This window comes from Ranitomeya variabilis, chromosome 4 (genome assembly GCF_051348905.1).
Source record: "Ranitomeya variabilis isolate aRanVar5 chromosome 4, aRanVar5.hap1, whole genome shotgun sequence".
Classification (NCBI taxonomy): Eukaryota; Metazoa; Chordata; class Amphibia; order Anura; family Dendrobatidae; genus Ranitomeya; species Ranitomeya variabilis.
The window spans coordinates 222,389,710-222,533,888 of NC_135235.1; the positions used below are offsets into that span (position 1 = coordinate 222,389,710).

At 44.8% G+C, this 144,179-nt stretch overlaps 1 protein-coding gene across 1 annotated transcript; it reads left to right on the top strand.

Annotated features, from left to right (window-relative positions):
* Positions 1 to 15,041: 15,041 nt before the first annotated feature.
* On the top strand, positions 15,042 to 116,091 carry LOC143767798 (sialic acid-binding Ig-like lectin 13). Its single transcript, XM_077256318.1, has 11 exons — positions 15,042 to 15,101; positions 46,126 to 46,247; positions 47,617 to 47,961; positions 77,521 to 77,814; positions 84,561 to 84,590; positions 100,640 to 100,885; positions 102,044 to 102,085; positions 104,605 to 104,856; positions 107,759 to 107,861; positions 112,607 to 112,697; positions 115,540 to 116,091. Exons 2-11 carry the CDS (start codon positions 46,184 to 46,186, stop codon positions 115,651 to 115,653), a joined length of 1,581 nt encoding a protein of 526 aa, XP_077112433.1. The 5' UTR covers positions 15,042 to 15,101; positions 46,126 to 46,183; the 3' UTR covers positions 115,654 to 116,091.
* Positions 116,092 to 144,179: the final 28,088 nt, after the last annotated feature.

The window sequence follows — 144,179 nt, forward strand, 5'->3', positions numbered from 1 at the left end:
AGTTTAATATCTGATACTATAGGCCCAAAGCCAGAAGGTTGAAGCTCAGCTTTATTCAGTTGAGAGCAAACACCAGGGAGGGGCAGACACCGTTAGTAGGCCCTAACCACCAATTTTTGAAAACACAGCACTTAATGAGAGCCAGAAGGACGAAGCTCAGCTTTATTCAGTTGAGGACAACACCAGGCAGGGGCAGACACCGTTAGTAGGCCCTAACCACCAATTTTTGAAAACACAGCACTTAATGAGAGCCAGAAGGATGAAGCTCAGCTTTATTCAGTTGAGCGCAAACACCAGGGAGGGGCAGACACCGTTAGTAGGCCGGAACCAACAATCTTTTAAAAAACAGCACTTAATGAGAGCCAGAAGGTGGAAGCTCAGATTTATTCATTTGAGGACAACTTGAATTAGGGACTGCAGACAGACTTACCAGGCTGTCCCCTGTGTGGACCATGCATCCAATACATTAACCCATTGCGCCACAAAGGACACGTAACCTTCCGTGGCCATGCCTACAGGTCCATGTGTCTGTTGTCAGGTGTACCTTTGGACTCATAGATTGACAGAATGCAAGGACAATGTGGTCTTTAACATGCTGGTGGAGGGGTGGGATGGCTTTTCTCGCAAAAGAATTGTCAACTGGGTAGCTCATAGCGTGGTACAGCGTAGTCCATCATGGCTTTATTAATATTAAATAAAATTAAAAAATAGGCTCTATGCACTGTAAAATAGGTTCCAGGGGTACACGGGCAGCAGTGGTCTGGTCAGTGGAGGCATAGTGGAAGGAGGGACCGCAGACAGGCTTCGAAGGCCTAACATAATAAAATGGGCTGGCTGTAGGCACTTTATAATTGGTTCCAGGGGTACACGGGCAGCAGTGGTCTGGTCAGTGGAGGCCTAGTGAAAGGAGGGACCGCAGACAGGCTTCAAAGGCCTAACATAATAAAATGGGCATGTTCTATGCACTGTAAAATAGGTTCCAGGGGTACACGGGCAGCAGTGGTCTGGTCAGTGGAGGCCTAGTGGAAGGAGGGACCGCAGACAGGCTTTGAAGGCCTAACATAATAAAATGGCCAGGCTGTATGCACTGTAAAATAGGTTCCAGGGGTACACGGGCAGCAGTGGTCTGGTCAGTGGAGGCCTAGTGGAAGGAGGGACCGCAGACAGGCTTCGAATGCCTAACATAATAAAATGGGCAGGCTCTATGCACTGTAAAATAGGTTCCAGGGGTACACGGGCAGCAGTGGTCTGGTCAGTGGAGGCATAGTGGAAGGAGGGACCGCAGACAGGCTTCGAAGGCCTAACATAATAAAATGGCCAGGCTGTAGGCACTGTAAAATAGGTTCCAGGGGTACACAGGCAGCAGTGGTCTGGTCAGTGGAGGCCTAGTGGAAGGAGGGACCGCAGACAGGCTTCGAAGGCCTAACATAATAAAATGGGCAGGCTCTATGCACTGTAAAATAGGTTCCAGGGGTACACGGGCAGCAGTGGTCTGGTCAGTGGAGGCCTAGTGGAAGGAGGGACCGCAGACAGGCTTCGAAGGCCTAACATAATAAAATGGGCAGGCTGTAGGCACTTTATAATTGGTTCCAGGGGTACACGGGCAGCAGTGGTCTGGTCAACGGAGGCCGATTGTAATGAGTGTCTGCCAGTTAGTAGTCCAAAACAACAAATAAATGTGAATGTCTCGCATTAAAACAAAACAAAAACACTAAAGGGTGCAATCATTAGGTTCAGGGGTGGGATCCTCTGCGTTGTTTCAGACCTACTAATTTAGCGCAAAGTATTTACTGTGGTAAATAGAGGACACTGCCCCTGACTATGTTAAGTACCATCATACATGTCAACACAATGGTATTGTCAGTGGCAGGTATGGAAGGATGTCAGCGCATAGACTAAACATTGGTGGAAGTGTGAGAGATAACTGTGGAAGTGGTAGAGCAATGTTTGACCTGGGGGTGGGTGAACTCTCTTGTGGCCGGCGGTACAGGCCCAGAGCCCCTCATGTTACAACAATGTGTCTGACGTTGGGTGCGCACCACCACCGCCAGAGACACTTTATTGTACTATGAGGGACCCAGTAGCAATGCCGTCGACCAAAAGCGAGCACACCCACCTCTTCAGACAAACAGCAGTCTCATGGGTGCTTGCGCCAAGTCGCGATACCACGGCCCCGTGTGGGGAGTTTGGCCATTTAGGGAGGTGTAAACATGTCGTATGCTGGGCAATCAGCTGCAGCAAATTAGACATTAGAAAAGTAATTCACAGTAGTCCACAGGCAAGAGCTTTTCATAGGAAAGCTAGGTGTCGGCTGGGCAAGGTGGGGCAAAAGATTTCAAAATCCAGTTGTGGTTCATTTTAATGAATGTTAGATCATCAACATTTTGGGTAGCCAGACGAGTCCTTTTTTCGGTTAATATTGAACCTGCAGCACTGAATACTCTTTCTGATAGGACACTAGCTGCCGGGCAAGCAAGCTCCTGCAATGCATATTCTGCCAATTCTGGCCAGGTGTCTAATTTTGATGCCCAGTAATCAAATGGGAATGACGGTTGAGGGAGAACATCGATAAGGGATGAAAAATAGTTAGTAACCATACTGGACAAATGTTGTCTCCTGTCACTTTCAATTGATGCAGCAGTACCTGTCCTGTCTGCGGTCATAGCAAAATCACTCCACAACCTGGTCAGAAAACCCCTCTGTCCAACGCCACTTCTGATGTGTGCACCCCTAACACTCCTAGTCTGCTGGCCCCTGGAGCTCGTGTGAGAACGATCACGTGCGCTGTGTGCTGGGAATGCCTGAAGCAAACGGTCAACAAGAGTTGATTGTTTGGTTGCTAATATTAGTTCCAAGTTCTCATGTGGCATAATATTTTGCAATTTGCCTTTATAGCGTGGAACAAGGAGGCAGGCCAACCAGTAATCGTCATCGTTCATCATTTTCGTAATGCGTGTGTCCCTTTTTAGGATACGTAAGGCATAATCCGCCATGTGGGCCAAAGTTCCAGTTGTCAAATCTCCAGTTGTGATTGGTTGAGGGGCAGTTTCCGGCAAATCTACGTCCCTTGTGTCCCTCAAAAAACCAGAACCCGGCCTTGCCACGCAACCAATTTCCAGTGCCCCCGGGAAAGCTTCCTCATTAAAAATATACTCATCCCCATCATCCTCCTCGTCCTCCACCTCCTCTTCGCCCGCTACCTCGTCCTGTACACTGCCCTGACCAGACAATGGCTGACTGTCATCAAGGCTTTCCTCTTCCTCTGGTGCAGACGCCTGATCCTTTATGTGCGTCAAACTTTGCATCAGCAGACACATTAGGGGGATGCTCATGCTTATTATGGCGTTGTCTGCACTAACCAGCCATGTGCATTCCTCAAAACACTGAAGGACTTGACACATGTCTAGTATCTTCGACCACTGCACACCAGACAACTCCATGTCTGCCATCCTACTGCCTGCCCGTGTATGTGTATCCTCCCACAAAAACATAACAGCCCGCCTCTGTTGGCACAGTCTCTGAAGCATGTGCAGTGTTGAGTTCCACCTTGTTGCAACGTCTATGATTAGGCGATGCTGGGGAAGGTTCAAAGACCGCTGATAGGTCTGCATACGGCTGGAGTGTACAGGCGAACGTCGGATATGTGAGCAAAGTCCACGCACTTTGAGGAGCAGGTCGGAGAACCCAGGATAAGTTTTCAATAAGCACTGCACCACCAGGTTTAAGGTGTGAGCCAGGCAAGGAATGTGTTTCAGTTGGGAAAGGGAGATGGCAGCCATGAAATTCCTTCCGTTATCACTCACTACCTTGCCTGCCTCAAGATCTACTGTGCCCAGCCACGACTGCGTTTCTTGTTGCAAGAACTCGGACAGAACTTCCGCAGTGTGTCTGTTGTCGCCCAAACACTTCATAGCCAATACAGCCTGCTGACGCTTGCCAGTAGCTGGCCCATAATGGGACCACTGGTGTGCAACAGTGTCATCTGCCGATGGAGTGGTTGGCCGACTGCGGTCTGTGGAAGAGCTGTAGCTTCTGCAGGAGGACGAGGAGGAGGAGGGGGTGCGAACGCCTACAGCCAACTGTTTCCTAGACCGTGGGCTAGGCACAACTGTCCCGAAATTGATGTCCCCTGTGGACCCTGCATCCACCACATTCACCCAGTGTGCCGTGATGGACACATAACGTCCCTGGCCATGCCTACTGGTCCATGCATCTGTAGTCAGGTGCACCTTTGTACTCACAGATTGCCTGAGTGCATGGACGATGCGCTGTTTAACATGCTGGTGCAGGGCTGGGATGGCTTTTCTGGCAAAAAAGTGTCGACTGGGTAGCTCGTATCGGGGTTCAGCGTACTCTGTTATGACCCCAGTGGACAGGGTCTCAGAGGAACGTGTAAGTCTGCGAGATACAAAAATCCAGCTCATAGGGCTGTGGTAACTGGGTTGACCAAATAGCTACTCCTAACGCCAACACTAGAAGTAGCCGGGGATCATGCCTACGGTGATCGCTAGATGACTCGCGCCAGCCGGAGAATCTAACTACCCCTAGGAGAAGAAAACAAAGACCTCTCTTGCCTCCAGAGAAAGGGACCCCAAAGCAAGATACAAGCCCCCCACAAATAATAACGGTGAGGTAAGAGGAAATGACAAACACAGAAATGAACCAGGTTTAGCAAAGAGAGGCCAGCTTACTAATAGCAGAATAAAGCAAGATAACTTATCTGGTCAACAAAAACCCTATAAAAATCCACGCTGGAGATTCAAGAACCCCCGAACCGTCTAACGGTCCGGGGGGAGAACACCAGCCCCCTAGAGCTTCCAGCAAAGGTCAGGATACAGATTGGAACAAGCTGGACAAAAATACAAAACAAAACCAAAACAAAAAGCAAGGAAGCAGACTTAGCTTGAAATACAGGAACCAGGATCTGAGGACAAGAGCACAACAGATTAGCTCTGATTTCAACGATGCCAGGCATTGAACTGAAGGTCCAGGGAGCTTATATAGCAACGCCCCTGAAGTAACGGCCCAGGTGAGGATAAAGGAAAAGACAGACGCTCCAGAGTCAAATCACTAATGACCACTAGAGGGAGCAAAAAGCAAAATCACAACAGTACTCTATCAGGGCTTTGAAAGCTTCGCTTTCAACTAACCGGTAGGGCATCATCTCTAACGAGATTAGTCTAGCTATGTGGGCGTTAAAACCCTGTGTACGCGGATGCGAGGATAAGTACTTCCTTTTTCTAACCAGAGTCTCATGTAGGGTGAGCTGGACTGGAGAGCTGGAGATCGTGGAACTTTCAGTTGTGCCGGTGGACATGGCAGACTGAGAGACGGTTGGAGACGGTATTGTTTCCGCCGGTGCCCTAGATGCAATATTTCCTCCTACAAAACTGGTCCCTGACCCTGACTGCTTTTGGCTGGCAAAGAAACCTACACAGATACTGCCGGTGGTGTGGAAAATGGTGGCCTTACAGTGACGGAAGGGATATTGCGTTGCTGACTAGCTTCATTGGCCGAGGGTGCTACAACCTTAAGGGACGTTTGGTAGTTAGTCCAGGCTTGAAAATGCATGGTGGTTAAGTGTCTATGCATGCAACTAGTATTGAGACTTTTCAGATTCTGACCTCTGCTTAAGCTAGTTGAACATTTTTGACAGATGACTTTGCGCTGATAAATTGGATGTTGTTTAAAAAAATGCCAGACTGCACTCTTCCTAGCATCGGATCCCTTTTCAGGGATTGCAGACTGAGCTTTAACCGGATGGCCACGCTGTCCTCCAACAGGTTTTGGCTTTGACACGCGTTTTGGCCCAGATACGGGACCGGCAGATGGAACCTGTTGCGATGTTGATGCCTGCTGCGGCCCCTCCTCCACCTCCGCTTCTGAACTACTGCCGCCTGCACCCTGTTCCCCCAATGGCTGCCAATCGGGGTCAACAACTGGGTCATTATTACCTCCTCTTCGAGCTCGTGTGCAACTTCGTCTGTGTCACCGTGTCAGTCGGTGGTATAGCGTTCGTGGCGGGGCAACATAGTCTCATCAGGGTCTGATTGTGGATCAGTACCCTGAGAGGGCAATGTTGTGGTCTGAGTCAAAGGAGCAGCATAGTACTCTGGCTGTGGCTGTGCATCAGTGCACTCCATGTTACAATCTACTTGTAATGGGCATGGCCTGTTAAGTGTTTCACTTTCTAAGCCAGGGACGGTATGTGTAAAGAGCTCCATCGAGTAACCCGTTGTGTCGCCTGCTGCATCCTTCTCTCTTGTTGTTTTTGCTGAAGAGGACAAGGAAGCGACTTGTCCCTGACCGTGAACATCCACAAGCGACGCGCTGTTTTTACATTTACCAGTTTCAGAAGAGGAGGCAAAGGAGCTAGAGGCTGAGTCTGCAAGGTAAGCCAAAACTTGCTGTTGCTGCTCCGGCTTTAAAAGCGGTTTTCCTACTCCCAGAAAAGAGAGCGTTCGAGGCCTTGTGTAGCCAGACGACGAACCTGTGTCCACAGCTCCAGACTTAGGTGTAATATTTTTATCCCCACGACCACCTGATGCTCCACTACCACTACCATCATTACCAGCTGACAACGCCCACGGCCACGACCTCTTGCACCAGACTTCCTCATTGTTTTAAAAACTTAACCAAAGTAACTTTATTTGTTGCTGTCAAACAACTTACACGGTGAGCTATAACTTCAGTATGATTTCAATATCCCTTTACAGGTTGGTGAGACCACAAGGAAAATCAGGCCCAATGTTACACACTCTGTTTTCTGTGGCACCAAATCACAGAGATGCCACACACGCAGGACTGTCACTCAAGCACAACTGTCAATATTAATCTCCCACTGTTTTATTTTTTTTATTTTTTTTCAGGGAGACTTTAGAAACCAAATAAGATAAAATGATTTTTTCAGGGACAATTTAGAAACCAAATAATAATAATAAAAAAAAAAAGGCTTTCTATGGCCCACTGAGTGAGAGATAGCACACACAGGAGTCAGGAGTGGCACACAAGCCCTGAGGCCAATATTTTTCTCCCACTGATTGATGTAGTGATTTTTTTTCAGGTAGATGTTAGAACCCAAATCAAGCAAAAAAATAAATAGGCTTTCTATGGCCCACAATTTGAGAGAGAGATGGCATACACAGGAGTCAGGAGTGGCACACAAGCCCTGAGGCCAATATTTTTCTCCCACTGATTGATGTAGTGATTTTTTTTCAGGTAGATTTTAGAACCCAAATCAAGCAAAAAAATAAATAGGCTTTCTATGGCCCACAATTTGAGAGAGAGAGATGGCACACACAGGAGTCAGGAGTGGCACACAAGCCCTGAGGCCAATATTTTTCTCCCACTGATTGATGTAGTGATTTTTTTTCAGGTAGATTTTAGAACCCAAATCAAGCAAAAAAATAAATAGGCTTTCTATGGCCCACTGAGTGAGAGATGGCACACACAGGAGTCAGGAGTGGCACACAAGCAGAAAGGGCAATATTAATCTCCCACTGATTGATGTAGTGATTTTTTTTCAGGTAGATTTTAGAACCCAAATCAAGCAAAAAAAATAAATAGGCTTTCTATGGCCCACTGAGTGAGAGATGGCACACACAGGGATGGCACTCTAGCAGAAATGCCAATCTTAATCTCCCACAAAAAAAAAAAAAAACAGGGACTGTCCTACAATTACTATCTCCCTGCAGTAATCTCAGCCAGGTATGGCAGGCAGCAATAAGGAGTGGACTGATGCACAAATTAAATAAAAAGTGTGGACAAACAAAAAAGATAGCTGTGCAGAAAGGAAGGAACAAGAGGATTTGTGCTTTGAAAAAAGCAGTTGGTTTGCACAGTGGCGTACACACAGCAATGCAGCTATCAGGGAGCCTTCTAGGGCAGCCCAATGAGCTACAGCGCTGAGGAAAAAAAAAATAAAAAAATGTAGCTTCCACTGTCCCTGCACACCGAAGGTGGTGTTGGACAGTGGAAATCGCTACAGCACAAGCGGTTTGGTGGTTAATGGACCCTGCCTAACGCTCTCCCTGCTTCTGACGAAGCAGCAGCAACCTCTCCCTAAGCTCAGAGCAGCAGCAGTGAGATGGCGGTCGGCGGGAACGCCCCTTTATAGCCCCTGTGACGCCGCAGACAGCAAGCCAATCACTGCAATGCCCTTCTCTAAGATGGTGGGGACTGAGATCTAGGTCATCACGCTGCCCACACTCTGCGTTCACCTTCATTGGCTGAGAAATGGCGCTTTTCGCGTCATTGAAATGCGACTTTGGCGCGAAAGTCGCGTACCGCATGGCCGACCACGCACAGGGGTCGGATCGGGTTTCATGAAATCCGACTTTGCCAAAAGTCGGCGACTTTTGAAAATGAACGACCCGTTTCGCTCAACCCTAGTAATAACTAGATCAGAAGCAGCTAAAATGGTGCTGCGTGTTTCTGACCAGCATAGAAAGGGTCATTATTTAACCTCTTCGGCACCAGTGGAAACTTAATCCATTTAATATGGCATACAAATCACACCATCTCTAAAGACCTTTGATTCATTACCAGACCATCTAATTCCAGGTCTTCGAGGGGAACATGACACCCTCCTGACATAAGTATTTACTGTTAGTGTCTTTTTTATTTGTGACTGTATATATAGTACTGTTTTCCATGTGACTACTAAATACTTCATATAGACTGCTTTTTCCATTTGTGACTACCAGCTACATTTTTCCTCCATGGACATATTGCTTTTCTTTGCGTTGCTGTCACAGATAGATAAGTGGTCCTGAGAAAGTTCAATCACTTCTTGAACTTGTTTTTTTTTTTTTTTTACAAAAAATAGTTTGAGAACGCTTGCCCTTGTATATTGTGAAAATGACCAGAAGGATTCAATACTTTTTTGTAGAAATTGGTGGGGGACCCAACAGTCTTACATGTATCCTATGATCAGGTGACATGATACTTTGCTAGAAAATCTCTGTAAAATATTTTACTCTGGTGAACCTGACCTGTAAACTAAATATATAACTAAAAAATAATGGTAATGCATTTTTTCTTCATTTTTTGAACACTAGATGGCGTCAAGCTTGTATCATAGTCATCCTTTATGTGTGTAACGTAGCATACACATCTGACCAAAAGTCTATGTAGACGATGTATATTAATCTTACATATCGATGTCTTTTACAAAACTGTGTTTGCTAAGGGAGGAAACCCTGTGTAGGTCGGTGACGAAGAGTCAATCATGCATGGTATATCAGGGGAACATGAGAATTCATGCATGTCGCTGCGTTGAGGAAAGATGATGTTTGGTACGATCAGTCTCTGGAGGATGGAAGAGCTATCAGCCCACAGCTTAACTTCTACTTGTTAAATTTTAGTAAAGGGCTTCTACGTGGGAAAATGGAGGATTAAGTCTGCCTAGAAGTAGAAGAGTGAGAAGAAAAATGGCTAAAGCACTGTGCAAAAAACAACATCATCCAATGCTATACTCATCTTTAGTGTCTTCGCAGCAGTTGACCGGCAGGAGCAACACTTTTTTTGAGTTTCCCTGCCCAAAACATTGTGGATGGTTTACAGTTAAATTTCACTCAACTGCAGCATCATACTGTGAAGCCTAATGAAAACCTAAAGAAAGATACCTGTTGTGCTGCAAACCACAAGCTTTAGATGTTGTTCTATCACAATAAAACCATAATAAAGCATATCGCTACTTCCTTAACCCTGCTACATGTTAACGCTGCTTTTAGTGCACATACCAGTCTAATATGTCCAGAATCATTTTCTATTCTCATGTGCTGTACCTTGTTTTCCATTGCTTTTGGAAGACCCACTACTACTTCCGACAGAGAGGAAAATACCTGCCCGTACATTCTGTAGAGATAAAGACCCTCTCTTGCTTCCGGTAAAGAGCTAAAAACCCGCTGCTACTTCCTGTAGAGACATAAAGACCTTCCTCTACTTCCTGTAGAAATATAAAGACCCGCTCTTCCAGTAGAGAGCCAAAGACCCACTCCCACTTTCAGCAGAGAGCCAAAGAGCCGATCTTCTGTTCGAAAGCCGAAGACTTGTACCTACTTCCGGTTGAGAGCCAAAGACCTTCACCTACTTCCGATAGAGAGCCAAAGATCCGATCCTACTTCCTGTAGAGATATAAGACCCTCCACTACATCCTGTAGAAAAATAAAGACCCACCCTTACTTCCAGTAGTGAGACAAACACCCACTCCCACTTCCGGTAGAGAGCCAAAGAGCCACCCTTCCAGTTGAGAGCCAAAGCCCTGTCCCTACTTCAGGTCGAGAGCCAAAGACCTTCCCCTGCTTCCACTCTTCCAGTTGAGAGGCAAAAACCTGCCCCTACTTCCAGTTGAGAGACAAAGACCTGTCCCTACTTCCTGTAGAGAACAGAAGACCCACCCTTACTTCTAGAAGAGAGCCAAAGATCCACCTATACATGCTGTAGAGAGATAAAGACCCGCTCCTACTTCCTGTAGAGAACCAAAGACCACCCCCACTTCCTTTAATCTGTCTTGTTCCTTTGTCTCGGCTCCTGGAGATGGATTCCATTTGATAATAGGCAGTGGCCAATAAATTGGACAGAAGACTAGAGTTACCAAATGCCAGCGCTTTGGAGGGATTTTCATATTTTTTATATAAAGAGATTTATAGATTTCCTACATTATATATCAAAGGGGATCATATAGTCTGAAAGTACAAAGACCACAGAACCTTGAAAGCAATGCCAACTTTGACACTTTTTTTTAAAGGGAATATGTCACCCCAAAAAAGTCCGGGTTTGGCACTGTAGATAAGCCCCTGATGCCGGTGGCCTTAGTTTATAGGCCATTTTGGGGGTGACAGATTCCCGTTAAAGAACGGTGCATATACAAACATGAGAAATTTATTTACCTAAATTCAGAAAGTTCAAAAAGCTATCCTTGTAGCAAATCCTTAGTATTGAAAAATGGTAGATCTCATGGACTCAGTTTATTGATGCAAACAAGAATGTGACAACAAAAAAACTAGATTCAGTAGAGGAGAAGATTCTGATGAAATCCTCAATTTCAGTTCCTTAAAATACTCATATTCAACAGAAGCCCTGCGATATTAATGTTTCACTGTTGTAAAAATGTTAGGATTTTAATCAAAATCTACAACTGTCCTGGATCTTATTTCTTCATTGCTGCCGCTATTAAAGGGAATCTGTCAGCAAGATTTTACCCCCCAAACTATATGTGCGTGTATGGTAGCTCTTTCAAAGACAAGTCCAGCAATATTTTTTCATGGCCTCTCCACTTCTCAGTTACTGAGAAATCAGCCAGTGAATGGATATGGAAATGAGTTTGACGTGGTTTTGGTGCCAGGAAGTTTTGCCCAACCTTTGTCACTCTGCCTCTATTATTTGCCCAGTGCCATAGGACAGTCCTGTCAAGAATAGGATTTTTGGCAAGGAAGCAATACATTTGGATTCATGCATGGTGTGGGTTCATCTTGGGGAAAGGAATTAGCAGAATTTCATAAAAACAAGGGCTCAGCTTTGATGCCTTTTAAAGGGGTTATCCGGGACCTTTACCTGCCTGTTCTTCCTGGCACCGCTCTCTGCCAGCTCAGAGAGGTCATAGATTGCTCTGACTGGTGATTCTGATGGCACATCTATAGAGCAGCATCTTCTCTTTTGCTCCTCTCTATTGAGGTGTTGAGGTTTATCTCTATTTATGTCATGTTGATTTACAGCAAGCTCCATGCCACTGAACTGCGGGGGGCTGGCTGTCAATCAGCATGGCGTCTGCAGGGACACCCAGATTAAAAGGTGCTGCACTGTCCATGAGAGGAACCTTCCATTCCCATATCCAAGACTTTTCTTATGTTGCACCAGTTTTCTGGACTGGAATGTACTACCCCAGACAATCTTCATTTTTATGCATGCTTTAAAACCACATCTCTTTAGACTGGTCTATCACCTCACTTCAGTAATCTAACTCTTACACATTCCCTTTCTAAGTTTTCCTCAGAATCTATTCATCTGCGTCCACATCCCCCATGTGCCCAATAGCACTGTACTAAGATATTGGCTGGTGACCCGATCATGCGCTTTTTACCTAATGTGCCCCCCTATTTCCTTCGCGACCAGGACTCTCACTCCTTCTGTGTATGTATTACTCAGTAATGTCTTTATTGTTTGTACATGTCCCCTTTTATCTTTCAAGTACTGCAGAATATGTTGGCGCTATATAAATAAGCTAATTATTAATTTTATTATTTGCACACTATCCCATCTGTGTATGGGGTCCTCCCAAAATTCCTCCAATAGATGATGTCGGCTGAGATAAGGGTCAGTAAGTATGAAGTCACACAGACAATCCTTTTGTTCCTCAGGTAGATAACCGCTACCAGAGGTGTCCCCCACATATTAGGTAGAAGTCAGACCAAGTTTCTGATTTTGGTGGAATCGGCCATTCATCTGATGTGTATGGAGGTCTTGTGACTCTTTGTCTCGGGGGAAGAGAAAGATTGGGCAAATGGGATTTCAGTGCCCAATCGTTTTGTTTTCAAGGGAAGCCAAAAGGTATCTGACATCAGCTTTCTCAACTGACCTCCATTAAAAACACATGAACATTCGACTGAGCCAAGCGCTCCTGTGTAGGGAGTCAGGAGAGAGCTGTCTGCCAAACTAATGTCCAACTGGCAGCTACTTCATGGGTATTGTAGGGATTCACGCTTTCCGGTAGGCATTAACTAGTGTTCAAACAGGTGCAGTTTTATTGCTTTCCTAAAAGTCCAAGGGATTTAAAAAAAAAAAAAAATAGCCTTGTTTGGGCACAAATGTATAACAGCGAATAAACAGTTCATTTAGCAGGCACATATACAGCTCTGGCAGCTACCACTACTTCAAAACCCTGTCATGGGCAGCCCAATCTCCAGACCTGAACCCCATTGAAAACCTCTGTAATGTAATCAAGATGATGATGGATAGTCACAAGCCATCAAATAAAGAACTGCTTACATTATTGTACCAGGAGCAGTGTGAAAGACTGGTGGAAAGCATGATAAGACGCATGAAAGCTGGGATTAAAAATCACGGTTATGCTACTTTCACACTAGCGTCGGGCTCGGCCCGTCGCTGTGCGTCGGGCCGACGTTCCCGACGCTAGCGTTGTCTCCGCCGCACAACGGGGGCAGCGGATGCATTTTTCCAGCGCATCCGCTGCCCCATTGTGAGGTGCGGGGAAGTGCGGGGAGGTGGGGGCGGAGTTCCGGCTGCGCATGCGCGGTTGGAAAAAGCGGACCATCGTGAGCAAAAAACGTTACATGTAGCGTTTTTTGCTCCCGACGGTCCGCCACTGCACGACGCATCCGTCGCACGACGGGTGCGACGTGTGGCAATCCGTCACAATGTGTCGCTTCATGTTAATCAATGGTGAAAAAACGCATCCTGCAAACACTTTTGCAGGATGCGTTTTTTCAGCAAAACGACGCATTGTGACGGAATGCAGTTAACGCTAGTGTGAAAGTAGCCTTAGTCCACAAAATATTGATTTCTGAACACTTCCTGAGTTAAAACATTAGTATTGTTGTTTCTAAATGATTATGAACTTGTTTTCTTTGCATTATTTAAAGTCTGAAAGCACTGGTTTTTTTTTTAATTTTGACCATTTCTCCTTTTCAGAAAAAAAATACAAAATGTATTGCTTGGAAATTCATAGACACGTCAGAAGTTTATAGAATAAAAGGACAATTTACAATTTACTCAAAAATATACCTATAAAGAGAAAAATCAGACAAACTGAACATTTTTCAGTGGTCTCTTAATTTTTCCCAGAGCTGCATGTCAGTGCGGGCTCACCCCAACAGATTACAGTCTTTGCTCCAGCAGCAAACTTTACTCAAATAAGAGGTACAATCCTACCATGTCTTGGTATCATCTTCAATCTTAGCTCCAGCAGCTTCCAGAACCAACTCCATGCACAGTTCACACTGAACAGGTTTAAGCTACCACATATTTCTCTGCAGCTCCAACACACAGACTGCTCAGCTGTCCTAGCTGATCCGTGCAGTCTCCATTCAGAGAGAGACATCGGCATGTCTCTCTCCCAGCTATACATTTTGGCTGGTCACTCACCAGCAGAACACTCAACTCTGTGCAACATCCAGCAGGTTGATACACCTAGTGACCAGAGGCCCTGCTTTTAAGTTAATGCCTGCCAGGTGCATCTAATAAAGACCTGTAGTGCTGGTATTTAAACCAGTCCTACCTGGCTCTTCTACAATATGCTCAGTTTTACTCCACATTCCTCATGGAGAACACGTGTATATGGGTACCTTAATTTACATAGGACTACATAATGCTTTGAGGAATGGTTGATAATTGCTATTTGTGAGTTCCTCCAGCATGATAAATGTGGTTACAGTATGAATAAATGAGTTGGATTTATTTGCATCCTCTGCGATATTATCCTTGACCAAGATCAATTGATCTTTTGTTAGCAGTTTCAAAAAAATCGGAGTTTCATGGCACAAAAAGGGGAACAAAGATCAAAAGGACTAAGCTGGCATCAAATATCTACTATGCCCAATGTGAGTGTCAATTTATATTGAAAACTTAAAAGACATTGTGAATTGTTTTCAAGAATAGATTAGTCTGCTGCAAAAAGCTCCTGTAAGCCACCACTAAAGGGAACTTATTACATATTTGTTAGAGCAGGACTTGTTTTAAAGCCATTAAAAAAAGTTCAGAAACCAAACGTGGGACTTCCCTCCTAAAACCAGCACTAATAAAGATCATTGTCTCCCGAGACCTAAAGTTGGAACTGTTAAGTGAAAACTAGAAATTTCCCCAATATGTTACCCGTCATCATCTGACTTTCCTGCAGTGAGAAGCGCTCATTGTTCCCAAGTTGCTGTTGTCGCTGTTACTAAGAACTTGTGAATTGTTTGCCAAGTGTACACACGATCATTGACCGTCAGTTTAAAAGGAACTGAAAACTTTGTCAGAGGGAACTGAATAGTCACTGTCTGAAGACCCTAAGGCTGTAATTTGGTCCCCATATTGGCTGTGTTCTCCGGGTTGCCTAAGGTGGAGGACATCCACTGAAGGAAGGAGAGCTATCGTTTCAAAAGGTAATGGTTGGCAGAACCCATCTGTGTCCCATGGTATTCCATAGACTTTGGGTGCAGCACTTACCACTTAGTATTTGGCTTTTATTGGGACCTTTAAAGGTTCGACAACCTCTACACAACATCCACTAAACCCAACCTTCTAATCACACAGCTCTTTTGTAAACCCAGAAATGTCCTATTATTGGGAGGTCCAGGTCACGTATAAATCAGAGGTCATAATGCTCTTTTAGCAATGTCAATGGCAGAGACGGCATCAGGCTCCTTTATTTATTTTAGTCACTTATATAGCGCCTTTAGTTTCACAGCACTTTACATCATCTCTGTCCATGTTGAGGCTCACACTCGGAATTCCTTATCACTATATCCTTGGAGAGTGGGAGGAAACCGATGACTCGGAAAAAACCGAAACAAATACGGAGAGAACATACAAATTGCAGAAATTTTAAAAACCATTAAAAATATATAATTTGGGGTGGCTGCTTAAAGAAATTCCTGATTTATCAAAATATAAAATAAATTAATCTGATTAGTAAACGGCGTAACAAGAAAAAACAAAACACCAGAATTACTAGAAGCGATCAAAGCATCGTATCTACCCCAAAATGGTATCAGTAAAAACATCAGCTTATACTGTAACTATCTCTCACCAATCACAGATCCTGAAAAATGAAAACATCACAGGTCTCGGAAAATGGAGACAAAATCAAAACATTTTTTTCTTATAAATTTCCATTTTTTTCCCCCCTCAGTAACTGTGCACTACTCAGCTCTCCATCTGCTAAAATCCGGCTTAGAAAAGAGCTGATCAGTGAGGATGCTTGGGGACATTTCCACCGATCTGCTATTGTTGACCAATTCATAGGATAAGGCATCAGTATTAAGGTAGTGGAGTAACCCTTTAACTTGTTTATTCTTCCACCTATTTTCCTGCCAGTTTGGTGTCTTATTATAATTGGGTCACAGTAATTCCAGTATATTCTGTCTGGTGTCCATAGGGTTTAGTGTTTTTAACGAGTGGATGTTTTATTCTTGGTCTATTCTATCATCTAGCAATAAAGCTGATTTTCTAAAGATATATGATGTGTGCTAATAGTTTACAATGTGTCACTTTTTCTCTTAACCCCTTCACCCCGAAGCCTGTTTTCAACTTCCTGACCAGGCCATATTTTTCAATTCTGACCACTGTCACTTTATGAGGTCATAACTCTGAAACGCGTCAACGGATCCTGGTGATTCTGAGATTGTTTTCTCGTGACATATTGTACTTTATGGTAGTGGTAACATTTCTTCGATTTGATTTGCGTTTATTTGTGAAAAAAGCAGAAATTTGGCGAAAATTTGGAAAATTTAGCAATTTTTGAATTTTGAATTTTTATGCCCTTAAATCAGAGAGATATGTCACAAAAATTAGTTCATAAATAACATTTCCCACATTGTGTACTATACATCAGCACAATTTTCGAACCAAAATATTTTTTGGTCAGGAAGGTATAAGGGTTAAAAGATGACCTGTGATTTTTCATCTTTTCAATAAAATTTAGGAAACCATTTTTTTAGGGACCACCTCACACTTGAAGTGACTTTGAGGGGTCTATATGACAGAAAATGCCCAAAAGTGACACCACTCTAAAAACTGCACCCCTCAAGGTACTCAAAACCACATTCAAAAAGTTTATTAACCCTTCAGGTGCTTCACAGGAATTTTTGGAATGTTTTAAAAAATTGAACATTTAACTTTTTTTCACTAAATTTTTACTTCAGATCCAATTTGTTTTATTTTACCAAGGGTAACAGGAGAAATTGGACCACAAAATTCGTTGTACAAATTGTCCTGAGTACGCCCATACCCCATATGTGGGGGTAAACCACTGTTTGGGCACATGGCAGAGCTCGGAAGGGAAGGAGCGCCGTTTGACTTTTCAATGCAACATTGGCTGGAATTGAGATCAGACAGCATGTCGGGTTTGCCGAGCCCCTGATGTGCCTAAACAGTGGAAACCCCCCTCAAGTGACACCATTTTGGAAAGTAGAACCCTAGGGAACTAATTTAGATGTGTGGTGAGCACTTTTAACCCCCAATTGTTTCACTAAAGTTTAGAATGTAGAGCTGTGAAAATTATAAAATCATTTTTTCTTTCCACAAAATGATCTTTTAGCCCACAATTTTTTTTCCCAAGGGTAACAGGAGAAATTGGACCCCAAAAGTTGTTGGAAAAATCGACGAATCCAGCAGGAATGTAGTAAAATCAGTACATTTATTTCTTCATTTTTTAAAAAAGGAAAGCGTTGTATCCTATGGTACAGCACTTGTAAATAAGTTATAATTTCTTACAGCATTATGCACACATGGTTTTATCATATGTCCATAAATAGTGTTGTACACACCTCACGATAGTTATATCAACCAACAACTCCACATACAAAAATTCTATAGGAAAAAAGAGGCTAAAGGCAAAACGTACAAAAGTAATAAGAAAATATGTCTTTAATAGAAAATCATTAAAAAACAATAATATAAACAGGAATTCCTCTTAATAAAAATACTGGGAACAACATACCAGCAGGAAAAACCCCAATATGATGACCATGTATAATAAGGCACAGCAATCATATTACAGTGAAACTTGCACTAATGCTAAATATATCTTACTCCCAATTAATTCACTATATGGTATAATCAGTAAACAGAATTTTATATGGAAACAACCTTCCTATGACAAAATTCTTAAAACCGTAATGAAATCTATATATACAAATGCAGATAGCCTTTTATTTAGCAACCTAGTTTCTATATTGGGCAGCAACTCACTAGATGGCGGTTTTCTGTGGGATACGGTGGCGTTCTTCTTTTGGGATGAATTTGTCATTGATGAAAAAAGAAAAAAAGAAGAAAGAAGATTTCCCTATAATGATTTGGAAAATTATGTCTATGGACTGAAACTAATTCTGGAGATTTTTTCCATATATCGGCTTTTTAATTTTTTTCACATTTATATTTGTACTTAACCCCTTTCTGACATCGGACGTACTATCCCGTCGAGGTGGGGTGGGCCCCCATGACCACGGACGGGATAGTACATCCAGCGCGATCGGCGGCGCTCGCGGGGGGAGCGCGGCCGATCGCGGCCGGGTGTCAGCTGCCTATCGCAGCTGACATCCGGCACTATGTGCCAGGAGCGGTCACGGACCGCTCCCGGCACATTAACCCCCGGCACACCGCGATCAAACATGATCGCGATGTGCCGGCGGTGCAGGGAAGCATCGCGCAGGGAGGGGGCTCCCTGCGGGCTTCCCTGAGCCCCCCGCAGCAACGCGATGTGATTGCGTTGCTGCGAGGGTCTTACCTCCCTCCCTGCCTGCTCCAGGCCCGGATCCAAGATGGCCGCGGATCCAGGTCCTGCAGGGAGGGAGGTGGCTTCACAGAAGCCTGCTCAGAGCAGACACTGTGAAGCAGCCTGCACTTCTCTCAGATCGGTGATCTGTCAGAGTGCTATGCAAACTGGCAGATCACCGATCTGTATTGTCCCCCCCTGGGGCAAAGTAAAAAAAAAAATTTCCAAATGTGTAAAAAAAAATAAAAAAAAATATTCCAAAATAATGAAAAAAATATATATATATTATTCCCATAAATACATTTCTTTATCTAAATAATAATAAAAAACAATAAAAGTACACATATTTAGTATTGCCGCGTCCGTAACGACCCGACCTATAAAACTGGCCCACTAGTTAACCCCTTCAGTAAACACCGTAAGAAAAAAAAAAGAAAAAAGGAGGCAAAAAACAACGCTTTATTATCATACCGCTGAACAAAAAGTGGAATAACACGCAATCAAAAAGACAGATATAAATAACCGTGGTAACGCTGAAAGCGTCATCTTGTCCCGCAAATAACGAGTCGCCATACAGCATGATCAGCAAAAAAATAAAAAAGTTATAGTCCTGAGAATAAAGCGATGCAAAAATAATTATTTTTTCCGTAAAATAGTTTTTATCGTATACAAGCGCCAAAACATAAAAAAATAATATAAATGAGGTATCGCTGTAATCGCACTGACCCGAAGAATAAAACTGCTTTATCAATTTTACCAAACGCGGAAAGGTATAAACGCCTCCCCCAAAAGAAATTCATGAATAGCTGGTTTTTGGTCATTCTGCCTCACAAAAATCAGAATAAAAAGCGATCAAAAAATGTGACGTGCCCAAAAATGTTACCAATAAAAACGTCAACTCGTCCCGCAAAAAACAAGACCTCACATGACTCTGTGGACCAAAATATGGAAAATTTATAGCTCTCAAAATGTGGTAACGCAAAAAATATTTTTTGCAATAAAAAGCGTCTTTCAGTGTGTGACGGCTGCCAATCATAAAAATCCGCTAAAAAACTCGCTATAAAAGTAAATCAAACCCCCCTTCATCACCCCCTTAGTTAGGGAAAAATAAAAAACATGTATTTATTTCCATTTTCCCATTAGGGCTAGGGTTAGGGTTAGGGTTAGGGCTAGGGTTAGGGTTAGGGTTAGGTCTAGGGTTAGGTCTAGGGTTAGGGCTAGGGTTAGGGCTAGGGCTAGGGTTAGGGTTAGGGCTAGGATTAGGGCTAGGGTTAGGGTTGGGGCTAGGGTTAGGGCTAGGGTTAGGGCTAAGGTTAGGGCTAGGTCTAGGGTTAGGGCTAGGGTTAGGGCTAGGGTTAGGGCTAGGGTTAGGGCTAGGGTTAGGGCAAGGGTTGGGGCAAGGGTTGGGGCTAGGGTTAAGGCTACAGTTAGGGTTGGGGCTAAAGTTAGGGTTAGAGTTGGGGCTAAAGTTACGGTTAGGGTTTAGATTACATTTACGGTTGGGAATAGGGTTGGGATTAGGGTTAGGGGTGTGTCAGGGTTAGAGGTGTGGTTAGGGTTACTGTTGGGATTAGGGTTAGGGGTGTGTTTGGATTAGGGTTTCAGTTATAATTGGGGGTTTTCCACTGTTTCGGCACATCAGGGGCTCTCCAAACGCGACATGGCGTCCGATCTCAATTCCAGCCAATTCTGCGTTGAAAAAGTAAAACAGTGCTCCTTCCCTTCCGAGCTCTCCCGTGTGCCCAAACAGGGGTTTACCCCAACATATGGGGTATCAGCGTACTCAGGACAAATAGGACAACAACCTTTGGGGTCCAATTTCTCCTGTTACCCCTGGGAAAATACGAAACTGGGGGCTAAAAAATAATTTTTGTGGGAAAAAAAAAAGATTTTTTATTTTCACGGCTCTGCGTTATAAACTGTAGTGAAACACTTGGGGGTTCAAAGTTCTTACAACACATCTAGATAAGTTCCTTGGGGGGTCTAGTTTCCTAAATGGGGTCACTTGTGCGGGGCTTCTACTATTTAGGTACATTAGGGGCTCTGCAAACGCAATGTGACGCCTGCAGACCATTCCATCTAAGTCTGCATTCCAAATGGCGCTCCTTCCCTTCCGAGCCCTTCCATGCGTCCAAACGGTGGTTTCCCCCCACATATGGGGTATCAGCGCACTCAGGACAAATTGGACAACAACTTTTGGGGTCCAATTTCTCCTGTTACCCTCGGGAAAATACAAAACTGGGTGCTAAAAAATAATTTTTGTGGGAAAAAATTTTTGTTTTATTTTTACGGCTCTGCATTATAAACTTCTGTGAAGCCCATGGTGGGTCAAAGCGCTCACCACACATCTAGATAAGTTCCTTAGGGGGTCTACTTTCCAAAATGGTGTCACTTGTGGGGGGTTTCTACTGTTTAGGTACATTAGGGGCTCTGCAAACGCTATGTGACACCTGCAGACCATTCCATCTAAGTCTGCATTCCAAATGACGCTCCTTCCTTTCCGAGCCCTCCCATGCGCCCAAACAGTGGTTCTCCCCACATATGGTGTATCATCACACTCAGGACAACTTGGACAACAAATTTTGGGGTCCAATTTCTCCTGTTACCCTCGGGAAAATACAAAACTGGGGGCTAAAAAAATAATTTTTGTGGGAAAAAATTTTTGTTTTATTTTTACGGCTCTGCATTATAAACTTCTGTGAAGCCCTTGGTGGGTCAAAGCGCTCAAAACACATCTAAATAAGTTCCTTAGGGGGTCTACTTTCCAAAATGGTGTCACTTGTGGGGGGTTTCAATGTTTAGGCACATCAGTGGCTCTCCAAACGCAACATGGCGTTCCATCTCAATTCCTGTCAATTTTGCATTGAAAAGTCAAACGGCGCTCCTTCCCTTCCGAGGTCTCCCATGCGCCCAAACAGTGGTTTACCCCCACATATGGGGTATCAGCGTACTCAGGACAAATTGTGCAACAACTTTTGGGGTCCAATTTCTTCTCTTACCCTTGGGAAAATAAAAAATTGGGGCTGAAAAGATAATTTTTGTGAAAAAATATGATTTTTTATTTTTACGGTTCTGCATTATAAACTTCTGTGAAGCACTTGGTGGGTAAAAGTGCTCACCACACCTCTAGATAAGTTCCTTAGGGGGTCTACTTTCCAAAATGGTGTCACTTGTGGGGGGTTTCAATGTTTAGGCACATCAGGGGCTCCCCAAACGCAACATGGCGTCCCATCTCAATTCCAGTCAATTTTGCATTGAAAAGTCAAATGGCGCTCTTTCACTTTCGAGCTCTGTCATGCGCCCAAACAGTGGTTTACCCCCACATATAGGGTATCGGCGTACTCAGGACAAATTGTACAACAACTTTTGGGGTCCATTTTCTCCTGTTACCCTTGGTAAAATAAAACAAATTGGAGCTGAATTAAATTTTTTGTGAAAAAAAGTTAAATGTTCATTTTTATTTAAACATTCCAAAAATTCCTGTGAAGCACCAGAAGGGTTATTAAACTTCTTGAATATGGTTTTGAGCACCTTGAGGGGTGCAGTTTTTAGAATGGTGTCACACTTGGGTATTTTCTATCATATAGACCCCTCAAAATGACTTCAAATGAGATGTGGTCCCTAAAAAAAAATGGTGTTGTAAAAATGAGAAATTGCTGGTCAACTTTTAACCCTTATAACTCCCTAACAAAAAAAAATTTTGGTTCCAAAATTGTGCTGATGTAAAGTAGACATGTGGGAAATGTTACTTATTAAGTATTTTGTGTGACATATCTCTGTGATTTAATTGCATAAAAATTCAAAGTTGGAAAATTGCGAAATTTTCAAAATTTTCGCCAAATTTCCGTTTTTTTCACAAATAAACGCAGGTACTATCACAGAATTTTTACCACTATCATGAAGGACAATATGTCACGAGAAAACAATGTCAGAATCACCGGGATCCGTTGAAGCGTTCCAGAGTTATAACCTCATAAAGGGACAGTGGTCAGAATTGTAAAAATTGGCCCGGTCATTAACGTGCAAACCACCCTTGGGGGTGAAGGGGTTAAAAATTGTGGATAGAGATATATATTTAATTATCACTGTTTTTTCACCAATATTGGTAGTATTTTTAATTAGTGATATATTTGATGTCATTTTCACTTTGAGATGTCTTTTGCTATTAGTAGCTCTATAATATGAGCTATCTTCATCAGTTTTTATGATTGCACTGGCATTATAATTTTTCATATATATGTGTTTATAGATTTTAAAATTCACATTATTTGAATATTGGGTATATTTATTATTTTGTACACTTTTTATTTATTCATCTTAAATCATCCCACACTAGGTTTTATAATTGTCTTTTTCTGTATGTATATCTTTTTAATTGTTTATCTTTAGTCCGTAGTTTGAGTATTCATCTCTACATATAGTGGTTCACATGGTCTATATAGCCTTCACTATTTATACATATATTATGCCATCATGCCCATTTGGATTGCAGCCGCTTCTATTTTAGTTTGCGCAATTTATTTGTGTTTATTCTCCTCTTATCTTCCTGTGTTAGTTACCGGTTCGTGCTGCAGCCTCTGCATGTGGTTGTGCACATGCGCTGGTCAGTGACGTCACAGTGATTTCCTGCTCTGTACACATAGGAAGGCAAAGCGTTCCACGCTCGCGTTCCAAGTGTGGAGTTCCGGAAGTCACTTTCACATAGTGACGTCCGAAGATCGGCGCATGCGCCAATACATACCAATCTTGCCGACGCGCATTGCAGCTGTTGTGGGTATTTAAAAAGGCAGGGTAGCTAGCGTACAGACACTTACGCCCCCTATTTGCGGAAGCCAGTCAGGCGAAACGGTGCTGTCGGGGTCGCTGTGGAACACTTCTTGTCAGGAATACGCTCATGTAAGTTTCATCATTTAGGCATTTGGCTTCAGCATTATTTACTCTCACAGCACGGGACACTTTGAGGCTATGTGCACACTTTGCGGATTCCACTGCGGATCCGCAGCAGATTTGACAGCTGCGGATCCGCAGCAGTTTCCCATTAGTTAACAGTACAATGTAAACCTATGGGAAACGAAAAACGCTGTGCACATGCTGCGGAAAAAAACGCGCGGAAACGCAGCGGATTACATTCCGCAGCATGTCACTTCTTTTCTGCGGATTTTCACCTTCTCCAATAGGAAACTGCAGATGAAAATCAGCAGAAGAAACCGCAGTAAAAACCGCGATAAATCCGCAGTAAAAACCGCAACGGGTTTTTACTGCGGATTTTGGAATTCCGCTGCGGAAAAATCCGCAGTGGAATCCGCAAAGTGTGCACATAGCCTAATTCAGCCCTATATGTCATAGTAAGGGTATGAATACCCGCATGTATAGCCCTCATTGTGGCCAAGGCTATATGGCTTTACTAGCAAATTTGGCTTACTGTCTATAGTACGCACACTATGTAAATTTTGCCTAACAGGAGATTGGAAGGCTATCTGCATTTGTATATATAGATTTCATTACGGTTTTAAGAATTTTGTCATAGGAAGGTTGTTTCCATATAAAATTCTGTTTACTGATTATACCATATAGTGAATTACTTGGGAGTAAGATATATTTAGCATTAGTGCAAGTTTCACTGTAATATGATTGCTGTGCCTTATTATACATGGTCATCATATTGGGGTTTTTCCTGCTGGTATGTTTTTCCCAGTATTTTTATTAAGAGGAATTCCTGTTTATATTATTGTTTTTTAATGATTTTCTATTAAAGACATATTTTCTTATTACTTTTGTACGTTTTGCATTTAGCCTCTTTTTCCTATAGAATTTTTGTATGGGGAGTTGTTGGCTGATATTATGCACACATAGCAGCGTTCTTCCGATGCGTTTCGACTAACGTCTTAATCATGGTGAGTCCATAGTGAGACTAAGGGTGTGTGTCCACGGTCAGTAAACGCTGCTTGTTTGACGCTGCGCAGAGCTGCAGCGTCAAACACGCAGCGTCCAGATGTTCCAGCATAGTGGAGGGGATTTTTTTAAATCCCGTGTCCACTATGCGTGGAAACCCGCACGCGGCGGGCCTGCGACTCCGGACATGCTGCGCGTCTTTTCAGATCGCAGCATGTCCGTACACCTTGCGGGGACGCAGCGTCCCCGCAAGGCATAACACAGGGCCCTATGGGAGGGGGGCGATGATCCCGGATGTGTACAGTTAACACATCCGGCATCATCGCGTCCCAGAAGGGGGCGGGGCTTAGCGCCGAGCGGCTTCGCCGCTCCGGCGATACCGCCGGCCATCCTGACCATGGACACGCAGCCTAAACCATTCTTATACTTTTTTTTTGAGTGTGTGTGTCATTGCAGCTGATTTAAGCTGAAGTTGATTGTCGCATCGGAGGCACTCCCAATTTGCTGCAGCAGGATTGTTGTGAAAGAAAGAAAGAAAATTTTTTAAAAGGCAAAAAAAAAAAAAAATGTTTTTTCTCCTCCATATATATAGAGAGATAAATAAAAACAAAAGTGAGAAAATCATACCATATACATGTGTCATATATTAAAAACAGACATAAATAGCTGTGTAGTTGGACATGTAGAATGGATAAGAGAATCTTTAGTACTGCAAGATTAAATCTTGTCTGCTATTCAGACCATGTGGATTTCTGGTCTCTTAGGCCTGTCCCACACGTCCAGATAATTTCGGTACCGGAAAAAAAAGGTACCGGAATTATCCGTGTCCGTGTGCCCCTGCGTTTCTGTGGCACATCAGTGTGGCACACGTGTGCCTCCCGTGTGCCCACTGGGTACCACACGCACCGTGCAGGAGACAGCGCTAAAGTTTAGCGCTCCCTGCATCGTGCTGAAGCCGCGATTCATATCTTCTGTGCAGCAGCGTTTGCTGTAAAGAAGATATGAATAATCCATTTTTTTAGTGGTATTTCGTGTTTAAAATAAAGCTCCATGTCCCCACCCCCTGTGTTCCCCCCCGCTGTTCTGAAAATACTCACCCGCCTCCCTCGCAGTGTCCTGTCCTGGCCGCAGCTTCTCCTGTATGCGGTCACGTGGGGCCGCTCTTTTACAGTAATGAATATGTGGCTCCACCCCTATGGGAGGTGGAGCCGCATATTCATGACTGTAATCGGCGGCCCCACGTGACCGCATACAGTAGAAGGTGCGGCCAGGACAGGAAGCAGCGACAGCCAACGAGGGAGCCGGGTGAGTATTTTCAGAACAGCAGGGGGGCGCACAGGGGGTGGGGACATGGAGCTTTATTTTAAACACGAAATACCACTAAAAAAATGGATTATTCATATCTTCTTTACAGCAAACACTGCTGCACAGAAGATATGAATCGCGGCTTCAGCACCATGTGGGGGGGACAGCGCTTACTGGAGCGCTGTCTCCTGCACGGCACACGGAGAACGTCCGTGTGCGGTACGTGTTTTACACGGATCCATTGACTTTAATGGGTCCGTGTAATCCGTGCGCTCCCACGAACACTGACATGTCTCCGTATTTGGCACACGGAGACACGGTCCGCAAAAAATCAATGACATCTGCATTGATTAATGTGTCTACGTATGTCAGTGGCTCCGGTACGTGAGGGAAACTGTCACTTCACGTACCGGAGCCACTGACGTGTGAAACCAGCCTTACATGAAGATCCAGAAAGATTCCCTATTTAGTAATTCTCTTCTATGGTCTCCTCCTCTCTCTGGTCTGTAAACCTTTTCTATAGCACAAAAGGAAAACCCTGCTGTATTTCCCTTGTGCACATTAGCAAAATGTCTCGATACTGCAGAAGATGAAAATGCTGCAGGATTGATAGCATCCGACAAATGTCGGCAGATCCTGGTTTTGAGCGTGCATGTTGTGCACCCTACGTACTGCAATTTGCATATAGTGCATTCAACAAGGTATACCACATAAGTATCATTGCAGTTAATAAAGTCCCTGATATTGTAATTTCTGAGATTATAACATGATTGAAATACACTAGTTTTATTAACTAACCTGCACACTAAACAGCAGTTTGCTCCACATTTGTAGGACCCCACTAAATTTAACCATGTTTTCTTTCCTCTATTTTTTGTATTTTTGTCCTGTCCATTAAAGAGACTTGGTGACAGGATGGATCTTAGTGTCGGGGCTTTTTTGGCTACATATCAGATATTATTAGAAATAATGTTTTTTAGTTTGCTGTCTTGATTCAATATAAGGATATATGTCTTGATAATGTTCACAATATCATTGTATTGAGGGCTATACTCTGTTGTGAATGTAATACATGAGGGATTTTTATTTTGACTCTTTTTATTTGTATATAATAGGGCATTCCTATCTATGCCATCTATTCATGCTTTTGCTTTATTTAATGACCAGTCTGGATACCCCCTACCTGATAATCTTTTGCAGACATTTTCCTTTTCTATTTTAAACATAGTTGGGTCTGAGCAGTTACGCTTGGTTCTTATTAGCTCCCCATATGGAATATTGTGTTTTATGTGTGGAGGGTGGCAAGAAGTAGCTGTTAGAATACTATTGCTAGCCATTGGTTTTCAATATGGTGCAATACAGACTTGGGATTTTTTGGTATCAGTCATCAGTTTTAGATCCAAAAAATACATTGTACTCTGATTAAAAAAATGGGTAAATTTAAGATTATAGTTATTATTATTAATATACTCCACGAATTTCATCGCTTGAGATTGTGAACCCCTCCAGACAAACAATAAATCATCAATGTACCTCCCAAACCAGGCGATATTATTTTTGTAAGGGTTATCTTCACTGTACAGAGAAATTTCTTCCCATCTTGCCATTACCAAATTGGCGAACATGTACTAGCAGTACAAGAACGGCGCATGTCAGGAAGGGGTTAATATCCATAAATCTTTTGTTTACCCATCAGTAGCTCTTTGAATATATTTAACAATGCCCACTTCTTTTTAGTAAAACAAGATGTCACGGCACAGTAGCAGGATATCTGTTGTGAAATTGGATTTTGGGCTCCCCCGGTGGCCACTGGTAGAATTGAACTGGTGTGCATCATCCCCTCTGTTCACCTGCTTCCATCAGGATGTGGGAGTCGCTATTTAACCTTGCTCCTCTGTCACTTCCATGCCGGTCAACATTGTAATCAGAAGCCTTTCTGTGCATGTTCCTGCTGCTAGACAACTCCCAGCTAAGTTGGACTTTAGTCCTCGTTTGTTTTTGCATTTTGTTCCAGTTCACAGCTGTAGTTTCGTTTCTGTGTCTGGAAAGCTCTTGTGATCTGAAATTGCCACTCTGATGTTATGAGTTAATACTAGAGTCTTAAAGTAATTTCAGGATGGTATTTTGATAGGGTTTTCAGCTGACCATGAAAGTGCCCTTTCTGTCTTCCTGCTATCTAGTAAGCGGACCTCAATTTTGCTAAACCTATTTTCATACTACGTTTGTCATTTCATCTAAAATCACCGCCAATATATGTGGGGGCCTCTGTCTGCCTATCGGGGAAATTTCTCTAGAGGTGAGCCAGGACTATATTTTCCTCTGCCAGGATTAGTTAGTCCTCCGGCCGGCGCTGGGCGTCTAGGGATAAAAAACGTAGGCAACGCTACCCGGCTACTGTTAGTTGTGCGGCAGGTTTAGTTCATGGTCAGTTTAGTTTCCATCCTTCCAAGAGCTAGTACTTATGTTTGCTGGGCTATGTTCTCTTGCCATTGAGAACCATAACAGTTTGACCGGCCCAAAAAGGGTTAAATTAATTGACAGAGAAAGGAGAGAAAAGAGAAGTCTGCTGAAGATTTTTTTTTTTTTTTTTTTTTTTTCCCTTCCCTTCAGTTCTGAGTGTGCTTGTAATTGAATCTCTTGCAAGTCTGCCTATATTGCAGCCTTTCTCTCTCTCTCTCTCCTTCTAATCCTGGAATGGCTCTGTGTTCACCTGTTTAAAATGGATATTCAGAGTTTAGCTGCAGGTTTGAATAATCTCACCACGAAAGTTCAAAATTTACAAGATTTTGTTGTTCATGTTCCTATATCTGAACCTAGAATTCCTTTGCCTGAATTTTTCTCGGGGAATAGATCTTGCTTTCAAAATTTCAAAAATAATTGCAAGTTGTTTTTGTCCCTGAAATCTCGCTCTGCTGGAGATCCTGCTCAGCAGGTCAGGATTGTGATTTCCTTGCTCCGGGGCGACCCTCAGGATTGGGCTTTTGCATTGGCTCCAGGGGATCCTGCGTTGCTCAATGTGGATGCGTTTTTTCTGGCCTTGGGGTTGCTTTATGAGGAACCTCAGTTAGAGCTTCAGGCGGAAAAGGCCTTGATGTCCCTATCTCAGGGGCAAGACGAAGCTGAAATATACTGCCAGAAATTCCGTAAATGGGCTGTGCTTACTCAGTGGAATGAGTGCGCCCTGGCGGCGAATTTCAGAAAGGGTCTCTCTGATGCCATTAAGGATGTTATGGTGGGGTTCCCTGTGCCTGCGGGTCTGAATGAGTCCATGACAATGGCTATCCAGATCGATAGGCATCTGCGGGAGCGCAAACCTGTGCACCATTTGGCGGTGTCTACTGAGAAGACGCCAGAGAATATGCAATGTGATAGAATTCTGTCCAGAAGTGAACGGCAGAATTTAAGACGAAAAAATGGGTTGTGCTTCTATTGCGGTGATTCAACTCATGTTATATCAGCATGCTCTAAGCGTACTAAGAAGCTTGATAAGTCTGTTTCAATTGGCACTTTACAGTCTAAGTTTATTCTATCTGTGACCCTGATTTGTTCTTTATCATCTATTACCGCGGATGCCTATGTCGACTCTGGCGCCGCTTTGAGTCTTATGGATTGGTCCTTTGCCAAACGCTGTGGGTATGATTTGGAGCCTCTTGAAACTCCTATACCCCTGAAGGGGATTGACTCCACCCCATTGGCTAGTAATAAACCACAATACTGGACACAAGTAACTATGCGGATTAATCCGGATCATCAGGAGATTATTTGCTTTCTTGTGCTGTATAACCTACATGATGTGTTGGTGCTTGGATTGCCATGGCTGCAATCTCATAACCCAGTCCTTGACTGGAAAGCTATGTCTGTGTTAAGCTGGGGATGTAAGGGGACGCATGGGGACGTACCTGTGGTTTCCATTTTATCATCTATTCCCTCTGAGATTCCTGAATTCTTGACTGAATATCGTGACGTTTTTGAAGAACCTAAGCTTGGTTCATTACCTCCGCACCGGGAGTGCGATTGTGCCATAGATTTGATTCCGGGTAGTAAATACCCTAAGGGTCGTTTATTTAATCTGTCTGTGCCTGAACATGCTGCTATGCGAGAATATATAAAGGAGTCCTTGGAAAAGGGACATATTCGTCCTTCGTCATCTCCCTTAGGAGCCAGTTTTTTCTTTGTGGCTAAGAAAGATGGCTCTTTGAGACCGTGTATTGATTATCGGCTTTTGAATAAAATCACGGTTAAATATCAATATCCGTTGCCACTGCTGACTGATTTGTTTGCTCGCATAAAGGGGGCCAAGTGGTTCTCTAAGATAGATCTCCGTGGGGCGTATAATTTGGTGCGAATTAAGCAGGGGGATGAGTGGAAGACCGCATTTAATACGCCCGAGGGCCACTTTGAGTATTTGGTGATGCCTTTTGGTCTTTCAAATGCCCCTTCAGTCTTTCAGTCCTTTATGCATGACATTTTCCGTGATTATTTGGATAAATTTATGATTGTGTATCTGGATGATATTTTGATTTTTTCGGATGACTGGGACTCTCATGTCCAGCAGGTCAGGAGGGTTTTTCAGGTTTTGCGGTCTAATTCCTTGTGTGTGAAGGGTTCTAAGTGCGTTTTTGGGGTTCAAAAGATTTCCTTTTTGGGATATATTTTTTCCCCCTCTTCCATCGAGATGGATCCTGTCAAGGTTCAGGCTATTTGTGATTGGACGCAACCCTCTTCTCTTAAGAGTCTTCAGAAATTTTTGGGCTTTGCTAACTTTTATCGTCGATTTATTGCTGGTTTTTCTGATGTTGTTAAACCATTGACTGATTTGACTAAGAAGGGTGCTGATGTTGCTGATTGGTCCCCTGCTGCTGTGGAGGCCTTTCGGGAGCTTAAGCGCCGCTTTTCTTCCGCCCCTGTGTTGCGTCAGCCTGATGTTGCTCTTCCTTTTCAGGTTGAGGTCGACGCTTCTGAAATCGGAGCTGGGGCAGTTTTGTCGCAGAGAAGTTCCGATTGTTCCGTGATGAGACCTTGTGCCTTTTTCTCGCGTAAATTTTCGCCCGCTGAGCGGAATTATGATGTTGGGAATCGGGAGCTTTTGGCCATGAAGTGGGCTTTTGAGGAGTGGCGTCATTGGCTTGAGGGGGCTAGACATCAGGTGGTGGTATTGACTGACCACAAAAATCTAATTTATCTTGAGTCCGCCAGACGCCTGAATCCTAGACAGGCGCGCTGGTCGTTGTTTTTCTCTCGGTTTAATTTTGTGGTGTCCTACCTGCCGGGTTCTAAGAATGTTAAGGCGGATGCCCTTTCTAGGAGTTTTGAGCCTGACTCCCCTGGTAACTCTGAACCTACAGGTATCCTTAAGGATGGAGTGATATTGTCTGCCGTTTCTCCAGACCTGCGGCGGGCCTTGCAGGAGTTTCAGGCGGATAGACCTGATCGTTGCCCACCTGGTAGACTGTTTGTTCCTGATGATTGGACCAGTAAAGTCATTTCTGAGGTTCATTCTTCTGCGTTGACAGGTCATCCTGGAATCTTTGGTACCAGGGATTTGGTGGCAAGGTCCTTCTGGTGGCCTTCCCTGTCTCGAGATGTGCGAGGCTTTGTGCAGTCTTGTGACGTTTGTGCTCGGGCCAAGCCTTGTTGTTCTCGGGCTAGTGGATTGTTGTTGCCCTTGCCTATCCCGAAGAGGCCCTGGACGCACATCTCGATGGATTTTATTTCGGATCTTCCTGTTTCTCAGAAGATGTCTGTCATCTGGGTGGTGTGTGACTGTTTCTCTAAGATGGTCCATTTGGTTCCCCTGCCTAAGTTGCCTTCTTCTTCCGAGTTGGTTCCTCTGTTTTTTCAAAATGTGGTCCGTTTGCATGGTATTCCGGAGAATATCGTTTCTGACAGAGGAACCCAATTCGTGTCTAGATTTTGGCGAGCATTCTGTGCTAGGATGGGCATAGATTTGTCTTTCTCGTCTGCTTTCCATCCTCAGACTAATGGCCAGACCGAGCGGACGAATCAGACCTTGGAGACATATTTGAGGTGTTTTGTGTCTGCAGATCAGGATGATTGGGTTGCTTTTTTGCCTTTAGCGGAGTTTGCCCTCAATAATCGGGCCAGCTCTGCCACCTTGGTGTCTCCTTTTTTCTGTAATTCGGGGTTTCATCCTCGATTTTCTTCTGGTCAGGTGGAATCTTCGGATTGTCCTGGAGTGGATGCTGTGGTGGAGAGGTTGCATCAGATTTGGGGGCAGGTAGTGGACAATTTGAGGTTGTCCCAGGAGAAGACTCAGCTTTTTGCCAACCGCTGGCGTCGGGTTGGTCCTCGGCTTTGTGTTGGGGACTTGGTGTGGTTGTCTTCTCGTTTTGTCCCTATGAGGGTTTCTTCTCCTAAGTTTAAGCCTCGGTTCATTGGCCCGTACAAGATATTGGAGATTCTTAACCCTGTGTCCTTCCGTTTGGACCTCCCTGCATCTTTTTCTATTCATAATGTTTTTCATCGGTCATTGTTGCGCGGGTATGAGGTACCGGTTGTGCCTTCCGTTGAGCCTCCTGCTCCGGTGTTGGTTGAGGGCGAGTTGGAGTACGTTGTGGAAAAAATCTTGGACTCCCGTGTTTCCAGACGGAAACTCCAGTATCTGGTCAAATGGAAGGGATACGGTCAGGAGGATAATTCTTGGGTGACTGCCTCTGATGTTCATGCCTCCGATCTGGTCCGTGCCTTTCATAGGGCTCATCCTGATCGCCCTGGTGGTTCTGGTGAGGGTTCGGTGCCCCCTCCTTGAGGGGGGGGTACTGTTGTGAAATTGGATTTTGGGCTCCCCCGGTGGCCACTGGTGGAATTGAACTGGTGTGCATCATCCCCTCTGTTCACCTGCTTCCATCAGGATGTGGGAGTCGCTATTTAACCTTGCTCCTCTGTCACTTCCATGCCGGTCAACATTGTAATCAGAAGCCTTTCTGTGCATGTTCCTGCTGCTAGACAACTCCCAGCTAAGTTGGACTTTAGTCCTCGTTTGTTTTTGCATTTTGTTCCAGTTCACAGCTGTAGTTTCGTTTCTGTGTCTGGAAAGCTCTTGTGATCTGAAATTGCCACTCTGATGTTATGATTTAATACTAGAGTCTTAAAGTAATTTCAGGATGGTATTTTGATAGGGTTTTCAGCTGACCATGTGCCCTTTCTGTCTTCCTGCTATCTAGTAAGCGGACCTCAATTTTGCTAAACCTATTTTCATACTACGTTTGTCATTTCATCTAAAATCACCGCCAATATATGTGGGGGCCTCTGTCTGCCTATCGGGGAAATTTCTCTAGAGGTGAGCCAGGACTATATTTTCCTCTGCCAGGATTAGTTAGTCCTCCGGCCGGCGCTGGGCGTCTAGGGATAAAAAACGTAGGCAACGCTACCCGGCTACTGTTAGTTGTGCGGCAGGTTTTGTTCATGGTCAGTTTAGTTTCCATCCTTCCAAGAGCTAGTACTTATGTTTGCTGGGCTATGTTCTCTTGCCATTGAGAACCATAACAGATATCCCAGGGATAGGGGCTCCATCCTTATAGCTAGGGGCGCCCTAGCTATCCTTGCACCACAGATTAATTCTGATGTGAAGACGTCAGGGCCACGTGCCTTACTGAGGTTCTAAAGCAGCGCTTATCTGTCTCCTCCTCCACCCAGGGAATTGGGGAGTTGTAGTGTATAAGTATACACAAACCAGACTAACAAAGGAAAATGTACAGGGATAAATGAAAAAAAAAACATTCATACAAATATGCACTCACAAACAAGAGAGTGAAACACCAAGAGGGAAGGGAAGGAAAAACCAAGTAGGAGAGGCTTAGCATTTGCACACAGACACATCACCTACAATAGTCTTCTGAACAACACTTCAAATGCCTCCTCAAACAACCAACAACTCCAAATCCAGAACCAGGTAACATGAAATAATGAAATTAACACTGGTAATTCCTGATTGCGAGAGGTGAGTATATAGAGCAGAGTGGAGTGGCCAACACTGAACAGCTGAGACCATCAAAGCACATTAACCCCTGAACTGCTGTTAGAAACATGCACTGTTTAACATTAAGGTTAAGTGCTTCTAATCAATGAAGGATTACAAGAAATCAGAGACAATGCAGTTTTGTGGCCCCTCTTTGCCATGGTAAACCCGTAACACATGGTTTTCCTCACCGTCCTCTAAGACCCATCCACCAACTGAACAGCATTTTTTTCCCCACATGTTATATGAGTGCTTCATTGCCTAATGCCAAGTGTTCTGCCATTCACCGTACCTCAATCAATTCCCATCTTAGTGCCTTTTCTAATAATACCATCTGCTATGATACTATACAGTGCCCTCCAACAATTCCAGCCACACTGTCCCCCTGACAGTGCCATCCATAGTGCCATGAAAAAATAGCTGTGGGACAAGATAGCGCAGCAAGGTTTTATCTGGAAAACAATGGTGGTCATATAAACATTTACACATTTATATTTAAAAGTTTACAAAATCGCCCCGTGGAACCACTATGGCGGATACAGACATCACATCTCAGTTACCAAGAAAGGGAAATTACAATATCACAGCTTTTATTCCCCCAAATAGTAAGAAAAGCAGGCTTCCAAAAAAAGAGGAACTAGAAGATAAACCTTCTAAGAATAGCGGCCACGATAATTAGAATCTTAAACATTGACATTAAGAGGAAGGAACAGAAATCAAACTTGTGTCAGCATAGGGATTGCCAAAATTACATTAGTCATGTATGCATTCTAAAGTAAATCCCAAGAAAACCCATACTTAGAGGATATGATGTTGTTTGCTGAAAAGTGATGCAGAAAAATCTTAGTTACCTATTGATGCCATTAAGGGGTCGTTCTTTATTCAGTGGGAGAGTTCTATAGATATTGGTTATTGAAAGTTACCAGCCACAAACTGGAAGAAGTGACTTTAAAAAAGTGGCTTTTGAATTTCCTCTGCCTATGACAGTCACATTTTAGCAATCATGATCACCGGAAAGCAGAAGAGGGGAATTTCTTCCCTTAATGTGAAAAAAACAAAGTACAGCATTTCTTAATGATCTTGTACTAGCAAAAGCATAAAGAGAGGGAAGGTGTGACAATTATAGGTTCTATTTTCTCATATGTACAAAAATACAACTTCTATAATACTGCCCACTATGTACAAGAATATAATTACTATAATACTGCCCCTATGTACAAGAATATAACTACTATAATACTGCTCCTATGTACAAGAAAATAACTACTATAATACTGCCCCCTATGTACAAGAATATAACTACTATAATACTGCACCTATGTACAAGAATATAACTACTATAATACTGCCCCAATGTACAAGAACATAACTATTATAATACTGCTCCTATGTACAAGAATATAACTACTATAATACTGCCCCTATGTACAGGAATATAACTACTATAATACTGCCCCCAATGTACAAGAATACAACTACTATAATGCTGCTCCTAGCTCCTATGTACAAGAATATAACTACTATAATACTGCCCCTATGTACAAGAATATAACTACTATAATATTGCTCCTATGTACAAGAATATAACTACTATAATACTGCCCCCTATGTACAAGAATATAAGTACTATAATACTGCCCCCATGTACAAGAATATACCTACTATAATACTGCTCCTATGTATAAGAATATAACTACTATAATACTGCACCGTATGTACAAGAATATAACTACTATAATACTGCTCCGTATGTACAAGAATATAACTACTATAATACTGCTCCTATGTACAAGAATATACCTGCTATAATACTGCTCCTATGTACAAGAATATAACTACTATAATACTGCCCCTATATACAAGAATATAACTACTATAATACTGCCCCCTATGTACAAGAAAATAACTACTATAATACTGCCCCTATGTACAAGAATATACCTACTATAATACTGCTCCTATGTATAAGAATATAACTACTATAATACTGCACCGTATGTACAAGAATATAACTACTATAATTCTGCTCCTATGTACAAGAATATAACTACTATAATACTGCTCCTATGTACAAGAATATAACTACTATAATACTGCTCCTATGTATAAGAATATAACTACTATAATACTGCCCCTATGTACAAGAATATAACTACTATAATACTGCCCCTATGTACAAGAATATAACTACTATAATACTGCCCCTATGTACAAGAATGTAACTACTATAATACTGCCCCTGTGTACAAGAATATAACTAGTATAATACTGCTTCTATGTATAAGAATATAACTACTATAATACTGCCCCTATGTACAAGAATATAACTACTATAATACTGCTCCTATGTACAAGAATATAACTACTATAATACTGCCTCTATGTACAAGAAAATAACTACTATAATACTGCCCGTGTGTACAAGAATATAACTACTATAATACTGCTCCTATGTACAAGAATATAACTACTATAATACTGCTCCTATGTACAAGAAAATAACTACTATAATACTGCCCCTATGTACAAGAATATACCTACTATAATACTGCTCCTATGTATAAGAATATAACTACTATAATACTGCACCGTATGTACAAGAATATAACTACTATAATTCTGCTCCTATGTACAAGAATATACCTACTATAATACTGCTCCTATGTATAAGAATATAACTACTATAATACTGCCCCCTATGTACAAGAAAATAACTACTATAATACTGCCCCTATGTACAAGAATATACCTACTATAATACTGCTCCTATGTATAAGAATATAACTACTATAATACTGCACCGTATGTACAAGAATATAACTACTATAATTCTGCTCCTATGTACAAGAATATAACTACTATAATACTGCTCCTATGTACAAGAATATAACTACTATAATACTGCTCCTATGTATAAGAATATAACTACTATAATACTGCCCCTATGTACAAGAATATAACTACTATAATACTGCCCCTATGTACAAGAATATAACTACTATAATACTGCCCCTATGTACAAGAATGTAACTACTATAATACTGCCCCTGTGTACAAGAATATAACTAGTATAATACTGCTTCTATGTATAAGAATATAACTACTATAATACTGCCCCTATGTACAAGAATATAACTACTATAATACTGCTCCTATGTACAAGAATATAACTACTATAATACTGCCTCTATGTACAAGAAAATAACTACTATAATACTGCCCGTGTGTACAAGAATATAACTACTATAATACTGCTCCTATGTATAAGAATACAACTACTATAATACTGCACCGTATGTACAAGAATATAACTACTATAATTCTGCTCCTATGTACAAGAATATAACTACTATAATACTGCCCCAATGTACAAGAATATAACTACTATAACACTGTTCCTATGTATAAGAATATAACTACTATAATACTGCCCCTATGTACAAGAATATAACTACTAAAATACTGCCTCTGTGTACAATAATAAACAGTAACTACTGTTGATCTGCTGTGTTAGTAGGAGGAAGGGCCACAAGTGAAAATACTCACATGCAAACTTATACATTGAGCATACACTCAGACTGGGAACTTCTGGTTTTGTTTGTCTGCACATACTATCAGCTCATAAAGTAATCAGAGCATGAGAAAACTTTTGACAGTTTTATTGAGAGCACAAGGAGGAAGCACAACAGTAAATCCCAACAATATAAGGACCTTTATAGATAACAAGATTCAGAAGAAATACGGGTAACAAGATCTGGGATTATTAGTATTATGTGTACCGTGCTTAGTATCTTTTGAAATAACTGCACTGACTTTGCAAATGGTATTTTATCCATCCATCCATTTGTGTGCTGACTGCAAGTGTGAACTGAATCATATTTAGCAAGACTTTGCGAATGGAATTTTATCCATCCATCCATTTGTGTGCTGACTGCAAGTGTGAACTGAATCATATTTAGGGCTGTCCCACACGTCCAGATAATTCCGGTACCGGAAAAAATCGGTACCGGAGTTATCCGTGTCCGTGTGCCCGTGAGCTCACGTAGGCCATACGTGCGGCACACATGTGCCACCTGTGTGCCGAGTGGGTACCACACGGAGCGTGCAGGAGACAGCGCTAAAGTTTAGCGCTGTCCCCTGCATCGTGCTGAAGCCGCGATTCATATGTTCCCTGCAGCAGCGTTTGCTGCAGAGAAAATATGAATAATAGTGTTTAAAAGAAAGATCTATCTGTCCGCCGCCCTCCCACCCCCTTTGCGCCCCCCCGCTGTTCTGAAAATACTCACCCGCTTCCCTCGTTGGCTGTCGCTGCTTCCTGTGCTGGCCGCTCCTTCTACTGTATGCGGTCACGTGGGGCCGCCGATTACAGTCATGAATACGCGGCTCCACCCCTATGGGAGGTGGAGCCGCATATTCATTACTGTAAATGAGTGGCCCCACGTGACCACATACAGTAGAAGGAGCGGCCAGGACAGGAAGCAGCGACAGCCAACGAGGGAAGCGGGTGAGTATTTTCAGAACAGCGGGGGGGCGCACAGGGGGTGGGAGGGCGGCGGACAGATAGATCTTTCTTTTAAACACTATTATTCATATTTTCTCTGCACAAACGCTGCTGCAGGGAAGATATGAATCGCGGATTCAGCACCAGTGGGGGGGACAGCGCTTACTGTAGTGCTGTCTCCTGCACGGCACACGTATTTTACACGGACCCATTGACTTTAATGGGTCCGTGTAATACGTGCGCTCCCACGAACACTGACATGTCTCCGTGTTTGGCACACGGAGACACGGTCCGCAAAAAATCACTGACATCTGAACAGATGCAGTGATTTCTATGTGTCTACGTGAGTCAGTGTCTCCGGTACGTGAGGAAACTGACACCTCACGTACCGGAGCCACTGACGTGTGAAACCGGCCTTAGCAAGACTTTGCGAATGGTATTTTATCCATCCATCCATTTGTGTGCTGACTGCAAGTGTGAACTGAATCATATTTAGCAAGACTTTGCGAATGGTATTTTATCCATCCATCTATTTGTGTGCTGACTGCAAGTGTGAACTGAATCATATTTAGCAAGACTTTGCGAATGGTATTTTATCCATCACTCCTGTGTTGTTTTCTTTTTTCTGTTTTTTTTTTTTTTTTCTGATTTAAAGTGTTCAAAGCTATCTTTTTTTTTTCTTCTTTTGTCCAACTGCTTTATGGCCTTCCTCAGCATTGGTTGTTTACCATGCATAGTAATGCCTGCTCTGGCCTTATGCTAATTGGTTGATTGCTGATTGTGGCCATTTGGTTCCTGATGCTAGCAGTCACTCCATTCATATATATTTAGTATGTCTGGGATAGGACGCGTGCGGGTTCGCGTGTGCAACAGTTTAAAGTGCTTGGCAGTTAGAAAATGGCAGTTGGGCAGGAGACAGGTAAGGTGCATAAGTTCTATAAACAATCATGCTTTTTGGTCAGTCATACTACATTTTGCATTAACCATATCTATCTGCTTCTTATTTGTTTTTACTTCTGCTTTCTCACAACTTGCCCGCCCTTTAACACATTCTGGCCACTCTCTCTATATCCACCCTTCCCTTCTCCCCTCTCCCATGTATAACTCTGAGGCCCTACTGACATTTCTTACCCACTCCAAACCAGCCACTACCACCATGCAGCACTCAAAACGTTCATACAAATCATCCCACCACCTGCTCTTTCTGTTTTTTGTCCTTCTACTAGTTGCAGGTGACATCTCCCCGAACCCTGGCCACCCTCCACCAGCATACATTACTCCTCTCCGGCTGCATATAGAAACCCTGCTAATCTGATTAACATTCAGTGCATGCCTTCTCCTATCGCTTTCCACTGTGCTCTCTGGAATGCACGGTCTGTGTGCAACAAACTAACTTACATTCACGATCTTTTCCTCTCTAATTCCCTTAACCTTCTGGCTATTACAGAAACCTGGATCCAGGACTCAGACACCACCGCCGCTGCCGCTCTCTCGTTTGGTGGGCTGAAATTTTCACATACCACCAGACCTGAGGTCAGACAGGGTGGAGGTGTTGGTTTGCTCCTCTCATCACAATGTGATTTCCAGGTCATCCCCCCGGTTCCCTCACTCACATTTCCTTCCTTTGAAGTCCACGCCGTTAGACTCTTTAAGCCCTTCTCCTTGCGAGTGGCGGTTATTTATCGCCCTCCAGGCTCCTCCCGCCAGTTTCTAGACCACTTTGCCACCTGGCTCACTCACTTTCTATCCTGTGACATCCCCGCCCTCATCATGGGAGACTTTAACATCCCCATCAATGATCCCCTCTCCCAATCTGCCGCTCAACTTCTTTCTCTAACTTCTTCATTCGGCCTCTCACAGTTTACTAATTCTCCTACACATGAGGATGGGAATACTCTGGACCTGGTCTTCTCCCGTCCCAGCTTGCTGCACGACTTTACGAACTCCCCTCTCCCGCTCTCAGACCACAACCTTCTTTCCTTCTCTGTCAAGAATTGTCTCCTCACCCGGGACACCCCCACTTACCACACTTATTGGAATACACGTACCATTAATACCCAGCAGCTTATGGACAATCTCCACACATCTCTAGCCCCCATCTCCTCCCTCTCCTGTCCAGACTTAGCATTGTCACACTTCAATAATACACTGAAGAATGCCCTAGATGAAGCAGCACCTTCTACACGCAGAAAGACACGACACAGACAACGGCAGCCCTGGCACACTATGCAAACACGCTTCCTGCAGTGTTGCTCAAGGTGTGCAGAGCGGCAGTGGAGAAAATCTCTCTTAGCAGAAGACTTCATCCACTATAAGTTTATGCTCAAAACCTACAACTCTGCCCTTTATCTGGCCAAACAATCCTACTTCACCACCCTCATCACCTCACTATTCAACAACCCAAAACGACTTTTTGAAACCTTAAACTCCCTCCTGAAACCTAAAGTGCAGGCCCCCATCACCAACCTCAGCGGAGAGGATCTGGCCACTTATTTCTTAGAAAAAATCAACTTCATCCATCAGGATATCTCAGCACAATCTCCTCAGTGCCTGGATCCCCTTCCCTGCCGCACCTCAAGCTCACTAGACATCTTCGAGCCTGTTTCAGAAGAAGAAGTCTCCAAGCTCCTCGCTTCTGCTCAGCCTACAACCTGCAACAGTGACCCCATTCCTTCACCTCTCCTGCAGTCTCTCTCACCAGTGGTTACCACTCACCTGACTAAAATATTTAACCTCTCTCTTTCTTCAGGTATCGTTCCCTCCTCATTTAAACATGCCATCATAACCCCTTTACTTAAAAAGCCATCCCTGGACCAGAACTGCATTGCTAACTATAGACCTGTCTCTAACCTTTCCTTCATCTCTAAACTCCTGGAACGCTTGGTCCACTCCCGTCTAATCCGCTATCTCTCGGATAACTCTCTTCTCGACCCTTTACAATCTGGTTTCCGCTCTTTACACTCCACTGAAACTGCCCTCACTAAAGGCTCTAATGATCTAATAACAGCTAAATCCAAAGGTCATTGCTCTCTGCTGATTCTCCTGGATCTATCTGCTGCATTCGACACTGTGGATCACCAGCTCCTTCTCACTATGCTCCGCTCCATAGGCCTTAAGGACACAGCCCTCTCCTGGTTCTCCTCCTACCTATCTGACCGCTCCTTCACTGTATCTTTTGCCGGCTCCTCTTCCTCTCCTCGTCCCCTTACTATCGGGGTTCCGCAAGGCTCAGTCCTAGGCCCCCTCCTCTTCTCTCTTTACACGGCCCCTATTGGACAAACAGTCAGCAGATTTGGGTTCCAGTACCATCTCTATGCTGATGATACCCAATTATACACTTCTTCCCCTGTCATCACCCCAACCCTAATTCAAAATACCAAGGATTGTCTGTCTGCTGTCCCTAACATCATGTCCTCCCTCTACCTGAAACTAAATCTCTCCAAAACGGAACTTCTTGTATTTCTCCCTTCTACTAACCTCACTCTACCCAACATTGAAATTACCCTGGAGGGTTCAACCATAACTCCCAAGCAGCATGCCCGCTGTCTTGGGGTCATATTCGACTCCGAACTTTCCTTTACTCCCTACATCCGATCACTCACTCGCTCTTGTCACCTGCATCTTAAAAACATCTCCAGAATCCGACCTTTTCTCACCGTTGAAACTGCTAAGACTCTTACTGTCACTATTATTCATTCTCGTCTGGACTACTGCAATTCTCTTCTAATCGGTCTCTCTCTTACCAAACTTTCTCCTCTCCAATCCATCTTGAATGCTGCAGCCAGAGTCATATTTCTGTCCAGCCGCTTCACCGATGCCTCCATCTTGTGCCAGTCATTACACTGGCTACCCATTCGCTACAGGGTCCAGTATAAACTCATCTCTCTCACCCACAAAGCTCTCCACAGTTCTGCACCGCCTTATATCTCCGCTCTCATCTCTGTCTATCGCCCTACACGTGCCCTCCGTTCTACAAACAACCTAAGACTAGCATCGCCCATAATCCGAACCTCACACCTCCATTTCCAAGACTTCTCTTGTGCTGCGCCAGCTCTCTGGAATGCACTTCCCCAGACGATCAGACTGATACCTAGCCCCGACCTATTCAAGCGAGCTTTAAAAACCCATCTATTCAAACAAGCCTACCACACCAACTACTCAGTAAACTAACTTTGCCCTGTTCCCTCCATCCAAATATTACTCTGAATCTGCACCCTACTATTCATCTGTCTCCACACCCTCCATGCACACGATAACTGCACTTGATACTTGACTATTGCACTTAAACACACGGGCTGATGACCGGATCATGCAGCTTTGTATGAAAATCCCTATGTATTATAATTGCCAGACCTGAAATAACAAGCACTTTTCATCTATTGTGTCCCCCCATTTCCTTGTAGATTGTAAGCTTGCGAGCAGGGACCTCACTCCTAATGTCACTGTTTAAATTGTCTTAACCTGTATTGAATTTATTGTTTGTACATGTCCCCGCTTAATTGTAAAGTGCTGCGGAATATGTTGGCGCTATATAAATAAAAATTATTATTATTATTATTATGCTCCATGTTACATTGAAAACCCAAGTATTGCTTTTTTAAGACATATGTTTTTGAAGCATTTTATGTGTCACCTGCTTTAATATGTATTTTTGTTGTTTTTGCTTCCCATTTTTACTTAATTTAATCTCATTAGAACATGCACCCAAGTTCCGAAACCACTAATATTTTTGGGGGATGTATTGTTTGGTTAGAATTTACATAACACTGGGCAGGAATTACTTTAGCCTAAAGGAAATCTCTAGTTCAGGAGCCCTTTAAATCGGTTGAAGCCAGCTCCTTTAAATATTAAAGCTGTGCAGCCTATTTGTGCAACCTGTTTAGACCGGTCCGGCCACTGAAACTCCCCAGCAATTGTCTGTTTCAACATATCATGTATCAAGTAAGTTTTCAAAGTGTTTTTATTTGGCAAGTTACCAGTGTGATGCTAGTCACTACTCATGGAGAAGCTGCGAGGTTGGATAGTCAGAGAGGTCCAAGGTCAAAAGCCAGGAGGGTACCACAAGGTAGCAGATCATGCAAACGGGCTAGGCAAAAGGATGGTAAAAGGCAAATCCAAGGTCGAGCAGCAAAGATCAGAATACAAGACTAGGAGCACAAAGCACACACAGACCTCATGAGCAAATCTACATCTGACAGCAATCTAAGGCCACCTTCACACATCATTTTTTTGTGTCCATATGCAGTCTGTTTTTTAAGGACCGCAAATATGGAAAAATGCACACTAATTGTCTTCAATTGCAGGGCCCGCAGACATGTCCTTTTTTTGGAGTAGCACGGACAAAATGTGTGCGGCACACGTGTACATGGATAACATGTACCAGCGCCTGTGAACAAGTGGTGCAGTTCGCGTTGACCACAGGTGCCCGGTGCTGAAGGCAGCTCTTATTATTGTCACCTGGTCTCCCTGAGATCAGTGCGAACTGGCGACAATGATGGGACTTGTATTCAGCACCCACTGTGTACATCATGTGTAAAATTAAGAATTAAATTAAAAAAGGTGCTGTCTCCTGCATAATTTTCATAACCAGCATAGGGAAAGCAAACAACTGGGGACTGATGTTAATAATCCGGGAAAAGGGAAAAATATCCCAAAAGGTTCCCATGCTATTAATAAAAGCTCACAGTTGGTTTCTTAGCCTTTATTGGTTAGTTTACGGGGGACGCCAGAAAAAAAAAAAATGATGCAGGTTCCCCTATTAAATCAAGCCACGTCCTCGTTGCACCAAATCTGGCCCATAGCCTCACTCTTCCCACTTACCCTGTGTAGGTGGCAAGTCAGATAACAGCGTCGTGGTTGATGTCAGCTTTGTATTGTCAGGTGACATCCTGTAATACTATTGTAGGAACTCAAGGATTCTAAAAGCATTGGGCAATGAACAGACAGAGACGGGTTTCTTTAGTGCAAATAGTGTATTTGTACAACAGCAATAACACCCAAAACAATATACTGATAACCCACAGTGTCCTGGAATGAAACGAGTCCTTGAAACATATACAGCAAATCGGCAGAGTTCTTAAGGCAGAGTCCTCAGCAAGGTGAGTGTGACAGGTCACGTGATGCAGATCCAAACACTGTCGGCACAGAAAGAGTCAAATCCAGGTATGAAGTTGGAGCGGCCCCCAAACGCAGGGCAGCGGGGTACTCGGTCCCGGGTCTCTCGGTTCTGGGAATGTCACGGTGGCCCGACCAGGTCCGTGGCCCTGCTAAGGGGCGCCCAATAAAAGGAGTAGGTGGTGGTGTAGGTTGCAGTAAATGACAAGGACACAGGGTTGCAGTCTCTTTACCTCTTTACTGAAGGCTTTGGCATCCGCAATCCAGAGCACTGCTAACAGGGCTGGCTGAGACCGGCCGGTCCGAAGGCACATCCAGAGTTCCCTTTGCAGGTGGAAATCAGTAGCCTACCTACTAGTGCCTGGGTGTTGTAGTACTTCCCTGCTGAGCACCACGGGATAGTCCTCACAACTGTCATGTATGTTTCTGTTCTTTCACTCCGTCCCCCAGATGATATGGATAAGACGCACCCATATGATGGGGTAAGCCTGGAGTTATTTTATAGGGACCCTAGAGACGCCCCTCTCCCACAATTGCCTCCGTTGTCTTCATTAGGTGTAAAAGGTGAGACAGCCAACCTAAAGTTAACTGCCCTGCCGTAGTTCAAAGTAATGTGTAGAGTCTATTACTTCCTCGGCGTTCCGGCCGCCGGCTACGTGCCTCAGAAGGATGTTGCCGATCTTGGGGCACGACTGCTTCTGGTTCTATTGCCTTTGTGCTGTGATCTCGTTTCTCACTTCTCCACAATATACCTCGCTTCATGTCCTTTCTTAAGATGCCGCCGCAATTAGGTGCAGGCACGGCTCCATAATGATCTGTCCTTTTGCTAGGCCACTGTCAGGATCCCACCCCTGAGAGGGATCCCCCTGAATCTTCCCAAGTAACGCTCTCCTCTCACTGGATGTTACCTGGGCAAAACCCAGTCAGCTTCTCCCTAACTTCTTATCCAACCCCCAGTTTTACCAGAGTGTGAGGAGTGGCCTAATACATAGAACCCTTTGCTCCCCCTGGTGGCCAGAGTGTGAAGGGTAATGTGTGACTGTGATACCTGGTCAGGTGAACTCTTTTAGTGCAATCAGACGTACCATCACTCCCCTTAGCGGCAGAGCAACGTTACTGCAACGACCAGGACTCTGGGGCACTGCAAAGTAAACACAGGGAAGTCCAGAACAAGTCCACAAGTTCATCCCAGGTGTGGCATGAACACGGGTAAGTCCAGAAACTAGTTCACAAGTTGATCCCAGATGTGGCATAAACACGGGTAAGTTCAGAAACAGGTTCACATTAAAGTTTTATACTGGTGTTGTTTCCAACAGCTCCCACCGGGGGGAGTAAATGAAGGATTAAGTAGCAACACACAGTCCCAAAACAAGTCCCGAAACAAAGATCCAAAAACACAGTTCTTACCAGAAGGAGAGAACCGAGGGTTAAGTTCCAAGTCAGCAGACTAATGATAACCTAGAGAGTGTAGCTTACATATGCAGGAAATGTCCAGAGCCAGAGGTAGAGACACACTCAGAACCAGCAGCTGAGCTGAAGGAGAACAGAATCAGAATACTCCAGCAAAGAGGCTGACACCTGACCCGGGTTTTAAACAAACAAACAGGAAGTAGGGCAGACAAAAACAGCAAACTCCATCTTAACAAAGGGCAAAATCATTCACAAGGTGACTTAGAAAACCCAGAATACTGACACATCAAGCCCAATGGTTAGTAATCGAGAGGTGTCTATAAGATGCCCTCATTACTAATCCAATAGTAAGTTTTGAAATAAACACACAGCATGAATAAAATCCTTTAGTTGAAATAAATACTCCCTGACCCTCTTTTTCACATTTATTACTGTTAAATAAAAATAATATACTTATTGTATAATGAGTGGCATTTCTATATTTTGTTGCAGTGACCTTGTGCTTGATGGAGCCGCAGTGAATCACAACTGATCAAGACTGGATGTCAGGATGATGTTGGTCAGCCATGTGCATTGTTGGGTTTTCACCTTCCTGCTATTACAGATGTTTTCTTGTAAGTATTACATCAGCTAAGATATTATATATTGCTCCATTTATAATTCCGCTGTAACGCCTTGTGACATGCCGCTATGTGCTTTCTGCTCAAATCCCTTACAATATCAATATATGTAAAATAAACCTTAAGTATGGAGAATTGTGCACCTATCAATGGCTAGATCAACAGGTGTCCAAATATTAAAGGGGCACTTCATACATAATGCAACAACTAATCCTATATAAGTACATACAGGACAAGGAAGCGATCCCACGGAGTATGAATAAAACAAATAATGTTATTAAACAATATTTATAAGACAAAACATAAAAAATCAGGAATGCCGTTATAGGGGACGCCAAGCAATATGTGAAAAAATGGGGGCATAAAATAAATAATAATAGCAGCACATGGAGGAGAAATATATCAGGTGGGTACAAATGTAGCGATAGCCTATAGTAGGTACGCAGCCATAATATTAATCAATGTACATGAATATAATAAAAATAAGATAACAACACCATAGGATTAATAAGATTTAGGCAGCCTGAATATAAAATTGCTGGAGTAATATGGACAAGAATGAAATCACAATCAAAGTGCAATGCTCCTTAATATGGTGAGACCAGAGCTGACCGTGTAGGCTACTTTTAGCTGACCCAAACCCCTAATAGTCTAGGGAAGTTATGTCCATTCATACAAAGGCGAGGTAGATGCCATATATCAAAGTAGTTACCTGTGGAGAGAGTGCTCCTGGCGTCCCCTCACCCCAACGCGCGTTTCGCCGACATCTTCTTCCGGTGCTGTCGTAATCCAAATACGAGGTCTCTTGGCTAATTTTTTTACATAATTTATTTAATTACGTGGTGCGCTGGCTAATCACAGCCATGCCATTGCTTGGCATGGCTGTGATAGGGCCGGAAGTGCCCACACCCATAAATCTGGTTGATTGGCTTTAAGAAGTCTGTATTCAGGGTTTGGCACCGGACACCAACTTTATTGTTCAGGTTCGCTCATCCCTACTCATATTATTTTGAGGGACTTGGAATTACAATTCACATGAGTTAGTAAAAAAATATAATATGATATATATAGATAGATACCTTGATGTTTTTCCCAGGACCTCTGTGGTAGTGCCCACAACTGAAGATTAATTGCCACCTTTTGTTCCGGGTTTAGTAAATCCCATCCCTTTAAGAACCATGAATGCGAGAATTTGCTTTACTTGTTTCCAAAAATTCTGGACTTTTTTGGTAAATTCAAAACTGTTGGCAACTATGGAGGACAATGTGATGTGGGGTATTAGATTTTGCCCCCAGGACCCTAATAATTACCCCCTTACCTTTATATTCTACATAGCTGATCATATTTTTTTTTTTCACTACAGATATTGGCTGTAATTCAGATTATACCATAACCATGCTGAGTCGAGTGACAGCACAAGTTGGACTCTGTGTTTACATCCCATGTACATTTACCACAAAGAGTAATATAATAAATGGCGCATCAACCATAGGATTCTGGAGAATAAATGAAAGTCTGGCAGGGACTGTGGCCTCTACTGACAACCCATCAGGACGAATGTTCTTTACTGGAAAAATATCCGACAGAGACTGTTCCTTTTTAATTAACGATGTTTTGAAAAGTGATGAAAACAGTTATTATTTCAGATTAGAACAAAGAGATGATAAGTACAGTTATATACGTTATCAGTCGAGACTGACTGTAACAGGTAAATTACAGAATCCGGTTGTTAAATGATGATTCATAGGTGAATTGTTCATTGATCTGTCTCTTATGTGTATTGTGAAGTCACCTATAATTAGGTTTACCGGCAGCCCCATGGAAAACCAATGATAACGGCCAATTAATAGACACATTCGAAACATTGTATCCTGGTGAAATCCCTTTACGTAAAATGTGATGAACCAGATTTGTAAAACTCATTTACCACCAGCGTAATATAATGTAGATATCATGGAGAACATTACAAAGTTGAAGGTTGAGCAGAGAAAGCGGCAGAAGAACATTACTCTCATTTTGGGTCATGATTAGTGATTAGTGAATGTGCTCGGATTAGGTGTTATTCATGCTCGGGTGCTAACCCAGAGTTTTCGGCGTGCTCAAAAAATATGTTCAAGTCACCATGTCTGCATGTCTCATGGCTGTTCCATGGCATGGCTGTGAACATGCAGGCTCGGAGACTCAAACATATTTTTCGAGCGCTTCGAAGACTCTCGGATAGCACCTGAGCATGGCGGATAATACCTTATGCAAGCACGTTCACTCATCACTAGTCAGTTGTTCATTTCCATTGTTGTGAAAAAAATATAGAAAGCAAAAAAGACGGCACTAAAACCATACGGATTCTGCTGCCATAGGGCTGACTGGAGGATCATTGATAAAGCAGGTATGACTACAGCTGTGGGCATACGGTGCTCAGCATGAAATAACAGCAATGCGATCCATAATGAGAAAGAAATAGAATGCGGCACTCACCCAGAAAAATGCTGTAAGACGTGAATTTATTGAAGACAAGTATTTAAATCCATGAGGACTGCAGGTGCATAAGGAGGGTGCAGTGTTGGAGTGAGGACGACGGCCGTTTCGCACGTATAGTGCTTCGACGGGTCCTGGTAGCAGATTACGGTACGTCATTTCCTTTTTAAAGGATTTTAGACGCATAGACAAATAACATACAGATGTTAAAAAAGTGTCAAAATTAGTAAAATTAAATAAATAAGTAATCTATATACAGATATACAACTATAAAGGTTACAGTAATATGCAATATTCTTTACTTTACAAAAATCCATTATCAGAGACATATATTACAAGAAAAATCCATTATCAGAGACATATATTACAAGAAAACTGACATATCAAGCCTATCATTTAAGCCAATTGGCCCTTGAGCATTTGTGTTCAGTATCCATACGGCTTCTTTTCGTAGTAATATTTTATTTCGATCACCTCCCTGCACTGGATGTTTTATAATCTCTATACCGGCAAAATTAAGGAGATCAGGATTAGCATTATGCTTTTCTTTCATATGCTGAATTAATCTTAGACATCCTTTGCCTGTTGTAATCGAGTTATAGTGCTCTTTAAATCTCGTATTTAACGACCTGATTGTTTTACCGATATAAAAATATCGGCAGGGGCAAAACACAACGTATACCACGAATTTACTTCTACAAGAGACAAAATCATTCACATTATGTGAAATCGAACCAATTTGAATAGGGTTTTTTAATAAATGGAGGTGGCAAAACCTACAATTACCGCACCTGTAATTGCCGGCCGGCATATTACTGGTTAACCAGGTATTCCTCGGTACAGATATTCTATTATGTACTAGCAGATCAGATAAATTATGTGTACGCCTATATGCAAATTTTGGTGTACTAGAATATATTTGGGCTAGTTCTTTATCTGTTTGTAAGACGTGCCCGTTTTTTCTTATAGAAGCGTAAATTACACTATCCAAGTTACTGTGCTTGAAACAAAAAGAAAAACTTTCCGGGTTTTCTCTTGATTCATAATGGGATTTTCTTTTTAGAAAGTCTATTTGAAACAGTTTTTTAATCCGACTTTCAGCTTCATTCAAAATTTTTTGCGGATAACCTCTCTTTGTGAAGCGTGTTTTTAGCTCATTAATTTGTTCATCAAAAATTAAATTATCATTATTCAGTTTACGAAACCTGACCATCTGACTGTAGGGGAGACCCTTTTTTGTATGTAGCGGATGAGCACTATCAAAATGCAGAACATTATTTGTTGCGGTTAATTTTCTAAAAACTTTTGTTCTTAAACAACCCTCTACAACTTCTATTTTTACATCCAAATATTCTAGGCTCTCAGATCCATAGCAAGATGTAAACTTCATGTTCTCAATATTTGAGGTATTTAAATATTCATCAAACTCATTAAACACCATTTCAGTGCCATCCCAGATTATCATAATATCATCCACGAACCTTGCAAAAAATCTAATATGCTTTAAGAATGGATTATTAACATAAGTATCCTCAAACATAGCCAGAAAAAGATTTGCGTATGTACAAGAAGTGGGCGTACCCATTGATGCTCCAATTAGCTGGTTATACCAACTGTCCATAAATTTGAAAGAATTATTAGATAAAATAAACTCCAGCCTTTCTAAAATAAAAGAAATTAAATCTTGGTCTAAAGCCCTTTTTTGCAAAATATTTCGGATAGCCTGTATACCTCTATCCTTAGGGATTCTGGTGTATAAGTTTACTACATCGATAGATGTTAATGCGAATGTGGGCTGCCAATCAATCTCCCTTAGGGCTGCTACCAAATCTCCTGAATCCTTAATATACGAGGGGATAGTTTGTAATAACGGTTTTAATATCCAATCAATATATTGGGATAGCCCTTCAGTGACCGAATTAATCCCTGAGATTATAGGGCGCCCTGGAGGTTCTTTTATATTTTTATGGATCTTCGGGATACTGTACCAGTAAGGATATTGAGGATGGTCAGGTAATAAACTTTCAGCACGTTTCCTTGTGAGTAGTGTTGAGCATTCCGATACCGCAAGTATCGGGTATCGGCCGATACTTGCGGTATCGGAATTCCGATACCGGGATTCCGATACTTGCCGCGTATCGGATACCGGAATCGGAAGTTCCAAGATTCAAAATGCAGAAATTCAGCCAATGAGAATGATTCCAAGTGTGGGCACATCCTGTTTAGCATGGAGGGCATGAAACTACTGGCAAGGCTGTGATTGGCTGCTGAAATGATGTCATGATGCAGTTTAAAAGTCGCTGGCGCCATTTTGCGATCACTCTGCTGTGAATTCAGTTAGTGACAGGACGCTGTTTGCTGACTGAGGGACAGTTTAGAGATAGCGATTTGCTTCTTTGTGCTTTCCAAAGGCTAATTTAGCAACCGCTGTGTTCACCTACTAATCACCTTGCTTTTGCCTTGTAGCGCTGTTTTCACAGCGATCTGCAAGGTCTGTGTGTGTGTGTGTGTGAGTGCAGCCCACTCTCTAGTCTGAGTGCAGCCACATAGGCCATCCATAGCTGGTTGTATTCAGTTCAGGGAGGGTGGTTCATTGCCTCATACTGTTCTTTTTTTTTTTTTTTTTCAAGTAGTGTAGTCTGCTGCTAATTTATTCAAAAAAATCCTATTAGTGTCTTTCCACCCGTCTCCAGCTAATTTGTGGAAAAACACTACATAGGATAACGTAGAGGAGGGTTTTTGGGCCTTGCAGCGCCGTTTACGGCTGTCTGCACGGTCTCCGTGTGACTGCAGCTCGCCCTGTAGTCTGTGAGCAGCCGTAGCCTGGTTGTCTCCAGCTCAGGGTTGTTCACTGCGTCATACCGCCAAATCAATTTTCATTTTGTTTTAAGTAGTGCAGGCTGCTGCACATTTTTTCAAAAAATTCCTATTAGTGTCTTTCCACCCGTCTCCAGCTAACTTGTGGAAAAACACTACATAGGATAACGTAGAGGAGGGTTTTTGGGCCTTGCAGCGCCGTTTACATCTGTCTGCACGGTCTCCGTGTGACTGCAGCTCTATCCGTTGTCAGTTCAGCCCCCAAAAAATAAATAAATAATAAAGTTCACCAAACACACCAGTTACACCACTTTACATTTGTGTAGGCCACATTAGCTCATATTAAAGTCTAGTCCACACTTTAGAAAATTAGTGTTTCTTATACCTGTTAGGAGGAGTTGCTCAGGAATAAGCACACAAAGCCGTTAGTACTTTTCTGCTTATCTTTATCAGTCAACCAAGATGAAGAAGGCAGTGAGTAAGGCACGTGGGCGTGGGCGTGGGCGCGGAGCAGGGAGGGGACGTGGGGATTCTGTGCCTGCTGCGGGCACCGGTGACTCATCAGCACCCACATTCACCAGGCAACAGTCGTTCATGCGCAGCTTTGTGTCAGAGCGCCGTACACCGCTGCTGCGTGAAGAACAAATTGAAGCCGTTGTCGGATGGATGGCAGCTAATGCATCAACTTCAATTAGTGCCACATCCTCTCAGACACAGAGCACTGGAGAGCAGCCATCTGTCTCTTCACCACCTGCCAAATTGCCCAGGCAGACAGAGAGCCCAGGACAGGAGCCGTCTCTACTTCTGTTCTCTGAATCTCTTGGCTTGGAAACAGGGGGCCAGCCAAGCAGCATTGGAGAAATGGAAGAAGAGGCAGGGTGCAGTGATGCCCAACAGCTTTTTCTCTCTTCCTCTGAAGAGGCGGGTGGGCCAGTGGCTCCGGTCACCACATCGCAGGCCGCATCAGCTGATGATGACACTCAGGTGCCACTTACTGGTGCGTGCTCTGCTGCTGAGACTACCCAGGAGGAGCAGTTGGGGGCAGAGGGTAGTGTAGATGATGAGGTCCTTGACCCATCTTGGCGTGAGGGACAGGAAGGTGGTGGGAGCAGCTCTGAGGAAGAGATTCCCCGTACGGCCCAAAGAGGGAGAGGGAGGGGGAAGACTGCGGATCCTGCAGCCTCCGCTTTGGCACCCGTTAGGAGCACGTCTCTTCCAAAAGCCAAAAAGGGCGCTCCCAAGACTTGCAGTGCCTGGTCCTTTTTTGACACAGTTGCAGATGACATTTGCTATGTCAGATGCAAGGTGTGTCATCAAAAAGTCAAAAGAGGGAAAAATGTCAGCAACCTCAATACCTCCAACATGTGGAAACATGTGCGCAACAGGCACCCGGCGGAGTTAGAAAAACACACTGAAGAGCTAGGCCAACCAACAGCGGCAGCTACCACCTCTTCAGCTCGTGTTGCCTCTTCCTCTAGCTCACACGCAGCTGGTTCGGCTTCCTCCCAGGATCGCCGTGGAAGAACCTCTGGCCCTGTTGTCCAGAGACCCGCTGTAATTCCACCCGCAGCACCACTTTCCCAGTCATCCACACACTCCCAGCCCAGTCTACAGCCATCAGTAGTACAGGCATGGGAGAAAAGGCGGCCTTTCTCGTCAAACCACCCACGAGCACCGGCTCTGACTGCAGGCATTGCCAAACTTCTTTCACTGGAAATGCTGTCATTCAGGCTGGTGGAGACTGACAGCTTCCGTGACTTGATGTCATTGGCAGTCCCACAGTACAATGTGCCTAGCCGCTTTTACTTCAGCAGGCAAGCCGTCCCTGCCCTGCACAAGCATGTGGAGGGACACATAAAACACGCGCTACTGAACGCCGTCAGTAGCAAGGTCCACCTCACCACCGATGCGTGGACCAGTCAACATGGACAGGGGCGATACCTTTCCCTCACTGCCCATTGGGTTAATGTCGTTGAGCCGGGTACAGACCGTGCGAGTGGCGCAGGACGTGTCCTGCCCACTCCAAGGATTGCAGGAATCCATTCTGTACGCATTGACTCCTCCTCTTACACTAGTTCCTCAGAATCATCGCTGCAGGAGCCGTCACAGTCCACCTCCACATGGACCCGTGATGAACGTGTACCTGTTACGACCGACATGAGCACAGCCGTGGCCAAACGTCAACAGGCCGTCTTGAAATTAATTTTTTTGGGGAATCGTAGCCACACAGCGCAGGAGCTCTGGAATGCCATCAAGCAGGAGAGCGATGTGTGGTTTGTGCCAGCGAATCTCCAGCCAGGCATGGTAGTGTGTGATAATGGCCGAAATCTGGTGGCAGCTCTGGGCCTCGGCAACCTCACTCACATCCCATGTCTGGCACATGTGCTCAATTTGGTCGTGCAGAGCTTTTTGAGGGACTATCCAGATCTTGATGCACTGCTGCACAAGGTCCGCCTAGAGTGTGCTCACTTGCGGCGTTCCAGCACGGCAAAAGCGCGCATTGCGGCTCTGCAGCGCCGACACCGCCTGCCGGAACATCGCATCATATGTGACCTACCTACCAGGTGGAATTCCACGTTACATATGTTGGAGCGGTTGTGTGAGCAGCAGCAAGCTGTAATGGAGTACCAGCTGCTTCAGGCGCAAAGAAGTCGCAGTCAGCGCCGTACAGACTTCACAACCACAGAGTGGGCCACTATGAATGACGTCTGCCAGGTTTTGCGTCCCTTTGATTATTCCACGCGGATGGCGAGTGCAGATGATGCACTAGTCAGCATGACTGTCCCCCTTATCTGCCTGCTTGAAAAATCACTGCAAGCGCTAAGGGATGATGTTGTGGAAGAGGTGGAGGATGAGGATTCACCATTTCCATCATCTTCTGGACAGTCAGCGCCACGTGGTTCCTCACAAACGCGTAGGCAGGGGACAGTTTGTGAGGAGGATGAGGAGGAGTCAATGGAGGAGGAAGACATCCGTCCAGAGGAGGGAGTTACCGAATTGTCCAGTACTCAGTGTGTACAGCGAGGGTGGGGTGATGACAAGCGGGCAGAGACCACGCCTCCAGCAGGGGACAGCGTTTCTTGGGCAGTTGGCAGTCTGCAGCACATGGTGGATTACATGCTGCAGTGCTTGAGAAACGACCGCCGCATCGCCCACATTCTCAACATGTCTGATTATTGGGTGTTCACCCTCCTCGATCCTCGCTACCGGGACAACGTAGAAAGCCTCATCACACCGTTGAACCGGGAGCGAAAAATGCGGGAGTACCAAGACACACTGGTCAATTCCATCATCTTCTCCATTCCAACTGAGAGAAGTGCTGCTAGTGCATTCCAAAGCAGCTCAGTGCGTCCAGGCAGTGGTGGAGGCTCTGCACAAAGAGGGAGCAGAAGCAGTGCCTCTGCCCAAGGCAAGACCAGTATGGCCCAACTGTGGCACAGTTTTCTGTGCCCCCCACAAAAGTCTACACCATCACAGACGGCTCCAGTCAGCAGGAGGCAACGGTTCCGTCAGATGGTGACAGACTACATGTCTTGCCCTCTTGCTGTACTCCCAGACGGCTCTTCCCCTTTCAAGTTTTGGGTCTCAAAGCTGGATACATGGCCAGAGCTAAGCCAGTATGCATTGGAGGTGCTGTCTTGCCCTGCGGCCAGTGTATTATCGGAACGTGTCTTTAGTGCTGCAGGTGGTGTACTAACTGACCGTCGCATGCGACTATCCTCCGATAACGTTGACCGGCTTACTTTCCTGAAAATGAACAAGGCCTGGATCTCGCAGGAATTTGCCACTCCTCCTCCTGATTAAATAATTAGGTCACTGTATACGTTATCCAGGTCTCCTGTTGTGTTCATCTTTCTACCACCTGAACTTAAATTCCTGGGCTCCAACACCGCCAGTTGAGGCTCAGAAGTGCCGTCTGCACAATCAAAACATACGACCCAGTGTTATTGGGTTTCAGTAACGTCAGCTGATCCCCAGCTGTGTAGCCGGCAATGTGTCATGCGACCGCCACGCTGACACAACAACTGAAATGTAAGGGAATCTGTCCCCCCCCCAAGGCGTTTGTTACTGAAAGAGCCACCTTGTGCAGCAGTAATGCTGCACAAGGAAAAGGTAGCTATTTTGGTTTAGCTCCTTGCACACGCAGAACTTAACACTTATAAAATGTGTCCACTGATACCGTAAAACCGTCCCGGAGGTGGGACTTTCCTTCGTAATATGACGCAGCACAGCCGTCATTCCTACCCCCCGGCGCCGCGCCCCGGCTCCTCAGCGTTGTTTGATTCCGTCCCGGAGCCTGCGCTGTTATGTTATCCCGTGGCCAGGCACACTTAGCGCTGCCCGTCTTCTGGCATCATTTGGTGTCAGGATGGCTGCGCCTGTGCGGCCGCGCTGGCCGAGAGCCCGCCTCGCAGTGTCTTCTGATTTAATCCCACTGGGGGCCTGGGATCCATGGACATGCGCATTGCATATCTGAACCTCCACCTCTCACTCATCTCCCTATGGCTTCTTCAGACTGTTCGGTGTCAGCTGGTCCCTAATAGCATGCCACGGTCGTGACACCGCACAGTCTTAAGAAGCCGTAGGGAGGGGAGTGAGAGGCGAGGATATGCACTGCGCATGGCCATGGATCCCAGGCCCCCAGTGGGATAAAATCAGAAGACACTGCGAGGCGGGCTCTCGGCCAGCGCGGCCGCACAGGCGCAGCCAGCCTGACACCAAATGATGTCAGAAGATGGGCAGCGCTAAGTGTGCCTGGCCAAGGGATAACTTAACAGCGCAGGCTCCGGGACGGAATCAAACAACGCTGAGGAGCCGGGGCGCGGCGCCGGGGGGGTAGGAATGACGGCTGTGCTGCGTCATATTAAGAAGGAAAGTCCCACCTCCGGGACAGTTTCACGGTTTCAGGGGACACATTTTATAAGTGTTTAGTTCTGTGTTTGCAAGGAGCGTGATGAAAAGAGCCACCTTTTCCTTTTGCATCTTTTGTGCTGCACAAGCTGGCTCTTTCAGCTACAAACGCCTTGGGGGGGGGTTAAAGGTTCCCTTTCGACTTTCTCAGGCTTCGGCCTACATTGTGTTCCTCTGGTTTTCCACCTGTCCCTGGGCTCCAACACCGCCAGTTGCCGTCCAGAAGTGCTGTACGCACAGTCAACAGTCGCTCCTCTGTTATTGGGGTTCAGTAAAGTCAGCTGTTCCCCTGCTGTGTGTGTGGCAATCCCTCCTACCTCCTCCACCTCCTCCTCCTCCACCTGTCCCTGGGCTCCAACACCGCCAGTTGCCGTCCAGAAGTGCTGTACGCACAGTCAACAGTCCCTCCTCTGTTATTGGGGTTCAGTAACGTCAGCTGTTCCCCTGCTGTGTGTGTGGCAATCCCTCCTACCTCCTCCTACCTCCTCCACCTGTCCCTGGGCTCCAACACCGCCAGTTGCCGTCCAGAAGTGCTGTACGCACAGTCAACAGTCCCTCCTCTGTTATTGGGGTTCAGTAACGTCAGCTGTTCCCCTGCTGTGTGTGTGGCAATCCCTCCTACCTCCTCCACCTCCTCCTCCTCCACCTGTCCCTGGGCTCCAACACCGCCAGTTGCCGTCCAGAAGTGCTGTACGCACAGTCAACAGTCCCTCCTCTGTTATTGGGGTTCAGTAACGTCAGCTGTTCCCCTGCTGTGTGTGTGGCAATCCCTCCTACCTCCTCCTACCTCCTCCTCCTCCACCTGTCCCTGGGCTCCAACACCGCCAGTTGCCGTCCAGAAGTGCTGTACGCACAGTCAACAGTCCCTCCTCTGTTATTGGGGTTCAGTAACGTCAGCTGTTCCCCTGCTGTGTGTGTGGCAATCCCTCCTACCTCCTCCTACCTCCTCCTCCTCCACCTGTCCCTGGGCTCCAACACCGCCAGTTGCCGTCCAGAAGTGCTGTACGCACAGTCAACAGTCCCTCCTCTGTTATTGGGGTTCAGTAACGTCAGCTGTTCCCCTGCTGTGTGTGTGGCAATCCCTCCTACCTCCTCCACCTCCTCCTCCTCCACCTGTCCCTGGGCTCCAACAACGCTAGTTGCCGTCCAGAAGTGCTGTCCGCACAGAGCCAAACACCTCGCCAATGTGTTAGTGGGGTTCAGCACCGCCAGCTGTTCCCCTGCTGTGCAGCCGGCAACGTGTACTGCGACCGCCACGCAGGCACAACAAGTTAAATTTAAGGGAACCTGTCCCCCCCCCCAGGCGTTTGTTACTGAAGGAGCCACCTTGTGCAGCAGTAATGATGCAAAGGGAAAAAGTGCCTCTTTTCGTGGTGCTCCTTGCACATGCTGATCCTAACACTTATGAAAAGTGTCCCCTCCTACCGTGATACCGTCCGGTTGGTGAAACTTTCCTTTGTGATGTGACGCAGCACAGCCGTCATTCTTACCCCCTTGGCGCCGTGCGCCGCCTCCTCAGCGTTGTTTGAATCAGTCCCGGAGCCTGCGCTGTTAGGTTAGCCCTTGGCCATGCACACATTTTGCGCTGCCCGTCTTCTGACATCATTTGGTGTCAGGCTGGCTGCGCCTGTGCGGCCGCGCTGGCCGAGAGCCCGCTTTGTACTGTCTTCTGATTTAATTCCACTGGGGGCCTGAGATCCATGGACATGCGCAGTGCATATCTGAACCTCCACCTCTCACTCATCTTCCTACGGCTTCTTCAAATTGTGCGGTGTCAGCTGGTCCCTAATAGCATGCCACGGCCGTGACACCGCACAGTCAGAAGAAGCCGTAGGGAGATGAGTGAGAGGTGGAGGTTCAGATATGCACTGCGCATGTCCATGGATCTCAGGCCCCCAGTGGGATTAAATCAGAAGACAGTACGAGGCGGGCTCTCGGCCAGCGCGGCCGCACAGGCGCAGCCAGCCTGACACCAAATGATGTCAGAAGACGGGCAGCGCAAAATGTGTGCATGGCCAAGGGCTAACCTAACAGCGCAGGCTCCGGGACTGATTCAAACAACGCTGAGGAGGCGGCGCACGGCGCCAAGGGGGTAAGAATGACGGCTGTGCTGCGTCACATCACAAAGGAAAGTTCCACCAACCGGACGGTATCACGGTAGGAGGGGACACTTTTCATAAGTGTTAGGATCAGCATGTGCAAGGACCATAATTAAAAGAGCTAAGTTTACCTTTTCCAGCTGAAAGTTTCCCTTTCAACTTGCTCCAGTGCAGGCTTCGGCCTACACTCTGCTCCCTCTCCTCCTCCTGCTGACCCTGGGCTCTAACACCGCCAGTTGGGGCCCAGATGTGCTAGCTGCACAGAGCCAAACACCAGCCAATGTGTCAGTGGGGTTCAGCACCGCCAGCTGTTCCCCTGCTGTGTAGCCGGCAACGTGTCCTGCAACAGCCACGCAGACACAAGAACTGAAATTGAAGGAAACCTGTCCCCCCTCCCCCAGGCGTTTTTACGTTTTACAGCCACCTTGTACGACAGTAATGCTGCATGTGTGCAAGGTGGCTCAGAAACTTATTCTCCTTGCCCATGTTGAAGTGAACACGTCTAAAAATGAGTCCTCTGCGACCATTAAAACGTCCCTCAGGTGTGATTTTCTTTTGTATTGACACGCAACAAGCTCCTTGGTAGCGCTGCCCGTCTTCTGATATCATTGTTTGGCTGCCTGCGCCTCTGCGGCCGCCTTGCCCCACACAACGCCCCTTGGTGTCTTATTTATTTGGACTGCGAGGGTGTGATTGATGGGCATGAACGGTGCATTTCTTCGCCTGTCCCTCATCTCCTTCTGCCTTCTTCGGACTGTGCGTCTTCATGGCCGTGGCATGCGATAAGGGATGAGCTGACGCCGCATAGTCTGAAGCGGGTGTAAGAACCCAAGCGAGAGGCGAACATATGTACTGCGCCAGGCCATGAATCACAGCCCCGCAGTGTTTTAACAATGTTAAGACACCGCGGGGCTGGGATTCATGGTCATCGCGAACCGCAGCGGCCGACATTAAATGAGGTCAGAAGATGGGCAGCGCTAACAGCGCTAGGCCAGGGGATAACACGACAGCGCAGACTCCTGTACAGCAAATAACAACGCTCAGGAGGCTGCACCCAGCACCAAGGTGGGATTCTTGACATCTGTGCTGCGTCTCATTACAAAGGGAACTCGCGCCTCCAACACAGTTTGACTGTTTAAAGGGCTAAATGTTATACGTGTTTCATTCAGCGTGTGCAAGGAGCAAAATTAAAAGAGCAACCTTTGACTTGTGCAGCACTACTGCTGCATAAGCTGTGGCTCTTCTACTTTGTAACCCCAGAGGGGGGGTTAAAGGTTACCTTTGAAATTGGTTCAAGTAGGCTTCGGCCTACACTCTGCTCCCCCTGCAGAGCCCGGGCTCCAACACCGCCAGTTGGGGCCCGGTACTGCTAGCTGCACAGAGCCAAACACCAGCCAATGTGTGAGTGGGGTTCAGCACCGCCAGCTGTTCCCCTGCTGTGCAGCCGGCAACGTGTCCTGCAACAGCCACGCAGGCACAACAGACCCAAAGCTGCCGCCAGTGCAGGCTTCGGCCTACACTCTGCTCCATCTCCTCCTCCTGCTCACCCCGGGCTCTAACACCGCCAGTTGGGGCCCGGTACTGCCAGCTGCACAGAGAAAAACACCAGCCAATGTGTCAGTGGGGTTCAGCACCGCCAGCTGTTCCCCTGCTGTGCAGCCGGCATCGTGTCCTGCAAAAGCCACGCAGACACAAGAACTGAAATTGAAGGGAACCTGTCCCCCCTCCCCCAGGCGTTTGTACGTTTTTAAGGCCACCTTGTACAGCGGTAATGCTGCATGTGTGCAAGGTGGCTCATAAACGTATTCTCCTCGCACATGTGGAACTGAAAACACGTCTGAAATGTGTCCTCTGTGTGACCATTTAACCGTCCCGGGGGTGTGACTTTCCTTTGTAATGACACGCTGCAACCCCCTTGGTAGCGCTGCCCGTCTTCTGGCATCATTGTTTGGCTGCCTGCGCCTCTGCGGCCGCCCTGACCCACACAACGCCCCTCGGTGTCTTATTTCTTGGGACTGCGAGGGTGTGATTGATGGGCATGAGCAGTGCATCAGTTCGCCTGTCCCTCATCTCCTTCCGCCTTCTTCAGACTGTGCGGCTTCATGGCCGTGGCATGCGATAAGGGATCAGCTGACGCCGCACAGTCTGCAGCGGGTGTAAGGACCCGAGTGCGAGAGGCGAACATATGTGCTGCGCCAGGCCATGAATCACAGCCCCGCAGTGTTTTAACAATGTTAAGACACCGCGGGGCTGGGATTCATGGTCATCGCGAACCGCAGCGGCCGACATTAAATGAGGTCAGAAGATGGGCAGCGCTAACAGCGCTAGGCCAGGGGATAACATGACAGCGCAGACTCCTGTACAGCAAATAACAACGCTCAGGAGGCTGCACCCAGCACCAAGGTGGGATTCTTGACATCTGTGCTGCGTCTCATTACAAAGGGAACTCGCGCCTCCAACACAGTTTGACTGTTTAAAGGGCTAAATGTTATATGTGTTTCATTCAGCGTGTGCAAGGAGCAAAATTAAAAGAGCAACCTTTGACTTGTGCAGCACTACTGCTGCATAAGCTGTGGCTCTTCTACTTTGTAACCCCTGAGGGGGGGTTAAAGGTTACCTTTGAAATTGGTTCAAGTAGGCTTCGGCCTACACTCTGCTCCCCCTGCAGAGCCCGGGCTCCAACACCGCCAGTTGGGGCCCGGTACTGCTAGCTGCACAGAGCCAAACACCAGCCAATGTGTCAGTGGGGTTCAGCACCGCCAGCTGTTCCCCTGCTGTGCAGCCGGCAACGTGTCCTGCAACAGCCACGCAGGCACAACAGACCCAAAGCTGCCGCCAGTGCAGGCTTCGGCCTACATTCTGCTCCATCTCCTCCTCCTGCTCACCCCGGGCTCTAACACCGCCAGTTGGGGCCCGGTACTGCCAGCTGCACAGAGAAAAACACCAGCCAATGTGTCAGTGGGGTTCAGCACCGCCAGCTGTTCCCCTGCTGTGCAGCCGGCATCGTGTCCTGCAAAAGCCACGCAGACACAAGAACTGAAATTGAAGGGAACCTGTCCCCCCTCCCCCAGGCGTTTGAACGTTTTTAAGGCCACCTTGTACAGCGGTAATGCTGCATGTGTGCAAGGTGGCTCATAAACGTATTCTCCTCGCACATGTGGAACTGAAAACACGTCTGAAATGTGTCCTCTGTGTGACCATTTAACCGTCCCGGGGGTGTGACTTTCCTTTGTAATGACACGCTGAAACCCCCTTGGTAGCGCTGCCCGTCTTCTGGCATCATTGTTTGGCTGCCTGCGCCTCTGCGGCCGCCCTGACCCACACAACGCCCCTCGGTGTCTTATTTCTTGGGACTGCGAGGGTGTGATTGATGGGCATGAGCAGTGCATCAGTTCGCCTGTCCCTCATCTCCTTCCGCCTTCTTCAGACTGTGCGGCTTCATGGCCGTGGCATGCGATAAGGGATCAGCTGACGCCGCACAGTCTGCAGCGGGTGTAAGGACCCGAGTGCGAGAGGCGAACATATGTGCTGCGCCAGGCCATGAATCACAGCCCCGCAGTGTTTTAACAATGTTAAGACACCGCGGGGCTGGGATTCATGGTCATCGCGAACCGCAGCGGCCGACATTAAATGAGGTCAGAAGATGGGCAGCGCTAACAGCGCTAGGCCAGGGGATAACACGACAGCGCAGACTCCTGTACAGCAAATAACAACGCTCAGGAGGCTGCACCCAGCACCAAGGTGGGATTCTTGACATCTGTGCTGCGTCTCATTACAAAGGGAACTCGCGCCTCCAACACAGTTTGACTGTTTAAAGGGCTAAATGTTATACGTGTTTCATTCAGCGTGTGCAAGGAGCAAAATTAAAAGAGCAACCTTTGACTTGTGCAGCACTACTGCTGCATAAGCTGTGGCTCTTCTACTTTGTAACCCCTGAGGGGGGGTTAAAGGTTACCTTTGAAATTGGTTCAAGTAGGCTTCGGCCTACACTCTGCTCCCCCTGCAGAGCCCGGGCTCCAACACCGCCAGTTGGGGCCCGGTACTGCTAGCTGCACAGAGCCAAACACCAGCCAATGTGTCAGTGGGGTTCAGCACCGCCAGCTGTTCCCCTGCTGTGCAGCCGGCAACGTGTCCTGCAACAGCCACGCAGGCACAACAGACCCAAAGCTGCCGCCAGTGCAGGCTTCGGCCTACACTCTGCTCCATCTCCTCCTCCTGCTCACCCCGGGCTCTAACACCGCCAGTTGGGGCCCGGTACTGCCAGCTGCACAGAGAAAAACACCAGCCAATGTGTCAGTGGGGTTCAGCACCGCCAGCTGTTCCCCTGCTGTACAGCCGGCATCGTGTCCTGCAAAAGCCACGCAGACACAAGAACTGAAATTGAAGGGAACCTGTCCCCCCTCCCCCAGGCGTTTGTACGTTTTTAAGGCCACCTTGTACAGCGGTAATGCTGCATGTGTGCAAGGTGGCTCATAAACGTATTCTCCTCGCACATGTGGAACTGAAAACACGTCTGAAATGTGTCCTCTGTGTGACCATTTAACCGTCCCGGGGGTGTGACTTTCCTTTGTAATGACACGCTGCAACCCCCTTGGTAGCGCTGCCCGTCTTCTGGCATCATTGTTTGGCTGCCTGCGCCTCTGCGGCCGCCCTGACCCACACAACGCCCCTCGGTGTCTTATTTCTTGGGACTGCGAGGGTGTGATTGATGGGCATGAGCAGTGCATCAGTTCGCCTGTCCCTCATCTCCTTCCGCCTTCTTCAGACTGTGCGGCTTCATGGCCGTGGCATGCGATAAGGGATCAGCTGACGCCGCACAGTCTGCAGCGGGTGTAAGGACCCGAGAGCGAGAGGCGAACATATGTGCTGCGCCAGGCCATGAATCACAGCCTCGCAGTGTTTTAACAATGTTAAGACACCGCGGGGCTGGGATTCATGGTCATCGCGAACCGCAGCGGCCGACATTAAATGAGGTCAGAAGATGGGCAGCGCTAACAGCGCTAGGCCAGGGGATAACACGACAGCGCAGACTCCTGTACAGCAAATAACAACGCTCAGGAGGCTGCACCCAGCACCAAGGTGGGATTCTTGACATCTGTGCTGCGTCTCATTACAAAGGGAACTCACGCCTCCAACACAGTTTGACTGTTTAAAGGGCTAAATGTTATACGTGTTTCATTCAGCGTGTGCAAGGAGCAAAATTAAAAGAGCAACCTTTGACTTGTGCAGCACTACTGCTGCATAAGCTGTGGCTCTTCTACTTTGTAACCCCTGAGGGGGGGTTAAAGGTTACCTTTGAAATTGGTTCAAGTAGGCTTCGGCCTACACTCTGCTCCCCCTGCAGAGCCCGGGCTCCAACACCGCCAGTTGGGGCCCGGTACTGCTAGCTGCACAGAGCCAAACACCAGCCAATGTGTCAGTGGGGTTCAGCACCGCCAGCTGTTCCCCTGCTGTGCAGCCGGCAACGTGTCCTGCAACAGCCACGCAGGCACAACAGACCCAAAGCTGCCGCCAGTGCAGGCTTCGGCCTACACTCTGCTCCCTCTCCTCCTCCTGCTCACCCTGGGCTCTAACACCGCCAGTTGGGGCCCGGTACTGCCAGCTGCACAGAGAAAAACACCAGCCAATGTGTCAGTGGGGTTCAGCACCGCCAGCTGTTCCCCTGCTGTGCAGCCGGCATCGTGTCCTGCAAAAGCCACGCAGACACTTGCTCTTGTACCTTCTGCTCCCCATCCTGGTTCCAGTACCGTCAGCTGGTTCCGGGCAGAGCCTTTGGCTTAGGTGCCTCCCTCTGGGTATCCGAGTTCCACCAACGTCAGGTGGTCCTTGGTAGTGCTTTCAGGCACGGGTACCTCCTGCTTAGTAACCGGGTTCCAGTAACGTCAGCTGGTCTTCGGTAGTTCCATTGGCTCTTGGACCTTCGGCTACCCATCCGGGTTCCAGCACCATCAGCTGGTTCTCGGCAGTGTCTTTTGCTCTTGTACCTTCTGCTCCCCATCCTGGTTCCAGTACCGTCAGCTGGTTCCGGGCAGAGCCTTTGGCTTAGGTGCCTCCCTCTGGGTATCCGAGTTCCACCAACGTCAGGTGGTCCTTGGTAGTGCTTTCAGGCACGGGTACCTCCTGCTTAGTAACCGGGTTCCAGTAACGTCAGCTGGTCCTCGGTAGTTCCATTGGCTCTTGGACCTTCGGGTAGCCATCCGAGTTCCAGTTCCATCAGCTGGTTCTCGGCATTTTCTCAGCCTTCTTGTACCTTCTGCTACATTTCCAAGTTCAAGAGACTAAACACGATGACCCGGAAGACCACCCCTAAGATGACGACGACACCAGAGACGACAACCACCGTGATGACGACGACCCTGGAGACGATGACCCCGAAGACCACCCCGATGACAACGACCCCGGAGACGACGACCCTGAAGACCACCCCGATGACGACGACCCCGGAGACGACGACCCTGGAGACGACGACGACCTGGAAGACCGAGAAGCAGAAGAACAAGAGGCTGCAGAACAAAGAGCAGAAGAACATTAAGCATAACACTAAATATCAGAGCAAAAAATATTATCTAAATTATAAGCAGAAGAAGACTAAGCAGTGTATGGGGGTGAGTCCGTTCCTCCTCGTGGTGCCCCTGGATAAAGCCTGATGCTGCAGGCCAAACTGAACGCGGACAAATGTAACTGTTTTGTGACAGGCAGAACGGAAGGTGTAATCTTCAAACTTTTATAGATAACAACTACGGGAATGCCTGTCACAAATAAGAATATGATGAAGAAGTAGAATATGATGAAGATAATAGTAAAATAAAAAGAATATGAACAATGTAAGAAAAAAAATAATAGGTAGAAGATGAAGAAGAAGATGAATAAGGTGAAGAAGTTGATGTCAAAGAAGCTGATGATGAGGATAACGAAGAAGAAAGTGTGGGAGAAGTAAAAAAGAAGGTGAAGGGCGTGGAAGTAGTGAAACATCAATATCTGACAAAATAAAAAAAAATTAACATAGTCAAAATCTTTCTACCGCCGAACGTCATAAAAAAAACAAAAACCTGCTATTCTATTACATTGGGCTAAACCTCTGTGCCTTTAATGTCTCCGCCACGTCCCCCAATACATCCTACATTATTCTTACTTGTTTTCCTTCATGTAGAATGAACCTACAAGTTTATAAAGGGTTTATTTTAATTCCGATATTTTCGTCCCATTGACTTGCATTGGGATCGGGTATCGGTATCGGATTAGATCCGATATTTTTACGGTATCGGCCGATACTTTCCGATACCGATACTTTCCGATATCGGAAAGTATCGCTCAACACTACTTGTGAGTACTCCTTTCTCTACATATTTTCTAAGCAAAGATCTTAATTTTATAATATATTTACTGGTGGGATTATTAGAAAGTTTGCGGTATGTGGTTTGGTCATTCAATTGTGAAAGGGCTTCATTTACATAATATTCCTTGTCTAACAAAACAATATTGCCATTTTTATCAGCCCTCCTGACAACGACATCATCCCAATCTCGTAATTCTTTTAAAGCTCGCAATTCGCTATTATTTAAATTTTTTGTAGGGGCTTGGTATAGGATCGCTTCCACGTCCTTTATTACCAAGTCTTCAGAAAGGTCGATGACGTTGCCAGGAGAGCCTGGGGGAACAAAACTAGACTTTACACCACCTCTAAACGGTTTTGTTTGTGTTATTAAAGTACTAGGAATATCAACACACTGAGATATATCGAACTCATTTAGACTAAGCAATAAAGCCGCTTCATTTCTTTCTGCGTTTTCTTGAGACGAATATACCATAAACCCCAAAGAGCCTATATTATTCTCCAAAGACTCCGATCTATCACAGTCAAGATGTGAAACACCCCTATTAGAAGTTAATTTCTTATCTTTATAGAAATGTTTCTGAAGGTGCAGCTTTCTCACACTTCTATATAGGTCTATTTTAAAACCTGTGAGATCGAACGACTCTGGAAGGCAGTAATTCAAACCCTTGGATAGCAACGAAATATGATCAGCATTTAAGGTTCTTTTTGATAAATTTAATATTTGCAAGTTGTCTTTTACTGAATCATTCTCTATATTTATTTCTTCCAGGATACTTGTTTGCGTTTCCTCTTGATCTTTGCGCTTTCTTCTCCCTTGTCTGATTTTCCTTCTAAAGGGGAGGCACATCCGACTTTCGGCGAAGTAGCAGAATTAACAGAATTAAATTCACCTGAATCTTCTGCTGCACTCGATTCTGAATCCGTAATCCAGCCGTCTTGTTCTTTCTTTATAAAATTTTTATTTCCTTTTTGATTACGATATTTGTAGAAAGTAGTTTGTCTTTTATTTTTATTCCATTTAAAAACCAACCCCATGTCATAATCTGTTTTGTCTCGTAAGAATTTTTCTTTCTTTTGCTGCTTAATCTCAATTTGTAACAGAGTCAGTTTTCTTTCTAACTTATTAATAAAACTTTTATTTTGACTATCTGTTACTCGTGATGAAAGTTCTTGTTTTGCTTTTTCTAAATCTTGACATAATTGAGAATATTCTTTTTCATTTTGAGCTGTTACTAGAAGCAGCAAACTACGAGAACATTGGAGATGGATTTTCTCCCATTCTTCTTGAAAAGAAACATCGTGTTGAAATTGAGAGATTTCTTTGAAAACACGTAAGCCTCTTGGAACTCTATCACACTCTATGTATGATTTCAAAGACTTGATAGTCCAAAATAAACGCATCTCCTTTTCGGCAAGCGTATGAATTTTTGTTTCCAAAGTTTTAGTACTAATAATTTGCAATTCATCCTTTAAGTTGCAATCTGCAAAAAACTCCACCGCACCCTCACGTCCTGCTAAAATTCCATGCTTGTCCGAACCTGCATTTTCTATCTGATCCATATTTTCATCCATAATAAAACAGTCCTTTATATGTGGCAAAACATTAAATGTTCACTACTTTAATACGTATCCAGGCTTGTGCTCTGTCCAAACAACAGGTACGTGAAAAAAATATAGAAAGCAAAAAAGACGGCACTAAAACCATACGGATTCTGCTGCCATAGGGCTGACTGGACGACCATTGATAAAGCAGGTATGACTACAGCTGTGGGCATACGGTGCTCAGCATGAAATAACAGCAATGCGATCCATAATGAGAAAGAAATAGAATGCGGCACTCACCCAGAAAAATGCTGTAGTACATAATAGAATATCTGTACTGAGGAATACCTGGTTAACCAGTAATATGCCGGCCGGCAATTACAGGTGCGGTAATTGTAGGTTTTGCCACCTCCATTTATTAAAAAACCCTATTCAAATTGGTTCGATTTCACATAATGTGAATGATTTTGTCTCTTGTAAAAGTAAATTCGTGGTATACGTTGTGTTTTGCCCCTGCCGATATTTTTATATCGGTAAAACAATCAGGTCGTTAAATACGAGATTTAAAGAGCACTATAACTCGATTACAACAGGCAAAGGATGTCTAAGATTAATTCAGCATATGAAAGAAAAGCATAATGCTAATCCTGATCTCCTTAATTTTGCCGGTATAGAGATTATAAAACATCCAGTGCAGGGAGGTGATCGAAATAAAATATTACTACGAAAAGAAGCCGTATGGATACTGAACACAAATGCTCAAGGGCCAATTGGCTTAAATGATAGGCTTGATATGTCAGTTTTCTTGTAATATATGTCTCTGATAATGGATTTTTCTTGTAATATATGTCTCTGATAATGGATTTTTGTAAAGTAAAGAATATTGCATATTACTGTAACCTTTATAGTTGTATATCTGTATATAGATTACTTATTTATTTAATTTCACTAATTTTGACACTTTTTTAACATCTGTATGTTATTTGTCTATGCGTCTAAAATCCTTTAAAAAGGAAATGATGTACCGTAATCTGCTACCAGGACCCGTCGAAGCACTATACGTGCGAAACGGCCGTCGTCCTCACTCCAACACCGCACCCTCCTTATGCACCTGCAGTCCTCATGGATTTAAATACTTGTCTTCAATAAATTCACGTCTTACAGCATTTTTCTGGGTGAGTGCCGCATTCTATTTCTTTCTCATTATGGATTTCCATTGTTGTGTTTCATCATAGAAGCAGAACAATGAAAATGATGATGGTTACCTACAGGAGAAGTTCTGTAGGCCCAATTGTTTCTTCTATTCTAAAAACTGGCACAAAATAGAACCTCGACTGACCCCAGAATAATCAATGGGGTCCATTTGCATCAGCGATGCAAAGTATCAACTTGGCTCGTAAAGAGAAGAGAACATTTCCATTGTACTTCCATTTTGGGAAACACTTGTCTTTATTTTGCCATTACAATGCTGCTGACTGAGCAGAAATATCCAATGCAAAAAAGAAGTGGACAGGCACATCTAATAATATAAAACCTTCGAGCTTTATTCCAAATACATATCTTCAAAAATCCATACGAGGATGATGTGGTGCAGGAACCGCCCTGATGTGTTTCTGGCGCCTTAGTCAGTAGGCGCCCTTAGTCTGGCGCAGTAGGCACCAGAAAAGTGTAACAGCGGGTCCTGCATCACATCATCCTTGTATGGATTTTTAAAGATATGTATTTGGAATAAAGCTCGAACGTTTTGTGTTATTAGATGTGCCTGTCTACCTCTTATTGTATTAGGTAAATTAGGCTACTTGCATTTTTTCACTGCGTTTTTTTACCATGCTTTTTTATCGACAAAAGTTTATTGATACAGTCATATGTGGATCACCGGAAGCGCACTGAAAATTGATATCTGCGGCTTTTCTTCATATAATGCAAGTCTATGGGGAAAATCTGCACATAAAACTCAGTTTACCCGCTAGAGAAATTTCACATGTTGCGGATTTGACACACGCACCGCACATCAGTATACACCTGCGAATAAAAAGCACACTGAGCACGAGATTATTACAAATCTCATCCACTTTCTTGGAACACTGAAAGTGTACAACATCAAAAAATCACCAAAAACTCATAGTGAGAACATAATCTAATAGTAATGGAGGTAATAGTAGTACTAGCAGTAGTCGTGGTAAAAACTGAACAAAGTGGTAGGAGTAGTAATAGTAGTAGTATCGGGGGTAGCGCTAGTAGAAGAGTAATAGTATTGGCAGTAATAGCTATAGTATTCCTGGTAGTAGTGCTATTAGTATTAATAGTAGTGAAGTACATGTAGTAAAAGTGGTAGGGATAGTAGTAGTCATAAGTATATTCAGTGGGTGTAGTATTGGGGGCACTATGTACAGTAGTTATGGAAGAAGCATAAGCAGCAGTGCAGTAGTTGCTGGACTAGCAGTCAAAGTAGTCATAATATAGTTATAACAATAGAGCTGTAATAGTATTAATACTAATAGAGTCCTGTGATAATACTAATACAGGGAAGCAGTTTATATAAGGGGTGGCGAGCTCCCTGTATTTACCTACCCAATAGGTAAAGTTGTTGGAATAACACAAAGTTTTTTAAGGTCAATGACCGCTCAATTGAAAGACCTACACAGTAGGGGAGCTAGTATTCCCATCATTAGCTCTTACTCGTGTCCATGTCAGTGGATGTAGACACGCGCCCCTACGCACGTTTCGCGTCAGCTTCCTCAGGAGCCAAGATGATGATGCTGCACTGTCACTTTACATGTTTATACTGTATATTCTTATAAAGGAGTTCTTTGGCTTTATGATTTTTTTTTTCTGTGTCCTACATCTGTGATGTGACACCATCTTTACTGGTGCACCGGTAGCCACATTCAAATAGCTCTGTTTTGACAACTGTTCTATGATATATGTGATTGATTGTCATGATTTATTTTCTTATTAAAATTATGCCTGCTAATCATTATGCGTTTTTTGGTGGTTGATAAGGGAGAGCTAGGGGGCACTACTGTTGTGAATTCCGTTTTTGTTGTGAATTCCGTTCTCGGGCTCCCTCCTGTGGTCGTGAATGGTACTTTGGTGAGTTCTGTCCTTGGACACCCTCTGGTGGCTTTGAGTGGAACTGCTGATCTTTGAGGTTGGCTTTCTCAGCTGCCCTCATTTATTGTTTCTGCTGGCTTCCCTATTTAACTCTGCTCTGGTCGTTAGTTCATGCCAGCTGTCAATGTCTCAGTACTGGTTCAGATCTCTCTTGGATTTCTCTGATGACCTGTCTACTCCAGCAGAAGCTAAGTCCCTGCTAGTTAATTTATTGTCCATTTGTTTTTGAGTATATTTCTCAGTACATGCTATGTTTCTAGTCCAGCTTGCTAATATGATATTTCCTTGCTAGCTGGAAGCTCTGGGGTGCAGAGTGGCACCTCCACACCGTGAGTCGGTGTGGAGGTCTTTTTGCACACTCTGTGTGGTTTTTTGTAGTTTTTAATACTGACCGCACAGTTCCCTTTCCTATCTTCTGTCTATCTAGAGAAGATTCGGCCTCCTTTGCTAAAATCTGTTTTCATTCCTGTGTTTGTCACTTCCCTCTTAACTCACAGTCAATATTTGTGGGGGCTGTCTTTCCTTTGGGGAATTTATCTGAGGCAAGGTAGGCTCCTGTTTCTATCTTTAGGGGTAGTTAGCTCTTAGGCTGTGTAGAGGCGTCTAGGGAGAGTTAGGTACGCTCCACAGCTATTTCTAGTGTTGGCGATAGGATTAGGGATTGCGGTCAGTAGAGTTACCACCTCCTCAGAGCTTGTCTCAGGTTTCCGTTTTAACCATCAGGTCATTCCGGGTGCTCCTAACCACCAGGTCCATAACAGTACAGCTGGCCCACAAAGTGTTAATGCATCTCAAAAGAGGGATAAGAGAAGTTCTGAGTCAATTTTTTTTTCTTTGCAGCTTGTTTTGTCTTTCTTTTCCCCTTAACCTCTGGGTGGTTCAGGACTCAGGTGTAGATATGGATATTCAAGGTTTGTCCTCTTGTGTGGATCAACTCACTGCAAGGGTACAAAGTATTCAAGATTATGTAGTTCAGAATCCGATGTTAGAGCCTAGAATTCCAATTCCTGATTTATTTTCTGGGAATAGATCTAAATTTTTGAATTTCAAAAATAATTGCAGACTGTTTTTTGCTCTGAAACCCCGCTCCTCTGGTGACCCCATTCAGCAAGTAAAGATTATTATTTCTTTGTTGCGTGGCGACCCGCAAGACTGGGCATTCTCCCTTGAGCCAGGAAATCCTGCATTGCTTAATGTAGATGCATTTTTTCAAGCGCTCGGATTGCTTTATGATGAACCAAATTCAGTGGATCAGGCAGAAAAGACCTTGCTGGCTCTATGTGAGGGTCAGGATGAAGCAGAAGTATATTGCCAGAAGTTTAGAAAGTGGTCTGTGCTTACACAATGGAATGAGTATGCCCTGGCAGCAATTTTCAGAAAGGGTATTTCTGAAGTCCTTAAAGATGTTATGGTGGGGTTCCCCACGCCTGCTGGTCTGAATGAATCAATGTCTTTGGCCATTCAGATTGATCGGCGTTTGCGTGAGCGCAAAGTGGTGCACCATTTGGCGGTGTCCTCTGAGCGGAGGCCTGAGCCTATGCAATGTGATAGGACTTTGACCAGAGCTGAACGGCAAGAACACAGACGTCAGAATGGGCTGTGTTTTTACTGTGGTGACCCCACTCATGCTATTTCTGATTGTCCTAAGTGCACTAAGAGGTTCGCTAGGTCTGTCACCATTAGTACTGTACAGCCTAAAGTTCTCTTGTCTATTACTCTGATTTGCTCATTGTCGTCCTATTCTGTTATGGCATTTGTGGATTCGGGCTCTGCCCTGGACTTAATGGACTTGGAGTTTGCCAGGCGCTGTGGTTTTTCCTTGGAGCCTTTGCAGAGTCCTATTCCCTTAAGGGGGATTGATGCTACGCCATTGGCCAAGAATAAACCTCAGTACTGGACTCAGCTGACCATGTACATGGCTCCCGCACATCAGGAAAATATTCGCTTTTTGGTGTTGAATAATTTGCATGATGTTGTCGTTTTGGGTTTTCCATGGTTACAGGTTCATAATCCAGTACTGGATTGGAAATCAATGTCTGTGTCTAGTTGGGGTTGTCAAGGGATACATAGTGATGTTCCTTTGATGTCAATTTCTTCTTCCACTCCTTCTGAAGTCCCTGAGTTTTTTGTCGGATTACCAGGATGTATTTGATGAGCCCAAGTCCAGTGCCCTACCGCCTCATAGGGACTGTGATTGCGCTATTAATTTGATTCCTGGTACTAAGTTCCCTAAGGGCCGACTTTTCAATTTGTCTGTGCCAGAACATGCCGCTATGCGGAGTTATGTAAAGGAGTCCTTGGAGAAGGGACATATTCGCCCGTCTTCGTCGCCGTTGGGAGCAGGGTTCTTTTTTGTGGCCAAGAAGGATGGCTCTCTGAGACCCTGTATAGATTACCGCCTTCTCAATAAGATCACGGTCAAATTTCAGTAACCTTTGCCTCTGCTGTCTGATTTGTTTGCTCGGATTAAGGGGGCTAGTTGGTTTATCAAGATTGACCTTCGAGGGGCGTATAACCTTGTGCGTATTAAACAGGGCGATGAATGGAAAACAGCATGTAATACGCCGGAGGGCCATTTTGAGTACCTGGTGATGCCATTCGGGCTTTCTAATGCCCCATCTGTGTTTCAGTCCTTTATGCATGACATTTTCCGGAAGTATCTGGATAAATTCATGATTGTATATTTGGATGACATTTTGGTTTTTTCGGATGACTGGGAGTCTCATGTGAAGCAGGTCAGGATGGTATTCCAGGTCCTGCGTGCTAATGCGTTGTTTGTGAAGGGGTCTAAATGCCTCTTTGGAGTTCAGAAGGTTTCCTTTTTGGGCTTCATTTTTTCCCCTTCTACTATCGAGATGGACCCTGTTAAAGTTCAGGCTATATATGATTGGACTCAACCTACATCTGTGAAGAGTCTTCAGAAGTTTCTGGGCTTTGCTAATTTTTACCGTCGCTTCATCGCTAATTTTTCCAGTGTGGTTAAGCCTTTGACTGATTTGACGAAGAAAGGCGCTGATGTGGTGAGTTGGTCCCCTGCGGCCATTGAGGCTTTTCAGGAGCTTAAACGTCGTTTTACTTCGGTCCCTGTGTTGTGTCAGCCAGATGTTTCGCTCCCTTTTCAGGTCGAGGTTGATGCTTCTGACATTGGGGCAGGGGCTGTTTTGTCTCAGAGAAGTTCTGATGGCTCTTTGATGAAACCATGTGCTTTCTTTTCTAGAAAGTTTTCGCCTGCTGAGCATAATTATGATGTCGGCAATCAGGAGTTGTTGGCTATGAAGTGGGCATTCGAGGAGTGGCGACATTGGCTTGAGGGAGCCAAACATCGCGTGGTGGTCTTGACTGATCACAAGAATCTGACTTACCTCAAGTCTGCCAAGCGGTTGAATCCTAGACAGGCTCGTTGGTCGCTGTTTTTCTCCCGTTTTGATTTTGTGGTCTCGTACCTTCCGGGATCTAAGAATGTGAAGGCTGATGCTCTTTCTAGGAGTTTTTTGCCTGATTCTCCAGGAGTCCTTGAGCCGACTGGTATTCTCAAGGAGGGGGTGATTTTGTCTGCCATCTCCCCTGATTTGCGGCGGGTGCTGCAGGAGTTTCAGGCTGATAGACCTGACCACTGTCCAGTGGAGAAATTGTTTGTCCCTGATAGATGGACTAGTAAAGTTATTTCGGAGGTTCATTGTTCAGTGTTGGCTGGTCATCCTGGGATTTTTGGTACCAGAGATTTGGTTGCTAGGTCCTTTTGGTGGCCTTCCTTGTCACGAGATGTTCGTGCTTTTGTGCAGTCCTGTGGGACTTGTGCTCGGGCCAAGCCTTGCTGTTCTCATGCCAGTGGGTTGCTTTTGCCTTTGCCTGTCCCGAAGAGGCTCTGGACGCATATTTCCATGGATTTTATTTCTGATCTTCCTGACTCTCAGAGGATGTCTGTCATCTGGGTCGTTTGTGATCGGTTTTCTAAGATGGTCCATTTAGTACCCTTGCCTAAATTGCCCTCCTCCTCTGATTTGGTTCCATTATTTTTTCAGCATCTGGTTCATTTGCATGGCATTCCGGAGAACATTGTGTCTGACAGAGGTTCCCAGTTTGTTTCTAGGTTTTGGCGGTCCTTTTGTGCTAAGATGGGCATTGATTTGTCTTTTTCTTCAGCGTTCCATCCTCAGACAAATGGCCAAACCGAACGAACCAATCAGACTTTGGAAACCTATCTGAGATGCTTTGTTTCCGCTGATCAGGATGATTGGGTGACCTTCTTGCCATTGGCCGAGTTCGCCCTTAATAATCGGGCTAGTTCGGCTACTTTGGTTTCGCCTTTTTTTTGTAATTCTGGTTTTCATCCTCGTTTTTCTTCAGGGCAGGTTGAGCCTTCTGACTGTCCTGGTGTGGATTCTGTGGTGGACAGGTTGCAGCACATTTGGACTCATGTGGTGGACAATTTAACGTTGTCTCAGGAGAAGGCGCAACGTTTTGCTAACCGCCGTCGTTGTGTTGGTCCCCGACTTCGTGTTGGGGATTTGGTCTGGTTATCTTCTCGTCATGTTCCTATGAAGGTTTCTTCTCCTAAGTTCAAGCCTCGTTTTATTGGTCCTTATAAGATTTCTGAAATTATCAATCCTGTGTCGTTTCGTTTGGCCCTTCCAGCTTCTTTTGCCATCCATAATGTGTTCCATAGGTCTTTGTTGCGGAGATATGTGGCACCTATGGTTCCTTCCGTTGATCCTCCTGCTCCGGTGTTGGTTGAGGGGGAGTTGGAGTATGTGGTGGAGAAGATTTTGGATTCTCGTGTCTCGAGACGGAAGCTTCAGTACCTGGTTAAATGGAAGGGTTATGGTCAGGAGGATAATTCCTGGGTTGTTGCCTCCGATGTCCATGCTGCCGATTTGGTTCGTGCCTTTCATTTGGCTCGTCCTGATCGGCCTGAGGGCTCTGGTGAGGGTTCGGTGACCCCTCCTCAAGGGGGGGTACTGTTGTGAATTCCGTTTTTGTTGTGAATTCCGTTCTCGGGCTCCCTCCTGTGGTCGTGAATGGTACTTTGGTGAGTTCTGTCCTTGGACACCCTCTGGTGGCTTTGAGTGGAACTGCTGATCTTTGAGGTTGGCTTTCTCAGCTGCCCTCATTTATTGTTTCTGCTGGCTTCCCTATTTAACTCTGCTCTGGTCGTTAGTTCATGCCAGCTGTCAATGTCTCAGTACTGGTTCAGATCTCTCTTGGATTTCTCTGATGACCTGTCTACTCCAGCAGAAGCTAAATCCCTGCTAGTTAATTTATTGTCCATTTGTTTTTGAGTATATTTCTCAGTACATGCTATGTTTCTAGTCCAGCTTGCTAATATGATATTTCCTTGCTAGCTGGAAGCTCTGGGGTGCAGAGTGGCACCTCCACACCGTGAGTCGGTGTGGAGGTCTTTTTGCACACTCTGTGTGGTTTTTTGTAGTTTTTAATACTGACCGCACAGTTCCATTTCCTATCTTCTGTCTATCTAGAGAAGATTCGGCCTCCTTTGCTAAAATTTGTTTTCATTCCTGTGTTTGTCACTTCCCTCTTAACTCACAGTCAATATTTGTGGGGGCTGTCTTTCCTTTGGGGAATTTATCTGAGGCAAGGTAGGCTCCTGTTTCTATCTTTAGGGGTAGTTAGCTCTTAGGCTGTGTAGAGGCGTCTAGGGAGAGTTAGGTACGCTCCACGGCTATTTCTAGTGTTGGCGATAGGATTAGGGATTGCGGTCAGTAGAGTTACCACCTCCTCAGAGCTTGTCTCAGGTTTCCGTTTTAACCATCAGGTCATTCCGGGTGCTCCTAACCACCAGGTCCATAACACACTACCAATGGGCAAGTGGCCAATCACGACCTATAGGGTAAGTATAGTGAGGGGTGCAACGCAGTGCATGGCAACAACATATATTGGAGAAAAACAAGAAAAAGAGAAAATACATATAGGTCTGCCCTTTTTCCTTCCACTGTGATGGCATATGTTGGCAGGTGAACCTTAAACGCTCTCTATATTACTCAAATAGGCTTATCTTTCTGCCGTAGTGGTAGCTTTGCCTTTCTATAGGAGCTGTCTTTGGTATAAAACTCCATCTTTTTGGGGGGATTTATGCTTATTTCTTTTGCTGCAAGTTAGTAGGCTTCTCGGGGCCCCCTAGCCAGCATCAGCCCCTTTACTGATATAGGGGCACTTTTGCATTATATGGTACTCTGGGGACGCCCAGAGTGCACCTGCTACCTGGCTCTGTGTACTTAAGCCATTGTGCACATAAGCCACTGTCCATATGTATGGTGCTATTTGTGATACATCATTGTATCTTAGATCGTCCTTTTATATATTTATTCATGATAGTACCAGTAGTGTGTTGGTGGCGTGATTTATGATATACTATTGTACCTTAAGCTGTCTCTATATATTGACTCACTATAGGACCAGTGGTGTGTTGGTTGTATTTTAATATATGTTTTTATTTGTGTTTTCTGTCTTCCCCAATAAAAATTTTGTATTTTTGGAATTTAACTGTATTTTGGGAGTGCACCCTATATGCATAGTCTCTTTTTCTTGTTTTTCTCCAATTTTGGTGGTTGATAAGCTCCACATTTTTGTATTTTAATGACTTTCTGTAGTGCTGCTTTCTGTAGAGATGGCGGTTGTCAGTCCGGCGAGAACCATTAGTACCACTAAAGTAGTAGTAGTGTTGCTGAGTTAAGTGAAAAAGTGATGAAACTCGGGCCAAATTCTGATCAAAAACACTTATGAAACTGAGACTAATTTTCTTTTATGAAAAAATAACTAATGTGTGAATGAGGCCCAAGGAGTTTTAGCGCCAGTGCAGTAGTTGTGGAGGTGGTGACAGTACAAATAACCAGTACAGTCCGGTAGCAGCAGCGGCATTTTTTGTCCCTTAGACACATTACTAGTGAGGCACTGCTACAACTTTATTTATTGGCAAATTCCAATGACTTAACACCTTTTCTCCAATTCTTTTTAGACTTGACAGATAAACCTGAGATCTCTGTGGGGACGTTGGAGGCCGGTAAAGAAGCCACTGTCACCTGTAAAAGTCCTGGTGTCTGCGCTGGGACGGCTCCTGACTTCACATGGAATGGACAACATGGAGTATCATCGAATTATAGCAATTCTTACTCAAATCGCACCAGCATTTACTTCTCTAACTTCAACTTCACACCTGCAAGGATCGACAATGGGAAATCACTGGGGTGTAAGGTCGCCTTCCTCTCTAACAAAGCAGTCACAGAACAGACCATCACACTAAATGTCATGTGTAAGTCTCTGTACAAGGTTTTACTCCAGTGTCATCATTCTTAAAGTAAACTTACTCTAATAAAAAGCCTCAATCCCATGTATAGTGAAAAGGGAAACACATTTCCAAATGTACTTTAGTTGTGTTGTTAAAGGCAATGTGCCATCAGAAAATGACCGAACAGCTTAATATTTTTTTAAGATAATTCCATTTTTTTTTTTAAATGTCCAATTTTTTTTTACATTGCAATCTGTATAAAAAATTAGGAATCTTGCAGTTTTCACATTGGAGACTGATTCTATTTTAGACTCATACTTTCTTTTCAGGAAATACATGTGCACATTAGCGGCAATAGATGGACGCAGACCCCTTCATTTGTATTGAAGCATCTAATGAGCATATGCAAAGATAAATATAACAAAGAGGGAGGAGCTGAGCTGTGACATCACCTATTGTGAATGATGGATCCTGTGTTATCTACTGTATATAGAGGTGTTATCAGTCATTGTACAGGAGGAGGAGGTGAGCTTTGACATCACCTATTGTGAATGGTGGATCCTGTGTTATCTACTGTATATAGAGGTGTTATCAGTCATTGTACAGGAGGAGGAGGTGAGCTGTGACATCACCTATTGTGAATGGTGGATCCTGTGTTATCTACTGTATATAGAGGTGTTTTCAGTCATTGTACAGGAGGAGGAGGTGATCTGTGACATCGCCTATTGTGAATGGTGGATCCTGTGTTATCTACTGTATATAGAGGTGTTATCAGTCATTGTACAGGAGGAGGAGGTGAGCTGTGACATCACCTATTGTGAATGGTGGATCCTGTGTTATCTACTGTATATAGAGGTGTTATTATCAGTCATTGTACAGAAGGAGGAGGAGGTGAGCTGTGACATCATCTATTGTGAATGATGGATCCTGTGTTATCTACTGTATATAGAGGTGTTATCAGTCATTGCACAGGAGGAGGAGGGAGTGAGCTGTTACATCATCCATTGTGAATGGTGGATCCTGTGTAATCTACTGTATATAGAGGTGTTATCAGTCGTTGTACAGGAGGAGGAGGTGAGCTGTGAAATCACCTATTGTGAATGGTGGATCCTATGTAATCTACTGTATATAGAGGTGTTATCAGTCATTGTACAAGAGGAGGAGGTGATCTGTGATATCACATATTGTGAATTGTGGATCCTGTGTAATCTACTGTATATAGAGGTGTTATCAGTCATCGTACAGGAGGAGGAGGAGGTGAGCTGTGACGTCACCTGTTGTGAATGGTGGATCCTGTGTTATCTACTGTATATAGAGGTGTTATTGAACATTGTGCAGGAGGAGGTGAGCTGTGACATCATCCATTGTGAATGGTGGATCCTGTGTTATCTGCTGAATATAGAGGTGTTATTAGTAATTGTACAGGAGGAGGAGGTGAGCAGTGACATCACCCAATTTGATTGGTGGATCCTGTGTTATCAGCTGTTTATAGAGGTGTTAAATTTAGAAACAACCTTAGGGGTGCACGCATGTGGTGGTGCACGCAAGCATCCCAGAAGCAAAGCATCACAAAGCTAAGCATTGTGATACAGCAGTTACTCCATGGCAGTTAGTCAGGGCAGGAGTCAGGTAACCAGGGCCGGACTGGCTATCTGGCAATTCTGGCAAATGCCAGAAGGGCCTGTCTGGTCATGGGCTACCTTGTCTGCTACACTGTTAGCAGAATCAATGCTCTCAAGACACCTATACTGCTAAGAGTTGTGCTGGAGCACTAAGTTGCTGACTCCATCTCGTACCCCAGCAGGCCACAGGTATCATTAGAAATACTGGTCTTGTAGTAAATCTTGCTTTCCTCCATCCAGGGTAATATTAGTAGCAGTATATCCCATCTGGGGCTCAGGGACAGGGACAACATGGGCTTGTGTGATTTCAAATGCCAGGGCTGAATTTCAGCCCCAGTCTGTACCTGCAGGTAACCCACACTTTGCTCACCCTTCTATCCATGTGCTTTATTCCTACCCTCCTATGTGCCCTTGCAATCCACATTCACAGCCCAATCCCCCCTCCATCATGACTCATATACATCATCTCCTCTCTCCTTCCCTCTCCCATGTACAGCTCCTATGCACTTCTCACCTTCTTGAAAAACCTCAGCCCATCTTGCCCAAACACACTGCACAAAAAAAGTCATACAATTCCAAAAACTACTTGCTCTTTATCTTCCTACTGATTTCAGGGACATCTCCCCCAACCCTGGTCCACCATCCCCCATCCTCAAACCCTACCCTACCTCACATCGAAACCTTAATAATCTTACTAATATTAGTTGCACTCCTTCATCTCCTTCTTTTAAATGTGCCCTTTGGAATCCAAGGTCTTTATGTAACAAGCTTCCTTTCCTACAGAATTACTTTCTGAAAAACTCTCTTAATCTGTTGACCCTCACGGAAACCTGGATTCAGGATTCTGACACCGTCTCTCCTGCTGCCATTTCCCATGGTGGCTTACAATTCTCACATTCCCCGAGACCCACCTACAGACATGGTGGTGGAGTCTTCATACTTCTGTCCCCACTATGCACCTTCCAGGTCATCCCCCCAGCTCCATCACTCTCATTCTCTTCTTTTGAGATCCACACCATCAGGCTCTTTCGTCCCCTCTCCCTCAGAGTAGCGATCATATACCGGCCCCCAGGCTCACCCACCCACTTCCTGGACCATTTCTCGGCCTGGCTGCAGCACTTCATGTCCTCAGAACTACCAACCCTTATCCTGGGAGACTTCAACATCCCCATTAACAGCCTCACTTCCACATCTGCATCCCAGCTTCTATCACTAACCACTTCTCTAGGCCTCTCACAGCTCTCAACCTCTGAAACACACTAAGACGGTAACACCCTTGACCTGGTCTTTGTGCGGCTCTGTTCAATCTCCTACCTAGATAACTCACCGTTTCCCTTTCTGACCACAACATTCTCTCCTTCACACTCACAATTCCTCGCCCACCCCAGCACTCTCCTACCTATCACACATTCAGAAATCTACATGCTATTAACCCTCACACACTTTCAGACTCCCTACACTCATCATTGTCCCCAATGTCCAATTTTTCCTGTCCTGATCTGGCTGTACATCACTTCAATGACACTCTTAGAATCACCCTGGACCAAGTAGTTCCCCTCACCCTCAGAACCTCCAAACACAGAGTAAAACAGCCCTGGCTCACATCGCAAACCCGATTTCTCCAGCGATGCTCTAGGTGTGCTGAACGCTTATGGAGGAACATTTGCACACCAGAAGACTTCATACACTTCAAATTTATGTTAAAAACCTATAACTCTGCCCTTCACCTCGCCAAACAGGCCTACTTCACCACCCTGATCTCCTCACTATCCAACAACCCCAAGAAACTTTTTGACACCTTTCACTCCCTCCTCAGGCAGAAAGCACAACCTATCACAGACATTTGTGGTGATGACCTGGCCTCCCACTTTACAGAGAAAATAGATAATATCCATCAGGAAATCTGCTTCCAGACACCAAGTGCAGTGACTCCCATCCCTCCCTTCATCTCCCCTGGCTCACTCTCCACATTCGATCCCATCACAGAAGATGTAGTCTCCAAGCTCCTCTCTTCTTCTCGTCTGACTACATGCACTACCGACCCCATTTCCTCACATCTCCTCCAGTCTCTCCAGTTGTCACAACTCACCTAACTACAATCTTTAATCTTTCCCTCTCCTCTGGCATTTTCCTCTCCTCCTTCAAACACTCTATCATTACTCCATTACTAAAGAAACCCACCCTTGACTCGTCCTGCACAAATAACTACAGACCGGACTCCAATCTCCCCTTTATCTCTAAACTCTTGGAGCACATGATCTACTCCCGCCTTACCTGTTACCTCTCCACTCATTCCCTCCTAGACCCTTCACAGTCTGGTTTCCGCCCCCTACAATCGACAGAAACTGCACTCATCAAGGTGACCAATGACCTTCTGACAGCAAAATGTAACGGTGACCACTCTCTTCTCATTCTTCTCGACCTTTCTGCAGCTTTCGACACTGTTGACCATCCTCTCCTACTCTCTAGGCTCCAGTCACTTGGCATTAAGGACACTGCTCTCTCCTAATTCTCCTCCTATCTTTCTGACCGCTTCTTCAGTGTTCTGTTCCCTGGCTCCACTTCATCTCCTCTTCCTCTCACTGTCGGGGTAACTCAGGGCTCAGTCCTTGGCTCCCTTCTCTTCTCCCTCTACACAGCCCCAATTGGACAGACCATCAGCAGATTTGGCTATCAGTACCATCTTTATGGCGATGACACACAACTATACACGTCATCCCCTGACCTTACCCCGCTGTACTACAGAACACCACGGACTATCTGTCCGCAGTCTCCAATATCATGTCCTCTCTCTATCTGAAACTCCACCTCTCCAAAACTGAACTTCTTCTGCTCCCGCCATCTACTAACCTTCCTAAATCTGACATTTCCCTCTCCGTGGGTGGCACCATAATAACACCCCAGCAGCAGGCGCGCTGTCTAAGTGTTATGTTTGACTCTGATCTCTCCTTCACATCCCATATACAATCTCTTGCCCGCTCGTGCCGCTTACACCTAAAGAACATCTCTAGAATCCGCCCTTTTCTCACCATGGAAACAACGAAAACCCTCACTGTCGCCTTGATCCACTCCCGCCTGGATTATTGCAACGCTCTATTAATTGGCCTCCCCTGTTATGATCGAACTGGTGGTTAGGAGCACAAGAAATGACCAGATGAGCAAACTAGCAATACAGGATGAGCTCTGGGAAGTGGGAGCTCTGCTGACCGCAGCCTCTAATCCTATCAACAACAACTAGAAATAGCCGTGGAGCGTTCCTGACTCTGCCTAGACACCTCTTCACAGCCTAAGAGCTAACTACCCCTAAAGATAGAAAATACAGCCTAGCTTGCCTCAGAGAAATTCCCCAAAGAAATAGGCAGCCCCCACATATATTGACTGTGAGTTAAGATGGAAGTCACAAACACAGGAATGAAACAGGTTTCAGCATAGGAGGCCAGACTTAACTAAACAGACTGAGGATAGAAAAGGTATCTTTGCGGTCAGCATAAAAAACTAACAAAAAACCACGCAGAGTGTGCAAAAGAAACCACCGCACCGACTCACGGCACGGTGGTGCCACTCTGCATCCCAGAGCTTCCAGCTAACACGATAAACTCATAATAGAAAGCTGGACAAAAACACAGTGGTAACAAATAAGCTAGCAAGGACTTAGCTTTTGCTGAAATAGACAGGTCATATGAAAGATCCAAGAAAACTGAACCAGTACTAGGACATTGACAGCTGGCATCAAGTAACGATCTGAGTGGATTTAAATAGAGCAGCCAGCCAAGGCCTCAATGAGATCAGCTGGAGAATGAATCTCAGAACCAGCAGCTCCACTCACAGCCACCAGAGGGAGTCCATGAACAGAACTCGCCGAAGTACCATTAATAACCACAGGAGGGAGCTCGAGAACAGAATTCACAACACTCCCCCTCACTCGACTTTCCCCTCTCCAGTCCATCCTTAATGCGGCAGCCAGAGTCGTCCATCTGGCTAATCATTACTTGGACGCGTCTACTCTTCGCCAGTCGTTACACTGGCTGCCCATTCATTATAGAATCCAATTCAAAGTACTTGTTCTCACCCACAAAGCTCTAAACAGTGCTGCACCCCCTTATATCTCCTCCCTCATTTCTGTCTATCGGCCTAACCGACATCTGCGCGCTGCAAATGACTTCCGACTAACCTCTGCACTAATCCATACCTCCCACTCTCGACTCCAAGACTTCTCCCATTCTGCGCCAATCCTCTGGAATGCTCTAGCCCAAGATATTAGGACCATCCACAATTTGCATAGCTTTAGGCGGTCCCTCAAAACACATTTGTTCAGAGCGGCCTATCACGTTCCCTAATCAAAGTCATTTTATGTTTGTGTGTGTGTAGCCCATTCACGATCTCCATCTACCCCCCACCCCCTGAAGATGGCTGGACCATCATTGTAAATACATCATTGTAAATATACACCTGTACTTTGTATCTCCCCAACTCATTGTAGATTGTAAGCTCTCACGAGCAGGGTCGTCTTATTTTGCTTTAATTATTGTATTGTTAAAGTTGTTACTTATGACTGTGGTGTTTGAAACTGTTAAACTGTAAAGCGCTGCGGAATATGTTGGCGCTATATAAATAAAGATTATTATTATGATTATTATTATCATCAGTCATTATAATCCCGCCTCTGCTAAAAAGGAGCCTTGTTAAACCCGCTTCCTAAAAGTACAGGATTTGGTGACCAAAGTTCAGAGGTGCGATCACACATGAAGGTGAAGCATGAATGCAGTTTATTGTGTGTCTAAAATAGCGCCAGTGAGCAGATTTAGAAAAAAAAACGGAGCACATTTTTTTTAAAGTGAAAATAATGTAAAGAAACCCGCAAAACCTGATTTAATCAATTGGTCATTTTCTTTTCAATAATTCCATTAAAAAAAAAGTGAAAAATAGGCTCTCATTTACTTTTTTTTTTCAATTTTCTCCCAATATAAACAATGTGACATGCTAAAAAGAGACAAGAAAATATTTGACTAAGCAAATGAATAAAAAAATGTTGATGTCTTAAACCATATTGCTTAAATGTTTCCTGCTAAGAAGGGTGGGAAATATCAACTGGTTAAGCAAAATGTGATATTCTTCATTTTCAACTTATTTTCATTTTTTCTCTTGTAGACCCACCCATTGTGATCATCACCACTAGAGGTAACAACATTTTACTCTAATATATGTGTTCATATCAAGATGAATAATAATTTGTGTGGGGGATATTTTAATCTACAGCCGACATCCTAGTACGGCTTTCCTCTGTATTCTAGGCAGAGAGCTAATGTATTAATCAACTTACAGTCGACTTTTCACCAAATTTTGTGTGTTTGTTAATCTCACTGAGGTCTGCTGTTCTCCAGCACATATCAACATTCTCCAGTGAGGAAAGCAGACTGTTTGTTAATTTATGTCTCATACCGAACCTGTTTTAAGCTATTATAGGGGCGTGTTCTTCTTTCTCCAGTGTTTTGCTGCTTGCTTATGATTGGTCAGCATTAAAAAGAGGAGGAAGGACACACCCCCAATGAAATCTCTCTGGTAATGCCCACTTAGACTTTAAAAATGTAACTGTTTGAGTATTAAATACTTTTATTACTAATGTCTCAGCAACAGAGAAGTGTTATAAAAAGAAAAAAATGTCTTATTCCACTTTGGTGAAAGGTTCTCTTTAAACCATTATGTATTACTAAAATTCCCCTGTAGTGCCACCAGGGATGCCAACTTGACTTACAGGTAATATGTGTCTGCAGCCCATATTTTTTATATGAAGACATTACAAACCCTATGAGCTGTGAAACTATCATTACTTCAGTGAAGTTATGATATTTATAATTTGTAAAGCGCTGCGGAATATGTTGGCGCTATATAAATAAAATTATTATTATTATTATTATGATAACCGGTTCATGTAGCCTTACATGAACACTTGATTCTTATGATTGGACCGAACAACAAAAGCAATTGTTATCATCCACCTCTCGTGTCTCCCCTTTTCCTCATAGTTTGTAAGATTGCAAGCAGGAACCTCACTCCTCTTGGTATCTGTTTTGATCTGTGTTTATTGTTATGCTGTAATGTCTATTGTATGTACAAGTCTCCTCTATAATATAAAGTTCTGCGGAATATGTTGGTGCTATATAAATTAAATTATTATTATTATTATTGGTAAAAGCTTCTTCATTTCCACCCCAAAATCAGGTTTTTTTTACGTTTAATCTTACAATCTTTTCACAAACTGTTCTGGACTTTCTGGACGGTTGGCAACCCTGGTGTCTCCTTCAGGGAAAATTTTTGTATTTCAAGTTTAGGTAGGAAAGCTGATATTATTTGGGTGTCAAAATTCATGGGAGCTCGCATCTGAAACCTGGTGCTGGAACTTTTTTTCCTTCCTTTGCAACTGCTGAACCAAGACTGCCTCTGGAATCCAGCTATTTAAGCCCCAGACCACACCCTGGGGTGGAGATAAGGTGGACGTCATCCCACACGCTCTATGGATGTCCACACTGACACCATTAAGTGTAGTGAAACATATCTCCCTTCCAGCACTTCACCAGTGACTTTGTCACAAGGGGTATTCTTGCTGTCATCACATTGTGATTATTATATACCGTATATACTCGAGTATAAGCCGACCCGAGTATAAGCCGACCCCCCTAATTTTGCCACAAAAAACTGGGAAAACTTAATGACTCGAGTATAAGCCTAGGGTGGGAAATGCAGCAGCTACCGGTAAATGTCAAAAGTAAAAATAGATACCAATAAAAGTAAAATTAATTGAGACATCAGTAGGTTACCGTATTTTCCGGCGTATAAGACGACTGGGCGTATAAGACGACCCCCCAACTTTACCAGTTAAAATATAAAATCTTCTTAAAAGTCGGGGGTCTTCTTATACACCCTATGTCGTCTTATAGGGCCGGTGAATATGTGCCTTTTGGGGGGGGGGGGGAGTGATCCTGATGACGAGGGGGCGTCTCACAGGAAAGTGAGTATCCCCCATTACCTTATCGTAGCGGTGCAGCGTGGGGGTCTCAGTGCTGGGAGTGGCGGCGGCGGCTGCTGTGCTCTGGTGCGGCGGCTGCTGTGCTCTGGTGCGGCGGCTGCTGTGCTCTGGTGCGGCGGCTCCTCTTCTGTGTGGGGCCTCTGTGCTGTGCGGTGGCGGTGGCGGCGGCATATCTTTATCCAGTTGGGGCTCCTCCGGCATCTCCTTAGCCCTGGAGGCCCCGCCGCAACTCCATGAGTGCAATGCAGCGGCCATTTTCCCGGAGGCAGCTCAATAGGTGCGATGCGGTGGCCTCCGGGAAAATGGCCGCTGCTCAGATTCAGATCTCGTCCCGAAATCTCGGGACACGAGATCTGAATCTGAGCAGCGGCCATTTTCCCGGAGGCCACCACATTGCACCGATGGAGTTGCGGCGGGGCCTCCAGGGCTAAGGAGATGCCGGAGGAGCCCCAACTGGATAAAGATACGCCGCTGCCGCCGCCACCTCACAGCACAGAGGCCCCACACAGAAGAGGAGCCGCCGCACCAGAACACAGCAGCTGCCGCCGCTCCCAGCACTGACACCCCCACGCTGCACCGCTAGGATAAGGTAATGGGGATTACTCACTTTCCTGTGAGACGCCCCCTCGTCATCAGGATCACTCCCCCTCCCCACCCACCATATACACCGGCGTACAAGTCGATTCCCGGCGTATAAGACGACCCCCGACTTTTAAGAAGATTTTCGGGGGTTAAAAAGTCGTCTTATACGCCGGAAAATACGGTAAGTGTTTTTGAATATCCATATTGAATCAGGAGCCCCATATAATGCTCCATAAAGTTTATGATGGCCCCATAAGATGCTCCATATTAAAATATGCCCCATATAATCCTGCATAAAGGTTAATAATGGCCCCATAAGATGCTGTATAGACACATTTACCCAATATAATGCTGCACAAATGTTGATTTTGGCCCCATAAGATGCTCCATAAAGATATTAGCCCCATATAGTGCTGCACAAACCTTCATTATGGCCCCATAAGATGCTCCATACAGACACTTGCCCCATATAAAGCTCCAAAAAAGCTAATTATGGCCCCATAAGATGCTCCATAAAGATATTTGCGCCATATAGTGCTGCACAAACGTTGATTATGGCCCCATAAGATGCTCCATAAAGATATTTGCACCATTTGCTGTTGCTGCGATAAATAAAAAGAAATCACATACTCACCTCTCCGTTGCTCAGGCCCCTAGCACTTTCAATAGTCACCTGACTTCGTTCCGGCCACAGCTCCATCTTCAGCGCCTTCTGCACTTACGTTCAGGCAGAGGGCGCGCACTAACTACGTCATCGCGCCCTCTGACCTGAGCGTCACTGCAGAAGATGCTGAAGACGGGGCGGCGCCGGAAGAGGAGCAGATGAATATCACGCAGTGCTGCGCTCCCCTCCCCGTTATACTCACCTGCTCTTGGTGCGGTCCCTGCGGGTCCCTGCTTCCCCAGCACCGCAGCTTCTTCCTGTATTGATCGGTCACCGTTACCGCTCATTACAGTAATGAATATGCGGCTCCACACCTATGGGAGGTGGGGCTGCATATTCATTACTGTAATAAGCGGTACCATGTGACCGCTCAGTACAGGAAGAAGCAGGGACCGCGACAGGAGTAGATGAGTATAATTAGACAACCCCCGCTCCCCCTCCCCTGCCGATCCCTGGGTATGACTTGAGTATAAGCCGAGAGGGGGACTTTCAACCCCAAAAAATGGGCTGAAAATCTCGGCTTATACTCGAGTATATACAGTAGTTGTGTCCTTTATTACCATTCCTTTTGGCTCCACATATCCTAAAATAGGTGGTGAAAAATGTCCAATTTTGAAAAATGAATAAAAAAAGAAATGAAAAATAGAAAATGATTTTGTGATACTCTGGAGGGAGAAGTTTATGCTGTTATGTATCTACACTACCTTTCAAAAGTTTAGGGTCACCCAGACAATTTTGTGTTTTCCATGATAACTCATACTTTTACTAATCAAATGAGTTGCCAAATGAGTTGAAAATCTAGTCCAGACATTGACAAGGTTGGAAAAGAAGATTTATATTTGAAATAATTTTCTTATTCAAACTTTCGTCAGAGAATGCTCCCTTTGCAGCAATTACAGCATTGTAGACCTTTGGCATTCTAGCAGTTAATTTGCTGAGGTAATATGGAGAAATTTCCCCCCCATGCTTCCAGAAGCCTCTCCCACAAGTTGGTTTGGCTTCATGGGTGCTTTTTGCGCACCATACGGTCAAGCTGCTCCCACAACAGCTCAATGGCCTTGAGATCTGGTGATGGCGCTGGCCACTCCATTACAGATAGAATACCAGCTGCTGCTTCTTCCCTAAATAGTTCTTGCATAATTTGGAGGTGTGCTTTGGGTCATTGTCCTGTTGTAGGTTGAAATTGGCTCCAATCAAGCGTTGTCCACAGGGTATGGCATGGCATTGCAAAATGGAGTGATAGCTTTCCTTATCAAAAATCCCTTTTACCTTGTACAAATCTCCCACTTTACCAGCACCAAAGCAACCCCAGACCATCACATTACCTCCACCATGCTTGACAGATGGCGTCTATTATGATCCGGTGACCATGGAGCCACATGAGACGTTCTCTGGAGTAGGTGGTACCTGTACTGACCGCAATCCCTGAACTGACACCACAACTAGAAGTAGCAGTGGGGTGTACCTAACACGTCCTAGACACCTCGACACAGCCGGAGGACTAAATACCCCTATAGATGGAAATGGGAATTCTATCTTGCCTCAGAGCAGAATCCCAAAGGATAGGCAGCCCCCCACAAATATTGACTGTGAGTATAAGAGGAAGGACATACGCAGGCAGAAAGCAGGATTTAGCAAAAGAGGCACTTCTAGCTAAATAGAAAAGGATAGGACAGAATTCTAAGCGGTCAGTATTAAAACCCTGAAAATATCCACAGCAGAAAATACAAAATATACTACATCTAACTAAAGACATAGAATGTATATCTGCCTCTCCAGAGAATCCAGCATGACGGAAAAATCCAAACAAAGTCTAAGCTGGACACAATGGATTGCACTGAGATGTAAAGCACACTGCATATGTGCTACAGAGACAAAAAAAACAGAACTTATCTTAGCTGAATTGACAGCAGGGCATGAGGAGCCAGACAGATATGCAATCCCTCCAAGTACAATGGACAACTGGCAGGGAATCATGAATCCAGCACACCTAAATACCTAGTAGAGCTGCAATCAGCAGAAACACCTGCCCTGGATTACAACCCAGAGACAACTGCACTACCACCAAGAACCACTGGAGGGAGCCCAAGAGCAGAATTCACAACAGTACCCCCCCTTGAAGAGGGGTCACCGAACACTCACCAGAGCCCCCAGGCCGATCAGGACGAGCCAGATGAAAGGCACGGACCAAATCAGCAGCATGGACATCAGAGGCAAAAACCCAAGAATTATCCTCCTGGCCATAACCCTTCCATTTGACCAGATACTGAAGCTTCCGCCTCGAAAAATGAGAATCCAAAATCTTCTCAACCTCATACTCCAACTCCCCATCAACCAACACAGGGGCAGGAGGATCAACAGAGGGAACAACGGGTACCACATATTTCCGCAAAAGAGGCCGGAAGCACCAATCGAAAAGACACCGGATTAATAATCTCAGAAATCCTATAAGGACCAATAAACCGAGGCTTAAACTTAGGAGAAGAAACCTTCATAGGAACATAACGGGAAGACAACCAGACCAGATCCCCAACACGAAGCCGGGGACCAACACCCCAACGACGGTTAGCAAAACGTTGAGCCTTCTCCTGAGACAACACCAAATTGTCTACCACATGAGTCCAAATCTGCTGCAACCTGTCAACCACAGAATCCACACCAGGACAATCAGAAGGCTCAACCTGCCCTGAAGAAAAACGAGGATGAAAACCAAAATTACAAAAGAAGGGCGAAACCAAGGTAGCCGAACTAGCCCGATTATTAAGGGCAAACTCGGCCAATGGCAAGAAAGCCACCCAGTCATCCTGATCAGCAGACACAAAGCATCTCAAATAAGTTTCCAAAGTCTGATTAGTTCGCTCGGTTTGGCCATTTGTCTGAGGATGAAATGCAGAAGAAAAAGACAAATCAATGCCCAGCCTAGCACAAAAGGCCCGCCAAAACCTAGAAACAAACTGGGAACCTCTGTCGGACACAATATTCTCCGGAATACCATGCAAACGAACCACATGCTGAAAAAACAACGGAACCAAATCAGAAGAGGAAGGCAATTTAGGCAAAGGCACCAAATGAACCATCTTGGAGAACCGGTCCCAAACCACCCAGATAACCGACATCCTCTGGGAAACCGGAAGATCTGAAATAAAATCCATAGAAATATGCGTCCAGGGCCTCTCAGGGACTGGCAAAGGCAAAAGCAACCCACTAGCACGGGAACAACAAGGCTTGGTCCGCGCACAAGTCCCACAGGACTGCACAAAAGAACGCACATCACGCGACAAAGAAGGCCACCAAAAGGACCTACCAACCAAATCTCTGGTACCAAAAATACCAGGATGGCCAGCCAACACTGAACAATGAACCTCAGAAATCACTCTACTAGTCCATCTATCAGGAACAAACAGTTTCTCCAGTGGACAGCGGTCGGGTTTGTCAGCCTGAAATTCCTGAAGAACCCGTCGTAAATCAGGGGAAATGGCAGAAAGGACCACCCCTTCCTTCAGAATGCCGACCGGTTCAAGGACCTCAGGAGAATCAGGCAAAAAACTCCTAGAGAGGGCATCAGCCTTAATATTCTTAGAACCAGGAAGATACGAGACCACGAAATCAAAACGGGAGAAAAACATGGACCATCGAGCCTGTTTAGGATTCAACTGTTTGGCAGACTCGAGATAAATCAGATTTTTATGATCGGTCAAGACCACAATATGGTGCTTGGCTCCCTCAAGCCAATGTCGCCACTCCTCAAACGCCCACTTCATAGCCAACAACTCCCGATTGCCGACATCATAATTGGGTTCAGCAGGCGAAAACTTACAGGAAAAGAAGGCACAAGGCTTCATCAAGGAACCATCAGAATTCCTCTGAGACAAAACGGCCCCTGCCCCAATCTCAGAAGCGTCAACCTCAACCTGAAACGGAAGAGAAACATCTGGCTGACGCAACACCGGGGCAGAAGTAAATCGGCGTTTAAGCTCCTGAAAGGCAGAGACAGCCGCAGAGGACCAACTCGTCACATCAGCGCCCTTCTTCGTCAAATCGGTCAGGGGTTTAACCACACTGGAGAAGTTAGCAATGAAACGGCGATAAAAATTAGCAAAGCCCAAAAATTTCTGAAGGCTCTTCACGAAAGTGGGCTGAATCCAATCATGAATGGCCTGAACCTTAACCGGATCCATCTCCATAGATGAGGGAGAAAAAATGAAGCCCAAAAAAGAAACCTTCTGCACTCCAAAGAGACACTTAGACCCCTTCACAAATAAAGCATTATCACGAAGGATCTGAAATACCATCCTGACCTGTTTCACATGAGACTCCCAATCATCGGAAAAAATCAAAATGTCATCCAAATATACAATCATGAATTTATCAAGATAACTCCGGAAGATATCATGCATGAAGGACTGAAAAACAGATGGAGCATTAGAGAGCCCGAATGGCATCACAAGTTATTCAAAATGGCCTTTGGGCGTATTGAATGCAGTTTTCCATTCATCACCCTGCTTAATACGAACTAGATTATATGCCCCTCGAAGGTCAATCTTAGTAAACCAACTAGCCCCCTTTATCCTAGCAAACAAATCGGAAAGCAAAGGCAAGGGGTATTGAAACTTGACCGTGATCTTATTCAAGAGGCGATAATCAATACAGGGTCTCAAGGAGCCATCCTTCTTAGCAACAAAAAAAATCCCGCTCCCAACGGTGAAGAAGATGGACGAATATGCCCTTTCTCCAAAGACTCCTTAACGTAATTCCGCATGGCGGTATGTTCTGGCACAGACAGGTTGAAAAGTCGGCCCTTAGGAAACTTACAGCCTGGAACCAAGTCAATAGCACAATCACAGTCCCTATGCGGCGGAAGGGAACTGGACTTAGGCTCGTCGAATACATCCTGAAAATCAGACAAAAACTCAGGAATTTCAGAAGAGGAGGAAGAGGAGATTGACATCAAAGGAACGTCATTATGAATCCCCTGACATCCCCAGTTAGTCACAGACATAGATTTCCAATCCAACACCGGATTATGTACCTGCAACCATGGAAAACCCAGCATAATAGCATCATGCAAATTATGCAACACCAGAAAACGACAATCTTCCTGATGGGCCGGCGCCATACACATGGTCACCTGTGTCCAAAACTGGGGTTTATTTTTAGCCAAAAGTGTAGCATCAATGCCCCTTAAAGGAATAGGGTTCTGCAAAGACTGCAAGGGGAAACTACAACGCTTGGCAAATTCAAAGTACATTAAGTTCAAAGCGGCGCCTGAATCCACAAACGCCATGACAGAAAATGACGACAATGAGCAGATCAAGGTCACAGATAACAGAAATTTAGGTTGTACAGTACTGATGGTAACTGAACTAGCGATTCTCTTTGTACGCTTAGGGCAGACTGAAATGACATGAGAAGCATCGCCACAGTAAAAACACAACCTATTCTGACGTCTGAATCCTTGTTGTTCCGCTCTAGACAGAATCCTATCACACTGCATAGGCTCAGGTATCTGCTCAGAGGACAACGCCACAGTGCGCACAGCTCTGCGCTCCCGCAAGCGCCGATCAATCTGAATGGCCAGAGACATAGAATCACTCAGACCAACAGGCGTGGGAAACCCCACCATAACATCTTTAACAGATTCAGAAAGACCCTTTCTGAAAATTGCCGCCAAAGCATCCTCATTCCATTTAGTCAGCACAGACCACTTTCTAAATTTCTGACAATACAATTCTGCCGCTTCTTGACCCTGAGACAGGGCCAACAAGGTCTTCTCCGCATGATCCACAGAATTTGGTTCATCATATAATAACCCTAGAGCCTGAAAAAAGGCGTCTACATTAAGCAATGCCGAATTCCCAGATTCCAGGGAAAATGCCCAATCCTGAGGATCGCCACGCAGCAGGGAGATGACAATTTTAACCTGCTGAATGGGATCACCAGAGGAACGAGGTTTCAGAGCAAAAAACAGTTTACAGTTGTTTTTAAAACTCAAAAATTTGGACCTGTCCCCAAAAAACAAATCAGGAATAGGAATCCTAGGCTCTAAAACCGGAGACTGAACAATATAATCTGAAATACCTTGTACCCTAGCAGCAAGCTGGTCTACATGAGAAACTAATCCCTGAACATCCATGCTAGCACTAAACTCCTCAGTCACCCAGAGGAAAAGAGGGAGGGAAAGACAAAACAGGCTACAGAAAAAAAAATGGCTCAACACCTTTCTTCCCTTCTTCTGAGATGCATTTAACTCATTGTTGGCCAGTTGTACTGTTATGATCCGGTGACCCTGGAGCCACATGAGACGTTCTCTGGAGTAGGTGGTACCTGTACTGACCGCAATCCCTGAACTGACACCACAACTAGAAGTAGCCGTGGGGTGTACCTAACACGTCCTAGACACCTCGACACAGCCGGAGGACTAAATACCCCTATAGATGGAAATGGGAATTCTATCTTGCCTCAGAGCAGAACCCCAAAGGATAGGCAGCCCCCCACAAATATTGACTGTGAGTATAAGAGGAAGGACATACACAGGCAGAAAGCAGGATTTAGCAAAAGAGGCACTTCTAGCTAAATAGAAAAGGATAGGACAGAATTCTAAGCGGTCAGTATTAAAACCCTGAAAATATTCACAGCAGAAAATACAAAATATACTACATCTAACTAAAGACATAGAATGTATATCTGCCTCTCCAGAGAATCCAGCATGACTGAAAAATCCAAACAAAATCTAAGCTGGACAAAAACACAATGGATTGCACTGAGATGTAAAGCACACTGCATATGTGCTACAGAGACAAAAAAAACCCAGAACTTATCTTAGCTGAATTGACAGCAGGGCATGAGGAGCCAGACAGAGATGCAATCCCTCCAAGTACAATGGACAACTGGCAGGGAATCATGGATCCAGCACACCTAAATACCTAGTAGAGCTGCAATCAGCAGAAACACCTGCCCTGGATTAGAACCCAGAGACAACTGCACTACCACCAAGAACCACCGGAGGGAGCCCAAGAGCAGAATTCACAACAGGCGTCACACTCTTCCAGCATCTTTTCAGTTGTTCTGCGTCTCACAAATGTTCTTCTGTGTGATCCAAACACCTCAAACTTGGATTTGTCTGTCCGTAACACTTGTTTCCAATCTTCCTATGTCCAATGTCTGTGTTCTTTTGCCCATATTAATCTTTTCCTTTTATTAGCCAGTCTCAGATATGGCTTTTTCTGTGCCACTCTGCCCGGAAGTCCAGCATCCCGGAGTCACCTCTTTACTGTAGACATTGACACTGGGGTTTTGCGTGTACTATTTAATGAAGCTGTCAGTTGAGGACCTGTGAGGCGTCGATTTTTCAAACTACAGACTCTAATGTACTTGTCTTGTTGCTCAGTTGTGCAGCGGGGCCTCCCTCTTCTCTTTCTACTCTGGTTAGAGCCTGTTTGTGCTCTCCTCTGAAGGGAGTAGTACACACCGTTGTAGGAAATCTTCAGTTTCTTGGCAATTTCTTGCATGGAATAGCCTTCATTTCTAAGAACAAGAATAGACTGTTGAGCTTCACATGAAAGTTCTTTTTTTCTGGCTATTTTGAGTGTTTAATGGAACCAACAAATGTAATGCTCAAGATTCTCAACTAGCTCAAAGGAAGGTCAGGTTTATAGGTTCTCTAATCAGCCAAACTGCTTTCAGCTGTGCTAACATACTTGCACAAGGGTTTTCAAGAGTATTCTAACCATCCATTAGCCTTCTTACACAGTTTGTAAACACAAAGTACCATAAGAACACCAGAGTGATGGTTGTTGGAAATGGGCCTCTATACACCTATGAAGATATTGCATGTCAAACCAAACGTTTGCAGCTAGAATAGTCATTTACCACATTAACAATGTATAGAGTGTATTTCTGAATCAATGTTAGCTTCATTGGAAAAAACTGTGCTTTTCTTTCAAAAATAAGGACATTTCTAAGTGACCCTAAACTTTTGAACAGTAGTGAATATGAGAACAATCCACGGAAATTGCAGTCTGTTGAGAGTTTTACTATCATGTCACTAGAATTTGGGAGAATTTGACATTCTTAAAGAAATTCATGTAAAGGTGGCATTATTTTTGTTAAAAGTTGGTAAATGATCATCTTATTAATCCATGTTGGACTGGTGTACTAGACGACCAAATAATGAAGATTAACTACACTCTTTATGGGACAAATGGGCTGAAAATGGACCAGATGACTGACTCTGGGTTTCTTTATTTCTTTGTTGTGGGGGGGATGGATTCTTATTAGTAGTCTATGGTGATAGTATGTCAAACATTAGTGCCTACAATGAAGATGAAATTGGTACCTAGGTCCTAGATGACCGTTTTGGAATGTAAACAGAAGTATACTGAATTTGAGACAGTGACTAGAAATGACAGGAAACAATTTTTTTTTAATGGGAAGTGTAGGGATTTAAGCTTTCTAACAGCGTTAAGGAGTACACACAAGCACTTGTTTCTTGTGCAAAACTGTTTTAGGTTTAATAACTCTCAAAAGTATACAAAACAACTTTTCTTCAGCAGAAAGAAAGCATTCAATAATAAAAGCACAGTCCTTTCTCAGGGAAGACACAGTAAAATTGCAGATTTACTTTCACTGCAAGTGAGGCACTGCAACGGCTTTCGGCATTGTCTGTCCACCATTAGAGTTCTCATTCCAGCTCCACTACCTCAGACACACCTGAGCCAATTCAGCTAACTTTTATAAGACCAGCAAGGCCAATATTAGAGTGTATGGGAACAACTATTCCCACCCAGGCTTTTTGGTCACTCCTAAATACTGGATCCAAAATCTTTCGTTAGCAAAATAGCTCTCAGTAACCCAATATTAATGGAGCTTTCAATTCTAGGACTTTCATCACCGAGGCTAGCCACCTTGGTGATAGACACCTGCCAACCAGCACTGCTCCTTTACAGGAGATACTACCAAATAAAAGTCCAATAAAGACACGACCAAAGGGAATTGATACTTGTAGTGAATCTACTTTTTGCTCTTACTTAACCCCTTTACCCCCAAGGGTGGTTTACACGTTAATGACCGGGCCAATTTTTACAATTCTGACCACTGTCCCTTTATGAGGTTATAACTCTGGAACGCTTCAACGCATCCTGATGATTCTGACTTTGTTTTCTCATGACATATTGTACTTTATGATAGTGGTAAACTTAATTTGATATTACCTGCATTTGTTTATGAAAAAAATGGAAATTTGGTGAAAATTTTGAAAATTTTGCAATTTTCCAACTTGGAATGTTTATGCCCTAAAATCACAGAGATATGTCACAAAAAATACTTAATAAGTAACATTTCCCACATCTCTACTTTACATCGGCACAATTTTGGAACCAAATTTTTTTTCTATTAGAGTTATAAGGGTTAAAATTTGACCAGCAATTTCTCATTTTTACAAAACCATTTTTTTTAGGGACCACACACATTTAAAGTCTCTTTGAGGGATCTATGTGATAGAAAATACCCAAGTGTGACACCATTCTAAAAACTGCACCCCTCAAGGTGCTCAAAACCACATTCAAGAAGTTTATTAACCCTTCAGGTGTTTCACAGGAATTTTTGGAATGTTTAAAAAAAATTAACATTTAACTTTTTTCACAAAAAATTTACTTCAGCTCCAATTTGTTATATTTTACCAAGGCTAATAGGATAAATTGGACACCAACAGTTGTTGTGCAATATGTCCTGAGTACGCTGATACCCTATATGTGGGGGAAAATCACTGTTTGGGCGCATGGCAGAGCTCGGAAGGCAAGGAGTGCCGATTGACTTTTCAATGCAAAATTGACTGGAGTTGAGATAGGACACCATTGAACATTGAAATCCCCCACAAGTGACACCATTTTGGAAAGTAGACCCCATAAGGAACTTATCTAGATGTGTGGTGAGCACTTTGACCCAACAAGTCCTTCACAGAAGTTTATAATGTAGAGCTGTAAAAATAAAATATATTTTTTCACAAAAAATTATATTTTTGCCCCCAATTTTTTATTTTCCCAATGGTAACAAAAGAAATTGGACCCCAACAGTTGTTGTGCAATATGTCCTGAGTACGCTGATATCCCATATGTGGAGGTAAGCCACTGTTTGGGTGCATGGCAGAGCTCGGAAGGCAAGGAGCGCTGATTGACTTTTCAATGCAAAATTGACTGGAATTGAGATAGGACGCCATGTTGCATTTGGAGAGCCCCTGATGTGCCTAAACATTGAAACCCCCCACAAGTGACACCATTTTGGAAACTAGACCCCCTAAGGAACTTATCTAGATGTGTTGTGAGAACTTTCAACTCCCAAGTGTTTCACTACAGTTTATAAAGCAGAGCCGTGAAAATAAAAAATCTTTTTTTCCCACAAAAATTATTTTTTAGCCCCCAGATTTGTATTTTCCCAAGGTTAACAGGAGAAATTGGACCCCAAAAGTTGTTGTCCAATTTGTCCTGAGTATGCTGATACCCCATATGTGGGGGGGGAACCAATGTTTGGGCGCATGGCAGAGCTTGGAAGGGAAGAAGCGTCTTTTGGAATGCAGACTTAGATGGAATGGTCTGCAGGTGTCACATTGCGTTTGCAGAGCCTCTGATCTACGTAAACAGTAGAAACCCCCACAAGTGACCCTATATTGGAAAGTAGACCCCCCCTAAGGAACGTATTTAGATGTGTTGTGAGAACTTTGAACCCCCACGTGTTTCACTACAGTTTATAACGCAGAGCCGTGAAAATAAAAAAATGATTTTTTATCCCCCAAATTTTTATTTTCCCAAGGGTAATAAGAGAAATTGGACCCCAAAAGTTGTTGTCCAATTTGTCCCGAGTACGCTAATACCCCATATGTTGGAGTAAATCCCTGTTTGGGTGCATGGGAGAGCTTGGAAGGGAAGGAACACTGTTTTACTTTTTCAACGCAGAATTGGCTGGAATTGATATCGGACACCATGTTACATTTGGAGAGCCCCTGATGTGCCTAAACAGTGGAAACTCCCCAATTCTAACTGAAACCCTAACCCAAACACACCCCTAACCCTAATCCCAACCCTAACCATAACCCTAACCACACCCCTAACACGCCCCTAACCCTAATCCCAACCATACCCCTAACCCCAACACACCCTTATCCCTAATCCCAACCCTATCCACACCCCTAACTCCAACACACCCCTAACCCTAATCCCAACCATAACCCTAACCACACCCCTAACCCTGACATACCCCTAACCGTAATCCCAACCATAATCCCAACCGTAAATATAATCCTAACCCTAACTTTAGCCCCAACCCTAACCCTAACATTAGCCCCAACCCTAACTGTAGCCCTAACCCTAACTTTAGCCCCAACCCTAACCCTAATGCGAAAATGGAAATAATTTTTTTTATTTTATTATTTTTCCCTAATTAAGGGGGTGATGAAGGGGGGTTTGATTTACTATTTATAGCAGATTTTTATGATTGGCAGCTGTCACACACTAAAAGATGCTTTTTATTGCAAAAAATAGTTTTTGCATTTCCACATTTTGAAAGCTATAATTTTTCCATATTTTGGTCCACAGAGTTATGTGAGGTCTTGTTTTTTGTGGGATGAGTGGACATTTTTATTGGTACCATTTTCGGGCACGTGACATTTTTTGATCGCTTTTTATTCTGATTTTTGTGAGGCAGAATGTCCAAAATACAGCTATTCATGAATTTCTTTGGGGGGGTGGTGTTTATACCGTTCCACGTTTGGTAAAATTGATAAAGCAGTTTTATTCTACGGGTCAGTAGGATTACAGGGATTCCTCATTTATATCTTTTTTATGTTTTTTCGCTTTTATACGATAAAAACTATTTTATATAAAAAATAATTATTTTTGCATGGCTTCATTCTGAGGACTATAACTTTTTTATTTTTTCGCTGATGACACTGTATGTGGCTCATTTTTTGTGGTACAAGATGATGTTTTCAGCGGTACCATTTTTTTTATATCCGTCTTTTTGATCGCGTGTTATCCCACTTTTTGTTCGGCGGTATGACAATAAAGCGTTTTTTGCCTCGTTTTTTTTTTGGTTTTTTTTTACGGTGTTCACTGAAGGGGTTAACTAGTGGGACAGTTCTATAGATCGGGTCACTACGGACGCGGCAATACTAAATATGTGTACTTTTATTGTTTTGTTTTTTTATTTAGATAAAGAAATGTATTTATTGGAACAATATTTATTTATTTTTTTCTTTATTTATACATTTTTTTAAAATTTTTTTTTTACACATGTAAAGATTTTTTTTTTTACTTTTTACTTTGTTCCAGGGTGGGACATTAAGTTATAGTGTCAGATCGCTGATCTGAGACTTTGCACAGCATTGTGTCAGATCAATGATCTGACAGGCAGTGCTGCAGGCTTTCCGGCGCCTGCTCTGAGCAGGCGCTTGCAAGCCACCTCCCTGCAGGACCCGGAAGGAGCCCTGCAGCCATTTTGGATCCGGAGCCTGCAGCGGGGAGGACGTAGGAGACCCTCTGAACAATGCGATCACATCGCGTTGTTCCGAGGGTCTCAGGGAATCACGCAGAGAGCCCCCTCCCTGCGCGATGCTTCCCTATGCCCCTGGAACGCTGCAATCATGTTTGATCGCAGTGTTCCAGTGGTTAATGTGCCAAGAGCAGTCTGTGACCGCTCCTGGCACGTAGCGCTGGATGTCAGCTGTGATAGTCAGCTGACACCTGGCCGCGATCGGCCGTGCTCCCCTGTGAGCGTGGCTGATCGGTGATGATGACATACTATCCCATCGGTGGTCATGCGGGCCCAGGCCACCTCGACGGGATAGTACTGTACGTCTGATGTCAGAAAGGGGTTAAAATACTACCTCAAAATGGCTCCTGTGTCACATTCCAAAAACATATTTCTCCTATTTGTGACTTTCATTGTCTTTTTGTTTGTTTCCATTAGGTGGTGTTAAAGATAATACTTTTATAGTCAAGGAAGGAGACAGTGTACAGATAAACTGCACAGTGGACAGCAACCCTATAGCCGAAATTACTTGGCTAGTGGAAAATGAGAAAAAAGAAGAAAGTAATGGACAATGGCTTATCTATAATCTTACCAATATTAGTCCTAGTGATGCTGGGAAATACTTGTGTAAGGGAAAGAATAACCTTGGGAGCTCCGAAAAAAACATCGATATAGTTGTTCACTGTGAGTAGACCGCAAAGACCTAAGGATAAGTAATTATCTGGACTTATTTAATTTCAGCTTAAAAGGTTTTCCATTAACATTATATTGATGACCGATCCTTTGGATTGGCCATTGATAATAGATCGGTGGGAGACCGACTGCCGATAACTTCGCATCAGCGAGATGTAAACAGTGAACAGAGTATAAGACCTCCGCTTCATTACACTGTTTAGATAACTCTTTCTACTCCAACTTCCAATTATAATAAACACTTCTGCTGACTCTACCCTCTAGTAATAATATGCAACTCTGCTCTGATGAACCCATGCTCTAGTAATATAGAATATTCTGCTGAACCCACTCTCTAATGATAACAGATGACTCTGCTGACTCTACCTTCTAATAGTAATAAATGACTCTACTAAGCTCACTCCATAATAAAAATAATAGATGACTCTGCTGACTCCACCCCCTAGTAATGATACATGAGTTATGATTCCAACATCTAATTATAATAAATGGCTCTTCTGACCCCATCCTCTTGTAGCAATATGCAACTCTGTTCTGATGACCCCACACTCTATAGATGAATGTGCTGACCTTGCTTTTTAATAATAAAAGATGACTCTACTGACTTACTCTCTAATTAAAATAAGATATGACTCTGCTGACTTTATCCCAGTCTATATAGTAAAGCAAATAATGAACTGCATAAAAAAGTCAAACTATATTGTGTTCTTTTTTTGACAGTGTACAAATTGATCTGTTTTATGATTTTTTTTTTAATATGTACAGACATAAAAACAACCAATCTGATTGAGATATGTAAATTTCTGGTACTATATCACTTTATCATTCCTCCCTTTAAAATATATACAAGGAGCCCTCCTTATTAAGTGAGAGACAAGTTGAAACATATGCGAATGACAAGTGCAATAACTTGCCTACCTTTACTGATAACCTTGGGCGCTGATGGTTGGTCAAGACGATAAATCATTGAATGATTCGACTAGGACATCAGAGAGGAGAAAAATATGTTTGGAATTGGGGAGAAACTCACATGAACCCTCTTAACCAAACACATTGAATATAAGGGTTTTTTTTACCCTTTCCACCACTAATGTACCTGCATGTATCTATAAGTATGAAAATATTTATAAAATGTATTTTTTATTTCAGATGCTCCTAGAACGCCCAATATAAAGTGTGTAACGACTGAAGGTATAACAATGACTTTTCTTGTTTTATATTGCTGTAGATTAATTTTGTATTACAGATTACCTTTGTGTTGTAAAGGTCGGCCCATTTATATGGATACACCAAAATAAAATGGGAATGGTTGTGATATCAACTTCCTATTTGTGGCACATTAGTATATGGGAGGGGGAAAACTTTTCAAGATGGGTGGTGACCATGGCGGCCATTTTGGATCCTACTTTATTTTTTTCAATGGGAAGAGGGTCATGTGACACATCAAACTTATTGAGAATTTGTCAATGCAACCCTTTTCTCCCACTCTTGACACACTGATAGCAACACCACAGAAGAAATGCTAGCACAGGCTTCCAGTATCCGTTGTTTCAGATGCTGCACATCTCGTATCTTCATAGCAGAGATAATTGCCTTCAGATGACCCCAAAGATAATAATGGGTGTCAGGTCCGAGCATTCCTACATGAAAAGTTTCCTGGAAAGTGGATTGGTCGTCGTGAACCAGTTGAATGGCCACCAAGATCTCCCAATCTGACCCCCTTAGACTTTTATCTTTGGGGTCATCTGAAGGCAATTGTCTATGCTGTGAAGATACGAGATGTGCAGTATCTGAAACAAGATACTGGAAGTCTGTGCTAGCATTTCTTCTGCGGTGTTGCTATCAGTGTGTCAAGAGTAGGAGAAGAGGGTTGCATTGACAATAAAACACAATAGGCAGCACTTTGAACACATTTTATAAGTGGTCATGAACTTGTAAATAACTCATGAAAGAATAAAGTTACATTAAAACCAAGCACACCATTGTTTTTCTTGTGAAATTCTCAATAGGTTTGATGTGTCATATGACCCTCTTCCCATTGGAAAAAATAAAGTTGGATCTAAAATGGCCAACTTCAAAATGGCCGCCATGGTGACCACCCACCTTGAAAAGTTTTCCCCCTCCCATATACTAATGTTCCACAAACAGGAAGTTGATATCACCAACCATTCCCATTTTATTTAGGTGTATCCATATAAATGGCCCACCCTGTATTTTAGGTTTTGGTTTCGCTGTAGATTTGCTTTATGCTATCCACTTTTTTGTGATATATAATAATTTTATACCTTAAATTGTTTATGTGCTGATTCATTTTGTATTGTAGTTTAGTTTTGGGATTTAAATTATTTTGTGATTTAGATTATTGCACAGATTAATTTTATAATTTTAATGATTTGTGCTGTAGGATAGGTTTGTAGTTTACAATTATATTTAATCTATAGTTTTGTGTTTTAAATTAATTTAGTGCTCCCAATTAAATTCACTGTTTTTGATTATTTTTGTATTATAGATTTTTTTAGCTTTAGATTCATTGTGTATTTTATGTTTTTTTTAGTTTTGTATTTAGATTATTATTTTGTACTAGAGATTAGATTTGTGATTTAGATTATTTTGTGTTGTAGATAAGTTTTGTGATTAGATTATTTTTTTTTGTGCTGCAAATTACTTTTGTGATCAGATATTGATTACAAGCATCTCCTATAATACCTTTTGCCAACCCCCTTTTATACCTACTTTTGTGATTACTTATGCATTACTTTTGTATTTTAGATTTTTTTTAATGTAATGTGAATTATTTTTCTGTTTTCAATTGTGCTGCATTTTTATACTGGAGATTATTTTTGTGTTGTAGGGTTTAATTTTTGCTTTGCCTTGTATTTTTATCACAATTAATGTATTTTTAACAGTGGTTGTTTAGCTGTTTTATAAAAACATGTTTTAGGAAGGATAGAGGGGTGCAATAGCGTAGTTACCAAAATAACAATTAGTTTACTGTAAGGCAAAATTCTCACCTTTACATGTTGTGAGTATGCACAACACATATAGTAAGTATGATCGGAGGGCCTCAGATGGCAACGAACACGCGAAGGATCTTCAAGAAATTCTGGATAGGATATTAAAGATGCCGACAGTTCCATGCTCCTCTAAAATCAGGCAAGGGAATCACAGAGTTCAGAAGAGTTGCATACTTTATTCAGGTCTATAAAACTACGCATTTCGTGGATGTCCTGTCCACTTCCTCAGGTACATAGCCAAACTTTTTTGGCCAATATAAGATACGACCATCACCTTTCAGGGCTTATACACAGCATTCTATTATGCTGTATATCTGCCCCCAACATGACCTGGAAGAACTGAAAAATAATTTTCATTATACTCACTTGCAGGGCGGTCCAGTCCGATGGGTGTCGCTGGTCTTGGTCCGGCGCCTCCCATCTTCTTATGATTGCCCACCTGCCTGCTTCTTGTGGATGATGCGACCCTGCATCATCCATACAGGCTCCCCGGCATCACTCTCCTGCACAGGCATACTTCTCTGCCTTGCTGAGGGCAGAGCAAAGTACTGCAGTGCGCAGGTGCCGGAAAAGGTCAAAGAGCCCCGGCACCTGCGCAGTGCAATACTTTGATGATGATCAGTCAAGAAGAATAAGAAATAGTGAAAATGTAAAAAATAACTATTTGCACATGCATTTTTCTTTATTTAATCACAGATTGTAGAATAGGTGATGAGCACATGGTATACATAATGGAAGACACCACTTCAACTTTAGTCTGCACCGCAAAAAGCTTTCCGGAATCTTCATTGACCTGGATACCGCCTGGTTCAAGTAATACTAAGTTTACCGCTGTCCAAGGTTTTCTCACCTTTAACAATGTATCTCTCAGTGATGAAGGACAGTTCACTTGTGTGGCCAGTAATATTTATGGGACGTCTAATTCCTCAATCATCATCAAGGTGACCCGTAAGTAACGAGAGAGAAATTTATGGTGTCATGATACTGTAGACCATTGTTCTATAAATTGGAGGTTATGTTTTTTTATACGGGTTACAAATAAATATAATACTTCAATCTTTTTTTTTTATCTATGGTCTTTTACTCTACCTTAAACCTAAAAATGAAAGATTCATTGTACCAAACCCAATTATCCTATATTATCAGTCAAAAGGAGACCCACTGTGTCGGCCAATGGATTTGGCATGGGAAAAAAATACAGGGAATCTCTCAATCATCACCCAAGACGTAGGGTCAATTAGCAACTCTGATATGTAGAGAAGTTGAAGATTTAGATTTGAAACAAAGGACAGGAGTTATAGTCAGGCAGATGGTGGTTAGAGGCTTGCTGGGTTTTGTTGAACAGGGTGACATCAGCACATGCAACATACAAGTGGAGAAAGTGAAAAACAAAACCCCGGTTGTAACTGTATCAAGCTGGAAAATATATGGAGCAGGAAAGAAAGAGAAGACAGAAGCTGTTTCTAACCCCTTCTGTCTTTTTCCTATCATACATAGTACTCAATGACCGCTACATAGTGAGCAGAGTAAAGTCACTGATTATTTTGCACATGGTGATTATTTTGATTCTGATTATATATATATAGATTGAAAGGGGTGTTGTTAGAGATGAATGACTTGCTTTAAATCAAATTTGTATTTAATTTTAGGAAATTTGCCTGACCCGGCATATTCAAACAATTTGGGATTAGATTTGCATGAATGATATGAAATTGCCCACGGTCATTTTTCACAAAAAAAAGAAGAATGCATTAGCCAGTGAAGGCTCATATGACCTCAAGTGATGCTGTGCAGACTGCCCCATAGTAAATTGAAGCTGTCACATCACATGGTATAGCACAGCCAATCAGTAAGGAATTTCATAGCCAGCACAAAAGCTGAGGCAGGTTGTCACGATACCCGGGTATTAATGCTGCAGGGGAAACTGCACCCAGCAGCAACGGGGCTGGACCAGACATTGGGTAACTAACCTGATCACCAACGGGACCTTCCATATGAGACAGAGTGATCAGGTAAAGCAAAAGGATCTAAGATCATGTGACAGAGTCGGAAGCGGCCAGGGGCGGAGCCAGATGCCGGGGAAACAGAGAAGGAACAAGCATAAAAGAATAGTGAAACAAGCAGAGGTCTTAGCCAGGAGATTACAAGATATCAACAGGGAGAGTCAGGGAATAGTCAGAAGCCAAGCCAGAAGTCAGTAATCCGGGAAAACGAGTAAAGCAGGTGACAGCAAGACCCAAAGCAAGCCAACACACACTTCAGAGGTCAAGCATACAGACTGCAGAAAAACCTATAGCTGACAAGGATACCAGGTTAGGAGCGAGTATAAACAGCCCTCCCATCTTGAAAGAGAGGTTAACAACATTAACCCTGAGAGCACAGGACATTAACCTTGTCCTAACCATGACACAGGTAATGCAGCAGAAATGTTTTTGATGAATATGAAATATAGTGAGAGGATGTCACAGCTTACTGCTTAGCGATAAAAATGAGAGAAAGTCATATAACACTGAATAAACATTACAGATAGTGTGTGACAGCCCAGCAGTAATGAACAGCTACCATCCACAATTATAAACCGCTAAAATCCATTTACCCATAGCAATATAAGACTAGGTCACTGTGACATTACTAAAACTGTTTTTGCACTAAAGAGCTTGAAAAGGGCTGAATACAGTCATACGAAACCTCAGAGCGTCATATATGTGCTTTCAGGTTAATTGAAGTCTTTGCCAAACTAAAGAATCATGGAAAATTGATTTGTTGCAAATCAAATCTTGGAAAATTTGCCAAAACTGGATAATTCAAATTTAGAGAGATTTGTTTATTATTCATTATGATTGTTGAATTATTATATTTTGTTTATAGTTGTAGTAACAACATGTAATGTAACTGGATTATGTCATGTTTAAATCCCCAAAACAAACCAATCAAGATCTTTTATTTAGTGGAGGCATACTTCCAGTGATCAAGAATGGACGTTCCCTTTTAAAAGACAAATTAAGTTTTTTCTTACCTCTATATTGATATCTGTAAAAAAAAATCTAAAAACTTCTATCCTTTTTGCTACTATTAGAGTATTGTAAATATCATTTTAAAAATCCTTAGAATATTTGGATTAAAAAATCATCATCATTTAGGGACAATTTTCCTTTTCTAAAATTTGTATTCCAATGTAAAATAATTTCCAGGATATTTGTAGGAGTGATTTACACATGGTGTGTCACATACACACTGCTCAGCACGTGAGGTGGAGTGCACCTGCGCAGGTTAGTTTATTTCCCCTCACTTAATCCAGCTCTTAACCTCTGGCTTGGGCTATAAAGTGAGCATAAATCACACCGCGACACATTCAGTATACCCCGATTTCTTAACTTGCTGCCACCACTCATCCAACACACGGGGTGATGAGTCCCCAAAATATGAAATTATCAGACAATCTAAAGGTCACACACACTCTCTGAAGGGGTATTGGTTCTTTTAGAGCATACAAGGTCAAACTTATTAAAGATTTTAAGCTTTAATATAAAAATATACAGTGTTTACAATAAATATATAAAAAAGGTAAAAATAAAGTGACACAAAAATGAAAAACAGTTCTAAAATAATAAGGTTATAGTCTGGTTTCCTGAGGGATGGAGAAATGAATAATGGATTTATTATATATTTCCTTCACATTAGGTACCAACGTTCTTCTCTTTGATGCTGAATCTGTTCATCAACTTCAATGATGGGGAAGTAGAAAATGATGAGACTTTAGGAAAAAAATTAAGAGCCTTAAGAGTTACAAGACCAAACACAGCCGTTTCTGGAAACAATACTGTACCTAATGATTTATATTTTTTCCCAGCTCAACCAAGAAACAACATTGGGATAATCATTGCCGTCAGCTGTGTCGTTGTCTTTGTGTTGTTGCTTATTGGAGGTGTCTTAGTTGTGTATTATTTCAGAAAGTAAGTATCTAATAATTTACCATACTGGAGTTTTGTTTGTGTATATTTGATGATTTTGCATTAGTATTGGTACTCCCCATATTATTGGTACCCCCCATACTCAATCTATGGACATGAGTGGGACTGTTTTTGAAAAATGTTTTCTCATCAAAACTAGTTAATCAACCTACAAGTGGAGGCAAATAGCAAACTTCAGAATGGGCCAATTATGACTCCAACCTCAAGCAAATGGCTTTCGTAAAGTTACTTCCACCATTCTATTTTATTTGCTGAGTACTAGTGTTGAGCATTCCGATACCGCAAGTATCGGGTATCAGCCGATACTTGCCGTATCGGAATTCCGATACCGAGATCCGATACTTTTGTTGTATGGGGAATCGGTATCGGGACCATATTAATGTGTAAAATAAAGAATTAAAATAAAAAATATTGATATACTCACCTCTCCGACGCAGCCTGGACATCACCGCTGGTAACCGGCAGCCTGCTTTGTTTAAAATGAGCGTGATCAGTACCTTCCATGACGTCACGGCTTCTGATTGGTCGCGTGCCGCTCATGTGACCGCCACGCGACCAATCAGAAGCCGTGACATCATTCCTCAGGTCCTAAATTCCTAATTCTAGGAATTTAGGACCTGAGAATTACGTCACGGCTTGTGATTGGTCGCGTGGCGGTCACATGGGCGGCCGTGACCAACCACAAGCCATGACGTCCTCTAAGGCCCTGAACGCACTCATTCTTAAGAAGGAAGGCTGCCGGAAAGAAGCAGGGCGCGTCCGAGGGTGAGTATATACCTAATAGGAATATACTCACCCTCGGCTTCTTTCCGGCAGCCTTCCTTCCTAAGAATGAGCGCGTTCAGGGCCTTAGGTTCCCAGGGCCTGAAGGTGAGTTTTCCTCTCCTTCAGACCCTGGGAACCATCAGGGATACCTTCCAATACTTGAGTCCCATTGACTTGTATTGGTATCGGGTATCGGTATCGGATTAGATCCGATACTTTGCCGGTATCGGCCGATACTTTCCGATACCGATACTTTCAAGTATCGGACGGTATCGCTCAACACTACTGAGTACATCTCGATGGAGAAACTCATTCACCAAGACTGCCAATGACACCATCATCAATTATCTTCTGTGAGTGGGAATCACTATATGGAATATGTTGATGCTAGGTGCAGAAAGAATAAATCATGATCTCATCATCAGTTTTTCTGTCAAATGCAAGAAGATAGATTTAGCATGCTGTTCCATTCTTTCTAATTTGTAGATCCATGAAAATGGGATCTACAAAATCATTAAAAATGATTACATTTTCATTCAATTTAAAGCTAACCTGTCAAACGGATTTTGCTAAGTAAACTACAGGCATTGTTAGGTTGGCGCCGTTACACTGATTAAAATGATACCTGGTTTGAGGAAATCCATCTTGAGGTTGTTGTTTAATCTGTATTTGCAGTTTTCAGTTAATGAGATTCTTGTGCTCAAAGACGGCCTTTGGGCGGGTCTTTATTTGGTGCTCTGTTCTCAAATTCATCCCTATGGATTGAAGTATCAGCGACCTGACATTTAAGCTCATAAGGATGAATATGAGAACAGAGCACCAAATCTCGCCCACAGACCTACCTGTTGTGAACTATATTTCTTGGCTCCCTCTTGTGGTCACTAGCGGTATGGCACTTGGAGTGTCTTTCCCCAGGTTAAAATTTAGGAATTTTAGGAATAATTGTAAATTGTTTCTATCTTTGAGACCTCGTTCGTCTGGAGATTCAGCTCAGCAAGTTAAAATTGTTGTCTCCTTCTTGCGTGGCGACCCTCAGGATTGGGCTTTCTCATTTGTGCCAGGAGATCCGGCATTGGCAAATATTGATGCATTTTTTCTGGCGCTCGGATTGCTTTATGAGGAGCCCAATCTTGAAATTCAGGCAGAAAAAACGCTGCTGGCTATGTCTCAGGGCCAGGATTTCGTAAATGGTCCGTGCTTACTCGGTGGAATGAGTGTGCTCTGGCCGCAAATTTCAGAAATGGCCTTTCTGAAGCCATTAAGAATGTGATGTTGTTAATCGGGAGTTGTTGGCTATGAAGTGGGCATTTGAGGAGTGGCGTCATTGGCTCGAGGGAGCTAAGCATCGTGTGGTGGTCTTGACTGATCACAAAAATCTGATGTATCTCGAGTCTGCTAAGCGCCTGAATCCTAGACAGGCTCGTTGGTCATTGTTTTTCTCCCGTTTTGACTTTGTGGTCTCATACCTGCCTGGTTCGAAGAATGTGAAGGCTGATGCTCTTTCTAGGAGCTTTGTGCCTGACTCTCCTGGAGTCTCAGAGCCAGCTGGTATTCTTAAAGAGGGAGTAATCTTGTCGGCCATTTCTCCTGATTTGCGACGTGTGTTGCAGAGATTTCAGGCTGGTAGACCTGACCCTTGCCCACCTGATAGACTGTTTGTTCCTGATAAATGGACCAGCAGAGTTATTTCCGAGGTTCATTCCTCGGTGTTGGCAGGGCATCCTGGGATTTTTGGTACCAGAGATTTGGTGGCTAGGTCCTTTTGGTGGCCTTCCTTGTCGCGGGATGTGTGTTCTTTTGTGCAGTCCTGTGGGACTTGTGCTCGGGCTAAGCCTTGCTGTTCTCGTGCCAGCGGGTTGCTTTTGCCCTTGCCCGTCCCGAAGAGGCCTTGGACACACATTTCCATGGATTTCATTTCAGATCTTCCGGTGTCTCAAGGAATGTCTGTCATCTGGGTGGTGTGTGATCGTTTTTCCAAGATGGTCCATTTGGTGCCCTTGCTTAAGTTGCCTTCCTCTTCCGATCTGGTTCCTTTGTTCTTTCAGAATGTGGTTCGTTTGCACGGCGTTCCTGAGAATATCGTGTCTGACAGAGGATCCCAGTTTGTGTCCAGATTCTGGCGATCTTTTTGTGCTAAGATGGGCATTGATCTGTCGTTCTCATCTGCCTTTCATCCTCAGACTAATGGCCAAACGGAGCGAACTAATCAGACGCTGGAGGCTTACTTGAGATGTTTTGTTTCTGCGGATCAGGATGATTGGGTGACCTTCTTGCCATTGGCTGAGTTTGCCCTCAATAATCGGGCTAGTTCCGCTACTTTGGTTTCGCCATTTTTCTGCAACTCTGGTTTTCATCCTCGTTTTTCCTCAGGTCATGTTGAGCCTTCTGACTGTCCTGGGGTGGATTCCGTGGTTGATAGGTTGCAGCGGATTTGGAATCATGTGGTGGACAACTTGAAGTTGTCACAGGAGAAGGCTCAGCGTTTTGCCAACCGCCGCCGCGGTGTGGGTCCCCGACTTCATGTTGGGGATTTGGTTTGGTTGTCTTCTCGGTATGTCCCTCTGAAGGTTTCCTCTCCTAAGTTTAAGCCTCGCTTTATTGGTCCTTATAAAATTTTGGAAGTCCTTAACCCGGTGTCTTTTCGTTTGGATCTTCCGGTGTCGTTTGCCATTCACAATGTGTTCCATAGGTCTTTGTTACGGCGGTACGTTGTGCCTGTGGTTCCTGCTGTTGAGCCTCCCGCTCCAGTGTTGGTTGAGGGCGAGTTGGAGTACGTGGTGGAGAAGATCTTGGATTCTCGTCTCTCTAGATGGAGGCTTCAGTATCTGGTCAAATGGAAGGGCTATGGTCAGGAGGATAATTCCTGGGTGGTCGCCTCTGATGTTCATGCAGCCGATTTGGTTCGTGCCTTTCACGTTGCTCATCCTGATCGCCCTGGTGGTCTTGGTGAGGGTTCGGTGACCCCTCCTTAAAGGGGGGGTACTGTTGTGAACTATATTTCTTGGCTCCCTCTTGTGGTCACTAGCGGTATGGCACTTGGAGTGTCTTTCCCCAGGTTGGTACCCACCTGGTTCGTTAGGCCTTGGGTGTTCCTATTTAGACTTCCTGGATACTCAGTCTAGTGCCTGGAATCGATGTAATCAGTCCATGTCTGTTTTCTCCTGTCTACTGGGCTCCTGATTTTTGCAAGATAAGCTATGTTTTGCTTTCTTATTTAGTCCAGCTTGTTCAAAATGTGATTACTGATTTTGCTGGAAGCTCTAGGGGGCTGATATTCTCCCCCCACACCGTTAGTCGGTGCGGGGGTTCTTGGATATTCAGCGTGGATATTTTTGTAGGGTTTTTGCTGACCGCATAAGTCCGCTTCCTATTTTCTGCTATTAATTAGTGGGCCTCTCTTTGCTGAATCTAGTTCATTCTTACGTTTGTCTTTTCTTCTTACCTCACCGTTATTATTTGTTGGGGGCTTGTATTATAACTTTGAGGGTTCTTTTCTCTTGAGGCAAGTGAGGTCTTATTTTCTCTGAAAGGGTTAGTTAGTTCTCCGGCTGGCGCGAGACGTCTAGAATCAACATAGGTACGTTCCCCGGCTGCTGTTAGTTGTGGGCTAGGATCAGGTATGCGGTCAGCCAAGTTACCACCTCCCTATGAGCTGGTTTTTGTGTTTGCAGACTTAGCCGAAACTCCTGAGATCCTCTACCACTAGGATCATAACACCTACCCACAGGCTGCCCACAGGCCTTCCACAGCCCTGCCCACAGGCCACCCCAGAGCATGAGCATATCATTAACTTAAAATTGCAAATAAAGATTAAACAACAACCACAAGATGGATATCATCACCAGGTATCATTTTATTCAGTGTAACGATACCAACTTGACAATGCCTGTAGCTTACTTAGCAAAATTCTGATGATAGGTCCACTTGAAGTTCATCAGGTTAATGGTATTATATTCTCGTAGGAAAAAGCTGTCAAAGAAATCAGAAGACAAGAAAGAGATGAATGCTGATGACTCCAGCGTAATCTATGCCAACTCTGATGTGCACATTTATGTAAGTAGACCTGATGGCTGATAAATAATATATTATGGAACCATATAATTATATGTTCTCAAAAATATTTATGGAATGACCATAAGATAATATGACAAGCACCTTACAAGCTTTGTCTGAGAAGTGGCCACTCTGAAGAGGAATGGGGCACCTTGGTTCTCAAGATCAGTAAGGATTACAAACGTTTTGAGAGGGTCTTCTCTAAAAGCTAGTACATTCATGTTGTTTATATATAAGCCAATTCAGAAAAATGCTTAGATCCCAGATGCAAAAGAACAGAAATGGTCAAGGGTTGAGAGGAATCACAGGCACTTAGGGAGGCCTCACTTACCTGTCCTACGCTAAGGCATTTTCCTGTCTCTCGGGACAGGAATGCAGAAAATGGGATGCACTCCCACAGTAGAAGCAGAGGCCTTGTATGAGTTTCTCTCTCCGGTGCTGCTCTACTAGCTTGATTCGGTCCACCTGCATGAGTTCCGGTGCAGGGACCGCACAAGTTGTCACAGGGTACGAGCGGGAGGGGCTACGGGTAGCCGGGGTGACACAGGGAAATCTCTGTCTAGCGGCCTCTCGGGAGCACTCCTGGAAGCGCAAGTCAATGCGGGTTGCCAGGGAGATCAGATCCTCCAAAGAGGTCAGAGTGTCCCGACCCGCCAGCTCGCCCTTGATTCAGCCCAAGAGCCCTCACCAAAAGGCTCCTATCAAGGCTTCATTGTTCCAACCTAGCTCGGAAGACAGAGAAAGGAACTAGATGGCGTATTGACCCACAGAGAGCATACCCTGGTGGGGGTTAAAGAGCGACTCAGTAGTAGAGGCCAAGCGACCTGGCTTGTCGAATACCTTCCGAAAGGTATCAAGAAAGGTGGAGAGTTGTGAGACTAGGGGATCATCATGTTCCCAGAGAGGGTTTACCTAGGCTAAAGCCTCCCCCTCTAAATGGGACACCACAAAGTCCACCTTAGCTCGGTCAGTGGGGTACTACTGTGGCAGCAGCTCAAAGTGTAGTTGACATTGGTTTAGAAACCCCCTACACAATTTGGGATCACCACTATACCTCGGTTGTTTTGCCAAGCGGGGCAGCGGGTGAGGGGCTGAGGAGGGGAGCTCAAAACCCTGTTCTAGGGCAGCTTCCCTGGGATAAAGATCCTGATTTGGAGGAGGAGCTAAGTTAGTCTGCAGAGAAAGTCTGTGAGCGAGGACAGACAGGGATGAAGCTCAGTGGAGATACAGGACTCCAGGAGGATACGAGAAGGTCGCCAGGGAGTTAGTGCACAGAAACCGGGTACCGGGAGCCCGAGGCTTCTGTGGAACTATAGACACAGAGCAGAACCAGAGGGCATAGAATTTCATGGACTTTGCCCATATTCACCTGTGGCACAGCAGCACCTTAGAGCCTGGAATCACCATGAAAGGATCCCAGTAGGCACAGCTCAAGCTCAAGCTGCTTGCCATACAGGTACCTGTCTCCAGACAGGGGAGCGAATAAGGACCTTGCTTGAGGCACTTAGGGGCAGCAGGGACCTCAGTTACAGCAAGCGCAGAGTGGAAGGATTCTACCTGACCTGCCAAGGGGATTCCACTTGTCTCTGGACTGCCTGGACTCCTAAGTGACCTGTAACCGGTGCCCTGGACTGTGGCCTGCCATCACAGTAAACCAGGTAAAGACTTACAACTGTCTCCTCTATTTATTCACCTGCTATACCATCTACGCCACACATAATAGGACCCCTGGAGACCCCACTTCACCTGTGCAAAGTGTAACATCTATGCTGCCACAAGATCCCAGAGGGGACCCCTCTAATGCAGCGTCGGTCCCATTGACCGAACTCCACAGGTGACATCACGACAAACTTTGAACATTAGCCCCTTTAACGTTGAAGCCCAGGACCACTGACCAGGTCACAGCCACCGTGACATCCCCCCTTTTGCAGCCAGACCCGGTACCGAGTACCACACTGCCCTGTGGGTGTGTCACCACCCTCTATACAGGGAGCATCAGGGGCAGGCCCAGGGGAGACTATTGCTGCTGAAGCTGATACCCGGGGACAGGTGGTAGGAGTCACAGGTGGAAAACAGACTGGGAGACAGGTAGCGAAGACCGAAGACCACTGGAGAGGCTGCTAAAGATCAAAAGGAGGGCGATGGTGGAGGAACACACACGAGGGACTGGCGATACAGGAAGAGAAAGGAAAAGGATGGGATGGACTGCATTAGGAGAGAACACAGAGATCACAAGCTAAGGTGGCGCAGGACGCAAGGCTGAGCACAAGGCAGTTGAGACGAGCAGGTAAACAGGAACACGCAGGGAAGCGAGGAACCTGATTCAAGCGTGGGAGACAATTGACGGTCAGGCACAGAGCAGGAGGAGAGGCTACCTGATATAGGGTGTGTGCTGCAGGACTTCCGGGTCAGGGTCCTCCCTGGTCATAGAGAGGAGGAACAGAGCAATTGTAGTCAAACCCGAGGAAGTGTGCATGCACCGCTGAGCCTGGGATGCGAGGTGCGCACGCGCACCTGACGGGACCCAGGAGCTGGCCGCGAGGCAGGAAGTGAGGAGATCGGGTGACGCGCGCTCACTCTGGGAGCGCGCCGGGATGGGTGAGTATGCTGGGTCCGGGGGGAGGTGCGGCAGGCGTGGCAGTTGTGACACATAATAACAGTCTTGAGTCTACTTTTAAAAAGTTTAGGCAGTTCCAGAAACTTTTATTAAATACCACTCTTAGCTTGTTGTGTGCTTACAGAAACCCCTATAAGGGACACTTTAAGAGACACCATTTCAATGATAGATGTTGAATGGACAGGCTTACGACTGATTTTTAAGTTTATTTTATTTTTATTGTAGGAAAACCAAACCCAACAGACTGGGACCAACTCAGTCTACTCAGAACCAAAGGACAACAACACCTCTGAATATATAAACGTCGATGACGTATATTATACCACCATTGATTTTTAAAAGCTGAAAGCTACAGATGCTCCAAAAAACATCGAAATTGAATATAAACAAATAAAAAAAGTAGCATTTACACAAGAGAGAATACCAAAAACTGAGGGGCCGTCTACGCGAAGAGTAAATTGGCCTCAACTAATTTAGTGATACATTTAAGCTGATCTGTCTGAAACTAATTGTGATGAGATCTACAGTCGTGATGTCACAGAATGTCCATGGACCAAAACTTGTGATGTCACACAATCCTATATTTTGGAAACAGACTTTTGTGTTCCCAGCAACTTAACTAATGGAAATGAATTGATGATGTCACAGCACATTACCCGTCTGAAATCCACCTGTGATGTCACAGCTGTTTACCTAACTGTAACCCACTCATGAGGTCATAGCAGCTGACGCTTATTTATCTAAAAAGTATGAATGATGGCACATTGACCTATTTGTCACAGTTAGGGTTGAGCGACTTTCATTTTTTTAAGATCGAGTAGGGTTTTGGGAAACCCGATTTTGTCCAGAGTCGAGTCGAGTGCAGTCGGCCGATTATCGCTAAAAGTCGGGGATCGACCGAAACACGAAACCCAATGCAAGTCAATGGGGAAGCATAGTCGGCAGTGAGTGGAGGCCAGGAAAACACCTACAGTGCCCATTTTAATGCCAAAAACATCCATTCTTGTTTCTGAAGCTTGCCAATCTTAATTAACTGTATAATAATAGTTGGGCATAGGGAATTGGGGGAAAGTTGTGGGGGGAGTAGGGCTGGCTCAAGTTTTTCGTGGGCCCAGGAAATGCGGACTACGTCACGGCGGTGTTGCAGGGAAAGGTAAGTATTTAAAAGTTGCAAGTGCTGTGATCCTGAGCAAGCAGGGGGGGCCCACTCGTTCGCATTGCCACTGGCACAGGGCCCCTCAAAGTACGGCGGTGTGTTTGCATGGCGGGGGCGCCTCCCACCAGCAGCGACACTTTTGCGTACTCTGAGGGGCCCTGTGCCAGTGACGTCGCCAACGAGTATGCCCCCCCACCTGATGAAGGAACCTGCACTTTCATCTGCACCTTCCTCTTTGTCCCTGTGTAAGGTGGTATAACATGCGGGAAGGGGAACCTTACTTTCAGCAGGGACAGATTCTGGCTGTGTAGAGTACAAGGGGAATGTAGTGGTCTAGGTCAATGTACCAGCAGACTCATTTAGCAGTGGCTGGGCAATGGGCAGGATGAGGAGGAAACAGATATAGGGCCAAAGAATAAAGTAGGCTACATGCAGTTCAAAATTGGTAACAGGACTAAACAGGCGGCATTGCTTTGTTCAGTGGAGTAGCAAACCCAAGAGCAGCAGACACTGTTTCAAGGGCCTAACCACACTAGTAGGCCAAATGCAGTTTAATATCTGATAGTATAGGGCGAAAGCCAGAATGTGGAAGCTCAGCTTTGTTCAGTTGAGGACAACACCAGGGAGGGGCAGACACCTTTAGTAGGCCGGAAAAGCCTATTGCATTTTTTAAAATGGTAATTTGGAGCAGAAGGTTGAAGCTCAGCTTTATTTAGTTGAGGGCAACACCAGGGAGGGGCAGAAGCCGTTAGTAGGCCCTAACCACCATTTTTTTTTTTTTTAAAACCACTTAATGAGAGCCGGAAGGTTGAAGCTCAGCTTTATTTAGTTGAGGACAACACCAGGGAGGGGCAGAAGCCGTTAGTAGGCCCTAACCACCATTTTTTTTTTAAAACCACATAATGAGAGCCGGAAGGTTGAAGCTCAGCTTTATTTAGTTGAGGACAACACCAGGGAGGGGCAGAAGCCGTTAGTAGGCCCTAACCACCATTTTTTTTTTTAAAACCACATAATGAGAGCCGGAAGGTTGAAGCTCAGCTTTATTTAGTTGAGGACAACACCAGGGAGGGGCAGAAGCCGTTAGTAGGCCCTAACCACCATTTTTTTTTTTAAAACCACATAATGAGAGCCGGAAGGTTGAAGCTCAGCTTTATTTAGTTGAGGACAACACCAGGGAGGGGCAGAAGCCGTTAGTAGGCCCTAACCACCATTTTTTTTTTTTTTAAAACCACTTAATGAGAGCCGGAAGGTTGAAGCTCAGCTTTATTTAGTTGAGGACAACACCAGGGAGGGGCAGAAGCCGTTAGTAGGCCCTAACCACCATTTTTTTTTTTTAAACCACATAATGAGAGCCGGAAGGTTGAAGCTCAGCTTTATTTAGTTGAGGACAACACCAGGGAGGGGCAGAAGCCGTTAGTAGGCCCTAACCACCATTTTTTTTTTTAAAACCACATAATGAGAGCCGGAAGGTTGAAGCTCAGCTTTATTTAGTTGAGGGCAACACCAGGGAGGGGCAGAAGCCGTTAGTAGGCCCTAACCAAAGTTGAAGGCCAAATGCAGTTTAATTTCTGATACTATAGGCCGAAAGCCAGAAGGTGGAAGTTCCGATTTAGACAGTGGAGGACAATTTGAATTAGGGACTGCAGACAGACTTAGTAGGCTGTCCCCTGTGGACCATGCATCCACCACATTAACCCATTGCGCCGTAATGGACACGTAATCTTCCGTGGCCATGCCTACAGGTCCATGCGTCTGTTGTCAGGTGCACCTTTGTACTCACAGATTGCCAGAGTGCATGGACAATGCGGTCTTCTACATGCTGGTGGAGGGTTGGGATGGCTTTTCTCGCAAAAGAAGTGTCGACTGGTTAGCTTGTAGCGTGGTACAGCGTAGTCCATCATGGCCTTATTAATAGTAAATAAAATATATAACTAGGCTCTATGAACTTTTAAATAGGTTCCAGGGGTACACGGGCAGCATTGGTGTGGTCAGTGGAGGAGTATTGCAAGTAGGGGCTGCAGACAGGCTATCAAAGGCCTAAAATAACAAACAGTAGGCAGTCATGGCAGTTTTACATCGGTTACATGGATACACAGGCAGCTAGGTGGTGAGTGGAGGAGTATTTAAAGTAAGGACCGCAGACAGGCTATCAAAGGCCTAACATAACAAACAATAGGCTCATGGCAGTTTTACAGCGGTTACATGGATACACGGGCAGGCAGCTTGGTGGTGAGTGGAGGAGTATTTAAAGTATGGACCGCAGACAGGCTTCGAAGGCCTAACACAATAAAATGGGCTGGCTGTAGGCACTTTAAAATTGGTTCCAGGGGTACACGGGCAGCAGTGGTCTGGTCAGTGGAGGCCTAGTGGAAGTATGGACCGCAGACAGGCTTCGAAGGCCTAACACAATAAAATGGGCTGGCTGTAGGCACTTTAAAATTGGTTCCAGGGGTACACGGGCAGCAGTGGTCTGGTCAGTGGAGGCCTAGTGGAAGTATGGACCGCAGACAGGCTTCGAAGGCCTAACACAATAAAATGGGCTGGCTGTAGGCACTTTAAAATTGGTTCCAGGGGTACACGGGCAGCAGTGGTCTGGTCAGTGGAGGCCTAGTGGAAGGAGGGACCGCAGACAGGCTTCGAAGGCCTAACACAATAAAATGGGCTGGCTGTAGGCACTTTAAAATTGGTTCCAGGGGTACACGGGCAGCAGTGGTCTGGTCAGTGGAGGACTAGTGGAAGTATGGACCGCAGACAGGCTTCGAAGGCCTAACACAATAAAATGGGCTGGCTGTAGGCACTTTAAAATTGGTTCCAGGGGTACACGGGCAGCAGTGGTCTGGTCAGTGGAGGCCTAGTGGAAGGAGGGACCGCAGACAGGCTTCGAAGGCCTAACACAATAAAATGGGCTGGCTGTAGGCACTTTAAAATTGGTTCCAGGGGTACACGGGCAGCAGTGGTCTGGTCAGTGGAGGACTAGTGGAAGGAGGGAGCGCAGAAAGGCTTCAAAGGCCTAAAATAACAAACAATAGGCTCATGGCAGTTTTACAGCGGTTACATGGATACACGGGCAGGCAGCTTGGTGGTCAGTGGAGGAGTAGGGACCGCAGACAGGCTATCAAAGGCCTAAAATAACAAACAATAGGCTCATGGCAGTTTTACAGCGGTTACATGGATACACGGGCAGGCAGCTTGGTGCTGAGTGGAGGAGTATTTAAAGTATGGACCGCAGACAGGCTTCGAAGGCCTAACACAATAAAATGGGCTGACTGTAGGCACTTTAAAATTGGTTCCAGGGGTACACGGGCAGCAGTGGTCTGGTCAGTGGAGGACTAGTGGAAGTATGGACCGCAGACAGGCTTCGAAGGCCTAACACAATAAAATGGGCTGGCTGTAGGCACTTTAAAATTGGTTCCAGGGGTACACGGGCAGCAGTGGTCTGGTCAGTGGAGGCCTAGTGGAAGTATGGACCGCAGACAGGCTTCGAAGGCCTAACACAATAAAATGGGCTGGCTGTAGGCACTTTAAAATTGGTTCCAGGGGTACACGGGCAGCAGTGGTCTGGTCAGTGGAGGCCTAGTGGAAGGAGGGACCGCAGACAGGCTTCGAAGGCCTAACACAATAAAATGGGCTGGCTGTAGGCACTTTAAAATTGGTTCCAGGGGTACACGGGCAGCAGTGGTCTGGTCAGTGGAGGACTAGTGGAAGTATGGACCGCAGACAGGCTTCGAAGGCCTAACACAATAAAATGGGCTGGCTGTAGGCACTTTAAAATTGGTTCCAGGGGTACACGGGCAGCAGTGGTCTGGTCAGTGGAGGCCTAGTGGAAGGAGGGACCGCAGACAGGCTTCGAAGGCCTAACACAATAAAATGGGCTGGCTGTAGGCACTTTAAAATTGGTTCCAGGGGTACACGGGCAGCAGTGGTCTGGTCAGTGGAGGACTAGTGGAAGGAGGGAGCGCAGAAAGGCTTCAAAGGCCTAAAATAACAAACAATAGGCTCATGGCAGTTTTACAGCGGTTACATGGATACACGGGCAGGCAGCTTGGTGGTCAGTGGAGGAGTAGGGACCGCAGACAGGCTATCAAAGGCCTAAAATAACAAACAATAGGCTCATGGCAGTTTTACAGCGGTTACATGGATACACGGGCAGGCAGCTTGGTGCTGAGTGGAGGAGTATTTAAAGTATGGACCGCAGACAGGCTTCGAAGGCCTAACACAATAAAATGGGCTGGCTGTAGGCACTTTAAAATTGGTTCCAGGGGTACACGGGCAGCAGTGGTCTGGTCAGTGGAGGCCTAGTGGAAGGAGGGACCGCAGACAGGCTTCGAAGGCCTAACACAATAAAATGGGCTGGCTGTAGGCACTTTAAAATTGGTTCCAGGGGTACACGGGCAGCAGTGGTCTGGTCAGTGGAGGACTAGTGGAAGGAGGGAGCGCAGAAAGGCTTCAAAGGCCTAAAATAACAAACAATAGGCTCATGGCAGTTTTACAGCGGTTACATGGATACACGGGCAGGCAGCTTGGTGGTCAGTGGAGGAGTAGGGACCGCAGACAGGCTATCAAAGGCCTAAAATAACAAACAATAGGCTCATGGCAGTTTTACAGCGGTTACATGGATACACGGGCAGGCAGCTTGGTGCTGAGTGGAGGAGTAGTGCAAGGAGTGTCTGTCCCAGTACTCCCAAAATATAAATAGATGTTAATGTCTCGCAAAACAACCAAAACAAAAAAAAAGATGGCATACTTAGGTACAGGGGTGGGCTCATCTGCTGTGTTTCTGACATAGTAATTTGGCAGTAACTATTTAATGGTGCCAATATAGGACACAGACACAGACTACTTTAAGTTGCATCATAGATGTCTACAAATTTGTATTGTCAGTGCCAGACATTGAATGATGTCAGCGAATAGACTAAAGATTGGTGGAGCTGTGCGACATAATTTTGCACGTAGTAGAGCCCAGTTTGAGCTGGGGTAGGGGGGAACTCTCTTGAGGCCGGCGGGACCGCCCCAGGGCCACTCATGTTACAACGGTGTGTCTGACGTTGGGTGCGCACCACCACCGCCAGAGACACTACATTGTACTATGAGGGACCCAGTAGCAATGCCGTCAACCAAAAGCGAGCACACCCACCTCTTCAGACAAACAGCAGTCTCACGGGTGCTTGCGCCAAGTCGCGATACCACGGCCCCGTGTGGGGAGTTTGGCCATTTAGGGAGGTGTAAACATGTCGTATGCTGTACAATCTGCAGCAGCAAATTAGACATTAGAAAAGTAATTCACAGGCAAGAGCTTTTCATAGGAAAGCTAGGTGTCGGCCGGGCAAGGTGGGGCAAAAGATTTTGAAATCCAGTTGTGGTTCATTTTAATGAATGTTAGATCGTCAACATTTTGGGTAGCCAGACGAGTCCTTTTTTCGGTTAATATTGACCCTGCAGCACTGAATACTCTTTCTGATAGGACACTTGCTGCCGGGCAAGCAAGCTCCTGCAATGCATATTCTGCCAATTCTGGCCAGGTGTCTAATTTGGAGGCCCAGTAATCAAATGGGAATGACGGTTGAGGGAGAACATCGATAAGGGATGAAAAATAGTTAGTAACCATACTGGACAAATGTTGTCTCCTGTCACTTTCAATTGATGCAGCAGTACCTGTCCTGTCTGCGGTCATAGCAAAATCACTCCACAACCTGGTCAGAAAACCCCTCTGTCCAACGCCACTTCTGATGTGTGCACCCCTAACACTCCTAGTCTGCTGCCCCCTGGAGCTCGTGTGAGAACGATCACGTGCGCTGTGTGCTGGGAATGCCTGAAGCAAACGGTCAACAAGAGTTGATTGTTTGGTTGCTAATATTAGTTCCAAGTTCTCATGTGGCATAATATTTTGCAATTTGCCTTTATAGCGTGGATCAAGGAGGCAGGCCAACCAGTAATCGTCATCGTTCATCATTTTCGTAATGCGTGTGTCCCTTTGTAGGATACGTAAGGCATAATCCGCCATGTGGGCCAAAGTTCCACTTGTCAAATCTCCGGTTGTGATTGGTTGAGGGGCAGTTGCAGGCAAATCTACGTCACTTGTGTCCCTCAAAAAACCAGAACCCGGCCGTGACACGCAACCAATTTCCTGTGCCCCCGTGAAAGTTTCCGCATTAAAAATATACTCATCCCCATCATCCTCCTCGTCCTCCACCTCCTCTTCGCCCGCTACCTCGTCCTGTACACTGCCCTGACCAGACAATGGCTGACTGTCATCAAGGCTTCCCTCTTCCTCTGGTGCAGACGCCTGCTCCTTTATGTGCGTCAAACTTTGCATCAGCAGACGCATTAGGGGGATGCTCATGCTTATTACGGCGTTGTCTGCACTAACCAGCCGTGTGCATTCCTCAAAACACTGAAGGACTTGACACATGTCTTGTATCTTCGACCACTGCACACCTGACAACTCCATGTCTGCCATCCTACTGCCTGCCCGTGTATCCTCCCACAAATAAATAACAGCACGCCTCTGTTCGCACAGTCTCTGAAGCATGTGCAGTGTTGAGTTCCACCTTGTTGCAACGTCTATGATTAGGCGATGCTGGGGAAGGTTCAAAGACCGCTGATAGGTCTGCATACGGCTGGCGTGTACAGGCGAACGTCGGATATGTGAGCAAAGTGCACGCACTTTGAGGAGCAGGTCGGAGAACCCAGGATAAGTTTTCAATAAGCACTGCACCACCAGGTTTAAGGTGTGAGCCAGGCAAGGAATGTGTTTCAGTTGGGAAAGGGAGATGGCAGCCATGAAATTCCTTCCGTTATCACTCACTACCTTGCCTGCCTCAAGATCTACTGTGCCCAGCCACGACTGCGTTTCTTGTTGCAAGAACTCGGACAGAACTTCCGCGGTGTGTCTGTTGTCGCCCAAACACTTCATAGCCAATACAGCCTGCTGACGCTTGGCAGTAGCTGGCCCATAATGGGACAACTGGTGTGCAACAGTGTCATCTGCCGATGGAGTGGTTGGCCGACTGCGTTCTGTGGAAGAGCTGTAGCTTCTGCAGGAGGACGAGGAGGAGGAGGAGGGGGTGCGAACGCCTACAGCCAACTGTTTCCTAGACCGTGGGCTAGGCACAACTGTCCCTAAATTGATGTCGCCTGTGGACCCTGCATCCACCACATTCACCCAGTGTGCCGTGATGGACACATAACGTCCCTGGCCATGCCTACTGGTCCATGCATCTGTAGTCAGGTGCACCTTTGTACTCACAGATTGCCTGAGTGCATGGACGATGCGCTGTTTAACATGCTGGTGCAGGGCTGGGATGGCTTTTCTGGAAAAAAAGTGTCGACTGGGTAGCTCGTATCGTGGTTCAGCGTACTCCATCAGGGCTTTGAAAGCTTCGCTTTCAACTAACCGGTAGGGCATCATCTCTAACGAGATTAGTCTAGCTATGTGGGCGTTAAAACCCTGTGTACGCGGATGCGAGGATAAGTACTTCCTTTTTCTAACCAGAGTCTCATGTAGGGTGAGCTGGACTGGAGAGCTGTAGATCGTGGAACTTTCGGGTGTGCCGGTGGACATGGCAGACTGAGAGACGGTTGGAGACGGTATTGTTTCCGCCGGTGCCCTACATGCAATATTTCCTCCTACAAAACTGGTGATTCCCTGACCCTGACTGCTTTTGGCTGGCAAAGAAACCTGCACAGATACTGCCGGTGGTGCGGAAAATGGTGGCCTTACAGTGACGGAAGGGATGTTGCGTTGCTGACTAGCTTCATTGGCCGAGGGTGCTACAACCTTGAGGGACGTTTGGTAGTTAGTCCAGGCTTGAGAATGCATGGTGGTTAAGTGTCTATGCATGCAACTAGTATTTAGACTTTTCAGATTCTGACCTCTGCTTAAGCTAGTTGAACATTTTTGACAGATGACTTTGCGCTGATCAGTTGGATGTTGTTTAAAAAAATGCCAGACTGCACTCTTCCTAGACTCTGATCCCTTTTCAGGGATTGCAGACTGAGCTTTAACCGGATGGCAACGCTGTGCTCCAACAGGTTTTGGCTTTGACACGCGTTTTGGTCCAGATACGGGCCCGGCAGATGGAACCTGTTGCGATGTTGATGCCTGCTGCGGCCCCTCCTCCACCTCCGCTTCTGAACTACTGCCGCCTGCACCCTGTTCCCCCAATGGCTGCCAATCGGGGTCAATAACTGGGTCATCTATTACCTCCTCTTCGAGCTCGTGTGCAACTTCGTCTGTGTCACTGTGTCGGTCGGTGGTATAGCGTTCGTGGCGGGGCAACATAGTCTCATCAGGGTCTGATTGTGGATCTGTACCCTGAGAGGGCAATGTGGTGGTCTGAGTCAAAGGAGCAGCATAGTACTCTGGCTGTGGCTGTGCATCAGTGCACTCCATGTCAGAATATACTTGTAATGGGCATGGCCTGTTAAATGTTTCACTTTCTAAGCCAGGGACGGTATGTGTAAAGAGCTCCATGGAGTGACCCGTTGTGTCGCCTGCTGCATCCTTCTCTCTTGTTGTAGTTTTTGCTGAGGAGGACAAGGAAGCGACTTGTCCCTGACCGTGAACATCCACAAGCGACGCGCTGCTTTTACATTTACCAGTTTCGGAAGAGGAGGCAAAAGAGCTAGAGGCTGAGTCTGCAATGTAAGCCAAAACTTGCTGTTGCTGCTCCGCCTTTAAAAGCGGTTTTCCTACTCCCAGAAAAGAGAGCGTTCGAGGCCTTGTGTAGCCTGACGACGAAACTGGCTCCACAGCTCCAGACTTAGGTGGAATATTTTTATCCCCACGACCACCTGATGCTCCACTACCACTACCATCATTACCAGCTGACAATGAACGCCCACGACGACCTCTTGCACCAGACTTCCTCATTGTTTTAAAATCTTAACCAAAGTAACTTTATTTGTTGCTATCAAACAACTTACACGGTGAGCTATAACTTCAGTATGATTTCAATATCCCTTAACAGGTTGGTGAGACCACAAGGAAAATCAGGCACAATGTTACACACTCTGTTTTCTGTGGCACAAAATCACAGAGATGACACACACGCAGGACTGTCACTCAAGCACTAATGTCAATATTAATCTCCCACCTAATTTATTTATTTTTTTTTCTCAGGGAGACTTTAGAAACCAAATAATATTAAAAAAAAAAAAAAAAAAGGCTTTCTATGGCCCACAATTAGAGAGAGAGAGGTGGCACAACCAGGAGTCAAGACTGGCGCACAAGCTGAAAGGGCAATATTACTCTCCCACTGTTTTTTATGTTTTTTTTGTTTTTTTCAGGGAGACTTTAGAAACCAAATAATATTAAAAAAACCAAAAAAAAAAAAGGCTTTCTATGGCCCACTGAATGAGAGGGAGAGAGGTGGCACACCCAGGAGTCAAGACTGGCACACAAGCTGAAAGGGCAATATTACTCTCCCACTGTTTTTTTAGGTTTTTTTTGTTTTTTCAGGGAGACTTTAGAAACCCAATAATATTTAAAAAAAAAAATAAATAGGCTTTCTATGGCCCACTGAATGAGAGGGAGAGAGGTGACACACCCAGGAGTCAAGACTGGCACACAAGCTGAAAGGGCAATATTACTCTCCCACTGTTTTTTTAGGTTTTTTTTTTTTTTTCAGGGAGAATTAGAAACCAAATAATATTAAAAAAAAAAAAAAAATAGGCTTTCTATGGCCCACTGAATGAAAGGGAGAGAGGTGGCACACCCAGGAGTCAAGACTGGCACACAAGCTGAAAGGGCAATATTACTCTCCCACTGTTTTTTTATGTATTTTTTGTTTTTTCAGGGAGACTTTAGAAACCCAATAATATTTAAAAAAAAAAATAAATAGGCTTTCTATGGCCCACTGAATGAGAGGGAGAGAGGTGGCACACCCAGGAGTCAAGACTGGCACACAAGCTGAAAGGGCAATATTACTCTCCCACTGTTTTTTTAGGTTTTTTTTTTTTTTTCAGGGAGAATTAGAAACCAAATAATATTAAAAAAAAAAAAAATAGGCTTTCTATGGCCCACTGAATGAAAGGGAGAGAGGTGGCACACCCAGGAGTCAAGACTGGCACACAAGCTGAAAGGGCAATATTACTCTCCCACTGTTTTTTTATGTATTTTTTGTTTTTTCAGGGAGACTTTAGAAACCCAATAATATTTAAAAAAAAAAATAAATAGGCTTTCTATGGCCCACTGAATGAGAGGGAGAGAGGTGGCACACCCAGGAGTCAAGACTGGCACACAAGCTGAAAGGGCAATATTACTCTCCCACTGTTTTTTTAGGTTTTTTTTTTTTTTTCAGGGAGAATTAGAAACCAAATAATATTAAAAAAAAAAAAAATAGGCTTTCTATGGCCCACTGAATGAAAGGGAGAGAGGTGGCACACCCAGGAGTCAAGACTGGCACACAAGCTGAAAGGGCAATATTACTCTCCCACTGTTTTTTTATGTATTTTTTGTTTTTTCAGGGAGACTTTAGAAACCCAATAATATTTAAAAAAAAAAATAAATAGGCTTTCTATGGCCCACTGAATGAGAGGGAGAGAGGTGGCACACCCAGGAGTCAAGACTGGCACACAAGCTGAAAGGGCAATATTACTCTCCCACTGTTTTTTTAGGTTTTTTTTTTTTTTCAGGGAGACTTTAGAAACCAAATAATATTAAAAAAAAAAAAAAAAAAAAAAAATAGGCTTGCTATAGCCCACTGAATGAGAGATAGCACACACAGCAGTGGCACACAAGCCCTTACTGAGGCCAATATTTTTCTCCCACTGATTGATGTAGTGTTTTTGTGTTGAGGTAGAATTTAGAACACAAATCACGGAAAAAATAAATAGGCTTTCTATGGCCCACTGAATGAAAGGGAGAGAGGTGGCACACCCAGGAGTCAAGACTGGCACACAAGCTGAAAGGGCAATATTACTCTCCCACTGTTTTTTTATGTATTTTTTGTTTTTTCAGGGAGACTTTAGAAACCCAATAATATTTAAAAAAAAAAATAAATAGGCTTTCTATGGCCCACTGAATGAGAGGGAGAGAGGTGGCACACCCAGGAGTCAAGACTGGCACACAAGCTGAAAGGGCAATATTACTCTCCCACTGTTTTTTTAGGTTTTTTTTTTTTTTCAGGGAGACTTTTGAAACCAAATAATATTAAAAAAAAAAAAAAAAAAAAATATAGGCTTGCTATAGCCCACTGAATGAGAGATAGCGCACACACAGCAGTGGCACACAAGCCCTGACTGAGGCCAATATTTTTCTCCCACTGATTGATGTAGTGTTTCTGTGTTGAGGTAGATTTTAGAACACAAATCACGGAAAAAATAAATAGGCTTTCTATGGCCCACTCAGTGAGAGATGGCACACACAGGGATGGCACTGTAGCAGAAATGCCAATCTTAATCTCCCACAAAAAAAAAACAAAAAAAAAAAAAAAACTGTCCTACAATTACTATCTCCCTGCAGTAATGTAAGCCAGGTATGGCAGGCAGCAATAGGAGTGGACTGATGCACAAATTAAATAAAAAGTGTGGACAAACAAAAAAGATAGCTGTGCAGAAAGGAAGGAACAAGAGGATATGTGCTTTGAAAAAAGCAGTTGGTTTCCACAGTGGCGTACACACAGCAATACAGCTATCACGGAGCCTTCTAGGGCAGCCCAATGAGCTACAGCGCTGAGGGGAAAAAAAAAAAAAAATAGCTTCCACTGTTCCTGCACACCGAAGGTGGTGTTGGACAGTGGAAATCGCTGCAGCACAAGCGGTTTGGTGGTTAGTGGACCCTGCCTAACGCTCTCCCTGCTTCTGATGAAGCGGCAGCAACCTGTCCCTAAGCTCAGATCAGCAGCAGTAAGATGGCGGTCGGCGGGAACGCCCCTTTATAGCCCCTGTGACGCCGCAGACAGCAAGCCAATCACTGCAATGCCCTTCTCTAAGATGGTGGGGACCAGGATCTATGTCATCACGCTGCCCACACTCTGCGTTCACCTTCATTGGCTGAGAAATGGCGCTTTTCGCGTCATTGAAACGCGACTTTGGCGCGAAAGTCGCGTACCGCATGGCCGACAAGCACAGGGGTCGGATCGGGTTTCATGAGACGCCGACTTAGCCAAAAGTCGGCGACTTTTGAAAATGATCGACCCGTTTCGCTCAACCCTAGTCACAGTCACAGACCATCTTAATTAAGCCTCAGCAGAAAATAGACTTTCAGGTATTATTTCGTAGAGGGGAGGAAACACTTTAATTTTAGTGGGTCACTTGTTGTGGGTTGTCTTCTTCTTCTAGATATAAATTAGCAACTTGTGGCCGTTAAGAATGAAATTCTGTTAATTTATTTATTATTTACATTTTATTTTTGATAATCGACTCTTGATACAAGCAGTGTAAATAATGATCTAACACAAAGAACGACTGTAATCTACACAAGTCACAATAAAAAGGGAATATTTTGTATGTAATTATTTCTGCTGTCTGTAAGTACAAATTAATATTATCTTTAGAGCCTGTCATGGATCACACCGTGCTGCCAACAATATGTCACGGATCCCACCAGGATCCTACCAATCTGTCACGGTTTACGGGGAAGATACCTTTATCAGCCCCACCCCTCACACCAATTTGTCATGAACCGGGGTTGTTTGGTTGCCCCTGGTTCCTTCTGAAGGTGATTTATATAGTTACTTCCAGTTCCAATTTGGAACTTGCAGCTCTCTGGCACCTCCCTTACCCTCAGGTCAGTCAGGATACTGCACTTGGATAATTAGTCGCAAGAAGGGCTGCCTGCTATGTACTTGCAATTGGGCATGCCACAGCGAGGGTGACGTAACTAGTCCCACTCAGGCGGGAACAATAATTATCAATGCTACTGTCGCTACAAAGCTTCCCAAACGCACAGGACAAAGTCGCTGCCACCAGCTCCGATTTCAAAAGTATTAACGGGTCCGGAGCCAACCCAAATCAGTAGCATAATTCACCTCAGAGGATGCACAGTTTGTTATAGAGCAGGGGGAGACAAGCTAGTAATTTTATATTTTACTCCAAAAAAGATAGGGTGTGTTTACAAAGTATAAAAGATATTATAAAGAAGACAAATCATGTGTACAATACAAATTACAAATAAAATGGGATTAAAATTGAAAAAAACATTTACGGGTCATTATGTCATTGTATCATCTTGGCCGTCCGTGTGCTGGGGGGAAGGGGGAGCATATACCCAGATGCATAGCACCCCTCTGTACAGCAGCAAGACCCTGAACAAAAGAAAAAAGCGGGCACTCACCATCCAAATAAAATACAATCTTTATTCTGACATTTAGTCAAATATAGGACAGGCAGGGAAAGGCTGGCTTCCACTAGACGACGGCCGTTTCGCGCAAATGCAAATGGATGGTGAGTGCCCGCTTTTTTCTTTTTTCTAATTGCAGCGGTGATATGGACTTGTTTTCAGTGTGAGCACCCGATATCCAATTTTTACTTCTTGGTGTCTGAATCAAAGAGACTGGGGTGATAGAACCAGCTGTTAGTGCGGTCCTTTGCTGGTCTTTGTTTTTTGGCCCTGAACAAAAGACACTGCAAAAATGCTGTCTCACTAAGTCATTTCTATCCCAAAACCCAGGCACTCCTCCTGTGGTGACATCACTTAGAGGCTGACACCTCCCCTTTACTTAGAATATGAAAACTATTTTATGCATATCTCACCGTATGAACCTCGTATAAGAAAGACACGATGATCAGAATGTACCTGTAATAAATATAGGGGATAACTCAGGAGACTCTTTGCGTGGAACAAGACAACTACAGGACATAGTTTTATAAGTGGTAAAGTCTATATTGTCACACGGTGATTCAAACAGGTGCAGAGAGAAAGTCAAGTCCACAGCAATTGGTGCAAATAATAAACGCAGCTTAGCAGTCTATAGGAAACTTCAGAGAAACAAGCAATCAAGCAGATAGTCTATGAAGCACAGTTATTCTTGAGGATACTTGACAAGAAAAAATCCTTGACTTAGTCCAGACACAGATAGATATGCTTATAAGGCAGTTCAAATCATATCTTAGCTCAACCAGGGAGGCCTGGTTAATAGTCTCAGGTTATTGCAGCAGCAGCAGCTTACATGTCCAGCAAATGCAGATAAAGTAAACACGAGCAGCAGATGAAGGAGGATTACTGGAAGCTTGTGTATGCAGCAGGAACTCAGAGCAGAGTAGCAGGATCACCACACAGGTTCACAGGAGCAGGTGTATAGCCAGGGAGTAATCAGAGGTCAGGAGCTGGATGCAAGGCAGAATAATCTAGCAGAATAATCTAGCACAGACTTAAGGCTGGGATGGAGTTTTATAGCAGGAAGACAAGTGCACATGAGACCAAAGACGCCATGTTGGAAAAGGGCAGTAATGCACAACAGGTAAAAAATGTTCAGAGTCCTGACAGTACCCCACTGTCATGAATCCCCAATGGCTAGGGATAGCACAGGACAAGCAAAGTACAAAGAGATAACGGACGAGCTCTAGGGTGATGGAACCTGGGCTGACCGCTGCCCTACGCCTGACAAACGCAACTAGAGATAGCCAGGGAGCGTGCCTACGTTGGTTCTAGACGCCACGCACCAGCCTAAGAGCTAACTAGTACTGCAGAGAAAATAAAGACCTCACTTGCCTCCAGAGGAATGAACCCCAAAAGATATAGTTGCTCCCTCACATGTATTGACGGTGAAATGAGAGGAAGGCACACACATAGAGATGATATATATAGTTTTAGCAAATTGAGGCCCGCTGTAAACTAGAAAGCAGAACGATACAAAAGGGGACTGAGCGGTCAGCAAAAAACCCTAATCAAAAAAACCATCCTGAGATTACAAGAACCCATGTGCCAACTCATGGCACATGGGGAGAACCTCAGTCCACTAGAGCTACCAGCTAGCATAGAGACATAATAAGCAAGCTGGACAAAAAAAAAAACCAAACAACTGAAAATCAGCACTTAGCTTATCCTGAAAGATCTGGGAGCAGGTAGGCAGGAACCAAACAGAGCACATCTGACTACATTGATAGCCGGCAAGGGAATCACAGAAAGGCCAGGTAAAATAGGAAACACCCAGCCTCTGATGGACAGGTGGAAACCAAAGGCCGCAACCCACCAAAGTCACCCAGTACCAGCAGTAACCACCAGAGGGAGCCCACAAACAGAATCCACAACAGTACCCCCCCCTTGAGGAGGGGTCACCGAACCCTCACGAGAACCCCCAGGGCGATCAGGGTGAGCTCTATGGAAGGCGCGGACCAAATCAGTCGCATGAACATCGGAGGCGACCACCCAGGAATTATCCTCCTGACCATAACCCTTCCACTTAACCAAATACTGGAGTTTGCGTCTGGAAACACGAGAATCCAAGATCTTCTCAACAACATACTCCAACTCTCCCTCCACCAGCACCGGAGCAGGAGGCTCAACCGAAGGAACAACGGGCACCTCATACCTCCGCAACAATGACCGATGGAACACATTATGAATAGCAAACGATGCTGGGAGATCCAAACGAAAAGACACAGGGTTAAGAATCTCCGAGATCCTATAAGGACCGATGAACCGAGGCTTGAACTTAGGAGAAGAGACCTTCATAGGGACAAAACGAGAAGACAACCACACCAAATCCCCAACAAGAAGTCGGGGACCCACGCGGCGACGGCGATTAGCAAACTGCTGAGTCTTCTCCTGAGATAACTTCAAATTGTCCACCACCTGATTCCAAATCTGATGTAGCCTGTCCACCACCACGTCCACTCCAGGACAATCTGAAGACTCCACCTGACCAGAGGAAAAACGAGGATGAAACCCCGAATTACAAAAAAAAGGAGAGACCAACGTGGCAGAACTAGCCCGATTATTAAGAGCAAATTCGGCCAGTGGCAAAAAAGCAACCCAGTCATCTTGATCAGCAGAAACAAAACACCTCAAATAAGTTTCCAAGGTCTGATTAGTTCGCTCCGTCTGGCCATTCGTCTGAGGATGGAATGCAGACGAGAAAGACAAATCAATGCCCATCTTGGCACAAAACGTCCGCCAAAATCTAGACAAACTGGGATCCCCTGTCAGAAACGATATTCTCCGGAATCCCATGCAAACGGACCACGTTCTGAAAAAACAAAGGGACCAACTCAGAGGAGGAGGGCAACTTAGGCAAAGGCACCAAATGAACCATCTTAGAAAAGCGGTCACACACAACCCAGATAACGGACATTTTCTGTGAAACCGGAAGATCAGAAATAAAATCCATGGAAATGTGCGTCCAAGGCCTCTTCGGGATGGGCAAGGATAACAACAACCCACTGGCCCGAGAACAGCAAGGCTTAGCTCGAGCACACACTTCACAAGACTGCACAAAGGTACGCACATCCCTAGACAAGGAAGGCCACCAAAAAGACCTGGCCACCAAGTCTCTAGTACCAAATATTCCAGGATGACCAGCCAACACAGAAGAATGGACCTCGGAGATGACTCTACTGGTCCAATCATCCGGAACAAACAGTCTTTCTGGTGGACAACGATCCGGTTTATCCACCTGAAACTCCTGCAATGCACGTCGCAAGTCTGGGGATACGGCGGACAATATTACCCCATCCCTAAGGATACCAGTAGGCCCAGAGTCTCCAGGAGAGTCAGGCACAAAACTCCTGGAAAGAGCATCTGCCTTCACATTCTTTGAACCTGGCAGGTATGAAACCACGAAATTGAAACGAGAAAAAAACAACGACCAACGAGCCTGTCTAGGATTCAAACGCCTGGCAGACTCAAGGTAAATGAGATTCTTGTGATCAGTCAAGACCACCACACGATGTTTAGCACCCTCAAGCCAATGACGCCACTCCTCAAATGCCCACTTCATGGCCAAAAGCTCCCGATTACCCACATCATAATTGCGCTCGGCGGGCGAGAATTTTCTAGAGAAGAATGCACATGGCTTCATCACCGAGCCATTAGAACTTCTCTGTGACAAAACCGCCCCCGCTCCAATCTCGGAAGCATCAACCTCAACCTGAAAAGGAAGTGAAACATCTGGTTGACACAACACAGGAGCAGAAGAAAACCGGCGCTTAAGTTCCTGAAAGGCCTCCACGGCCACAGGAGACCAATCAGCAACATCAGCACCCTTTTTAGTCAAATCAGTCAAAGGTTTGACAATACTGGAAAAATTAGCAATGAACCGACGATAAAAATTAGCAAACCCCAAGAACTTCTGAAGGCTCTTAACAGATGTAGGTTGTGTCCAGTCACAAATAGCCTGAACCTTGACGGGATCCATCTCAATAGTAGAAGGAGAAAAAATGTACCCCAAAAAAGAAATCTTCTGGACTCCGAAGAGACACTTTGAACCCTTCACAAACAAAGAATTGGCCCGCAGAACCTGAAACACCTTCCTGACCTGTAGAACATGAGACTCCCAATCATCAGAAAACACCAAAATATCATCCAAATACACAATCATAAACTTATCCAGATATTCACGGAAAATATTGTGCATAAAGGACTGAAAGACTGACGGAGCATTGGAGAGTCCAAAAGGCATTACCAAATACTCAAAATGGCCCTCAGGCGTATTAAATGCGGTTTTCCACTCATCACCCTGTTTTATCCGCACCAGATTATACGCACCGCGAAGATCTATCTTAGTGAACCACCTAGCCCCCTTAATGCGAGCAAACAAATCAGTTAATAATGGCAATGGATACTGGTATTTGACTGTAATCTTATTCAGAAGGCGATAATCTATACAAGGCCTCAGGGAACCATCTTTTTTTGCCACGAAAAAGAAACCTGCTCCCAGAGGGGACGAAGATGGACGAATATGTCCCTTTTCCAAGGACTCCTTAATATAATTCCGCATAGCAGTATGCTCTGGCAGTGACAGATTAAATAAACGACCCTTAGGGAACTTACTGCCAGGAATCAATTCTATAGCACAGTCACACTCTCTATGAGGAGGGAGCGAATTGAGCTTAGGCTCCTCAAAAACATCCCTATAGTCAGACAAAAACGCAGGGATCTCAGAAGGAGTAGATGAAGCGATTGAAATCGGAGGTGCATCATCATGAACCCCCTGACATCCCCAGCTTAACACAGACATTGTTTTCCAGTCCAGGACAGGATTATGAGTTTGTAACCATGGCAGACCAAGCACTAGTACATCATGTAAATTATACAGTACAAGGAAGCGAATCACCTCCTGATGAAAGGGAGTCATGCGCATGGTCACTTGTGTCCAATACTGCGGTTTATTCATAGCCAATGGTGTAGAGTCAATTCCCTTCAGAGGAATAGGAACTTCCAGAGGCTCCAGACTAAAACCGCAGCGTTTAGCAAATGACCAATCCATAAGACTCAGGGCAGCGCCCGAATCCACATAGGCATCGACGGAAATGGAAGACAGTGAAAAAATCAGAGTCACAGACAAAATGAACTTAGGCTGCAGAGTACCAATGGCAAAAGATTTATCAACCCTTTTTGTGCGTTTAGACAGAGCATGCTGATATAACATGAGCTGAATCCCCACAATAAAAACACAATCCATTTTTCCGCCTATAATTTTGCCGTTCACTTCTGGACTGACTTCTATCACATTGCATAGTCTCAGGTGCCTGTTCAGAAGACACCGCCAACTGGTGCACGGGTTTGCGCTCCCGTAAACGCCGATCAATCTGAATGGCCATAGCCATAGACTCATTCAGACCTGTAGGCGTAGGGAACCCCACCATAATATCCTTAATGGCCTCAGAAAGACCATTTCTGAAGTTTGCAGCCAGGGCGCACTCATTCCACTGAGTAAGCACCGACCATTTCCGAAATTTTTGACAATATATTTCCGCTTCATCATGCCCCTGAGAGAGGGCTAATAAAGCCTTTTCAGCCTGAATCTCTAGGTTAGGTTCCTCATAGAGTAATCCCAATGCCAGAAAAAACGCATCCACACTGAGCAACGCAGGATCCCCTGGTGCCAATGCAAATGCCCAATTCTGAGGGTCGCCCCGCAGGAAAGATATTACAATCTTGACCTGTTGAGCAGGGTCTCCAGAGGAGCGAGATTTTAAAGAAAGAAACAATTTACAATTGTTCCTGAAATTCAGGAAGGTAGATCTATCTCCAGAAAAGAACTCTGGAATAGGAATTCTAGGCTCAGACATGGGAGTATGAACAACAAAATCCTGTATGTTTTGAACTTTTGCCGCGAGATTACACAGGCTGGAAGCCAAACTCTGGACATCCATGTTAAACAGCAAAGATCAGAGCCATTCAAGGGTTAAGAGGAGGTAAGAAGCAGCTAGACAGCAATTAAGGGCTAGGCAGCAAAACTCTGAAGGGAAAAAAAAAAAAAAATTTCCCTTAAACACTTCTATTTCTCCTGCTTCAGCCCAAACAATTTAACACTTTGTGGGCCGGCTATACTGTCATGAATCCCCAATGGCTAGGGATAGCACAGGACAAGCAAAGTACAAAGAGATAACGGACGAGCTCTAGGGTGATGGAACCTGGGCTGACCGCTGCCCTACGCCTGACAAACGCAACTAGAGATAGCCAGGGAGCGTGCCTACGTTGGTTCTAGACGCCACGCACCAGCCTAAGAGCTAACTAGTACTGCAGAGAAAATAAAGACCTCACTTGCCTCCAGAGGAATGAACCCCAAAAGATATAGTTGCCCCCTCACATGTATTGACGGTGAAATGAGAGGAAGGCACACACATAGAGATGATATATATAGTTTTAGCAAATTGAGGCCCGCTGTAAACTAGAAAGCAGAACGATACAAAAGGGGACTGAGCGGTCAGCAAAAAACCCTAATCAAAAAAACCATCCTGAGATTACAAGAACCCATGTGCCAACTCATGGCACATGGGGAGAACCTCAGTCCACTAGAGCTACCAGCTAGCATAAAGACATAATAAGCAAGCTGGACAAAAAAAAAAACCAAACAACTGAAAATCAGCACTTAGCTTATCCTGAAAGATCTGGGAGCAGGTAGGCAGGAACCAAACAGAGCACATCTGACTACATTGATAGCCGGCAAGGGAATCACAGAAAGGCCAGGTAAAATAGGAAACACCCAGCCTCTGATGGACAGGTGGAAACCAAAGGCCGCAACCCACCAAAGTCACCCAGTACCAGCAGTAACCACCAGAGGGAGCCCACAAACAGAATCCACAACACCCCACATCATGGGAATTCTTTTAAGTGTAAATATGGAGTGATTACCTCAACCTAATCCTGAGAAATCTGCACTTTGCCCTCATTGCATTTAGCTTCTAGCGCTTTCTGTGAGTGATAGATCTATCGATGGACATCTGGAATATATAATTCTTATATCCGTAGCCCCGTTCAGTGCCACTGTATATCACATTAATAGAACAAACAATCTCAACAAAGAAAGTACCAGTTCTGGCCAGTGTTCAATGGGAGGGGGGAAATAGGAGTCTAGGGAGAATTGTCTGCTGCAGCTAGAAGCATAAACATTCTCTTCAAAGGCTGCCAGTTCGGGTTGGATGAGGGTTCGTTCAGCCCCGGTGTCTTTGAGGCCTGTAGCGACATGGCCCCCCACGGTGACGTGCTGCATGTTGTCATGCACCCTCCCAATCACCGCACTCACCAAAATAACTGCTGCATTAGGCCCTGGGGCCTTCACTCGGGGGTTCTTCTGCTTCTCTGGACAGTGGGCGCTGATATGACCAGTCCACTTGCAGAAAAAACACTGGCGATGGTCGGTGGTAGGTCTGATGCTGTTGGCAGTGGGGACAGGGCCTCTGGTGTGTGGGCTGGCAGGGGTACTGATGTTGGTTGCAGGTTTACCCCTTCAACAGCTGGCGGTGACTGGCTTCTGCACTTCTGATCTATGATTGGCCTCATAGGCATCGGCAATCTGCACTGCTTTAGTCACGTCTTTGGGCTCTCTGTCCATCACGAACTGTCGCACCTCAGCTGGGCAAAGATGTAAGAGCTGGTGTTTGATCATCAGGTCCCGCAGCTGTGCAAAGGCGGTCACTGACAGTCCTTGGTTCCACTGGTCAAAGTGAGTCCCGAGTCCATGCGCCACATCGCTGTAACTGTCGTGTGGGCCATGTTGGAGGTTCCAGAACTTTCTACAGTAAACCTCAGGTGTAAGCTGGTACTTGGTTTTTAGGGCCTGCTTGATGGCCTCATAGTCACCATCTTGTTCTTGAGAGAGAGCAGCAAACACCTCCAGAGCTTTGCCTCTTAGCCCTTGGGTCAGGTATCGGACTCATTGGTTCCCAGGCTGCTGGTACTGTTTGCAGGCTTTCTCAAATGCCCACAGAAAAGTGTCCAAGTCCCCATCCTTTTCCATCACAGGAAAGTGCTCTGGCCGGGATTTAGGGGTCTTTGCACTGTTGGGCTTGCCGCTGGACTGGAACGACCTCTGCTCCTGGAGTCAGGCTAACTCCAGCTGGTGCTGCTGGTCCGCTTGCCGCTCTGCTCTCTCTGCCTCCCACTCAGCTCTCTCTGCCTCAGCTCGGCGCTCAGCTCTCTCGTGGTATTGCTGGATGAGCTGCAGACGTCCATCACGGTCATAGGCAAGGAGTTGTTCCAAGGCCTCCAGCAGGTTGGGGTCCAATCCGCCCTGGTTACTAGTAGGCCCGGCATTCAGTGGTTGGACCTCTGCTGCAGCACCATTTTCGCTTGTGCTGGCGTCTGCGGCTACTGGGCTCTGAGACCGGGCCTGGTCTGCTTCAAATTTCACCAGTTCTGTGACCATTTGAACTTTGCTTTTGCCATGGGGGTCCTGGACATGGTACATACATACTCCAACAGGAGTGTCCTTCTTCTGCTGGTTGTACCAGGCTTCTCCTTTTGTGGACAATATTGCCAAATAAAAGATAGGATAAAAAAACGAAGAGAAAGAGAGGGGGCAATCGCAAGTACACACGGTATCACCTCAGGACTAGTAAACAATGAGCTTGCTTTCCAAACTTATTTGCGCCAAGTCCTCGCAAGAACTGTGCAAGTTTTTAGTGAGAGGAATGATTGCTTAAACCAGATCACTAATGCTCTATTATCCCACCGCTCTGCCACCAATATGTCACGGATCACACCGTGCTGCCAACAATATGTCACGGATCCCACCAGGATCCCACCAATCTGTCACGGTTTACGGGGAAGATACCTTTATCACCCCCACCCCTCACACCAATTTGTCATGAACCGGGCTTGTTTGGTTGCCCCTGGTTCCTTCTGAAGGAGATTTATCTATATCCCATTTCCCAGTTCCGGGTGGGAACTTGCAGCTCTCTGGCGCTCCCTTACCCTCAGGTCAGTCAGGGTACTGCACCTAGGGTAATTAGTCACAAAAAGGGCTGCTTGCTTTGTACTGGCTATTGGGCATGCCGCAGCGAGGGTGACGTAACTAGTCCCACTCAGGCGGGAACAATAATTATCAACGCTGCCGTCGCTAAAAAGCTTCCCAAAACGCACAGGACAAAGTCGCTGCCACAAGCTCCGATTTCAAAAGTATTAACAGGTCCGGAGCCAACCCAAATCAGTAGCGTAATTCACCTCAGTGGATGCACAGTTTGTTATAGAGCAGGGGGAGACAAGCTAGTAATTTTATATTTTACTCCAAAAAGGTAGGGTGTGTTTACAAAGTATAAAAGATATTATAAAGAAGACAAATCATGTGTACAATACATATTACAAATAAAATGGGATTAAAATTGAAAAAAACATTTACAGGTCATTATGTCATTTGTTATGAACCTGGTGGTTAGGTGCACCCGGAATGACCTGATAGTTAAACACGGAATCGGGACGAGCTCTGGGGAAATGGGAACTCTGCTGACCGCAAACCCTACTCCTATCAACACACACTAGAAATAGCCGTGGAGCGTGCCTGACTCTGCCTAGACGCCTCTTCACAGCCTAAGAGCTAACTACCCCTAAAGAAAGGAAACAAAGCCTCACTTGCCTCAGAGAAATTCCCCAAAGGTAAAAGCAGCCCCCCACAAGTATTGACTGTGAGTTAAGAGGAAACCACAAACACAGGAATGAAATAGGCTTTAGCAAAGGAGGCCAGTCTAACTAAACAGATTGAGGATAGAAAAGGTATCTTTGCGGTCAACACAAAAAACTACAAAAACCACGCAGAGTGTGCAAAAAAGACCCCCGCACCGACTCACGGTGTGGTGGTGCCACTCTGCACCCCCAGAGCTTCCAGCTAGCCAGGTAATTTCATGAGCAAGCTGGACTAGAACTTAACAAGAAAAACAATATGCAACAAATGAACAAGCAGGAACTTAGCTTCTGCTGGAGTAGACAGGTCCTCAGAAAGGTCCAAGAGAGATCTGAACCAGTGCAAAGACATCGACAGCTGGCATGCACTAACGATCTGAGTGGAGTTAAATAGAGAAGCCAAAACGAGACCAGGTGAGGAACGAACCTCAATGGCTAGTAGCTCCACACACAGCCACCAGAGGGAGTTCACAGACAGAACTCACCGAAGTACCATTCATGACCACAGGAGGGAGTTCGAGAACGGAATTCACAACAGTCATTGTATCATCTTGGCCGGCCGTGTGCTGGGGGGAAGGGGGAGCATATACCCAGATGCATAGCACCCCTCTGTACAGCAGCAGGACCCCGAACAAAAGACACTGCAAAAATGCTGTCCCACTAAGTCATTCCTATCCCATAACCCAGGCACTCACCCTGTGGTGACAACACTTAGAGGCTGACATCTCCCCTTTGCTTAGAATATGAAAACTATTTTTCCTCATATCCCGCCGTATGAACCTCGTATAAAAAAGACATGATCAGAATGTACCCCACATCATGGGAATTCTTTTAAGTGTAAATACGGAGTGATTACCTGTACCACTTATTGAGAAATCCGCACTTTGCCCTTGTTGCGTTTAGCTGCTAGTGCTTTCAGTGAGTGATAGATCTATCGATGGAGATCCGGAATATATAATACTTATATCCCTAACCGGTGCCACTATATATTACATTAATAGAACAAATAATCTCAACAAAGAAAGTACCAGTTTTGGCCAGTATGCGATGGGAGGGGGGAATGAGGAGTCTAGGGAGAATTGTCTGCTGCAGCTAGAAACCAGAAACATTCTTAAGGGGGAGGGAAAATGAGGGGTTTAGGATGCACACACATACACAGGCAGCAGGCATAGTAAGAAGAGGGGGGGTCGGAATGGCCCACAGCATGTCGGTTCTCTGTTCTTGGATGTAGCTGAGCTCAGTGTGCGCGATAATACACAATTAAATACCTCATGTTCCTGACAGAGCCCGACAATTCACTATGAAAAATATAAGTCTCCAAATAATCTTGATTCACAGTCTGCATTATATTCCAGTGGTAAGTTATGTTTGTACACAGTGACATCACCAGCAGAATAGTGAGTGGAGCTCTGGAGTATAATACAGGATGTAACTCAGGATCAGTAATATAATGTATGTACACAGTGACTGCACTAGCAGAATAGTGAGTGCAGCTCTGGAGTATAATACAGGATGTAACTCAGGATCAGTAATGCAATGTATGTGCACAGTGACTGCACCAACAGAATAGTGAGTGCAGCTCTGGAATATAATAAAGAATGTAACTCAGGATCAGTAATGTAATTTATGTACACAGTGACTGCACCAGCAGAATAGTGAGTGTAGCTCAAGAGTATAATACAGGATGTAACTCAGGATCACTAATGTAATGTATGTACATAGTGACTGCACCAGCAGAATAGTGAGTGCAGCTCTGGGGTATAATACAGGATGTAATTCAGGATCAGTAATGTAATGTATGTACATAGTGACTGAACCAGCAGAATAGTAAGTGCAGCTCTGGGGTATAATACAGGATGTAACTCAGGATCAGTAATGTAATGTATGTACATAGTGACTGCACCAGCAGAATAGTGAGTGCAGCTCTGGGGTATAATACAGGATGTAACTCTGGATTAGTAATGTAATATATGTACACAGTGACTGCACCAGCAGAAGAGTGAGTGCAGCTCTGGGGTATAATACAGGATGTAACTCAGGATCAGAGATGTAATGTATGTACATAGTGACTGCACCAGCAGAATAGTGAATGCAGCTCTGGGGTATAATACAGGATGTAACTCAGGATCAGTAATGTAATGTATGTACATAGTGACTGCACCAGCAGAATAGTGAGTGCAGCTCTGGGGTATAATACAGGATGTAATTCAGGATCAGTAATGTAATGTATGTACATAGTGACTGCACCAGCAGAATAGTGAGTGCAGCTCTGGGGTATAATACAGGATGTAACTCAGGATCAGTAATGTAATGTATGTACATAGTGACTGCACCAGCAGAATAGTGAGTGCAGCTCTGGGGTATAATACAGGATGTAACTCAGGATCAGTAATGTAATGTATGTACATAGTGACTGCACCAGCAGAATAGTGAGTGCAGCTCTGGCGTATAATACAGGATGTAACTGTTAGGGCTGGCGGAAAGCAAAGAGTAAATATAAGTGTAGCATAGGTGCGTTCGCAGCCCGGGGTCCACCGTGCAGGAGTGAGACCTGCTGCTAATAAATGGCAACACTATATGGCGGTATAGACACGAGTTCTGTCACTCGGTCTGATTATGAACAAACCCTGTTGCTACACAGAGTCATAAGATTTCATGTTGGAACAATACCCTAACTAGGGTTGTGCTTGCTCTGGAACTCTTCCATGCTAACCTCACACAGGAAGGAACCAAATGCTAAGCCAAGCAGCTAATTGCCCCCACTGACGCTAACTGCCTGCCTGAGAGTATTCCCAAAGCTAGACGAATACACACCACATGTAGAGATAGGTAGTCTATCAACTGGCGACAAGCACATACACAAATGATACTAGCGCATGGCCATGCAGCCATGCAAACCTTTTATAGTTGCAGCAACTTCAGGACCTTCCTAAAGAACCAATGGGAGTTGCTACAAGGATCTGAGCATGTGACCCTCGACCTCCAATGAGAAGTCTTTCTTTGGGCATGCTCAGAAAAGGAAAAGCAGGACAGTCTCAGAGGTGTCTGCTCGCCGCTGACCAGTACTGGCTACAATAGCTGAGCCTGGAAGAGCAGCAGCAACCAAGTGCAGAGTATCTGCCTGAGCCAGACACTGGGACCGACGTCTCCACTGCGGCCGGAGAAGAATGGGAGACTGCAGTGGAAGTGGTTCGAGAATCCCCCTGTGCAGCGGCGGGAACTCGACACCTAACAGTAACTCAGGATCGGTAATGAAATGTATGTTCACAGTGACTGCACCAGCAGAATAGTGAGTGCAGCTCTGGAGTATAATTGTTCTCTTGTGTCTACAAGACTAGGGAGTTACCCACCACTCCTTGTGGGCTATCTGCACAAAAGCTGTTCCACTCAGCGTGTCCATTTCCTCTCTGAACCCTGTTCACACAGGTAATATACAGATGATCAGGTTTTTAAATACATCAGATAGGTATTGCATACATCAGTTAGGACTGCTCTATATGGGTATACCTTGACGTTTGGTGGAGCAGCTTAGTATACATTTTTTGCAAAAAATGTATCAACCAAATGCCCTGTTTTTTATATCTTTTTACTAGCACTTGCGGTTTACTGTGATTTTTTGAAACTGAGTGTTTTTGGTTTTACTATGCTCTTTTGTGTCTTCAAGTTTCTTGGTGGTGTGTGAACATGTTGCTACAGACTTGTTCACTGTGCAAGTAGCCCATGTATTTCTGTTTCCAATGTATCCTGAATGCAGCAGCCAGACTCATGGTTCTTTCCAGTTGCTACATAGATGCCTCCACCCTGTGTCAGTCGTTGCACTGGTTACTAGTGTTGAGCGATACCGTCCGATACTTGAAAGTATCGGTATCGGAAAGTATCGGCCGATACCGTCACAGTATCGGAATCCAATCCGATACGATACCCGATACCAATACAAGTCAATGGGACTCATGTATCGGACGGTATCCCTGATGGTTCCCAGGGTCTGAAGGAGAGGAAACTCTCCTTCAGGCCCTGGGAACCATATAAATGTGTAAAAGAAAGAATTAAAATAAAAAATATCGCTATACTCACCTGTCCGACGCAGCCAGGACTTCAGCGAGGGAACCGGCAGCGTTGTTTGTTTAAAAATCGCGCTATTACTTGGTTACGTGAATTCCCGGCTTGTGATTGGTCAGGTCGGCCATGTTGCCGGGACGCGGACCAATCACAGCAAGCCGTGACGAAATTACGTCACGGCTTGCTGTGATTGGTCCGCGTCCCGGCAATATGGCCGCCCTGACCAATCACAAGCCGGGACGTCACGGGAGGCTGGACACGCGCTCATTTTAAAATGGGCGCGTGTCCAGCCTCCCGTGACGTCACGGCTTGTGATTGGTTGCTGTTGTGAATTTGGATTCTGGGCTCCCCCGGTGGCTACTGGTGGAATTGAACTTGTGACATCATCTTCCCTGTTCACCTGTTCTGATTAGATCTGGGTGTCGCTATATAACCTGGCTTCTCTGTTAGATGCTTGCCGGTCAACAATGTTATCAGAAGCCTCTCTGTGCTTGTTCCTGCTCCCAGACATCTACTAGATAAGTTGGACATTCGTCCATGTTTTGTTTTTGTATTTTGGTTCCAGTTCACAGCTGCAGTTTCGTTACTGTGTCTGGAAAGCTCTTGTTGATCAGGAATTGCCACTCTGGTATTATGAGTTAATGCCAG

Coding starts and splice junctions, on each gene's coding strand:
- LOC143767798 (XM_077256318.1), top strand. CDS start 46,184: ATGATGTTGGTCAGCCATGTGCATTGTTGGGTTTTCACCTTCCTGCTA. Junction 84,591..100,639: donor TGTGATCATCACCACTAGAG/GTAACAACATTT, acceptor TGTTTCCATTAG/GTGGTGTTAAAGATAATACT. Junction 112,698..115,539: donor ACTCTGATGTGCACATTTAT/GTAAGTAGACCT, acceptor TTTTTATTGTAG/GAAAACCAAACCCAACAGAC.